Raw genomic sequence first — 114,205 nt, 5'->3', positions numbered from 1 at the left:
CTGTTTCTGTGGCGCTGCTTGAGACATGACTGGCAGTGTTCCCCAGTTCTTTACCAGGATTTGTCATCGCCAAAGAACTAAGAACTTGTATCAATATGTTTATAGACCCCTTTCAACTTCCAAGTGTTTTCATTAAAAAGTGTCACAGCTTTATGCTTAAAACAAAATGATTAATTTTATTACGTTTCAGTTACTGAAAGTTAGTTCAGTAAGAATTTGTTAGCTAAGATGCAGACACGAAGATTTAAAAGATCGGGGCGGATAAAAGATATTTGTAAAGTGAGACCAGTCAATAAGATAATTAGGGGCCTGGCTTGCTTGCAAATTTCTCTTTCCAAAATGAAAATGGAAGTCAGAGTCAGCAACTTCTGTAGTTGAATAGTTGAGCGTTTCTCCACAGAGGGGATGGAGCAAAATAGGTTCTTGGGGGAGTGGGGGGGACAATGAGGACTCTTGGGTCTAGGCCCGAAACGTCAGCTTTTGTGCTCCTGAGATGCTGCTGGGCCTGCTGTGTTCATCCAGCCTCACATTTTATTATCTTGGAATTCTCCAGCATCTGCAGTTCCCATTATCTCAGGACTCTTTTTGTGTTGTTTTTATGATTTCTGCAGGCTTGGCCATTGGCAACCTGGTCAAGTGTAACCATCCCTCAGCTGGTTTGCCTGCCTACTTCACCTGCTTTGCTGAGAAGCAGGGAGTGTTTCAAAATGCCTCTCTTGCAAAAATAAATGTTGCTCTCACCCTTGTACACATCAGAACAGTTCCTCAGTGCTGCACTGTCAGCCTAGATCATCATCCCCTTATGCCCCTGGAGTGGCACATGAACCATAAACTACCCATTGAGCCAGAACTGCTGACTTGTCGAAGGTGCAACTTGCTCCAAGGTTCAGCATGTGATTTGGTGTCAGATTGTAACTGTTACTGGAACTTTTTTTGTCATTTTAAAGGTGGTCTGTACATTCCAGTCTGCAGTTTGTAAAATTAGAGTCTCTTAAGTGTAGATTTATTGAAATGAAATGCAAATTCCGGTTGAAATCATGCAGGAAAAACAATGCCACACATTGGAAATTCTATTTTAAAAAAGCTGAACTTAAACCTCTCATGAAAATGTGAAAGCTTAAGCACATACCGATAAATTCCCCACCATCATTACACTTCAGAATAGACCACTCAAATTTCAAATTTAATGTTGATCTCACTGTTTGTGCACCTTCTCTGTCGCCATAACATTGAATTCCTTGCTCTGTTCTGTTACCCTTTGTATGGTACGATCAGCCTGTGCTGTACGCAAAACAGAACTTTTCACTGTACCTAGGTGCATGTGACTGTAATAAATCCAATCAAAAACCAGTGTGAAACCAGCCCAATTTTATTCTCTGCTGTACGCCAAAAAAAATCCCAATTTGCCTTTTGTCAAATCAATGTTGCAGTCTGATCCTTTAGGTCACCTTCTTCACCGAGTCCAGTTGAAACTGTTTTTCATAGTTTTGTACAGCACAAACGAAGGCCACTCACCCACCCCTGCCTGTGGTGGCTCTTTGTCCCGCCAATTTGTTCTTCTGAAGAACAGATCCAGTTCATCTTGGAGCATCTTTGTTGGATTTGCTTGCACTGCCCTTTCAGAGGAATTCCAGATCCTGACAACTCTCAGTCACAGCAACACTGTTTTCCTTTGGGATTGCTGAGCCTTCTGTGATTGGGAACTTCCACGTACACATGAGTGTAGTAATGTGAGAGCTACACTCGTGTGAGATTCACAGCAACAGGCTTCAGTGACCAGAAGTACATACTGGAGACAGTATGAGAGGGCGATTTTATCTGGAGCCCTACAGAGCCGGGCTCCTGTTCCAGGTGATCTGATGTTGCTGTGACGTGGCTGCTTTTGCACGCTCCCAGCAGCTCTCCTTAATGTAAAGGTGTAACTCCCTTTTACTCCACATCTCCTTCTCTTCCACCCAAGTCCTTTTCACCACCAAAGTCTAGGCACGGACATTTCACTCTCTTACTCCACTTCCCCCCCATCCACGTGGCTCTGTTCTCTTGAAGTATTAATCACCATCGGTGTCATCCAAAAGGAAGCATGTGCCATTTATTTTAATCGTTCTGTTGGAGTGGGACGCACCGATGGAGTGGACTGGCATGGCAGCTTCTGACGAGGCTGTGACACTCAGCAAGAACCTGGCTGTAGCAGCAACTATACACAATGGTCTTATAGGAATCAAGGGCTACGGGGAGAGTGCAGGAAAGTGGAGTTGAAATGCCCATCAGCCATGATTTAAATGACGGAGTGGACTCGATGGGCTGAATGGCCTTACTTCCACTCCTATGTCTTATGGTCTTATGGCCTTACCCCAGGCTGATATCTTGTCCTTGAATAAACGGCCACAGTCCGGAGATGATCTGCATCATGCGCAAGGGACAAAAGATTTTTAATCCTTTGTCTCCACACCAGATGCCTGTAGCAGCTGATCGTCCACTTGTCATGTTTTAAACATCGCTGCAGCTAAGTGGATGTTTTGCTCCATCGAAATGTCTCTGTTGCGGCCATTAGTTGAGATGTCCGCGGACAGGATATTTTTCCAGGCTTTTCACCCATTGGCGCGTTTAATTGCTAATGGCCGGAGTTTCAGATCAGGAGTCTTGCCGAGGGTAGTTCGACTGTGCCAAATCTTATTGAATTTTGACCTGCTAGACCCGCCGTCTGATGTGTTGAGAAATGTGGGGCCAGGGTCATCGAATCTCGACAGTGCGAAAGAGGCCATTCGGCCCGTCGGGGTGTCTGCGCTGACCCTCCCCTAAGAGTATCCCACCCAGACTCATCCCAGCTGTGTAACCTTGCACTTCCCATGGCTAACCCACCTAACCCCCACATCCCCGGACACGAACTTAGCAATGGCCAGGCATCTAACCTGTGGGAGGAAACTGGAGCACCCGGAAGAAACCCACGCAAACACAGGGAGGATGTGCAAACTCCACACAGACTGTTGCCCGAAGCTGGAATCGAACCCAGGTTCTTGGCGCTGTGAGGCAGCGGTGCTACCCTAAAAAATGGATTTTCCACCCAGTTTTGCAAGAAAGCGTCACAAACCATGATAACAAAGTGTGGGGCTGGATGGACACAGCAGGCCAAGCTGCATCTTAGGTGCACAAAGCTGACGTTTCGGTCCTAGACCCTTCCTCTTCTCCCTCCTGTGGGAGATGACAGTAAGTAAATTTCTGTGCTGACACCCCACTGGAATTGATGCATGATCCTGCACTGCCCCCGTTGGTTTCACATTTAACAGGAGGCCCAGACCAGGAGGAGAGGTGCCATGCTTCCTGTGGAGGAAGGCACATTCACAAGAGAGAATGGGAGCACCTGACCAGGGTAGTCAATTCCTAGCCCATGGCCTCCATGAAGTCACACTGACTGTTAAGGCCAATGCGTGTCATCTTCCAAGGACGCCTCCCAGATGCCACGTGTGAACACTGTTCCTCATCACAGCTCCATTTCTCAGCCAAGCAACAGCCCCTAACCCACAAGCCTCAGGCCTAACGTTCAGGTTTCAGAGTTCAGCCAAGAATTAGAATGACACTTATACACTTATTGTCAATTGTACTCAAGTACAGGAGTACGGGGCTACAAGCTGAGAGGACAACACTCTCTCTGTCACACACACACACAGCTGATGCCACCTGACATACTGAGTATTTAGACAATCTTTGTGTTTTTAATTATTTTGGATGTCGGTATCTTGCTTCTCAATTCATGGAGAACCGAACCTGGTTGGTTGAGGTGAAAGGGAAGAGTTGGTCAATGCAGAATGATCAGAGGAACTGGGTCCTGAGGAAAGACAAGTGTGTGAAAGACCTCAGACTCACCAGGGGTCTGGACGGAGGAGATGGGGCACAGTTCTTCCACTTGGCACAAGGGTGGCGAGATGGAGGGTTTGGCTTTAAGATGCTTGGCAAAGAAAAGCTGAAGGTGACACGAAGAATAAACTGGCGGCGGATGGGTAAAGGCGCGGCTTTCCAAAGGGAATTGGATCACCTTAAAATAAAAGCACACATTCTACACACACACACACACACACACACACACACACACACACACACACACACACTGAAGAGAGGCCGTTTGTAGGGATGGAGGCAGGGTAAAGACAGGGGAGTGGCACAGGCAGAGTACCCCCTGGTGCAGACCGGGATGTTCAGGGAGACAATGCACGCTGCGCCCACATCGATGGCTTTACCCACACTGGGGCCCAGAAGGCGTCTGGTTTTGCTGGGCAGCAGGCCCCTTAGTAACGCTGTGGGGCCAAAGCTTGCAGCCAGGGACAAGTTGTGTTCCCCTGGCTGCAGAAGTGTAAGTGTCAGCTGAGGAGATCAAAATGATTAAGGATTAGATGGAGTCAATAGAGAGAAACTATATTTCCTGTGGTGGGCCGCATCTAGGACGAAGGGGCATGACTGTAAAGCTAGAGCCAGGTCCTTCAGGCCTGGCGGCAGGAAGTGCTTCTTCTGAGGGCAGAATAAGGGTGGGGGGAGGGCCCAGAGGTGAGGAGGAATTTCCATTCCCAGAGGGCAGTGAAATCTGTGGAATTCTTTGCTGCAGAGGGCTGTCGTGGCTGGGTCTTTAAATACCGTCAAGGCTGAGATGGAGTTGCAATCAGCAAGGGAATTCTGGGAAAATGGCTGGAGTTGAGGGTTATCAGATCAGAATGGCAGGGCAGACTCAATGGGCTGAATGGCCTCCTCCTGATCGAACTCACACGTGAAGAAGAGTGGAGCCTTAGGATGCTCTCCAAAACTACAGGGGGAGCCAACTGTAAGTTTCGAAATCATGCTGGACAGGGGGTTAAGAGATTTGTGATGAGATAGGGGAAAGAGGTTTGAGGGGCCGATGGGTCACGATCTATTGGAATGGCAGAACGGGCTCGAAAGGCTGAGTGGAATCCATCTCCTCCACCCCTATGCTGTCACATCCCAGTGCATCCCAGTCACAGATCACAGCCATCTGCCAGGAAGCTAACAATAGGCAGCAAGCTATTTTTAAACTCATCCTGCGTTTTCTTTAAATAACCCTGGCTTGTGAGGGCAAATGAGGAGCTCTGGTGAGACAGAGCCATGGAGAGTGGGGGAGAACGCCAGACCACAGGAAAGGAAGTGGAGTGTCTTGTGTGTGAGACATGTAATTAACATACACAAGCAATCGAGGACTGCTGCCAAGTTCCAGACGAGAACTAGCGAAGGGCAGGAGGTGGGAGCCCAGTTGTGGAGATCTGATCCCTTTTCTTCATGTTTTGCCCAGTCAGCTCTAGACGTGTGTGTGTGTGTGTGTGTGTGTGTGTGTGTGTGTGTGTGTGTGTGTGAGAGAGAGAGAGGGAGAGAGAGACACACACTAAAGTCTTTCTATTTAAAATAAAAGCACACATTCTACACACACACACACACAAAGGTGATGGGCTGTTCCTCCCTGCTTTCTGAAGCCACCTCTTGTCTTCCGTTCTGAGCGAGAGCAGGTAGCAGGGACGAAAAGCTTCTCTCATCCCATCTGCTTTTGTTTGGAAAGCTATGATATTTCACGGTCTCCTCCCTTTTCATAGAATCTGAATCTCATAGTGCAGTCGGAGGCCAGGCAGCCCATCAGCTTCATCTGAGTCATACAGTCACACAGTACGAAAGCAGATCCTTCAGTCCATCCAGTCCGTGCCAACCATCACCCCCCAAGCTAAACTAGTCCCACCTGCCTGCTGCCAGCCCATGTCCCTCCAAACTTTTCTTATTCATGTACTTCTCCAAATGTCTCTTAAATGTTGTAACTGTACCCACATCCACTGGAAGTTCATTCCACATGTGCACTACTCTTTGTGTAACAACAATTACCCCCTTTTTTCAGCTTTTTATATCTTTCTCCACCTTAAAAATATGCACCCCCCAGAAAAGGTACCCACCTTATATATACCTTATTTATATCTTATCCAATCAGCCTCACTCTGTGTGCTCTACTCAAAGCCCTGTATCTTTCTCTTGCCTCTTTTGAATGATTTGTCTAATTCCCTTCCGAAAGCCCCTATTATAACAGACTGAAACAAGATGCAGTCAGACGCAAGTTACATTAGTAAGTCACTCGTGTTCCAAAGACCAGGAGGAAACTGAGCTGTAGATCATGACCCTCTAACATCTGTCTTCCTGCATCCCAGTCTCTATGACATTTGCAGATTGGATGATAGTTAATACCGTTTCCAGCAGTAACCCTTTCAGAACCATCGCCTATACAACAGTTCGCTCTGGGATGGAAGAGGGGTAAAGAAAAGGCCACTAAAATAATCGTCAGGAAATCCAGAAGAGTGATTTCAGGAGAAACATCTTTGCCTGGAAAGGGGCAGAACGTGGAACTTACTGTCACCGGGACTGGTGAAGTGAATTGATACATTGAGGGGATGTTTGGCAGGTTGGATGTGGAGGAAAGGATTACAGAATGTCATGCTGATGAGGTTAGTTTATAAAGGGTGGGTTGAGGGTCAAGTGGAGGATAAGCACAGGCACAGAATGATTGGGTCAAATAGTCTGCTTCAATGCCAGGCATTCGGATTTCGTTCTTTCACAGGATATGGGTGTTGTAATCAAGACCAACATTTGTTGCCTGTCCCTAATTATCCCAGAACTAAGTGACTTGCTCATCCATTTCAGAGGTAAGTTAAGAGACAATATGTAGCTAGGATTCAAAGAGTCATACAGCCCAGAAACAATCCAACCAGCCCATGCTGACCATAGTCCCAAACTAAACCAGTCCCACCTGCCTGTAACTTGGCCCACGTCCCTTCAAACCTGTGTTATCCATGTACTTACCCAAATGTCTTTTCAATGTTGTAACTGTACCTGCATCTACCAGTTCCCCTGGCAGTTCATTCCACACATGAGCCATTCTCTGGGTTAAAAAAGAGTTGCCGCACGTGTCCTTTATAAAACTTTCTCCACACACCTTAAATGTGTGCCCCTCTAGTTTTGAACTCCTCCACCCTATGGAAAAGACCCTTGCTTTCACATTACCTACGCCCCTCACAATTTTATAAACCTCTACAAGGTCACCCCTCGACCTACTACGCTCCAATGGAAAAATGTCTCAGTCTGCCCAGCCTATGTTTATAACTCAAGCTCTCCATTCCCAGCTACATCCCGGTATAAATCTTTTCTTGACCCTCTCCAGCTTAATAATATCCTTCCTATAGCAGGGCGACCAGAACTGACACAGTATTCCAGAAGAGGTCTCACCAAAGTACTGTACAACCTCAAAATGACATCCCAACTCTTATACTCAAGGGTCTAGGCAATAAAGGTAAGCATGCTAAACACCTACTTAACCACCCTGTCTACCTGTGACAAAAATTTCAAAGAATTTTGTACCTGAACCCTCTAGGTCTGTCTGTTCTACAACACCATCCAGGGCCCTATCATTTGTTTGCATAAGTCCTGCCCTCGTTTGTTTTTGCCAAAATGCAGTGCCTCGCATTTATCCAAATTAAACTCCATCTGCCACTCCTCAGTCCATTGGCCCAATTGTTCAAGATTTCCTTGTAATTTTAGTTAAACTTCTTCATGGTCCACTATCCCGCCAATTTTGGTGTTTTCCGCAAACTTACTAACCGTGCCTCCTATATTCTCATCCAAATCATTTATATAAACGTCAAACGAAAGTGGACCCAGTGCGCATCTCTGGGGGATCTCATACTGGTCACATGCCTCCAGTCCAAAAAACGACCCTCCACCACTGCCCTCTGTCTTCTGTAAATTAGGAGCCCCCTGTAAGCATCTTAAACCTGTGACAGCTGGTTACTGACCGTCTCTCTAAACCAAGCAGTCTCCTCATTGTTTTGGAGAACGGGTTAAAGTGAGATCTCTCTTTAACATTCACCGCTTCAAGGAGGAAAATCCTTGCTCTCAGGTCTAGGGATGAGACCTCTGATCTCGGACATTGTGCATTGCAAGTGCCTTCGCCTGAGGTAAAATGGTTAATTTGTAGGGAGAAGCTGCATAGTCTTCCTTTCGCTAAGGACATCTAGTCGAGGTGTCCGATATAATTAAAGGATTTGACTGGGTCGCTAGAGAGAAAGTATCTCCTCTGGTAGAAGAACAGGACGCAGCTTAAAGTCAGAGCCAGTCTGTTCAGGGTGACGTTATGAAATAGTGCTTCGCACAAAGGGCAACAGAAATCTGAAACACTCACGGTTCGGAGAAGTTGTGGATGCTTGAGGTGGGGTCTGGGGTGGAATCCAATTGAGATTGTTTGATTTTTGTCGGCTAAAGAGATGAAGGACTATGGAAGCCAGGTGAGTAAATGGAGTCAAGCCGAGATCCAACATGCATGATGGACCAGGCTTGAGGGGCTGAATGGCATCCTCCTGTTTCTGTGCTCCTTAACCTTTCTCTCTCTTTTTATGCCTGATTGACAAAGTGGCAGAATTCTGATGAGAAAGCTCAATCCTCATAAATTCTCAACAGCTCCTCCCCAGACGTGGGAGGTGACACCCCCATCTACATCAGTGCAGCAGAGGTTGAGAGGGTCCAGAGCATCAGGATCCTAGGAGCGATAAATAACCGACAATCTGTCCTGGACTTGCCAAGTAGATGCGACTGTCAAGAAGGCACAACAGCCCCTCTTCTTCCTCAGGTGGCTTCGGAAATTCAGCATGTCCGTAAGAACCTTCACCAACCTGTACAGATGCCCCATAAAGGAAGCATTCCATCGGGGTGCGTAATGGCTTGGTACCGCAACTGCTCTGCCCAGGACCGTCAAAAACTACAGAAAGTAGTAAGCACAGCCCAGACCATTGCGGATGCCAAAACCCCGACCGTGGACTCCATTTACACTTCTTGTTGCCGCAGAGGGGCTCCCATCAGAGGCCCCTCTTTCCCCGGCAATGATCTCGTACACCCTTGTCTCTCAGGTGGAAGCTTGAACACACACACCAACAGATTCATGAACAGCTTCTTCCCGGCCGTTATTAGGCTGATGAATGGACTCCCTAACTTCAAATGATGTTGACCTTGCTTCGTGCACCTCCTGTGCAGTGCAACCTGCACACTTCGTTCTGTCTTAGGTGCCCCGTGATCTGTATGCCCTTGTTTGCTAGGATCTGCCTGTGCAAATCAAATCAAATCAAAGCTAATTGCCTTGTATGTCCAAATACACATTTAGACTCTGGCCATACTCAAGTCTAGTTTCTAGAGAGCCGAGGATCGGGGGAAGGGGACATGCAGCTTAAAATACCCCACCATGCATTCATCCTTCAAGGGAGATGGTTGGAGTTAATTAATAAGGGACTGCAGGAGGTAAAGAATATTCACTGAATAAGATTGAGATATAAGCCAAGCACTGTGCACGCGACTGAGATTTTGAGCTTTGAGTCAGCTGCCGAATTTGGAATGGGTAATATTGGTTGCACCAGGTTGAAAATGAATTAATCCCCAGGCCCTGGTTGCTTTTGTTTTGTCAAGAGACAGTCATTTATTAACTGAAAGCAAATGATTTCAAGCGAGGCCACCTGAATTTCTGCTGCGGTGACATTTTTAGCTTATGCAAAGGTTGGTGAGAGCAGCCACATAGGACAGGATGTGTCGGGTCACGGGGAGTTACTCTTTGATGTCTCCCTGTCATTGTTCCGTCTCCCCCAGCAGATCCAAACACAGCAGCAATACACCTCGATGTGGGCATTGCTGGCGTGTGTAGCGTTTGTTGACCAAGTCGTGTCGCCCTTGAACTGAGCGACTTGCTCAGCCCTCTCTGAGGGCAGCGAAGAGTCAACCACGTTGCCGCAGGCCTGGAGTCACGCGTGGGCCAGACCGGGAGAGGGCAGCAGATTTCCTTCCCGAAACAACGTTGGTGTAGCCAGTGGGTTTTTACAACAACGGTAACACATTCTTCTGGATTTATTAACCGAATTTTAAATGGCACCGATGGGTATGGTGGCAGTGTCCCTGCCCCTGGGCCGGGAGGCCCAAGTTCAAGTCCCACCCACCCCATCTCTGATCAAGTTGATTCGAAACAGATATGTGCACTGGGTGCATTGGGATTTGGACCATGTCCTGTGGGCATACTCTGGCTTTAAGAGGTGTGTTTTGTCCTGCTTTATTGATGAAGAAGTGTTTTAATGACAAAGGACACTGAGCTTTCTTTTGAAAGCCCATAAAGTAAACAGCTTGGGAGGCCTTGAGGATTTTCTTTTATGAAAGGTAGGCACAATAGAAGCAGCCTGAAAGGGTGAGTCGAGCTCCCACAGTAACTGTCCGTTCTTTTGGTTTTTATTAAGGAATGGCCAAGATTAGCAAGGTCGGCAGTGACTCACTGAAATTATTCAATCAACACGTGGCTTTGAGAAAGAGTGCTGATTATATCCTGGGTAGGACTCAAGAATAGAATAACTCATTCCAAAATTTCTTATGTGATGAGCGAGTGCAAGTGTGGAGGGAGCCCGTCCCTTCCCAAAAAAGCAAAGGGGAAGGTGACAGGAAGGGACAATGATGGGCAAGTTGGCACCACTGCTTGGAATAGGAATTAGGTTCCAGGCAGGAAACCCCTATAGTGCCAGCCACCAGAAAGTCCCAGCCCATGCTTTGAAATTATTCCGCGCTACTTAGAGTCGAGGCACCATCAAAATGACATTGATACATTTAGGAGCATTTAGGCGAACAGAACAAAAGTCACGATTTAGGACACAATGTCAAAAGGGCTGACAGAGCATAACTCCATTTTATTGGACAGCTGACATGATCCAGCTTTTTTCTTGAAGCTGAGAGGAATGAATAACTTACACAATGCCGTAGTCGTGAGCTTTGATTGAATGTGCACAAAGACAGGATGCTCCAAACGCTATTTCTGATGAAAAGGAATGCACCTCCCCCGAAAAACAATGAGGCCTGTTTACATTTCAAAGCTGTTGGACTTCAGAACTGAGCAAATGGCATCTCGGTCATACAGTCCTGGTCAGAAACTCTTCAGAGCGCAGTAAAGAGGGAGAGAGAGACAGAGATTCGGTAGGAGTCGCGAGAGATTTAGTTTGAACTAAGAGTCAGTGGAAGTGGAGGCAGTTCATTTGATCGCTGCTCAGTTTGGCTTCCCAAGGGGATATAAGCAACTTGGTGCTGTATTTTAACAATGTTGAAATAGGTTTCATCCTGGTGAATTTGCACTTTGCACTTTCCAAGGTTGCCTTTCAAGATAACTACACCTAAAATCTTTCCAATACCAAGGCTTCAGCAACAGCTTTAATCATCTAAGTGTGTGACAAAGCAACAAAATTAGTGTAATACGAGCAGTCCAAAATCTTAGTAACCATCTACAAAATTAGGAAAATAGTCTACAACTGCAAGTGCTTAACAAGATCAACCAATAAAATAAAATTCACTGATGTTGATCTTTCCAGAAGAAAAATACAAGCTATCAGCTCAATTTGAATGTAAAGTGCGATTCCCAAGGTTTTGATTCAGGATAAGTTACCAAATCAAATGTAAAACAGGATAACACCGTTCTCTGCGCTATGTGGACAATATCAGATCATGTGTTGCATAGATATCAGATTGATAAAAAAAATGCACTTGTCAAGTTCCTAACAGCTTATGATCAATTCACTTGAAGAAGAAATAAAACTCTGGGGAGATCATGGTTCAATAGCACATATTAACTCCCAGGACAGTCTGTAGAGAGCTTTATTAATGACCTGTATGTACTATCTAAACACGTGAACGTGGAAATGTACAGCAAGACCTCTTTTGTGACAGAATCATTGTTAGTCTCCTAGATAATTCAGTCACCAAACTTCAATCAAGAGATGGTTTTGTACTAGAATCAGCTGTTTGGATGCAGAGTCTAGAAAAGTGTTCAAGAAGCATTATGTAGCAAAGCTCCATTTAATGCAGGCCATTTCACAGAGTGTGGTGACTAATTAAAGCATACGGAGCATTCAATCAGAGGAAAAAGTCCTCAAATCTGAAAAAGATATTAGAACATAGAACATTACAGCACAGTACAGGCCCTTCGGCCCTCGATGTTGTGCCGACCTGTCATACCGATCTCAAGCCCATCTAACCTACACTATTCCATGTACGTCCATATGCTTATCCAATGACAACTTAAATGTACCTAAAGTTGGCGAATCTACTACCGTTGCAGGCAAAGCGTTCCATTTCCTTACTACTCTCTGAGTAAAGAAACCACCTCTGACATCTGTCCTATATCTTTCACCCCTCAATTTAAAGCTATGGCCCCTTGTGCTCACTGTCACCATCCTAGGACAAAGGCTCTCCCTATCCACCCTATCTAACCCTCTGATTATTTTATATGTTTCAATTAAGTCACCTCTCAACCTTCTTCTCTCTAATGAAAACAGCCTCAAGTCCCTCAGCCTTTCCTCGTAAGACCTTCCCTCCATACCAGGCAACATCCTAGTAAATCTCCTCTGCACCCTTTCCAAAGCTTCCACATCCTTCTTATAATGCGGTGACCAGAACTGTACACAATACTCCAAGTGCGGCCGCACCAGAGTTTTGTACAGCCTCACCATAACCTCTTGGTTCTGGAACTCGATCCCTCTATTAATCAAAGCTAAAACACTGTATGCCTTCTTAACAGCCCTGTCAAGTGTAAGTGACGACTTGGTGTAATTCTAAACAATCTAATGTTGCACTATCCCTTCACAGGAGCGGTTCCAACAGCCTACATCACAAACACAACTAGATTGCTTGTGATCTTAAACAGCTCAATTAACACAAGAAGATATGCTGTAGGATCTGGAGTAAGACATTCTGTCCGTCGAACCTGTGCCTTCCATTCACTGAAGTGATGTTTGATCTTGGCCTCAGTTCCAGTTTCTGTTCCCATGATCCTTGATGCCCCTACGGTTCAGAAATCCGATCTGCTCACATTTAAATATGTTCAGTGACCCAGACTCTGCCACTCCCAGGAGAAGAGAATTCCAAAAATTAACAACCTTCTGCAAGAAGCAATTCCTCTGATTGGTCCCCTCAGTCCCCTCTTTAAAAAATGGGAGGCTCCATTACTCTGAAAATTCTAGAGTCTGAATCTGAAAATGACCTCATTGAGCTCTCTACCCTGTTTTCTATTGGTCAGTTAATCCACTATCCGTAACTCATACTTACTTCCAATACCATGAACGATTAACTTTTGTGATAATCCTCCATGCGGTTCCTTCTCAAATGCTTTTTAGAAATCCGAACACTCTACATCTATCTGCTTTACTGTTTAATCTATTACTCAGCCCACTTTAACCAACTCGATCTTCCTATTTTTGTCATTGTCTTTATTTAAGTTCAATGACAGTACTTTTGTCTGCCTTTTCCCATCCTGTTAGTTGCATCCTCAAAGAACAAAGAACTCAAATACAAAAGCCGTTTCACAAAACCATGTTGACCCTATCCATTTGTATTACATTTTTCCAAATATCCCGCCATTGCATCTTGTTAATGGATTTCATCATGTGTCCAATTTCAGATGTTCGGTCAATTGGTCTATAGTTCCTTGCCTTCTGACTCCTCTCTTCAATGAATGAACGTGTCATATTTGAAATTTTCCAATTCATAGAAACCTTCCATGGTCTAGCAATTTTTGGAAGATTACAACCAATCTTTATTGCTTCTTTTAAGACCCTTTGGATGCAAGCTGACAGATCTCGTTGACTTGTCAGCCTTTGACCCCAATAGATTACCCTTGTATTTTTCTTATCAGTGATGGAAATTGTCTTAAGTTATTTATTCTCGTTAGGCCCCTGATGTTCTACTATTCTGGGTTTGTATGCACTGTCTTTTACCTTGAAAGCAGAAACAGCATTGTTGTTCCAGTCTTTGTCATTTCCTTGGTTCCCATTTTCCAACAAATAATCTTGTTCTCTCATATACGTGTAAAAGTTCTTATCGTCTACTTTTATATTTTTTTCAAGTTTACATTTATATTCTACTTTCTCCCATTTATGTTACTTCCTTAGCCACACTTTGCTAGTGTCAAAATGTTTTCCAATGCGCTGACCTATTAGTAATCTTGGCAGCATTGTTCACCTTTTCTTTCAATTTATCTTAACCTTAATTTCCTCAGATAGCCATGAATAGCAATTCCCTCTCATTGTTTCCCTTTCTCTCTGAGTGTAATAAAATATCTTCTTAAATGTTTTTATTGCTTGTCAACCTACTTATTTTTTAGCTTATTACCCAGCCCACTTTAACCCACTGTGTCTACAATTCTTGTAATTGACTTTATTTAAGTTTAAGGCATTATGTGAAATTTTTATCACATTATGTTCAACTGTGCCGGGAGGGTCCTTTAATGTGAGATAATTAATAAATCCTATCTTAGTACTAGTTCCAAATAATATTGGTTTAAGAAACTGGCCTGGGACGTCTTATCCTCACGTCTACATTTGTCAATTCGATTTGCCCAATCTATGTAGAAATTAAAATCACCCATGATTAATAAAGGAAGTTTCTTACAATCCCTCATTATTTCTTGTGTATGTGCTGTCCAATAGCGCAGCGTCTACTGGAAGTCATATTGAGCATTCCCACCAATGCTTTCTGTCCTGTGCTATTTCTTACATTCCAAAGCAAAACCATTTCTTGCAACTGAATTGAATCCACCTCTGATCAACTGAGCTTTTGTCCTGTTCTTGGATACGTAGTTCCCAGCCTCGGTTCATCCACAACAACCTCTCCCCTAACCTTCTAGATGAGCCAAAGGGCCAACTGGTGTACGGTAAATAAAGTCAAGGAGTCAAGAAGATTGGTGTGGGTGGGATGTTGTTCAGCTCATGGGACACAAGCATCAGTACTAGAGGGAGCTGTTCTGGTGGGACAGGCTTTACTGAAACCCTACAGGCACCAGAGTGCTGGCAAATCAAATGACTAGAGCAATAGAGAGGGCTTTCAACTAATGGGGTGGACGGGGGTTGTAAAGTTGCATGGAATGTAGGTTATGGCCATACACCCAGAGGGCCACTGTTTCATTAGAGATAGAGCAACCGCTGGTGGTGGTTTAACCTGAGGGCCACCACCCCTTTGGTAAAGGAAGCGGTTAAGAAGACAGGATAGTCAAGGTGACTGCAGTCAATGTGGGAATTGAACCCACACTGTTTAACATCACTAATCCTCCGTCCAACCAACTGAGCAGTTGGGTTTCTAAACCAAGTCAGCTCCTAAAGGGTTGCAACTGTTTTTGTTTTCCAGACTGGCGCAGTTTTTCTTTCCAGCACCAACACTTGTTGAATTCAGGGCTTTCTCAGATTTGTCGCAGGTCTACTTTCATCCAATGATTTCAACATAGTTCCCTTTGCTACCGCACGGTTGCTGTACAAAGTAGATGCTGAATGAGTGACTGTGCAAGGGTACACGGTGGGGCATGGATGTGGCAAGTGTGATCTGAGAGGGCACGGAGTAGTATGGGTATGGGTAAAGGGAAATGGAATAGCATGATTTTGGTGCCTGGGTGGGGGCGGTGGTGGGGCGGGGCCCTGAAGGAGCTTGGAGTGGCATGAGGAGTGTGGGTGAGGGATGACAGGGGGTATGGGGGCTTGGGTGGGTGGAATAAATCATGTGAGGGGTGAGGCTTAGCAGATTTCAAAATGATGCTGGAGAACTGTGCTGCTGTGTAAGACACCGAAAGGGGAGCGTCCAGCTATCTGACCTCCACACTTACTCTCCTTCTACGCTCCAGTGCAACTCATAGAATGCACTGGGAGCCCCAGTCCCTGTGTTGAATAGATGAGAAAAGCAGTGGGAATAGCACGAGTGGGTTGGGTGTATATTTTGAAAGCTGCAGAAGTCCACGGGCTGGGATTTCCTGAGAAAAGGTGACTTACCTGCCCTCTGCCCTTATTCATGATGACGAAGAGCCAGCCCTTTAACACCTTCCAAGATTTACTGCAGGGTAAATAAGGATGGGCAACACATGCTCACTTCGCCAGGATGCCTACATTCCAAGAAAGAATAAAGAAAACCTCTCAAAATCCCTTTGTTGTTCCACACTCTTCAAAACTGCTGTTTCCTTTCAATTTTTCTTACCAAAATGAACCACTTTGCGCTTTTCTCTCCCACATTCCAATCTGCTCAAAAATCCGGATTTTTCACCAGTTCCCCTGGAAGTCTGCTTCCTGACCTCCTCTCCAATGACAGCAGTTCAAAGCTTGGAAATTATGGCCTTGGGTATCTACTCCTTGGTTATTAACGTGAAGAGAACTTTGGATTGACACGGCAGTTCTCATGATCGCTAGACATATCAATGAAATACTTTTATGTTTTGACGTAGAACTACCGCAGCCAGTTTGCACCCAGCACAATCCCACGGGCTGCAGTGCGATAATCATCAGATAATCATTTTCTGTGATATCGAGTGCAAGATAAATATTAGCCAGGACAACCAGGAGAGGTCTCCCTGCTCTCCTTTTATATTCACCTTACCAAATAGTGGGGCCTTCGGATAAACACAGGTGGGGCTAGCTGAAATGATAGCACCCTCAACAGTGCAGCACTCTGTCAATACTGCACTGGAAATGTTAACCTTGACTTTCAGTGGTTGAACACCAGAGTGGGAATTGAAGCCAGGAGCACGCTGCACAGAGTGCTACACACTGAACCACAGTGTAGAACAATACAGCGCAGAACAGGCCCTTCAGCCCTGATGTTGTGCCGGCCTGTGAACTAATCTAAGCCCCTCCCCCTACACTATCCCATGTACATGGTAAAAAAAAGCAGCTGTCCAAACCCTGACCATTGAATTCCTTCCAGTGGGAGACCAAGCATTTCCCATCCTTCGCTATTCTCTGCTCCTTAAACAATGTCATATGCAGGCAGCCATGTGTGATAGACTCATAGAGTCATACATAGTTCGAGCTGCCAGAGGAAGTGGTGGAGGATGGTACAATTACAACATTTAAAAGGCATCTGGATGGGTACATGATTAGGAAGGGTTTAGAGGGATATGGACCAAATGCTGCCGGATTACTTAGGATATCTGGTCGGCATGGACAATTTGGGCCAAAGGGTCTGTTTCTGTGCTGTACAGCTCTACGACTCTCTGTTACGTCTCACAGCTGGTGTGTAATTTGCCTTCAAGAGATGCAATTGCAATATCTTTGCCGGGTCATGGCATGTGACCCAACAGTGTAAAAGTCTCTGTCTCCATTCTGACTGAGAGCTCTTGCAGCATTATACGCTGTGGGATGTATGGATACCAGCAGCTGTCATATAAATCAATTGAATCTTGCAGTACTTTTTGACTCACAGCGAGTTCCTATGTTCTAGGAGCTACACACATATCATCTCATTAGGTACGAAAAAGGTAGAAGCGAACCACGGCATCTCTGACAGATCATGAGGGCAGCATAGATCAGGGGTCACACAGTGTGGAGCTGGAGGAACGCAGCAGGCCCAGGCAGCATCTGGGGAGCAGGAAAGCTGATGTTTCGGGTCGGGACCCTTCTTCAGAAATCTTTCCAAAGAAGGGCCTTGACCAGAAACGTCAACATTCCTGCTCCTCTGATGCTGCCTGGGCCTGCTGTGTTCATCCAGCTCCACACAGTGTTATCTCTGACTCCAGCATCGGCAGTTCTTACTATCTCCTAGATCAGGGGTCACTGTGTTGTTCATTTATAGAGAGTTGACCCCAGTTATTACATCATTGTCCCCATAATCTACTTAGTAAACAAGTCTATTATGTGGTAAACATTCATCTCGTTGTATCTCCAGGCCTTCTGGAGATGATTCTTAACATTTTATTAACCTCTCGCACTGTTTCTTTTGTACATACCCTGCGATGTTTACAGGAAAAACCATTAAACCACTTGATGTTGGTGCCCTCTAGTGCCAACCATTGACAATTGCAAGATAAAGTGTAGAGCTGGATGAACACAGCAGGCCAAACAGCATCTTAGGAGCTGAAAAGCTGATGTTTCAGGCCTAGACCCCCGAAATGTCAGCTTTTCCGCTCCTCTGGAGCTGCTTGGCCTGCTGTGTTCATCTAGCTCTACACTTTGTTATCTCTGATTCTCCGGCATCTGCAGTTCCTATTATCATTGATAACTGCAGCCCATGTTATTTTTGTGTGGCAATATTCATAGCAATATCCATAGCAATGGCTTACAGCAAGAAAATTGAATGCAGTCACTCAGCAGCACGGAACGTGTGTGTGTTACCGAAAAAGACATGATGCAAAGATTTTTACCTTGCACTCACCAGGACAGAATGAGATTTGGTATTCTTGCAATTCTGTCCTGATGAGTGCAGGATGAAAATTTACACAACAGGTCTCTTTCCTTAGCATCACTAAAGTCGAAATTATTTCATTCTTTTGCTAAACGCTACTGACAGCTTTGCTTGGCTGCTGTTTTGGGAGGTCGTGTGGAAGTGTGTGCAATGAGTCGTGTTTTGCCTTGGTTCCTGTTTCCATCAGCAGATCCTTGACTCTCAGATACACGGGTGGCTCCTGGGTTGTTAAGTCTGCTTGTCTTTATTCCTGGATGGTTCCTCACATCAGCTCCGACCTCTCTCCTCTCCTTCCCCTTCACGTCTACCATTGGCCAGGCAATATATCCCTCTTTATAATGCAAGATAACAAAGTGTGGAGCTGGATGAACACAGCAGGCCAAGCAGCATCTCAGGAGCACAAAAGCTGACGTTTCGGGCCTAGACTCTTCATCAGAGAGATTTATAATGAGATTTATCATCAGATTTATAATGCATCTGCCTTTAGCAATTGGGAGGTCATGTTGAGGTTGTACAGGATATTGGTGAGGCCTGTTCTGGAGTACTGTGTGCAGTTCTGATCGCCCTGCCGTAGGCAGGATATTATTAATCTGGAGGGGGGAAGGGGGTCAGAGGAGATTTACCAGGCTATTGCCGGGAATGGAAAGTTTGAGTTATAAAGAAAGGCTGGATAGGCTGGGACTTCTGTCACTGAAGGGTAGAATGTTGAACGAGAGGTCTTTAAAATAATGAGGGGTACAGGTAAGGTGAATGGCAGGTATCTTTTCCCGAGGGTGGGGGATTTCAAGGCTTAGGGGGCATATGTTTAAGATGAGAGGTGAAAGATTTAGGAAGGACGTGAGGGGCAACGTCGTTTCACAGAGAGTAGTTTGTGTGTGGAATGAACGACCAGGAGAAGTGGTGGGTGTGGGTATCGTTAGAACGTTTAGAAGACATCTGGATAGGTACGTGAATTAAGAAATTTTTGGAGGTGAAGAGGCCAAGCGCAGGCAGGTGGGGCTAGTTTAGTTTGTGATGTCAGTTTGACATGGGCTGGTTGGATCAAGGGGTGTGTTTCTGTGCCATGTGCCTGTATGTCAATTGGACATCCAATTGTCTAATTTTGGCTGTCAGTCAAAACCACCTCTTCCCTTTTTAAAAATTGCTATCAGGCATTGTTTTATGAAAGGTATTCTCCTTTAATTCCAGCATGCTCTACGCTGGAGTTGTTATGCAACTGATGAGGGTCGTTCAGCCCATTGAATCAATACTAGCTCTCTATGGAGCAGGCCAGTGCATCTCAATCATCCAGTCTGTCCTCACAGCCCCTCGACTCCTATTTCCCCCTCCTCTCCAATCCCATTTGCTTTCGAAATCTTCAAGTCCGCTCCCACCACCCTGGTACAAAATGAACTCCAGGACCAAAGAATTTCTTCCTCACATTCCTCACACCCCCCACCCCTGCCACATGTACGAGCAGGAGTCAGCACCCTTGGGAGAAGAGAAGGGGGCATCAAGGAGATGAATAAAGCAACCACTGTGCTAACAAGAGCAGGCTTTCAGCTCCGAAGCGGCACCATCTCGCTGGCACATTCACTTTTCGGTTTCAAGGCTTAGGTCATCGGAGCTCGGCTGACAGAGGGGCCTGTTTCCATGTCGTGAGAACAATAGCAGCATTTACGGGAAAAACAGAGTGCCAGCTAACTCCGCAATTGTTGGCTGTCAAACTCAAACAAACAACACTTCAGCTCGCACAGAGCCGCGGGAAAGGATGTGACTGTTGGATTATGCTTGAATATACACGGGGATGTGGCTTTCCCACTCGAATCACCAGTTAGTTAGGAGGCCCAATAAGGTGCGTAGACAGGGGATTTGCAGGTTACAGACACACACACACACACACACACACACACACACACACACACACACACACACACACACACACACACACACACACACAGAGTGAAGCGATTAGCAGAGACCGAGACAGGCAGAGTTTGACATGAGGGTGTGCAAGATAACCCGAGGAAAACAAATCACAACATATTCTTAAGCCTCAGTACTGCATTGATGTAAAGAGTTTTGTGTACCCATTTACACAAATCATTAAAGGATTGTGAAGAGCTACAAAAACAACTTTAAGGTAATGACTTTTCTATCAACCGCTGGAACATAAAGTTGTGCTTTTATAGGGGTTTATAAAATCATGAGGGGCATGGATAGGGTGAATAGCCAAGGTCTTCTTCCCAGGGTAGGGGAGTCCGAAACTAGAGGGCATAGGTTTACAGTGAGAGGGAAAAGAATTAAAAGCGGCCTGAGGGGTAACATTTTCAATCAGAGGGTGGTGCGTGCATGGAACGAGCTGCCAGAGGAGGTGGGAACAATTATGGTATTAAAAAGGGTAAATGACTAGGAAGGTTTGAGAGGGATATGGGCCAAATGCTGGCAAATAGGAATGAGATTCATTTAGGATATCTGGTCAGCATGAGCAAGTTTGATGAGGGTCCATTTCTGTGCTGCCGAACTGTATGAGTCTATGACACTGCGCCTCAAATCTTTCCTTGCAGAGGAGTGCCAGACTGATTCAAGAAGCCAAAGCAAGAAACTATCAGGACAGGCTTCATCAATCTGGCTAACATTTCCCTCTAACTAGGCAGTTGAAAGGTGAGAAAATATTAATGATAAGGGATTGAAAAATACAGAGAAAACATTTCCCCAAAATGGGGACGTTGAGATGAAAGATGTTATAACCATTTCCTTGTGCGCAGTTTGTTGGATTTGAAGGATAGGCCAACATTTGTTGCACATCCTTAATTGCCCTCAATGAAGTGGTGAGCTGGGTTACTTCAGTAGGTGGTTACGAGTCAACCACATTGCTGTGTGTTAGAAGTCACATGTAAAGGTAAAGTCACCACATTGCCTCACTCTCTTATTAAACGACCGGGTGATGAGATTAATCTGGGGGGGGTCACCCTGTCCCAGGCCAGGGGCAAGGAGGTCAGGCTGAGAAGGAAAGGTCATCATAGTAACACCAGGAATTGCCTCCTCGGGGCGGTTAGCATTACTCTACATCACAAACCAACCAACCAGCCAACTGAACTAACCTAGGCCAGACCAGGTAACGGGAGCAGGACTGTTTTTTAGCCTGAAGGATATTAGTGAACCAGGTGCATTTTTTTACAGCTATCCATGATAGATATCATGGGTCCACATGAATAATAGTCACCTTTTGTTTGGGATTTATTTAATTGACCGAATTTAAATTCCCCAGCTGCCATGGTGTCATTTGAATGTGTGTTTCAAGATCAATCAGCCAGGTTACCGGTCCAAACAAAACTATATTGTAGCAAGACAATTAAGCAGCAAAATCAGGCCACGCTGTTACAACATGTTGGACACAACATCGGCAGCACATTGCATCTTTACCACATTGAGTCTTTGTCACATCGGGTCTTTAGTGCATCAAGTGTTTCCCACATGGAGATTTTACTACATCAAATCTTTGTTGCACTGAATATTTATCATGTCGAGTCTCCTTCACTTTGGTCTTTGTCGCTTCGAGTCTTCATTACTTCAACTCTTTATCACACTAAGTATCACATCGATATTAAAATCACACCGAGTCTTTAACATGTGAGTTTTCAACATTTTGAGTCTTGATCACATTGAGTCTTCATTGCTTTGATCTTTATCACTTTGATCTTTATCACACTGAGTCTTCATCACGTTGAGTCTTCATCACATTGAGTCTTTGTATATTGAGTGTTCATCACACTGTGTATCACTTTGATCTTCATCACATTGAATCTTCATATTATTAAGCCTTCCTTTGAGTCTTCATTACATTGGGTTTTCATCACTTTGGGTCATTATCGCATTGAGTCTTCATCACATTGGGTCTTTATCATATCAAGTATCACATTGATGTTTAAAACATTGAGTCTTCGTCATTATTGGGTTTTTAATATTTTGAGTCATTATCACATCAGTAATTGTAACGCTGTGACTTTATCACATTGAGTCTTAATTCAACAGAGTCTTATCACACTGAGTCTTCATCACATTGGGTTTTTGTAGCATTGGGTTGGCAAGGCATTGAATTTTTATGACATTGTGTTCCTGATGGTAATCAGTCTTTCACAAAGGCCCCAACTGGGTGTCATGAAATCTCACATCACATGGTGTCAGTAATCGAGACGGGAATGAATGATACCAATGATCCAGATGTGTGAAGGAAGAAAACAAACAGGACAACTGACTGGACGATTACCTGCGGAAACGGTTGCAGTGAGGGAATAGAAACTTAAATCAAATGCTTGGAAATGTATTAGGGTGCCAGATGTTTGACATTTAAAGGGCAGAACAGAGTGGAGGGGAAAGGCTTGGTGTGCTCAGTACAGCAGATTAGCTGTACTGGGAGGAAATTTGGCGATTCCATGAATGAGTTGGAGGTCCAGCTTTGGCACTGGGGTGCTGCCTTCTTCCCTTGTTCTGATTATGGGGGCAACATAATAGGGCGGCTTTGAGAAAAGGATATTTCGATTGCTGGCGATTTCTGGAAGGTTCAGGATGCCAGCCTTGTCAATCTCGTACAAGTCCTCACCTCGGCCGGACTCCGCTATCTGGCCAGACAGGGAAAAACGTTGAGGCTTGGAGGTGAGTTTGGCGATCATATTCTTTTTAAAGATTTTCCAGTAATTATTTTTGATAAAGAGGTCACAGAGTTCATCATCGCTTTGAAATAAGAGAGAAAAACAAAACTGTTATTGACCTGGTCAGAGGACGCATAGCTTTAGTGACATTAGTCAGAGTTATATAAGGTAATGGTTTGGTAAGAGTTAATGTTGAAGACTGCACTAAGCTCCACCCAATCTGATAATGTCATAAGCAGTTGGGTGGGGAAATGGTGAATATTTTAGGATCCTCTAAGGTGACGACCTTCCTGTAGGGCGAAGACCTATATCTAATATATCTGAGTAACAATGTTTAACTTACTCATGCCACTGGCATCTCATTACCACCTGAGCATTTTGGCAGCAAACCACCCCAAACACAAACTGGTACTATCGACATCACAGTGCAGACAACAAACACAGAGTCTGAAGTACTCATACATGTCCTTGTTAAAAGAGAACTGTTGTGTTGGATCCCTGCATCCCCACAAATGGGGAAATGGTGGGGTGAATGGAGTAAATCTGGAACTCCTGTCACTAAAATGCTGTAAAGAGTGCACCCGATGACATAGGATTTGCACTAAAGGACCAGGCCATTCGGCCCAAATGTTCCTGCTCCAGCCAAGTTGCTTACACCAGCCTTCGCTTGACCCTATCGAAATAGCCTCCTCGAAGAGCAGAACACTGCGGATGCTGGAGGCCTGGAGTAAAACCAGAAAATGCCAGCAAACCCTCAGCACAGTCTGACAGCCTCTGTGGGGAGGCAAACCGAGTTAATGTTTCAGGTTTATGACCTAGCATCTGAACTGGAAAGCACTGGAGGTGTCTTGAGCGAATAAACTTCCTCCTCTTTGCATGTTTTTGTCCTGTTACTTTTTTTTTCTCCTTTCACTCAGCTGCACACACACCTTTAGCATGTTCTGCTTTGTGTTTTTTTGCCACAACTCCACTCCCTTTGACTGTGGGTCTTCTGTCATCCAATCTCTCCTGTGTCTCACCCTTCAACGACCTTCCCTTGGTCCTTGCCCTCTGTGTTGTCAAAATCTATTATGTCTCCAACTTTATCCAGTTCTGATAAAAAAAAGATCGCAGGCCTCTCATTCTCTCTCCACATATGCAGACTGACTTGACAAGTGTTTCCAACACATTTTCTAATTTTAGTACAGTTTCCCTTAAAGACATACTTGCAATTGTCCCCTAGTCCCTCCCTACGGCAACAATGATCACAGTCCAAACGCTCTCTATGCAAAGATGCTTCTCCCAAATTCCCTCTTGAATTTATTAAGTGACTGCATTGCATCCGTAGATCTCAGTTTTGGTCTTGACCGTTAGCGGTCAGCCTTCAGTTTTCCACAACTTCGAAAATGTTGTGTTTAGCAGCAACACAGGATTTTGTTGGGCATGGGCTGGTTCTGGAACCGAGGTGGGTCAGATCTGCAATGCTCTTGCTGAATGATGCAGCAGGCTGAAGGGCTTGAAGGGTATCCTCCCAATTCCTGCATTTTCCTTCATTTAACGGACGGAGAGTTCCGTTCAATTTCTATTGGGATGGGGGAAGAGGGAAGAGAGAGAGGAAGTGAGCCTATGTGTCCTGGAGCTAAACAGCGGAAGCACACTTTGCTTTTACGCTGCCACTCTGATGATAAGATCAGTGGTGGCACAGTCAGGATTTGGAATTTGCCATCTGGGCACTCACACATGTTTGTAGTCTGATTTGCTGAGCCACTCCATGAGCTAGTATCCCCAGCTCCCCTCCACCAGTACGTCACTCACCTTGGATAGACAGACGTCAGCTTCCTCACTTTTTGCAGTGTTTGCTGGTCGGTCAGTTCAGCTAAGCTCCGCATGTTGATCCGAACTATCTTTGTGCCTTGGCTCTTGATGGTGAAGTTTCTCCTATCCTTGAGGTTATCGGCCACAAAGTACTGCTGCAGCCCCTGTGCACAGACACGAAGACGTTACAGCACTCCCAGACAATTAGGTTCTCAATCATGTGGAACAGGGGATCATGAAGCTCGAGATTTCTCCGATCTCTCTCCAATTACTTTCTCTGATTCAACATTGCCCCCTTAGTCATAGAGATCTTCCCGCACCAGCTGAAGTTACGACGAAGGGCTCTCCTGCCTAAGCTCTCCCTCCCCTGAAGTGTACAGATCCTCAGGTTGTACAGTCATACAGCATGGAAGCAGACCCTTCAGCCCAACTCATCCATGCTGACCAGGTCTCGTAAACTGAACTAGCCCCCATTTGTTTGCATTTGGCCCATATCCCTCTAAACCCTTCCTATGTATGTGTCCCTGTCCAAATGTCCTTTAAATGCTGTATTGTACCTACCTCCACCACTTCCTCTGGCAGCTCATTCCATTTACGCACCACCCTCTGCGTGAAAAAGTTGCCTGTCAGGTCCCTTTTATAACTTTACACTCTCTATGCCCTCTAGTTTTGGACTCTCCTACCCAGGGGACAAGACTGTCATCAGTCGTTTCTCTTTAATGAGGGAGCAGTCCTACTGTCCTTTTATGGTACAGAAGAAAGCTCTTCAGTCCGCTGAATCTGAGCCTGTCCGAAAGCAAGTGTCTACCCATTCTAATCCCATTTTCCCACACCAACGCTTGTCTGCCTTGCCATCGCAGCTGCACATCTGAATACTTCTTAATTGCTGTGTTAAATTTATTCGTTAGAGAATGCCGAAGGAATGATGTCTCAACTAAGGCCCTGAGCAGAGAGGAGCTGGATAATGGATGATAACCAGGCTATCTCATGCCAGGACCCACAGTCTTGCACATTACCTCAGTAAGGAGCTATACAAGTTTCCCAAAATGGGGGAAGAGCCACCTTGTAAAATTTATCCCCCGTGAGGGTTGCTTCAGCATTGGTCAGAGCACAGCTGGAGCATGGTGCTTACTTTTGTTCTCTTTATCCACGGAAGGATGAACCTCTTTTGCAGGCAGCACTGAAACTGTCCACGAGGCTGATTCCTGAGTTGAAGGACTTATGGAGGAAGGCTATGCAGGTTCGACTTGAGCTGAGAAGAGTGAGGTGCTCCAAATGGCACGAACGAGATTCTGAGGGTGGATGCCAATAGGTGGCTCCCCACCTCGCGGGGGAAATCTCCAACTGGGGCCAGTGTTACGAAAGAAGAGGTCTCATTTTTAAAATGGGAGGGGGTGAGGTTTGTTAGTGCGTGAGCTTCTCTGGGTCATTGAATGTATTGAAGGCTTTGGTCCACCTCTGCTTCTACTTCTTACAATCTAACGCCTCATGGACCTTTCACAAGCTCTTATCAGTTTAGAAGGCTGTAAGTTGAAGCCCCACGCTCACACATATCTAGACTGACATTTCTAAGGAATAGGAGATGTTGACATTCGGATGAGACACTGTGATCATCCCAGGTCTATCTGTTCTGATGGTTCACAAAGACACTCAGGGTTGAAAAAAAAACACAATTTCTTCCAATAGCCTAACCAATGGTGAAGTTCAAATCAATTTATTTTTCTCTCAATAGCCCTTTAAGATGGCTATGAAGCTGCTCCTTCTTATTGCTTTGGCAACGACGTAGTTACTCCAGTTGACACTCAAAGTCCTCCTGATGATCTTTGGGGGAGTTCTAGCAAAACTGGGGAGAGATACCTCACTGACTAGTCAAGCAACAACCTGATACAATCGACCATTATAGGCAATGTCTCTGGGTATGCCCTGATCCACTGGCAGGATAGAACAAGACACCAGAACAAGATGTAGGAACAGAAGCAGGTCATTCAGCCCATAGGGTCTGCTCTACCATTCAATGATCTGATAACTCTCAACTCCACCTCCTGCCTCTTCCCGAGAACCCTTGATTGTCTGACCGATTAAAGATCTGTTTATCTCAGCCATGAATGTAATTCATGACCCAGGCTTGACAGTCCTCCATGGTAAAAGATTCCACGAATCAAATACCTTCAGAGGAGAAATTCCTCCTCATCTCTGTCTTAACTGGAAGACCTTTCCCTCTGAGATAATGTCTTCTGGTCCAAGACTTTCCCACAAGGGGAAACAACCTCTCCATATCTGCCCTGTCAAGTACACTAAGCATCTTGAACATTTCAATAAGGTCTCCTCTCATTGTTCTCAACTCCAATGCAAATAGGCTCAATCTATTCAACCTCTCCTCATAAGGCAGTCCCTCCCTATCCAGGATCAGTCCAGTTAACCCTCTCTGGACTGCCTCCAATGCCAGTACACCTTCACTTAGATATGGGGCCCATTAGTATGACTTTTCAAAACTGTAATGGACCAACTGCAGAGATATGGCGAAAACTGGAGATGTGACATTGTTGTACCTCAGCACTGCTCTATGATATTTTACACTGCGGTTGGGTACAGGTACAATGCGAACTTGCACTCCTGTATTTCTCAAATGTCTCAAGTCAGGTTTTCAAAGTAACATGACAACAGTTACAACGCACAAATACTTCTCCTGGCACAATTGAATCTATCTTCATGTAAACAGCAACGGCCAGGGCTCTGGGAATCATTTGTTTTCTTGAAGTTTTCCCCAGCATATGTGAACTGTCTTCCAGTGTTGATGTACTGACAGCACTGCAAACAAACAGAAATGGTTTAAAGTAGGAATATTCGGCACATTTACAATGCTTCTACGTATGGAGCCATCTACAGCAATTTTTCGATCATCGCATCATCTAATCTGACCCGTTATTTCCTGTACTGTGTTTCTGTGTTTACAACATTCAATGACCAGGAGGAAAATGGGAATACCACAGGAACAACGCATCGGGGGGGGGGGGATCTTTCATTCAATTAAATTTTGGTTCATCAATATTTTAATTCCATTTACTTTCCTTTGCTCCACATTCCGCAATACTCCCACTTTAACACAAATGTATTGATCTCAAGATTTGAAAATTGCTACTCAGGGGTTTTGGTGTTCAAGTTCAAATTGAGTGAAAATGTACTTTCTAATTTCAATCCTAAATTTTCTGATTTTAAGATTATGTGCTTTGGCTCCGGACTGGCCACCCCCAACACACATCAGAGGAAACAGTCTCTGGGTACCTTTCGCGTAATTATATCGATGGTTGGACTACCCCCTAGCCTACACTTTAGTGAATTAAAGTCAAATTCAGGAGGCCTGTTCTTATTCTTTAAATGTTTAAACCCAGATGTAACTGTGGTGCTTTTGCATTGATCTCTCTCCCATGTCCCTAGAGCCTGCCTGGAATATGATGTCCACAACCATACACGGTACTCTGGAAGCAGTCTAGCCAAGGCTCTGTATAACTGAAGTATCAATTCCTCACCTTTCAAACCCTTCAAGATAGAACAATCTACTCGCCTTATTCAGTACAATTTGCATTTCTATGTTAGACTTGAGTCATCTACATACATGGACACCTCAATCCCTGTGTTCTTCCAAAGACTAGTCTATCACTTTTAGGAAGGGGCTCTGTTTTGTCCTTCAAAGATCCAGAGTTGTGCTCCTAAGATGCTGCTTGGCCTGCTGTGTTTGTCCAGCTCCACACTTTGTTATCTTGGATTCTCCAGCATCTGCAGATCCCAATATCACAGATCCAGACTGGTTTATTTTGCCATTTTGAATTCCCTCTGCCATTGTTTTATCCATGCAATGTCAGCGACCCGTTTGGAAATTTGATAAATATTTAGCAGAAAGGATATGGGGAGGGGTGCGGTGGGGGAGAAAGTAAGAGATTGAGTACAGACTTGATGGGCAAAGTGTTCTGCTTCTGTGCTGTAACCATGCCAAGATTCTCCCTTCTCATGCAGCATGACCAGGAGATTATCTGCACAGTCACAGTGCTCAAGTTAATGCTGCCCTGTTAAGTCAAAACCACTTTGCCCCAATGTTGACATTCAAAGGGTAGCTGGTACTGCTGGGAAGGCTAACACTTGTCACTCACCCTTAATTCTCCTTGAACTGAGTGACTCATGAAACCAAATCAGAGGGCAGTTAAAAATCTACAGCCTTGCTGTGGGCCTGGAGTCACGTGTAGGCCAGAACGGAAAGCAGTAGCTGATTTCCTTCCCTAAAGGAAGTTGGTATCTTTGGGATAATCGGTGATACTTTCACAGTCACCATCACTGAAACTTGACTTTTAATTCCAGAGTTTCTGTTTTTTTTGAGATAAGGTGTTAATTAATTGAACTTAAATTCCAGGTAGCCCATCGTGGAGTTACGAACCCATGCTGCCACAGTATGACGCTGAGCCTCTGGATTATTAGTCCAGAAGTATTACACGGCTTGGCCATGGTCATCTGATTGGGAAAGGTCCAGGGGTCCCTTTTGTTCAGAGTCTTTGTACATGTTGACTCCTTGTTCAGCCTGGAGTTGGTTCAAAACGCTATTTCTCCTCACTAGCCGTTGTGTAAATTTGTGAATTCCCCTACGAGCGTGACTGGGGAAATGCAGGTGGGCTCGGAGCGGGGAGGGAGGGCAGAGGAGCAGGGTTTTGCCCTCTCACTTGGACGCTTCATACATGAGAGCGGTGGCTACATCTTCAGTGACTGCCGTGTACTTTGTGGTGAACTCAGGCCACGAAGGGTTCAATGGAAATGCAAGTCTTTCTCTCTTTGTGAGAGCCTTTTTGCCTTCGCCATGAATGATCTTACAGGCCTCGGCCCTGCTGTGCTGTGCTGTGCTTACTTAAAAACACGTGCTCCTGTAAATCTTGACACTTCTGAAGGGGTACAAGCCTTTGAATGTGAGTCTCTTTGAACTTTGGTCGCATCAGTGTCCCAGATTAGCGTTCATAATGCACTGACGTTTCCTTTCGAGTGCCCACCCGAGTAATAAAGACTCAAGAGGCTTCACAGGATCAGAACACAACTACAGAATGTCTCAGGACATTCCAGAAAGCGTTTCACAAGATAATAAAATGTGAGGCTGGATGAACACAGCAGGCCCAGCAGCATCTCAGGAGCACAAAAGCTGATGTTTCGGGCCTAGACCCTTCATCAGAGAGGGGGATGGGGAGAGGGAACTGGAATAAATAGGGAGAGAGGGGGAGGCGGACCGAAGATGGAGAGAAAAGAAGATAGGTGGGGAGGTAGGGAGGGGATAGGTCAGTCCAGGGAAGACGGACAGGTCAAGGAGGTGGGATGAGGTTAGTAGGTAGATGGGGGTGCGGCTTGGGGTGGGAGGAAGGGATGGGTGAGAGGAAGAACAGGTTAGGGAGGCAGAGACAGGTTGGACTGGTTTTGGGATGCAGTGGGTGGGGGGGAAGAGCTGGGCTGGTTGTGTGGTGCAGTGGGTGGAGGGGACGAACTGGGCTGGTTTTGGGATGCGGTGGGGGAAGGGGAGATTTTGAAGCTGGTGAAGTCCACATTGATACCATTGGGCTGCAGGGTTCCCAAGCGGAATATGAGTTGCTGTTCCTGCAACCTTTGGGTGGCATCATTGTGGCACTGCAGGAGGCCCGTGATGGACATGTTGTCTAAGGAATGGGAGGGGGAGTGGAAATGGTTTGCGACTGGGAGGTGCAGTTGCTTATTGCGAACTGAGCGGAGGTTGCGACAGGGAGGTGCAGTTGCTTAAGTGTCTGCTGTTGTAGCGTAGGAAAGGAAAATGATGGCAATCATCTTTAGATGATTTGATTAATTGCTGTGTTGCATGAATTGATTTGGCAGTAATCGCGACACACCAGGGCAAGTCTCTGAGAGGTGGAGGGTCTGCTCCATATTTGGAGCAGGAAGAGGACTGGCAAGGGTCATGGGTCAACCAGGACTAACTATCAACTATCACTCCACCCAACTTCCTCTTCCATCCAAGTCGAGGTGAAGAAATATTGAAGGCAGTATTCTAGGCCAAGACTAATTATTATCCTACACCAAAGTGTCTTTTCCATTTGTTCAAATGGTTGGCCCAGAGGACATAACATTTCCCAGCCCTGCTGCATCATTACTGGCTCATTCCCTCCCGTTTGCAAGTGCCAATTTTCCCGTAACTTAAAACCTCTTGTCCTGGCTTTCAAATCTCTCCGTAGTCTCTCCTCCTGCAGCCCCACCATCCCTCCAGGATTTCAGGGCTCCTGTACTTCTGACTTTCTGAATTTCCTTTAAATCCCATATTCACAGTCCAAACTTCAGTAACCGGGGACCTATGATCCTTAATTATCTCGCTAATGCCCTCTGTCTCCTTGATCCCAGCCTTTCCTTGAGGGCGCACATTAGATTTGACACCTTTAACAAAGCTATTGGCTGCCTATCCTAATGTCTCCTGAAGTTGCCCAGAGTTGACATTTTGTTTGATAATGATCCTGTGAAGCACGTTGGAATGTTTTACTGTGACCAGTGCTACATAAACAGAGGAGTCATAGAGTCACACAGCATGGAAACAGATCCTTCGGTCCAACTCATCCATCCAGATCAGATATCCTAAACCAAACTAGTCCCATTTGCCAGCATCTGGACCATATCCCTCTAAACCCTTCCTATTCGTACACCTGTCCCAGTGTCTTTTAAATGTTGTAATTGTGCCTCAAATTCTATTTCCTCTGGCAGCGTATTGCATACACACACCACCCTCTGTGTCAAAAAGTTGCCCTTCGGGTCCCTTTTAAGTCTTTCCCCTTTCACCCTAAACCAATGCCCTCTAGTTTTGGACTATCCCAACCCCCTGGGAAAAGACCTAGGCTGTTCATCCTATCCATGCCCCTCGTGATTTTGTAGATCTCTATAAGGTCACCCCTCATCCTCCGACGCTCCGGGGAAAATAGCCCCAGTCTATTCAGCCTCTCCCTATAGCTCAAACCCTTCAATGCTGGCAACATCCTTGTAAATCTTTTGTGAACCCTTTCCAGTTTCACATTTATCTTATAGCAGGGAGACCTGGAATGCATGCAGTATTCTAAAAGTGGCCTCACCATTGTCCTGTACAGCCACACTGGACATCCCAGCTCCTATACCCAATGTTCTGACCATGCTCTGAAGCTAAGCGTGCCAAATGCCTTCTTCACCACCCTGCAACTCCAGGAACTATGAACCTGCACCCCTGGCTCCCTCTGTTCGGCAACACTCTCCAGGGCCTGACCAATGACCGTCTAAGTCCTGCCCTGGTTTCGCCTTACCAGAATGCAAAGCCTTGCCACCTTAACCATCCCCAATGCACAGCGGTAGTGACGTGCTCCGTCTACAAGAGGAATTCCAGCAGCTCAGTAAGACTCCTTAGACAGCACCTTCAAAGATCTGGGAGAAGTTGGGCAGCAGATGCACGGGAACACCGCAACCTACAAGATCCCCTTCCAACCAATCACTTGCCGTCCTGACTTGCAATTGTATCGCCCTTCCTTCAGTGTTCCTGGGTCAAAATCCTGGAACTGCCTTTCACCATAACACCCTGGGGGCTTCTATGTTATACTGACTGAGGTGGTCCCAATAGGCAGCTCAGCACCAGCTTCTCCGAGACAGCCAACCATGCTCACGGAAGAATTTTTAAACTCCAACACCCGTTGTACCTGTCCAGTTTTAGCTGTTTCCGGGATTCACTCTTTGCCTTCACTTGCTGTTGTGTTTTGGAAGAGATCGGCGTGACAGTTGTCACAGAAATGGTTGAGTTCGAGGTGCTCAGGTCTTTCATACTCCTGGAGTCCTCTGGTGGATGGATTTGGATTGAAGTGACGCTGGGTATCCCGAGCAAGCTTTTGGAACTGTGCTCCAAGTCCCTGTGCATCGATCCAGTTCTGACCGTCAGGTTGAGCAATTGTCTGTCAACTTTGAAAGTTATCCTTCATTAAGAAAAATGGAAGACAGCTCAAAGCGGTCCCAGCAACTTTGAAGCCCCACCCCGAGTGGCTGTCAAGGTTTCAATTAATCCAGGGATTCCCTGGCACGGTGGTTAGCACCGCTGCCTCACGGCGCCACGGGCCCGGGTTCGATTCCAGCCTCGGGGTGACTGTCTGCGCGGAGTTTGTATATTCTCCCCGTGTCTGCGTGGGTTTCCTCCGGGTGCTCCGGTTTCCTCCCACAGTGCAAAAACGTGCAGGCTAGGTGGATCGGCCATGCTAAATCGTTCAGGGATGTTTAGGTTGGGTGGGTTAGTCATTGGAAATGTCGGGGGATGGGTCGGGTGGGATGCTGTTTGGAGGAGCGGTGCAGACTTTGTTGGGCCGAATGGCCTGTTTCCACACTGTAGGGATTCCATGATCTATGAGCTTGGCCGAGTGACTGGTGGCAGGACATGGGGTTGGGGGGGGGGGGGGGGGGGGGAAGGGGTGGAGGGTGGGGGCCAAGGTCGTCAGGCGATGTGGCAATCTCCTTGTGGACGCCAGGCCCACCGTCTCTGATTGCTCCGTGCCCAAACCAACCTCGCAGCAGGGGGCATTGCCCTTCACCAGCGAACTGGCCATTGTGCGTTGACTTGACGGCAAACTGCAGGGGCTGAGTTTGCCCCACAGATTACGGAGACACACACTGAGGTGGGGGTGGGGGTGTTGTCTAGAGCAGGAGAGGCACAGCCGGTATGCCACGGGGCCGGTAAGGCAAAAACCAAGGCTAATAGTCTGAGGCATTCTGCTTCTAATGTTACCACGGCAACTGGTGGAAATCCAATTCAATGAGCAAACCTGGGGCTGAAATCTTGCTTGGGTTACTGGAACTATAACAACAATCATCAATTGTTGTATAAGAAGCCATTGGCTTCACAAACAGCCTTCAGGGAAGGAAGTGTAATGGTCCTTTCCTGGTCTGGCCTACTTGTGACTCCAGGCCTGCAGCAACCTGCTTGACACCTAATTGGCTGATGGCCTGGTGACTAGGGTCAGCCACACAAATACCGGCCTGGCCAGTGAGACCCACATCTCAAGAAAGAGTGGATTCTTTTAAAAAAAATAGGTTTCTCTCCCCCCCTCTCTGCCGTTTGCTCCCCACAATTCCCCAACTCAGCCTCCCCAGAATCACAGAATCCCCGCAGTGCGGAGGCAGGCCACTTGGATCATCAGGTCCACACTGTCCCCGCAAAGGGCAACCCCACCCAGACCCATTCCCCCAGACCCCGTAACCCTGCATTTCCCGTGGCTACCACAGCTAGCTTGCACATCCCTGCTCACGCTGGGGCAATTTCCCACGGCCAACCCACCCTAATCTTTGGGCTGCGGGAGGAAACTGGAGCACCCCGGGGGAAACCCTATTGCAGGCACGGGGAGAATGCGCAAGCTCCACACAGACAGACAGTCGCCCGAGAATGGAATCAAACCCGGGCCCCTGGCGCTGAGAGGCAGCAGCACCAAACCACTGAGCAATCGAGTGGTGAAAATGGCGGGAACCCCTCAGAGTCAGAGAGAGCAGTGTCAATGAGGTGCTCCCATTGACTTCACTTCACCCTCCCGATGGCCCTCTAGCTCTGACTCCTCCTCCGCCCTTACTGCTGTGGGGGGGGGGGGGGGGGAATGCTTCTTCTCTAGCTATGCCATTGAAAAAGTTTCGCCATCCCCGCTCCCTGGGGACAGGAATCGCTCAGACAGATGAGCCTCTGAGAGGAGAAACATTCCTCATCGTTGTCCCATGAGGAAGGCTCCCTACTGTTAAAACAGTCTGCGCCTTTGACAGTGTCATGGTGCATCAACAAGAGTTTGGTCAAGTCAGAAACCTTGATAGGATTTCAACAGCCAATGGACCTGAAGTGTGTTATGGGGGTCTTCCTCAACATAGTCAGGGTTTATGTGCCAGGAAAGTGCGACTTATATTGAGGAATTTGGCCCCCTTAGATTAATGTGACTAGGGCCTGCAAAAACATTAAAGCGAATACCGGGAAAATGCCTCCTTTAAGAGACTATGGGAATAAGGTAGGGACACGGACTATTACTGAGAGGAGCGTTAAAGGTTAGCAGCGCTACTTTCAGATGAAACTCACATCGATGACACTCATTATGGACAACATGAGAAAACAGCGAGTGACCCAGAAGCATCACACGGGATGCTGGGAGCCGACGCTAAAGCAGCAGGAATTTATGCGTTGCGCGGTTTTTGATGCCAAAACTGAACTGAGCCGAAAACGTCACAACGTAACGCGAGACGTGCGGTGGGGGGGAGCTTTACGTTGAGCTCGTTAGTGGCGCGGGTGCGACATCCGAGGTCACTCTGCCGACGTCAAAGCCAGACATTAGGCTGAACTGCTCAGCCGGCAGAGACACGATGGGCCAAACAGCTTCGTCCTGCGCTGTGGGCCTGCAGCGTCCCGCGGTAAACGAGCGGCCACGGGGTTAACTCTCTATGGTGCTCACCGCCTGAATCCATTTTGTGAATGGTGCTTTTCAAGAAGGGCAACTCGTGAATGATGAACCTGTGATAGGACGGGCACTGGGTGAGATCCACCAATCGCAGGACGGCAAATCGGCCCTGTGAACAGAGGAGCAATGTTAGAGACGTGCGCACATGCACACAAGTTAACAAAGTGTGAAGCTGGATGAACACAGCAGGCCAAGCAGCATCTCAGGAGCACAGAAGCTGACTTTTCGGGCCTAGGCCCTTCATTCACACATGCACACAGTCGCGCAATGTGAATTCAATTCGCTCACGTCCGAGATGCATCGGGCTGGGTTTCTGTTGAAAAAAGAAACACCAAAATGGGGTCGCGCTCCAGCCTCAAACGTGTCCACATTCTGTGAAGGTGGATGAGTGACATTTGACGCAACTGGAGACAGTTCAGTCAGGGGCATTGATTTACAGTTTAACAAGCTGTTTCATTAGTCGGTGATTGGCACTGCAGGACTTGAGCAGCACTGAAACACAATGTTGCTGAAGCATTTCTTCATGCGCTGCATCGGGACAATTCGCACTTTGCGTTTGCTGTCTGCACATGCAGTAACACTCAGGAAGCTCGACACCACCCCAAGGTAAAGCGGATTACATGCCAAATGCTGGCAAATGGGACTAGATTAATTTAGGATGTCTGGTCAGCACGGACGAGTTGGACCGAAGGGTCTGCTTCCGAGCTGTGCGCCTCTATGACTCACACCACTGACCTGCAGGTTTGTGGGCAAAATACTGGTCTAAGACATGGTCTCCAATGTGAATCATGAGGGGAGCTGCCCTGGGAGTCTTCAAACCGCATGAGGTGAAACATGGGCAATCCTGCTGATTACCAACAGTGCTGCCCCTCAGCAGAAGCATCAGCGCTTCTTCATGCTGAACAACACTTGGAGAAAGCACTTGGAGGTTGACAAGGATGCAAAAGGTACTCGGGGGGTGGGGGAGGAAGCTCAGTGGGATTTCAATATCCACCAAAAGACTCTTGCAGGCACCAAGACTGACCAAGTTGGCCAAGTCCTAAAGGCCATAAGACTGGCTCTGCTGCAAGTGGTGAGGGAAACAACTAGAGGGAAAGAAAGCTGCTTGACATCATCCTTATTAATGCACTTGACACAGATGCATCTGTCCATGACAGCATTGGTAACAGTTAAGACTGCACAGTCCTTGTGGAGACAAAATCCCACCTTTACATTGAGAATACCCTCTATCGTGTTGTGTGGCGCTATCACCGTGCTAAATAGGACAGGCTTTGAACAGATAATAGCAACTCAAGGCCGGGCAACTGAATTACTCTTACACGCTTTCCCACCACCAAATCACCATGACTTTTGTTCTGGTTTTTAAACTGTGAACCACCACAAGTAAGTCACCTGTGCAGCCAACGAGATACTTATCCCATTACGGGCTACGCATACCATCAAAAGTGAGGCAGGGGCAGGGAGAGGCAGGAGGGCTAAAGCGAGATGGAGTTGGAAGAGGATTAGATGCTCTGTTATTGGACTTGGTTGATGCCTGGACCTTGGGAACGTGCAGCACGGATGACCAGGGGAGGTGCCTCCATAGTTGTCCCTAACATCAGCCTGCAAATTGTTCCACAGCCATGCCAATGGCAGGCAGTAAGAGCAGGAGAGAGTCCAGGTCGGCCATGTGATGGAGAGGACATGGGAGCCTCTACCATTACTGTGCATAGCTCCAGACTACAACTGCAGACTACTATAGGTAGGAGAGTATGTTGCCATGCCAGTTTGAACTCCCCTGAGTAAATTCAATCATGTCAACAAACACATCCAAGGCTGGAGCCAGGATTCACCACTGCATTAGGCCCGGAGCTGATCTCCTGGCAGCAGAAGGTCCGAAGCCTGGATTCTTGGCGGCAGTAGGCCTGGAGCCTGGACTCCTGGCAGCAGTAGGCCCGGAGCCTGGACTCCTGGTGGCGGCAGCAGTTAGGCCTGGAGCCTGGATTCCTGGCATCAGTAGGTCCAGTGTCTGGACTCCTGGTGGCAGCAGTAGGCCCAGAGCCTTGATTCTTGGTGGTGTTGGCAAGACGGTCCTCTCGGGCACTGGCACCATCGTTACTGTCCCCGGAGCGGGACTCCTTGAGGACTCAAACACTTTGCAGAGACCTTGCAGAAGCCCTGAAACTCAGGGGCAGGAATGTTAGCAACTGAACCACTGCTGGCTTTCAGAACAAAGTCTTCCCTAGGAATTTGGGGAAGACCTTTATGTGAAGGCTGTGGTGGGCGGGCGGGGGGTTTTTTGCGGAATCCTGCCCCACCCTCTGAATCTGCATGCATCAATTCCAGAAATTGGACAGTAATCTTGGACGAGTACATCCTCTGATGGGAACACAGCACCAAGCCACTATACTAACTATAAAGACAAGGAGGAAGCTGTAGGAAGATGCATTGAAGCGTGGAATCTGGCCACCGCACACGGAGCAAGGATAAGGCAAGTCTGCAGGAGGTGTCAGTGATAAGGTGGAATCGATTTTACGGTCGATCTGAAGGCTTTGTTCATAACTCTACCACCTATGTCCCCAGCCTTCTTGCAATTATAATCACTGAAGCATTCCCCCAAGTATTATCGCATACGTTTCATAAAATAAGTTTTACGAACCCAATTGACTTTTGAAACACAGCTCCAACGTTCGCTTAAGGCCTGTGCCCGACAAGGGACAGCTGTGCTCCAAGTTTATTCCAGGAGCTCGGCAAAAGGTGGGAGGGGTGGGGGCGCAAAACATTTTCTCTCTCTCTCTCGGTCTGTACAGCATCATGTCATGTCATGAAGCCAGGGGTGGGGCTTGCGTCCAATACAAAGAATCACCTTGATGACGAATATGACGTGGTCCATGTTGTGGGGAATAACCTGGCCGTACAGGAACTCCTCCGTGGTCGAGTAATCGGAAAGAATCTCAATGGAGCTGTCAGGCAATGAGTCCAGGAGGCTCAGTGATCTGGAAGCGCCAAAATAAAAACCATGTACACTGTTAAAAAAAAGCCTCGCATTTGTACAACGCTTTCCATGACAACCCAGGTCTTTGAAAAAGTGTTCTACAGCTGCTGAAGTAAATGTTTTGAGCACTGCCACAGTAGGGGACAGGCGGTGATTTTAGGGTAGTGGCATCCCCAGATTAGTAATCCACCAGCTAAAGACCATCTCGCTGGAGCCAGGTTCAAATCCCTGAGGTGGAATTTAAACTCAATTGTTAAATGAGTCCGGAATAGAGAGCCAGAGTGAGTAATGGTGACCGTGACATTATCCGTTGGTGGTGGTGGGGGGGGGGTACCCTCCACCTTCTCCTTTGTCCTTCCTTTCAATCCTTCCCCACTTCCGCTTCTCTGTCTCTTTTTCCTCCTGAGCTCTGATGGAAGGTTAACAACCTGAAATGTTGGATAACAAAGTGTGGAGCTGGAGGAAGACAGCAGGACAGGTGGCATCAGAGGAGCAGGAAAGCTGACATTTCGGGTTTGGACAGAATGGTCCAGTCCCTCTGATGCTGCTTGGCCTGCTGTGTTCCTCCAGCTCCACACCTTGTTACCTCAGATTCTCCAGCGTCGGCAGTCCCCACTAACTCTGCACCTGAAAGGTTAACTCTGTTTCTCCCCACTGGTGCCAACTACTACCAGCCTGCTGATGTTCTTCCACCCAGGGCCAAGAGGTTGTTTCACGAGGAAAGGTTGACCCAGGCTGGGTCAGCTTTCTTGGAGTTTGGAAGAGTGGGATGTGATCTTATCGCAACGGGGTCCAGGCGATAACAGGAACTGCAGATGCTGGAGAATCCGATATAATAAGGCATGGAGCTGGATGAACACAGCAGGCCAAGCAGCATCTTAGGAGCAGGAAGGCTGCTGTGTTCATCCAGGGGACGCTGTGGGGATAGCTCCCCCTGGTGACAGAGCCTAGATCCGGGGTACTCGGTTTAAGTTGACAGGCCTCTCACCTATGGTGATGAGGAGGAGGAATTTCTTCTCCTCAGAGGACTTTCAAGCCTCCTTCCTGGAGGAGGTCACTTAAGTATTTTCAAGATGGATGTACAGGGTAAGCAGGGAGGTAGGGGCCCCAGTCAGGTCAGCATCGATCTTATCAAATGGCAGAGCATGTTTGAGGGGCTGAATGGCCTGCTGCTCCTAGTTTATAAATTTGCATGCGACGGTGACCAGATAATCAGGTTTTATTGTGATGTTGACTGACATTGGCCGGGACGCTGGGGTTTACCTCCCCTGGAAAAATACAGCCAGAGAATCTTCTACGTTCTCCCCCAGCAGGCAAACCATAGAATCGCTACAGCGTGGAAGCAGGCCATTCAACCCAAAGGGGTAGTCCAGCCAGATAAACTCCTCCCAATCTGTAACCCTGCGCTTCCCGTGGCTAATCCACCTAACCTGTACACTGTGGGCAATGTAGCGCGGCCAGTCCACCTAAACCTGCACATCTTTGGGCTGTGGGGGGAACCAGAGGAGACCCGCGCAGGCGCGGGGAGGACGCGCAAACTCCGCACCGACAGTCGGCTGAGGCTGGGATTGAACCCGGGCCCCCGGCACATGTGAGGCAGCAGGACTAACCACTGAGCCACCGGGCCAAGTTGGGGCCACCGTCTACTGAAGGATACAGAGGTCTGGCCTTCTGACAATGCAGTGACCCCTCAGCACGGGCACAGGAGTGTCAGCCTTTGGCGTTATTGCTCAAAGCCCAAGAGTGGAATTTGAACCAGGAACTTTGAATGGCTTATTGTCAAACATGTCTTGAAGATACAGTGAAAAGTGTTTTGTCGCCACAGTCCAGCGCCATTTTGAGGTGCAATAAGGATAAGAAGAAATTACTTAAATAAGAGTTCATCTTTTGTTCAAATTGGGATCTCAAGCATGCCCTGACACAGCAGGTAGAGTTCAGGCTCATTGGAGGCCACCTGCTCCAGGCCTGCGGCATCGTTTCCTCTAAGTGCTTTTTTCTTTATTCTTTTTGCCTTCGATTCTTCTTCATCTTCAAAGCCGGACTGGTGTCAGCAGAATGTGGACTGGGACTCCTGGGTGTGGTGGCACTGGGGAGGGTTTTGGAGCCTTTTGGGTCTAAGACAGTCATCCCAGGGAGTCACAGGAACCCAGTCAAAGAGCTGTACATATATCAGTCAGGGTCTGGTCACTCACCATTTCAGAGTAAATGCCAAGTATCTCAAGGACATGGCCCACAGAGAGGGGGAGGCAGGTGGAAGATGGATAAAGGAGCAGATAGGTGGAGAGGAGACAGACAGGTCAAGGAGGCGGGGATGCAGACAGTAAAAGTGAGTATAGATGGGGAGTTGGGATGGGGATTAGTCAGTCCAGGAAAGACAGATAGGTCAAAGAGGCGGGGATGAGGCCGACAGTAGGAGGTGGGGATTGGAGTTGAGGAGGAAGTGGATTGGTGGGAAGAAGGATGGACAGGTTAGGGAGGCGGGGATGAGCTGGACTGGTTTTGGGATGCGGTTGAGGGAGGGGAGATTTTGAAGCTTGTGAAGTCCACATTGATACCATTGGGCTGCAGGGCTCCCAAGCAGAATATGAGTTGAAGTGGCTCGTGACTGGGAGGTGCAGTCGTTTGTCACGAACAAAGCGTAGGTGTTCTACAAAGCAGTCCCCAAGCCTCTGCTTGGTTTCCCCGATGTAGTGGGACCACAACGGGAACAGCAGATGGAGTATACCACATTAGCAAATGTGCAGGTGAACATCTGCTTGATGTGGAAAATCATCTTGGGGCCTGGGATGGGGGTGAGGGAGGAGGTGTGGGGGCAGGTGTAGCATTTCCTGCGGTTGCAGGAAAACGTGCCGGGTGTGTTGGGGCTGGTGGGGAGTGTGGATTGGACAAGGGAGTCACGGAGAAAGTGGTCCCTCCAGAAAGCAGACAAGGGTGGGGAGGGAAAAATGTCTTTGGTTGTGGGGTCGGATTGCAGATGGCAGAAGTGGCAGAGGATGATGCCTTGGATCCGAAGATTGTTGTTATTGCGGGGATAAGTTGTGGGAAACGCGAGAGGTGCGGTTGAGGGTGTTTTCGATCGCTGTGGAGGAGAAGTTGTGGTCCTTGAAAAACAATGAAATCTGGTATGTCGGGAAGTGGAATGCCTCATCTCAGGGGCAGATGCAGCAGAGGTGAAGGAATTGGGAATGGGGGATGGCATTTTTGCAGGAAGTTAGGTGAGAGGAGGTGTATTCTAGGTAGCTGTGGGAGTCAGTGGGCTTGAAATGGACATCAGTTTCCAGGTGAAAACCAGAGATGGAAACAGAGGTCCAGGAAGGAGTGAGAGGCAACGGAGATGGTCCAGGTGAACTTAATGTTGGGGTGGAAGGTGTTGGTGAAGTGGATGAACTGTTCGAGCTCCTCGTGGGAGCACGAGGCGGCACCGATACAGTCATCAATGTAACGGAGGAAGAGGTGGGGTTTGGGGCCAGTGTAGGTGCGGAAGATGGATTGTTCCACGTAACCTACAAAGAGGCAGGCATAGCTTGGGCCCATCCAGGTACCCATGGCCACACTGTTTTGTCTGTAGGAAGTGGGAGGAAATTGAACAAGTTGTTAAGGGTGACGACGAGTTCAGCTAAGTGGATGAGAGTGTCAGTGGAGGGGGACTGGTCGGGCCTGCGGGACAGGAGTAAACGGAGGGCCTTTAGGACATCTGCATGGGTGTGTTTCTTGTCCTCCAATTGGCAATCTTAAGTAGCAAATAAGAACATTGCATCAAAGGAAACAGGAGCAGGAGGAGGTCATTCGGCCTCTTGAGATAGTTCTACCATCGAATATGATTGCGTTTGCAGCCTTAACCTGAGAGAAATCAGTCTTACAGCGACTTGGCAAAAATCAGCAAAAGTGCAACAGGATTCCTCCCGTAACCTTCAGGGGGAGAGAAGCCACGTATGATCAAGAAACTAAAAATAAGGTTGGAATTAATCTACCTGAAAAATATAAAGCGATGATGAGATTCTTCCACAAGCGCCTGATCAAGTCTGTTTCCAAAGAAGTCCTCTTTGTCCACCACCAGGAGCTCAGTGTCATCCATACACACAGCCGTGAAGTTTCTTTGCAGGCCCTTTAATACTGGTATTTCCTACAAGAGAGACGCACGTCAACAACAACTTATATTTGCGTAGCGTCGTAATGAAACATGTCAAAGTGCTTCACCTGAGCATGGAGAAACAAAGAGTGACAGTGGACCATACAAAGAGATGTCTGGGTCAGGTGACCAAAGGCTTGATCAAAGAGGCCATTTCTAAAGGAGTGTTTTAAAGGGCGAAGACGATGCCAGAGCGTGGTCCCAGACAACCAAAGGATCGAGACGGCCGGAGTGTGGACGTCCGTGAACCTTAGGGCTCTGTAAGGACAAGGCCCCCCCAGGGGGCTGGGAATTTTACAATCAAACTGATGCTTGTTCCCCGAGTAGCCACACGAGGCATTCATAAAGTGCTCAAGGGTGTCAGTCCAAGGGAAGTCAATCGCCTAGTTGCAGAATTTTACATCTACTGATATCGCTAATGCAATCGTGTTCATTAACACATAACCAGTGATTTTTTTTGTTTCATCCATATTCACGTTCAAATATTCAGAGATTGTCTTTCTTGGCCACACTCGTAATCACACATCCAGTGAATTCCCTATCACTGACACGCTCAGGATCACATACACAGTGAAATGCCCCGTCACTGAGACACTCAGGATCACATATACAGTGAAATTCTCCATCACTGACACACTGCGGATCACATATACAGTGAAATTTTCCATCACTGAGACACTCAGGATCACATATACAGTGAAATTCCCCATCACTGACACACTCCAGATCACATATACAGTGAAATTCCCCACCACTGACACACTCAGGATCACATATACAGTGAAATTCCCCATCACTGACACACTCAGGATCACATATAGTGAAATTCCCCATCACTGACACACTCCGGATCACATATACAGTGAAATTCCCCATCACTGACACACTCCGGGTCACACATTCAGGGAGTTTCCTCTTGGCTGTGTTCAAGATCAACGCTCAGGGTATTCCCCATCTCAGCCCCCCACAGGCAGAGCACAGTAAGTGGGAGATGGAAAATAGTTGTGCACTAGACCCAGTCTCACTGCTCATTGGACCCCATGGCTGCTTCATTTCTCAGAACACGTTTGGTTCCCCATTTCTCATGCTGCCGTGGATTGGTGTCTCCCCCGGTCCTGCACTGGATGGTCAGTGTGGATCCCATGTACAAATCCTTAACAGATGCTTGAACGCAACAGTTCACGAATTAGTGCTACAAACAAGTGAACCGCATGCAACTAGCATGAATAGGCAAGGTGCAGGGATTACTTTGACGTATGTGAGAGTGGGTTGATAATTTTATGATTTGGAACAATGGGCTTTTGCTTATATAACACGGCCCCAGGACGTCCAAAACTGCAGTAGAAACTCTGAAATGCAGTCACCAATGTACAATAGAGAATTATCGGGCAGCAAGTTCCCAATGTGACATTAGCAGAATGACATGAGTTTGTCATTTTGGTTCAGAGGCAAATATAAACCAGGGCTCCTGGAATGTTGTACCCAAGAGCGTGTTTAGGAGGCATTTTGTCATCTCATCTGAAAGATCCCACTCCTTTGGTACTGCACTGAAAGTATCAGCTCAGACTTTCGACTGCAAGCTCTGGATTTGGGTTTCTGAAGCTGAGTTGAGTGATCTGTGACTGACAGTAATCAGTTTAAGGAACAGGATTGTAATTTGCTTTTTGAAAGAAAGCTGATGGACTAAAAATTGCTGAAATACGCCAAAAGTTTGAAAGTGGAGCTTTGTGTCCCTTACTTTTTGCAAAGCTCTTGTCTCATTCTCAAACTCAAGACTGACAAAGGAGGAGGCCATTCAGCCCACTTGAGCAGTGCCAGTTCTCTGTACATCAACGCAGTCAGTCCCATTTACCCTGCTCCAGGTCCACAGCTCGGCAAGTTCACCCTCCTGAAGTGCACATTCAATTTCCTTTGGAAGTGCCACTTGGAGGGTTGAGGTGGGTTGGGGGAAGGGAGTGTGGAGGTGTATCTAATCTGGTCCCTCGGTATGTGGGTATGCGCACATACACTGAGCAGACTCACTCCAAACCTGGCGCCCTTTCGCAAGTCCGCTTGATGCTCTTCTTCGAACGCACTGCTTCCATCTTCGTCGGTGGTGAAACTGACCCCCCCTGAGTATATGAAGTAGAAGCTGTGTGCGTTCTGCCCTTTCTTCATGATCACCCTCCTCCTTCTGAACCTAGGGTAGAAGCAACAAACATAAGCAACCATTTTTGCCACCAGCTGTATTCTTTGCCCTCCAACATGCCCCTCCACACCACCCCCACTCCACATTATCCATCCTCCATCTGCTGCCTCACACTACAAAGCACCTCATTTCACAAGTTGTCCCTCAGCACATCACCTGATCAGTCAACTTTCACCTTTGACCCCCAAGTGTTGCAAGACCCTCGACCTACGATTGACTTCAATTCTATGTTCGTTGATATGTCTTGGTTTCCCAGGAAACATTGGCGGATAGTCACTGGTGGGAATTGATACTTGCACTGGACGGGTAACTTAGGGAACCAGGTTAGTTCTGTGGTGGTACAGGTTCGAGACTCACTAAGGCAGTTGTTGGAACTTAAACGTAATTGATAAAATCCAGTGGTGACCATGATAACTATTATTGGTTGCTATAGAATGTTTTGATTTCACTAATGTCCTTTAGGGAAGAGAATCTGACATCCCTGCCTGGTCAGGCCTACACGTGACTCAAGAGCGAAGGCAACATGCCGACTGTTAACTGCCCTCTGACATGGCCAAGCAGGCTGCTCAGTTCAAGGGCAGTTAGGGATGGGCTATAAATGTTTGCCTTGCCAGTGCCCCTTCATGGAAGATGCTTATTAAAGAAGGAAGCTGGTCCCAGACAGTATTGGACACTGGTAATGTTTTATTTGCTTGCACATGGGATGCTAGGCCAGCGTTTATTGGCAGCCTTTATTTTTTGGGTTAAATTGAATTCAAGAGTCACCATCTGCCATGGTGTGACTCAATCCCACTGGGCCTGGCGGTTCTGAATTAGTATTCCAGTGACATTATCACCACCAGCACCAGATCTGTGCACCTGGGTGTGGTGTATCAGGCTATTGTGTCTCAGAGAATGTATATAGAGAAGGGTACCATGTGTCCCACAGAATGTATGCAGGGCATGTATTTTCGGAGGAGTGTCTACTGGCGAGTGTGTACCTAAGAGTAAAGACAATCAGTTCGTAAGCAATGTGATGGAACATAGGACGTAGGACACCGCCAGCTTCTCGAGGGAAATCAGGGACCAACAACAAATGTTGGGATTGGCTACAAATGTTGGCCTTGTCAGCGATGTCCACATTTGCAGCAGAGGGTCTAACAGAGATAAGTTGTGTCACATCAAGCCCTTGACACCACTCAGTCATCAGTGTCAGTCCTTAGCCATCTCATCCCCTTCTTCACAGCGAACCGAGTTCCCAGCTCCTGTCTTTGGAGGAGTTTGACAACATGAATGTAATTCCTCTAACTGGGACTCTACTTCATCGATCCACTGCTCGGCCTAGGAAAGGGGATAATGAAAAAGAATATTTTCTGTTTTACTCTAAGTTGGTGTGAGATTGCACTGTTTGGGACTTGCTGATCGCTGCGGTGTTTGCTGCCTTTAACTTAGGGGACGGCCGGGGTTAACCAACCCTCCAGGAATGTTCCGGAATCTCCAGGAAATAAAGATGGATTGAACATAGAACAGTACAGCACAGGAACAGGCCCTTTGGCCTATCGTGTCTGGCTTGACTATGGTGCCATTCTAACCTAATCCCATGTGCCTGCACATATCTACTCCCTGCACCTGTCTAAGTACCTTTTCAATGTTGCTATTGTATCTGCTTGTACCAGCTCCCCTGGCAGCAGGTTCCAGGCACCCACCACTATCTGTGTCAAAAAAATGTTCCTAACACATCTCCATTAAACTTGCTCCCTCTCAACTAAACCTATGCCCCCTGGTATTTGATGTTTTCACTCTGGGAAAAGCTTCCGACTATCCACCCTATCCATGCCTCTCATAATTCTATAGACTTCAATCAGGTTTATCCCCGTGGCCCCTGGTGCTCCAGTGAAAACAATCCAAGTTTGCCCAACCTTTCCTTCTAGCTGATACACTCCAATGCAGGCAGACAGCCTGACAAACCTCTCTGCATGTTCTCCACATCCTTTCAGTCGTGTGGTCACCTGAACTCTTCACAATACTCCGACTGTGGCCTATCTGAACATTTATATTGCTGCGACACGACTTGCTAATTTTTATACTCACTGCCCCTGACCAACGAAGGCAAGCATGCTGTATCTCTTCTTCACCAGTACATCCACTTGTGTTGCCACTCTCAGGGAGCTATGGGCTCCCATCCCAAGCTCCTGCTGTATATCAATAAGGCTCCAGCATTTACTTTACACTTGTATTTGATCTCCCAGAATACCTCAACTTCATGCTTGTACGGATTAAACTCCATCTGCTATTTCTCCTCCCAAATATCTAACTGATCTATATCCTGCTGGGTCCTATTACTATCCTTTCATTTTGCATTACTCCACCAGATTTCATGTCATCTGCAAACTTACTAATCAGACTCCCTACATTTTCATCCAAATCATTTATATACATATTACAAACAACAGAGGTCTCAGCATTGATTCTTGCAGAACACCACTGGCCACAGACTTCCAGTCAGTAAAACACCCCTTCACAACTACCCTCTGTCTGCTATGACCAAGCCAATTTTGTATCCAACTTGCCAACTCACCATGGATCCCATGCGACTTAATCTTCTGGAGCAGCCTAACGTGAGGGACCTTGTCAAATGCTTTAGTAAAGTCCACATCGACCACATGCTGTGCCCTCATCAATCATCTTTGTTATTTCCTTGAAAAACTCAATCAAATTTGAGTGACAAGCCTGCCCCTGCATAAAGCTGGCTACTTCCTAATATGTTCATTCTTCTCCACGTGCACGTAAATCCTGTCCCTAAGAATCTTCTCCAATAATTTTGGAGAGTGCAGGGAAGTGGAGTTGAAATGCCCATCAGCCATGATTTAAATGGCGGAGTGGACTTGATGGGCCGAATGGCCTTACTCCCACTCCTATGTCTTATGGTCTTAATTTCCCTCCCACCAATGTAAGGCTCACTGGCCTATACTTTCCTGGGTTATCCCTGTTGCCCTACTTAAGCAAAAGAACGACACTGGCTATTCTTCTGAGACCACACCTGTGGCTAAAAAGGACACAAAGATCTCTGTCAAGGTCCTGGCAATCTCCTCCCTTGCCTCCCTCAGTATCCTGGGATGGATCCCATTGGCCCGGGGAACTGCTCTACTTTAATGCTTGTCAAGACACCCAATATTGACATGGCCCAGAATATCAACATTTCCCTCTCTAATCCCACAATCATCCATGTGGTTCACCTTGGTGAATGCCAATGGGAGGACTTTCTCTGGTTCTGCTCATAAATTCCCTCCTTTGTACTTGAGTGGGCCTACCCTTTTCCCTCGCTACGCTCTTGCTCCTAATAAACATATAAAACACCTCTTTAATCCTCTTTGCCAAGGACTTGACCCCTTTGTGACCCCTTCCAGCCCTCTTAATTTCCTGTTTTAAGTTCTTTTCAACTTCCTTTATACGTCCTCAAGGGCCTTGTTTGATTACAGTTTCCTAAACATTGCATATGCTTCTCTTTCCTTTTTAACAAAACTTTCAATATCTCTTATCATCCAAGGACCCCGAATTGTGCCATCCTTACCTTTCATCCTCCTCTACTGTGAGGCACAAAGGAAGCAGGGATCTTGCTGACCGTGATCCAATGGGATCTTGTTGATTTTAATCCTATGGATTCTTGCTGACCCTGATCTCCTGGCATAACAAGATCATAAGACATGGAAGCAGACTCAGGCCATTTGGCCCATTGAGTCTGCTCCACCATTCAATCAAGGCTGACATGTTTCTCAACTCCATTCTCCTGCCTTTACCTCATATCCCTTGATCTCCTTACTAATCAACAACCTATCTCTGTCTTAAATACACTCGATGACTTGGTCTGCACAGCCCTTGTGACAAGGAGTTCGACAGATTCATCGCCCTCTGTCTGAAGAAATTCCTCCTCATCTCACTCTAAATTGTTGTCCCTTCACTCTGAAGCTGTGCCCTCAGGTCCTAGTCTCTCCTCCTAGTGGAAACGTCTTCTCCACATCCAATCCATCCAGGCCTCTCAGTATTCTGCAAGTTTCAGTGAGACCCTCCTTGTCCTTCCAAGCTCTGCCAAGTCCAGACCCAGAGTTCTCTACTGCTCTTCATGGGACAAGTCCTTCAATCTCAGGATCATTCTTGTAAACCTTGTCTGAACTCCCTCTAGCACCAGCGCACTCTCCCTTCGATTGGCCTAAGACTGCTCACAATATTTCAAATGCAGTCCGATCAGAGCCTTGTACAGCCTCAGCAGTGCATCTCTGCTCTTGCATTCTAGCCCTCTCAAAATGAATGCTAATACTGCATTTGCCTTCCTAACTGCTAAATGAAATTGTACGTTAACCTGAGGAGACTCCTGAATTAGGGCTCCTAAGTCCCATTGTGCTTCAGATTTCCGAAGCCTTTCCGCTTTTATAGCAAGCTCCCATAAGTAGGAATGAGATAATGATCGGATTGTCTGTTTTGGGATGTTGTTTGAGGGATAAATATCGACCAGGAAAGCAGTGTCTCAGACAGTGCAGCATTCCCTCAGTACTGCATAGCGCTACCAGCCTTACCGAGTGGGCAGTAATACAGAGCTCAACCATGAACCCACAATCAACAAAGACAGAGGTGTCAACGTTAGGACTACAGCTCCTTTTAGGATCAACCAAAAGATAGTTCCCTCGCCAACGTGTTCAGTAACATTGTAACACAGCTCTGCAACAGGTGCGACTAGAACCTGGGGCTCCTGGCTTAGAGGTAGGAACACTACCATCAATGCCAGAGGTGCCCTCAAGGGTCAGTGAGAGCTGGTCCGGAGTTGATGGAGTGCAGAAGATGCTCTTTGGACTTTGTCTTTAAGAGCTGAGCTTTTCACCGCTACATTTGAGCCAGGGTGTCCTTGGAGAGGGGGAACATGGTATCACCAATACCCTCGATGCCTTTAGAGAGAGGAAGGGGGGCCATTGCGGGGGATTCAGTGCTTTACCTTCCCTTGCAACTCCAATTTGATTTCGCCCGTTCCCCCTCTCCCTCGCCTTTGACACTTTGCGCTGCCCTTAGAGGGCTTTGCACCTAAATTTTTCAACTGGGTAAATGTTCCGGCGGTGGATGACAGGAGAGTGACCGCGGGCGATTTGCTGCTGTTGGAAAAGAGACTTTGGGTTGTGAGAGAAGGCACTTCTGGACATAAAGAAAAGGGCTGGGATCTCCGTCGGGAGAATGTGGTGCTGGTGCAGACTTAATGGGTTCAAAATACCACCATGGCAGACATATGTTGAAGTACACAGGCCAGGCACACAGCCTGGAGTACCCATTTTCCAGTATGTACAAGCACAGAGTATGATCCGCATCTGGCACAAACACACTGCTCAGTATCGACTGTCGGAGCTGAATTTGCATGAGTGCCCCCAGTCCGTAGGTCTATTCCTTTTTCTTCTCACCTTTCACACCTCTGGTGTACTTGCCCTGTCTCCCCCCCTCCCTCCAACACATACATTGGTCATTAATTGGAAACACGGGGTGATTCAGTGGTGGAGGATAAAGGAAAAGGACACACGGTGGTTTAGTGATGGGGAGAAACAAAAGCATTTGAGGAAACACTTCTGGATTTGAGGAAGAGGGGAAAAGAGCTGTGTTATTTTTAGAGGGAGGTGGGCACCATGGTTGTGGCAGGGGTGGGGGGGTAGTCGGTGGGAGATAGCGAAGTCTAGAGTCATAAAGCACGGAAACAGACCGTTCGGTCCAACTCGTCCATGCTGACCCGATATCCCAAATGAATCTAGTCCCATTCGCCAGCATCTGGCCCATATCCCTCTAAACCCTTCCCATTCATGTACCCATCCAGATGCCTTTGAAATGCTGTAATTGTACCAGCGTCCACCACTTCCTCTGGCAGCTTCTTCCATACACGCACCATCCTTCTGCGCGAAAATGTTGCCCCTCGGGTCCCTTTGAAATCTTTCCCCTCTCGCTTTAAGCCAATACCCTCCAGTTTTGGACTCCCCTACTGTCTTATTTCCCTCCACGACTTTGTTTTAATTGAATCCCCTCCCTTACCTTTCCTCACTTCTGTTTTTGTGACAGGCAGTGTCTGTAAAATTTCAGTTTAATTGGAAACATAGATGGTCTTGGAATACTGCATGCAATTCTGATCACCTTTCTGGAGGCTGGATTGAGAGGGGGACAGGAATGATTCGCAAGGATGTTGCCTAGATTGGAGGGTTTGAGCTATGGGGAGAGGCTGAATAGGCTGGGGCTTTATTCCCTGGAGCATCGGAGGCTGAGGGGTGGCCTTATAGAGGTTGAAAAAGCCATGAGGGACATGGATAGGATGAATAGCCGAAGTCTTTTTTCCCCAGAGGAGGGGAGTCCAAAACCTGAAGGACACAGGCATCAGGTGAGAGGGGAAAGATGTGAAAAGGACATGAGGGGAAACATTTTCCACACAGTGGGTAGTGTGTGCATGGAACAAACCGCCAGAGGGGGTGGTGGAGGCAGATATGATTATTATATTTAAAAGGCATCTGGCTCGGTACATAAATATGAAGGGTTCAGGGGCATGGACCAAATGCAGGCCAATGGGACATGGTCAGATTGGGATATCTGGTCAGCACAGATCAGCTGGACCGAAGGGTGTGTTTCTGTGTTGTATGACTCTATAACTCCGTTTTTGTTTCAGCTCCCTCTTTTACTTCCTTTACTTTCTAAATGTGACACTGCCCCCAGCGGGCGTTGTGAGTAATAACGGGAACTGCAGATGCTGGAGAATCCAAGATAATAACGTGTTGTGAGTAACCTCGTTTAATTAGTTATTGTTCGGCCAATTTGGTGGGTTCTGCTTTAAGAAAGAGCCGTGGCCCCCGAGGGATCTTGCGGTGCAAGCAGTAGTATCCGCACCTCTGGACCAGTACACCCAGGTTCAAGTCCCATCTGCCTCAGCGGCGCGCGTGATGGCATCGCTGGGCATGTCGATGTTAAAGGGAGGAAACTAGGCTCATCCCTGATGAGGAATTGGCTTCTGGGCAGGGAAGGATAGACACTGAAGTTGGTGCTAAACCATAGGTTTACATCAAAACCCACGTAAGGGGCTGAAATTTAATGCATGGATATGTTAAACCAAAGGTGAGGTGACTATTAACTGGGTCTCGGTGGCAGAACACTGCACTTACTAAAGCTTCGCTCAAACGCTGACTGATTCTGCTGGGTGCAGAGAATCACAGTAGGGATACAACACGGAAATGGAAGCCACTTGGCCCATCGGTCGGTGCTGGCTCTCTGCAAGAGTGACTCACTTAGACCTTCGCCCTTTCCCTACAAATGTCTTTTTTTCCCCCTCTCTCCCTTTACCGTTCGTATCGCATTATTTTGGCCAGCGTGAGCTGGTAGGACTTGCTGTAGTGTCTGATGCTCAACAGAGTTCGGAGAGAAGTCAAGACTAGCTCCAAATCCTCCATCGACCGCTGCTCAGGTACCTTCATGGCCACCTGAATCGCTCTGATAGGAAATCTATTCTGCGGATGCAAAACGAGTATCAGTCACAAACAAAAGCCCAGACACTTCCGCTTTCACATTGGGTCAGGGAGAGATTGACAGGGGCTCCAAACGCAGTGATCTGCTCCAGAGATGGGGAAGCTGCGTCAGTAAAAGACCTGGAACTGCACCGTGCGAGCGCCGTGATGCTATCTTCAGCACCCAGTCCCAGAAGGTGTGCCATTACCACCTTCCAAAAGGTAGGGCAATGGTAGAATTCCCACCCTCCCCTCCCCCTCACAGACGTGGCCTTCAAGATGGCTGTGTTGGCCAAGAGTCTATGGTCCACTACCTCCTGGGACGTGCTTTTGCAAAGCCGTTCTGGAGAGGGAGTGACACAGTGGTCTTTTTCTTACAAAAAGACTGACTGCTGCACACTTCCACCTTCTATGGTCTAGGGCAACATGTCGAGGGGCCACAGCCACCAGGACACCAAGGGGCTTGTAACTGTGTAAAACCCCCTACTCCCAAACTGTACGATCGACGTGGATTGAATCTTGTAATTGTTGGCTGTAATTTTAATTGTCGTGACTAACACATGGCATTACAAAACACTAATCCGATTTGCACCTTAACGTACCGGCAACTTGCCATGGTCATTAATGGTATCCAGGGAACGGGGTGGATAAAAGGCATTGAAGTGTTCGATCGTATGAAACACCAAGAGAGACTCAATGGGCTGGGTGGCCTACTGCTGTTCCTGTTTTTTTAATGATATTTCCATTGATAAATGTTATGAATGAAATACATCTCAGGGAAAGCAATTGCTGTCCTTTCCAGTGATATTCACACTCCTGAACTGTATTTTATTCTGCTCCCCCGCCCCCACACAACAACAGAGAAGTAAGCCAAGCTGTGGAATTGCGTTTCCTCCAGTGCCCCAGACTTGGGTGTGAGCACAGAGTCAGTATTTGGGGGATATGAGAGTTGTTGAGACTGTGGGGTGTTGTAGCTGGGTGGGGGTGGGGTTGGTGGTGTGGGGGGTGTGGAGGGCAATGGGGGAAATTCTCCACTGCGTGTTGCGGAGGTGAGGGGGGCAACTGAATGTGGGTGAGGTCGATGGAAACACAGGGATTCTCTAAACAGGAAGCGAGCGGCTACCCGGGCACAGGCCTTTCATTGTACACCCTGTAGTTGGGCCTCAGAGAGCAGTCCACTAGGCCGCGTCGGAAAAAAAAACACATTGGATGGAGCCTTGTTGGTGTGAAAAATCAGCTTGAACTTCCCCACCCCAAACCCCCCAGCAACCATTGCTGCTTCAGAGCTCAGAGCCTCACTCACCAGAGGGTCCTGCCCCATGAAGCCCAGCAGTACAGAGCTGGAACAACAAAGTGTGGAGCTGGATAAACACAGCAGGCCAAGCAACATCTTAAGGTGCAGGAAAGATGACATTTTGGGCCTAGAGGCCTGAAACGTCAGCCTTCCTGCTCCCAAGATGCTGCTTGGCCTGTTGTGTTCATCCAGCTCCACACCTTGTTGTCTCGGATTCTCCAGCATCAGCAGTTCCTATTATCTCTAGTACGGAGCTGGAAGCCTGGGCTGGAAACCAGAGAGCAGGTATTTTGTTTGTGCAGTGCTATATTAAAGCAGTGTAAATAAAGTTCTGACATGCATAGAAACTGGTATCGTCCCTGCATAGATCCGAGATAATGAGGTGCGCGAAGCCAAGGGGTTCGTCTCCTGGTAACTGAAACGTCAACAGTAACAAGCTTCCTCACCAGGGCCTGAATTTGTCTTTCTCTTAATGTTCACTCTGTGCATTAATTGAGCTGGGAATCTATGGGGCAGGCTTACGTGTTGTGTCTTGAAGTACTGGACATCAAAAGCTGCTTTGCTGCTTTCTCTCTGTTCCTGTTTGAATGAAAAAAGAGAGATGTTAATCTTTATGACGTCCTGTAGGGGTTGGGTGGTGGGGGTGGTGGTGGTGTGGGCAGGAGGAAAGGAGGGACAGTCTGCGGTAAAAACTGACGGGTTTTACAACTAACAAAAGAAAAAGTTCTTAAATATTGCTGAGGACAGATTTTGCCGTTGCTTTTTGTTTTGGACCCTTGCGAGAATAACATATTCCAAATGGTCACAACAATTTATTCTAGAGGAGGAAAGAGTGCTGATTGGTTGACAAGTCCACTCTGATTGGCTGAGATGTTGCCATGGGAAGAGCAACAAGGAAATCTAGGCTCCCCAAAGTGCACAGTCAATTCAAAATTGAGACAGATATATTTGTGGCCTGGGAACTCATACACAATCCCTTATTCAATACAGTTCCACAGCATTTTAGCCCCACTGCCCTATCAAGTGCTCACTCTTGGTGTCACTCTTGGCTGACAAATATTGTCTGCTGTTCCTCTGAATGAGGCGTTTGTCCTTGAGTTGTAGCTTAACTAGAACAGCTAAGGTTCGAGATTATCGTTCTGCAATTAAAATCTTGTTGTCCTGTAGAATTGCCTCCTATTTGCATCATGAACTTTATTCTTTACTCATTCACGGGGTGAGGACGTCGCTGGCCAGGCAGCATTTATTGCCCCATCCCTAATTGTCCAGGGGGCAGTTCAGAGTCAACCACATTGCTGTGGGTCTGGAGTCACATGTCGGCCAGACCAGGTAAGGATGGCAGTTCCCTTCCACGAAGGACATGAGTGAACCTAGATGGGATTTTCCCAACAATCGACAATGGATTCATGATCATCATTAGATTCTTAAATTCCAGACATTTTATTGAATTCAAATTCCATCGTCTGCCATGGCGGGATTCGAACCCGGATCCCCGGGACACTATCTGGGTCTCTGGGTTAATGGCCCAGCGATAATACCACTAGGCCACCTCATACCACAATAGAGCGGTAGAGCACAGAACGAGGTTGTTCAGCCCATTGTGCCTAATACAGCTCTTTGGTAGAGCTACCCATTAGCCCCACAACTCCTAGACATCTGTTCGCTTAAGGTGGGCCCACGTGAACAGATTTTACACCCCTCCACAAATGTTCTTTTATTGCCATTGGGTTTTGTCTTAACTTGTGACTAATTTTGACGGCCAACATTGTTCCAGAACCTTCTACAACTGGGATCGCATCGTGTTGCTATGGCTGCATTGCTGGGGGAAGGCAACGAGAAGTTGGTGGGACCCATTGCACATCGAGAGGAGAGCAAACTACAGCTAAAAACCTTGCGGATAGGTGAAAGGTTAACCAAGACTTGGGGCGCTGTGCACAATTCTGACTCCCTGCGCGATAAATAGTCTGGAGAGGCACAGGGCCAGGTATGAAACTAGATGATGAGAGAGCTACCACAACAGGAAAAATGATACCGGATGAGGCTCTCTGTTTGAGAAAAAGGAGAGTGGTGGATTCCAATGGAGCTTGTTATAAAATTATGAAGAGATTCAATAGGGCAGATGTAGAAGAGGCGTTTCTCAGTTGTGGGAAGGTCAGGGAAAAGTTCTAAATGTAGGAGGGGCTGTAAGTATTCATCGCTAATTAAGTCAGTCAGGAATTCAGGAGAGGCTTATTTAAACAGCCGGAGTTGCGACAACATGGAGTAGGTGAAGCTGTAAGCAATGTACCTTTCAGAAGGCAGCTTTTCAAGGACAAGTATTGAATCATTACGAGCTGGGAAGGTGTAGTCAAATGGCTACCCCAACAGAGTGATGGGCCCCTCCTTACACTGGAACACATACACACATACAGACAGACAGACAGACACACACACACACTCGCATATACACACACATACATAGACGCACACACACACACAAACATACATACACTCGCATACAGACACACACTCTCTCACGCACACACGCACTCTCGCGCACACACTCTCTTGCCACACACACACTCTCTCACACACACACACACACACACACACATACACTCACACACACACACACATACACTCTCTCACACACACACACACACACTCTCTCACACACACACACACATACACTCTCTCACACACACACACACACATACACTCTCTCACACACACACACACACACACACACTCTCTCACACACACACACACACACACACACTCTCTCACACACACACACACTCTCTCACACACACACACACTCTCTCACACACACACACACATACACTCTCTCACACACACTCACAGACACATACTCTCACACACACAGATACACACTCTCACACACACAGTCACACACGCACATGCACACACACTGTCTCGCTCACACACATACACACTCTCAAACACACACTGTCACACACATACGCACATGTGCATACACACACTCGCATACACACACACATACTCACACTTACACTCACACATACACAGATACACACTCTCACACACACTCACACACAGACTGTCTCGCTCACACACATACACACTCTCAAACACACACTGTCACAAACATACATACACTCGCATACTCACACTCGCATACTCACACATACACACATGTACACACTCTCACACACACTCACTTACATACACTCTCTCTCACACACACACATATGTGCGTGTACATTCACGCACACAAACACATGAATACAGCCATCAACGCAGACACACACACACACACACACACACACACACAGAGCTCCTGGAAATAGCTGGATTCTGGTTTGCATCTTGCATCCTGACATGGCTGAGTTGACCAGGGAGTGCAGTATACTGTCTTGTCTGTGTTTGGTCATGTCGAGCAAATGATCCACAGCAGGAGCTAAACTGAAATGGGGCTAAAGATGGACAGGGGACAGGTGATCAGCCTCACATCTTGAAAACCGACAAATCTGCAGATGCTGTAAAAACAGAAGTTGCTGGAAATACTCAGCAGGTCTGGCAGCATCCGTAAAGAAAATATCATAGTTATCGTTTCGGGTCCGGTGACCCTTCCTCAGAACTTCACCTGTCAACAGACCCTAAACATTAACTCTGACATTTTCTTCACAGACGCTGCCAGACCAGTTCAGCTTTTGCAGCAACTTCTGTTTTTGTTCCTCACATCTTGAAACCTGCCTTGTATTCATGGATTCGCAAGGTTCAAAAATGCCTAACGCAGGGTAAACTACCAGCATCTAGAAATGAAGCCCATTAACCAGTGTGGATCATGGTAGTTGGGTGGTGTCTGGGGAGTGGGAGTAATCAGGTCATGTTGGGCAAGTGGTGGTGGGAGTGAAAGTTGGGTTTGGTTGGGTCAAGTCAAGAAGGACAGTTGGGACATCAGTTCAGTGACGCTAACAAGGTGTAGAGCTGGATGAACACAGCAGGCCAGGCAGCATCAGAGGAAAGCTGATGTTTCAGGTCGGGACCCTTCTTCAGAAAGGTCTGATTTCTATATGTGTGTGTGAGGATATGTGTGTGTGTGTGTGTGTGTGTGTGTGTGCGCGAGTGTGTGTGTGTATGTATCTCCATGTGTGCATGTAAGAATATTTGTGTGTGTATATATACATATATATATGTGTGTGAGGGTTTCTGTGGGTGTGTGTAAGAGGATATGTGTGTGTGTGCATGTGTCTGTGCGTGTGAGGATATGTGTGTGTGTGCACATGTCTGTGTGTGTGAGGATATGTGTCTGTGTAAAAATATGTGTGCGTGTGTCTGTGTCTTTGTGCGAGAGGATATCTCTATGTGTGCATATAAGAATATCTGTGTGTCCGTATAGTGTGTGAGGGTTTCTGTGGGTGTGTGGGCGTGTCTGTGTGTGTGATAATATGTCTGTGTGAGGATATGTGTGTGTATCTGTGTGTGTGTTTGTGCATGTGTATGTGTGAGGATATCTGTGGGTTTGTGACATGCATTCCCAATTTCCATCCCGAATTCAACAATACAGATACTGGAAGATTTGAGCCAATTGGAAGGACCATCAGGTTAAGACAGGACCATCTCATTAGTTAATGCCATGGTCCCCTAATCCTGTCAATGCCTGTCTTATTCTATTCCAGTCTGTCCCACAGCCTCCACAATGACCTGTAAATAGCTCAATGCGGCTTCCCTTTTGCAAGGGTCCTTCACCTCAGCCAGTTTTATTCAACCTGAATCGCCAACAGGGGCTGGTCTTCTCACATAAGGTTCAGAGGTGAAAGGTGAAAGCTGTTCAAGAATCACGAGGAGTCAGGACAAAGTAATAGGGAGAAATATTTCTAATGGCAAAGGGTCATGACTGAAAGGAGGTAGGTTCAATTGTGGGAATTGGGTAATGATTTGAAGAAGAGACATTGACTGGGGCCACAGGGGAAAGGGCAGGGCTAGGCTGCAGTTGCAGAGGGTGGGCCCAGGCAGGTGGCATCGATGGACTCTTTCTATGTAGCAGTCTATGTTCCCACCGACGAACGGCCTCACCTCTTCCGTTTGCTGCTTGCTGGCATACTTCGCCAACGTCGCCCAGACCTCCATGAAGGCTTTCGACGCCACGCGCAGATGCATGCAGACCCGGCACATCAAAACCACCTTCTTCGCCATGGCGCGGAATGTCTTGTGGACCTGAGAGGGCAAGGGGTCTGAACGTGAGGGCGTGCCTTGCCAGCAGCCACCCGCTGCCACTGGTCCACGCGGCGCGGCAACCGGAGTTCGTCTTTACCCTTCACCCTTGTCGCTGATCCCCGGGCTGGACAATTCCAGCGTTTATACACAGCACCTTCACGTCCGTCCCTGAACTCCTTCACAGCCGATGAAGTCTCCCCCCACCCCGAATGGCTGCTGCTGCTGTCGCGGAGGAAAAGTGTCAGGCAATTTGTGCTCGCCAAGCTCTCCCTAACTGCACCGCGTTGATGACCAGGTAGCCTCTCGTCGTGAGGGGTAAGTATCAGCCGGGACATTGGGTGGGAGGCGACTTTTAAAGTGAAGTCAATTCTCCATCTACACTCTCTCCCCCGGCTCCTGCAGTCTTCTTCCACCTGATCTGGCCCTTCAAGCCTGCACCGACATGCTGCCCCTCACAACTAAAACCCCCGACCCTTCCAGGGGACCATATTCCCATCCTATTCATGTGTTTGTCAAGACACCCTTTAAAAATCACCATGGTATCTGCTTCCACTGCCTCCCCCACCAGCGAGTTCCAGGCACCTTCCACCCTCTTGTGTAAAAAAACTTGCCTCGTACATCACCTTCAAACCTTGCCCCTCGCACCTTAAGCCCGTGGCCCCCGTAACTGACTCTTCCACCCTGGGGAAAAGCTTCTGGCTGTCCACTCTGCCCTTCATATTCTTGTACACCTCCAGCAGGTCACCCCCCCCCCATCCCCCTCAAGCTCCGTCATTCCTGTGAGAACAGCCCAAGTTTCTCCAACGTCTCCTCACAGCTAGTGCCCTCCCTACCAGGCAACAACCTGGTAAATCTTTCTCTTCGAAGCCCCCCCCCACACCCTTCTGGCTGTGTGAAAGCCTGAGTTGAACACAACACTCCAAATGCAGCCCAGCTAAGGTTCCATAAAGCTGCAACGTTACCTGCCAATTTTTAAACTCAATGCCCCGACCAATGAAGGCAAACATGCCGTGGGCCTCGTTGACTACCTCTTCCACCTGCGTTGCCACTTTCAGTGACCCCTGTGTACCTGTACACCCAGATCCCTCTGCCTATCAGTACTCTTAAGGGTTCTGCCATTTACTATGTAATTTCCATCTGGATTAGACCTTCCAAAATGCATCAGAACTCATACTTTTCCAGATTAAACTCCATCTGCCATCTCTCTGCCCAAGTCACCAACTGATCTATATGCTGCTGTATCCTGTGATGGTCCTCATCCCTAGCCAGAATTCCACGAACCTCTGTGCCATCGGCAAACTTACTAATCATACCTGGTACATTTTCCTCCAACTCGTTTGTACATGTTACAAACAGCAAAGGTCCCAACACTGATTCCCGAGGAACGCCATTAGTCACAGCCCTCCATTCAGAAATGCACCCTTCCACACCCTAATGTCCAGTCAGTATGTTTATGTTGTTGAGTCATAGACTTGTACAGCACAGAAACAGACCCTTCAGTCCAACTCTGCCTTACCCACCAGATATCCTAAATTTAGCTAGTCCCATTTACCAGCATTTGGTCCATTTCCCTCTAAACCCTTCCTACTCACAGGCCCATCTAAATGCCTTTTAAATGTTGTATTATCTTCCACCACTCCCTCTGACAGCTCATTCCATACACTCAACACCCTCTGTGTAAAAATGTTGCCCCTTAGGTCCCTTTTAAATCTTTTCCCTCTCACCTTAAACCTATGCCCGCTAGTTTTGAACTCCCCCAGCCCCAGGGGAAAAAGCCTTGTCTATTCACCCCATCCACGCCCCTCATGATTTCATAAGCCTCTGCAAGATCACCCCTGGGCCTCCGGACTCTGGAGTCACTGTCCACTCTCAGATGCAGCGTGCGTTCTCCCCCACACCTCCCCCGATGATGCAAAACTGCTCGTTTTTTTTTCCCTCTCACTCTCTCTTTGGCTGACCTCCGGAAATGTTTGTGAGTTTGCACCGCACGGAAACGGGCCCTTCGGCCCAACCCGTCCGTGCTGACCGGGTTCCGCTGTTCAACCAGGCGGAAGGGCGTCCCGCCTCGTGGTTGCTGCGTCACCGTTGCCCAGCCGAGTGCCCTGACAGCGGTGCAGTTTGGGATCCATTTTGGGGCTGGCTGAAAGCGGCGAAAATCCTGAATGCGTCTCCCGCGCCCGAGAACGGTCAACGTTACATCAATCAAACGCTTCACTTACCTTGACCCCTTCCTCTGGACGGTGGTGCCTTTCCTGTGGAAGGGGGTGGGGGAAAGCGGGGAAAAGGAAACAACTGAAACAGAGAAACAGCAGCTTGGAAAACATCGACGATCAAACCGTTTGAGAGGGCAACGGTCTGGCGTGTCATTGCTGAGGAAGCGCCCGTGCATCATCACCTCCCCCACTGCCGACCCCGCCCGCCCCCCCCCCCGCGGTTGTAATCGGTAAGGCCTCACACTGGGACACCCTGAATGGGTAATTAACTCACTCCCGGGCTTCGGGCCTGTGTCCACAGCATAGGCCTGGCCTCCAGATCAGCGAGTGCAGGCTTCCCAACTCCACGCCTGCCCCCTCCATTAGATGGTGCTGCCATGTGCAGGATGTTACCGGGGAACATAATTCAGACAGGAGATGGCACCTGCAGGGGTTGGGGAGGAGGTGGGAAGGGACATGGCGTTGGCGGGGTTGGGGAGGTGGACGCACTGCACTGCCAGAAGCAGAAGTGTACACAACGTAAGCCTGACTCCAATGTCGAGAGAAGGGGCTGGACACACACTGCCATGGTCAGGGCAAAGTTGGCGATGGTTTTGTAAATGGTGCCTGGACTTTGGGTTCAACGCATTGCGGTGAGCTCAGGCACTGGGGGAACGGCAAGAACAGGGAGCAATAGAGTGGTTAGGACCAGTCTCTTATATTCGTTCACGGGGTGAGGGCGTCACTAGCCAGGCAGCATTTATTGCCCATCCCTAATTGCCCAGAGGGCAGTTAACAGTCGACCACTTTGCTGTGGGTCTGGAGTCGCATGTAGGCTAGACCAGGTAAGGATGGCAGTTTCCCTCCCTAAAGGACATTAGTGAACTTGATTATTTCTTAACAACGATTGACAGTGGTTTTGTGATGACCATTAGCCTGCCTTTTAGTCCAGATTTCAAAACAGAATTTCAATTTCAGTGTATCAGAGATAATGGGAACTGCAGATGCTGGAGAATTCCAAGATAATAAAATGTGAGGCTGGATGAACACAGCAGGCCAAGCAGCATCTCAGGAGCACAAAAGCTGACGTTTCGGGCCTAGACCTTTCATCAGAGAGGGGGATGGGGAGAGGGTTCTGGAATAAATAGGGAGAGAGGGGGAGGCGGACCGAAGATGGAGAGTAAAGAAGATAGGTGGAGAGAGTATAGGTGGAGAGTATAGGTGCCTCCATCTCAGGCAACCAGCTTGTAACTGATGTCCATTTCAAGCCCACCGACTCCCACAGCTACCTAGAATACACCTCCTCCCAAACACCCTCCTGCAAAAATTCCATCCCCTATTCCCAATTCCTCCGCATCTGCTCCCACAATAAGACATTCCACTCCCGCACATCCCAGATGTCCAAGTTCTTTAAGGACCGCAACTTTCCCCCCACAGTGATCGAGAACGCCCTTGACCGCGTCTCCCGTATTTCCCGCAACACATCCCTCACACCCGCCCCGCCACAACCGCCCTAAGAGGATCCCCCTCGTTCTCACACACCACCCTACCAACCTCCGGATACAACGCATCATCCTCTGACACTTTCGCCATTTACAATCCGACCCCACCACCCAAGACATTTTTCCATCCCCACCCCTGTCTGCTTTCCGGAGAGAGCACTCTCTCCGTGACTCCCTTGTTCGCTCCACACTGCCCTCCAACCCCACCACACCCGGCACCTTCCCCTGCAACCGCAGGAAATGCTACACTTGCCCCCACACCTCCTCCCTCACCCCTATCCCAGGCCCCAAGATGACATTCCACATTAAGCAGAGGTTCACCTGCACATCTGCCAATGTGGTATACTGCATCCATTGTACCCGGTGTGGCTTCCTCTACATTGGGGAAACCAAGCGGAGGCTTGGGGACCGCTTTGCAGAACACCTCCGCTTAGTTCACAACAAACAACTGCACCTCCCGGTCGCAAACCATTTCCACTCCCCCTCCCATTCTCTGGATGACATGTCCATCATGGGCCTCCTGCACTGCCACAATGATGCCATCCGAAGGTTGCAGGAACAGCAACTCATATTCCGCCTGGGAACCCTGCAGCCTAATGGTATCAATGTGGACTTCACCAGTTTCAAAATCTCCCCTTCCCCTACTGCATCCCTAAATCAGCCCAGTTCGTCCCCTCCCCCCACTGCACCACACAACCAGCCCAGCTCTTCCCCTCCACCAACTGCATCCCAAAACCAGTCCAACCTGTCTCTGCCTCCCTAACCTGTTCTTCCTCTCACCCATCCCTTCCTCCCACCCCAAGCCGCACCTCCATCTCCTACCTACTAACCTCATCCCACCTCCTTGACCTGTCCGTCTTCCCTGGACTGACCTCTCCCCTCCCTACCTCCTCACCTATATCTCCTCTCCACCGATCTTCTTTTCTCTCCATCTTCGGTCCGCCTCCCCCTCTCTCCCTATTTATTCCAGAACCCTCCCCCCACCCCCCTCTCTGATGAAGGGTCTAGGCCCGAAACGTCAGCTTTTGTGCTCCTGAGATGCTGCTTGGCCTGCTGTGTTCATCCAGCCTCACATTTTATTATCTTTCAATTTCAATGTGTTATGGTGAGGTTTGAACCCACACTCCCAGACCATTGGGGCTCCGTCTCTGGATTACTGTGTGGTTGTGATAGGGAAGGGAAGAGGGCTGGGTGGAAGGGTAGACTGTAACAGGAGGGGGGAGAGTGTGAAAGGGAGGGGGAGAGTGTCAGAGGGAGGGGGAAAGGGTGGAAGGATGGGGACAGTGTAATAGTGAGTATGTGACAGTGAGTGTGTGATAGTTAGTGTGTGACAGTGAGAGTGACACAGTGTGTGTCAGTGAGTGTGTGTCCGTGAGTGACACAGAGTGTGAGATGGTGTGTGTGAGAGAGTAATGAGGAATGTGACAGTGAGTGTGTGAGATGGTGTGTGACGGAGAGTGTGACACGGTGAGAGTGTGACACGGTGAGAGAGTGACACGGTGTGCGACGGGGCGTGTGTAAGGTTGTGAGTGGAAATCAGGCATGTAGCTTTGAGACTGACTGATTGTCACTCCCTGATATCGGACTCTGAACATTCCAACACTGTATCGATTGTTTTTAACCCATTCTCTAACTGCGTAACTCACTATGGAGTTAGTGCGGCAGGAACAAACAGCATTTCACCTCAATCCCATTAAATATGACACTGACTCACTTGGAGATTGTACTCTTCATAATACAATATCGATTCCTGTGGAATAAAAGAAAAGTGGATTTGAACCAGAGACCGAAAGAGTTCAGGGATTTTCACTTCAGAGGAGCATATCAGATAAGTTTGGTGCATGTGACAGCAACTGCAAGGCTTACAGTGTATCCTCGCAATACATTTTAAACAATGCATCCACAGTGTGCTGTTTGCACACAAAAACTTGACACATCTATGTTTAAGCTGCCTGCTGGATTGGCACTCCAATTTCCACCTTCAATACTCACCCCCTCCATCACTGGCACGCAATAGCATCAGTGTGTATTATCTGCAAGATGCACTGCAGAAATTCACCAAAACACCTTGGATGGCACCTGCCAAACCAGCAACACTTCCCATCCGGAAAGACAAGGGCAGCAGTAACATCGGAACGCTACCAGTTGCAAGCTTCTTTCCAAGCTACTCACACCCTGACTTGGAAATATATCGCCATTACTTCAGTGTTGCTGGAAATGTTTTCTTGCCAGAACTGTATCTGTACCCCCACGTACTGAGCAATTCAGTAACGTTACTCACCAATATCTTCTCAAGGGAAATAAACGCTGACGTTACCTACAACACTTACACCCCAAGATAAATTGAAACGTAACTGTAATTGCTGACTGTAGCTGTTTGTCATTTTTGATTGGTACTGTAAATGTTGGTTACATTGCTCCAAAATTCTCCAAGTGCCACTTGCCTGCAAAAACTGTTTCACAAAAGAAATTTCACTTCATCATGTGCCAATCTCACACAGAATAGAGCGTGACCGGTAAAACAGGACTTAAAACAGAAAACGTTTACATGGAAATATTCTGCAGACCAGGAAGATCCTTACATCATCCATTAAGGGGATTGTACGGTGAAGTGTGTACTACCTTACCTCCGAGCTGGCGGGGGGGGGGGGGTCAACTACAATTTTCCACATTCAACTTAATAGATTGTTGTTGGGTCAGGGTTTTGAGGGATGTGGAATCAAGGAGCATAAATTGAATTCAGGCACGTAACGGCCGTGCCACAACTAAATTGTAGCATGGGCTTTGTGAAGGCTGAATGGCCTCCTCTTTTTCCCATTTTACACAGCACTGTGAAGGCTACATTATAGAGCCATAATACTTACTTGTGATGGCCAACAGCTGTCATCCACTGTATCCACCATGATCATGGCAGGTCAGCTCCACCTTCCTGCCTGGACCCTTGATTCCCTGAGAGCCCATAGGTCTGTCCCTGCCTGAAATATATTCCACAGTGGAGCATCGACAGCTGACTGGGGCACAGGGTTCCCAAGATTCACAACCCTATCATACAGCACAAAAACACGCCTTTTGGTCCAACCCGTCTGTGCCGACCATATTCCCAATCTAACATAGTCCCCCCTGCCTGCTATTGGTCTGTATCCCTACAAACCTTTCCCGTTCATGTCCTTATCCGTACAGTGCTGTATAAATGGCCTAACTGCATCCACATCTGCCACTTCCTTTGGCAGTTCTTTCCTCTTCCCAATCCACACCCTGTGTGAAAACGTTGCCCTTCAGGTCCCTTTTAATTCCTACCCCTCTCACCTTAAAAAAAAAAGGCCTCCTAATTATGAACTTCCCCACCTTAGGCAAAAAAAAAGACCTTTGCTCTTCACCTTATCTATACCGCTCATGATTTCTAAACCTCTATAAGGTCACCCTCAACCTCCTATGCTCCTGTGAAAACCTATCCAGCCTCTCCACATAACTCAAAACCTTCAGCGCCAGCAACATCTGGTAAATCTTTTCTGAACCCCTCCTATTTAACAATATCCTTCCTACAGCAGAGCAACCAGAACTGTACACCGCACCCCTAAAGTGGCCTCATCAATGTCCTGTACAATCTCAACATGATGTTCCAACTGCTATTCTCAATGGTCTCAACAATGAAGACAACAACATCCTTGGGGTTTCCATTGACCAAAAACTCAATGGACTTGCTGTACAAACACATTAGATATCGGGGCAGGTCGGAGACTTTGAATACTGTGGACAGTAGCCAACCCTCTGACTCCACAAAGCCTGTCCACCATCTGCAGGGCACAAGTCAGGATTTGTGACAGAATGAATGCTCCCCACTTGCCTGAGTGGGTGCAACTCCAGCAGCACTCAAAGACTGACACCTTCCAGGACAAAGCAGCCCACTTGATTTACAGCACATCCAAAAGCATCCACTCCTTAATACACACTGCTCAGTACCAGCATGGATCCGTAAGATGTACTGCAGGAATCCAGCAAAGCTCCTCAGACGGCACCTTTCAAACCCACAACCACTTCTGTCTAGAAGGACAAAGACAGCAGATTGATGGGAACGTCACCACCTGCAAGTTACTGCTAAGCAACTCACCATCCCGACTTGGAAATATGTCACTGCTCCTTCACTGCTGGGTTAAAATTCTGGAATTCCCACCCAAAGGGCAAAGTAGGATAACGTAAAGCACATGAACGACAACAGTTCAAGAAGGCAGCTTACCACCATCTTGCCAAGGGAAACGAGGGGCAGGCACTAAATGCTGGCCAGCCAACATTACCCATGTCCCATGAGCGAATAAGTAAGAAGCCTGGTTCTGACCATGTGAAGCTTGCTGCCGGACGTAATAGACAATCCACTCAGTTTGACACATGCCCACTCTTGCCTCCACCACCTGACTCCTCAACCCCCAACCTGGGATAAAAGGAGATTGAATGCTAATGGATAAAATAGCACTCGTATTCATGGAAGTGGAAAAGTGATGTGAGCCAAATTTTCTCTTGTTTCTCCATTGCATATATAGTATACTTCCAATGCGTTATTAGTGTATCTGCTTTGTGTATGTTTTGGCTGTTGCTGGTGGTAGGTCTGTCGCTGTTAAACGTGAGCCCTTTACTGGTTCTGTGCCTGCTTCCTGTTATTTGGCCTTCTGTGACTCTGCTTGTATCATTCAAACCTGAATACACAATGTGCTTTGTTGTTGGTCCTTTTTGTTTTCATATTTCATTTAGCATTCATGTTGAAAAAGGCTGGGAATAGAGGTCAAGGTAAATTGGAAGTCTCCAGGGCCAAATACATGTTTTTAGCTATACATTTGCACAAAAGCATTTATTTGATGAGATGTATGACCATCTAAACCATTGAGTCACCCAGCTGCCAAATCTGGTATACATACAGTTTGTCTTAGCAAGTTACTGATTTAATAAATAGGGATTTGGGTGACAACTGGCTGTTTTTTTGGATGCGAGCTGTATCTTTTCTCTCTCTCTCTCTCTCTCGATAATTTGGCATTTAAATCGTGTGTGTTAGTGATGCATATGGTCATGGAGTAAAACTCAAATGCTTTGCTTTATCTTTCTGCTTTCCAGAAAGCATAGAAGATTATCTTTCTATCCCTGCACTGTCATCTCCATTTTAATTTTATCTTAATTTTATCCTCCATCAGATGTTGCACAGCAGGGTACATGGATATGAGGTTCACTTCTGAGCCTGTTACACTGTCTGACTCTGCTTTGTTACCTGTCCTGTCGACTGTCTATCTGTGTTTTCATATGACCTCTTCAGCGTTGATTCTTGAATGAACTTTGAACTTCTTCCGGCTAACCGCAAGGGAACATTTTATGAAAGCTACTCTCCTGCTTTCCCCACCAATTTTATCAGCTTGCCACGAACACCTGTTACCTGCTGTGCAGGTTCTAAATTGAGAGCAACGCCAGCTTTCAACTCTCACCTCTGTGGCAAAGATGTACATCCACCTACATTGTCATTCAGCTTTGTGACTATTTCTGTACATTTTTCCACAGAAACCCTTGTTCAAGCTTTTGGTTACTTCCAAGCTCGTTACTTCACTGTCTCTGTGGAGCATCTTCTACAAACCTGAGCTCATCAAAACATGTTGGTTGTACCTTTATCACAAGCCAGGTTCTCTCCCCCCCCCGGGGTATTAATCCAGCCGCATCTGACGTACATTGGCTTCTGGTCTAAAAATAAAATTCGTATCCATTTGTTAAATTGCTTCGATGCCATGTGTTGCTGTGGGTTGACATTCCTTTCTCAAACTTTTTTACTGTCATTTTCACCTGCCCAGACCATATCATTCCTCTTACGGTTCTGTGTAAGTTTTGATAGGTTTTGGGTGACACAGTGGTTAGCACTGCTGCCTCGCAGTGCTGGGGACCTAGGTTTGCATCCACCCTCAGGTGACCATCTGTGTGGAGTTTGCACGTTCTCCATGTGTCTGTGTGGATTTTCTCCGGATGGTCCGGTTTCCTCCCACAGTCCAAAGACGTGCAGGCTAGGTGGATTAGCCATGCTAACTTGCCCGTAGTGTTCAGGAATGTGTAGCTTAGGTGGGTTACAGGGAAAAGGGTTTGGGTAAGATGCTCTTCAGAGTGTCGGTGCATACTTTTTGGGCCAAAGGGCCTGTTTCCACACTTTAGGGATTCTATGAACTGTGCTAGATGACGCCTTAACCACCCTGTCTACCTGTGACACAACTTTCAAAGAATTATGGACCTTAACGCCTAGGTGTCTCCATCTGACAACACTACCTGAGGCCCTACCATTAACTGTACAAATTCTGCTCTATTTATTTTATCAAAATGCAATATCTTGCATTTATCCAAACAAAACTCCATCTGCCACTCCTCAGCCCATTGGTCCAATTGATCAAGGTCCCTTTGTAACTTTAGATAACCTGCTTCACAGTAGACGATACCATCAATTTGGTGTCATCCACAAATTTACTAATCATGCCTCCTAAATTCTCACTCAAATTGTTTATATAAATGACAAACAAAAGTGGACACAGTGTCGACCTCTGCAGAAAACCACTGGTCATAGGCCTCCAGTCCGAGAAACAACCCTCCACCAGCACCTTCTGTTTCCTACTGACAAACCAATTTTGTATCCAACTGGCAATCTCTTCCTAAATCCCAAATAATCTAACTACTAGTTGTACTAGATGATTGGAGGGTGGCAAATGTTATTCTCTTGTTCAAGAAAGGCAATAGGGGTAATCCTGGGAATTACAGATCATTCAGTCTTATTTCTGTGGTGAACAAATTATTGGAGAGGATTTTGAGAGACAGTATTTATGATTATTTGGAAAAGCATAGTTTGATTAGAAATAGCATGGCTTTGTGGGGGAGCCAGGTCATGCCTCACAAACCTTATTGAATTCTTTGAGGATGTGACAAAACACATCAATGAAGGTAGTGCAGTGGATGTGGTGTATATGGATTTTAGCAAGGCATTTGATAAGCTTTCCCCATGGTAGGGTCATTCAGAAAGTAAGGAGGCATGGGATTCAGGGAAATTTCGCTGTCTGGATGCAGAATTGGCTGTCCAATAGAAGACAGATAGATGGAAAGTATTCAGCCTGGAGCTCGGTGACCAGTGGCGTTCCCCAGGGATCTGTTGTGGGACCCTTGCTCTTTGTGATCTTATAAATGACTTGGATGAGGAAGTGGAAGGGTGGGTTAGTAAGTTTGCCAATGACACGAAGGTTGGTGGAGTTGTGGATAGTGTGGAGGGCTGTTGTAGGTTGCAACAGGACATTGCCAGGATGCAGAACTGGGAAAAAAACTGGCAGATGGAATTTAACCCGGAAAAGTGTGAAATGATTCATTTTGGAAGGTCAAATTTGAATGCAGAAATGAGGGTTAATGGTAGAATTCTCAGCAGTGTAGAGGAACATCAGGGATCTTGGTGTCCACGTCCATAGATTCCTCAAAGTTGCTACCCAAGTTAATAGGGTTGTAAAGAAGGCGTATGGTGTGTTGGCTTTCATTGGCAGGAGAATTGAGTTTAAGATCTGCGACGTTATGCTGCAGCTCTATAAAACCCTCCTTAGACCACACTTGGAATATTGTGCCCAGTATAGGTCACCTCATTATAGGAAGGATGTGGAAACTTTAGAGGGGGTGCAGAGGAGATTTACCAAGATGCTGACTGGACTGGAGAGCAGGTCTTTTAAGGAAAGGTTAAGGGAGCTAAGGCTTTTCCCATTGGAGCAGAGAAAGATGAGAGATGACTTGTTAGAGGTGTACAAGATGATGAGAGGCATAGACAGAGTAGATAGCCAGAAACTTTTTCCCAGGCCGGAAGTGACTATTATGAGGGGGCACAATTTTAAGGTGATTGGAGGAAGGTTTAGGGGAGATGTCAGAGGTAGGTTCTATACACAGAGAGTGGTGGGTGTGTGGAATGCACTGCCGGCAGTGGTAGTGGAGTCAGATACCTTAGGGACATTCAAGCGTCTCTTGGATAGGCACATGGATGATAGTAAAATGTTAAGGTATGCAGGGTAGTTTGAGTAGGATAACAGGTTGGCACAACATCGTGGGACGAAAGGCCTGTACTGTGCTGTACTGTTCTATGTTCTGCTAATTAGTCTACCATTCAGGACCTTGTCAAAGGTTTTACTAAAGTCCATGTAGACAACGTTTACCGCTTTGCCCTCATCAATGCTTTTGGTTGTATCTTTAAAAAACTCAGGTAAGTTTGTGAGAACCGTTTTCCCAAGCACAAAGCCATGCTGACTATCCCTGATCAGTTCATGCCTCTCCAAATGCATGCAAATCCTATCTCTCTGAATCCCAACCAACAACGTATCCACCACTGATGTCAGACTCACCAGCCTACAGTCTCCAGGCTTCTCCCTAGAGCCTTCCTTAAATAAAGGCACAAGCTTTGCTACTGTTCAGGGGCTCCAGTGGCTATAGATGATAGAAATATCTCTGCTGGGACCCCCACACTTTTATCTATAGCTTCCCAAAATGCCCGGGGATATATTTGATCACATCCGGGAGATTTGTCCGCCTTCATGTTTTTTAAGACCTCCACCACTTCCCCTGCTGTGATGTTTCCGAGACATCAATATTTATTTCCCCAAGTTCTCTAGCCCCTATTTCTTTCTCCACAGGAAAACCTGATGCAAGATATTTGTTTAGTATCACCCATCTCATGTGGCTCCACACATAGACAGCCTCGTTAATACTTATGGGGTCCAATTCTCTCCCTTTTGCGCTTAATGTATTTGCAGAATCTCTTTGGATTATCCTTAACATTATCTGCCGAGGCTATCTCATATCCACTTTTTGCCCTCCTGGTTTCCCTCTTAAGAATGTCCATACACCCCTTTTACTCTTCAAGAGAGTTACTTGATCCCATTTGTCTACACCTAGTATACGACTCCTTCTTATTCCTGACTGGACCCTCAAGATTCTATTCACCCATTGTTCCCTACTCTTACCAGCCTTGCCTTCACTCTAACAGGAACATATTGCCTCAGGGCTCTCACTTTTGTAATCTCATTTTTGAAATCCTCCTAATTACCAGTTGTCTCTTTACCTTGCGAACAATCTACTCCAATCAACTTTTGAAAGATCCTGTCTCACACCATCAAAATCTGTCTTATTCTAACTTTAACTTTTATAAAAGGCCAAACTCTTTCCATAACTATTTTAAAACTATTAAAATTGTGACCACTGGTTCCATTGTGCTCCCCCACTTAAAAACGCTATTGCAGTCACTGACCCTGGTTCATCAAGCTTGGCCCCAGTCACCTGTCCAAATTCATTAGACATAAAGGCTTTGCCTCTTTTAACATGAGTGAGGTATTTTCTAACAGTCTGTAGGAGGCTGTCTTGAGTAGTTACAGATCCAACTGTCCTGTTAGTAAGGGGCATTCATGACCGTCCCAAAGCTATATCCTGTTGTAACATGCATGAGCTTCTGAGAAGCAGAGTGCATTAACTTACAGCATCCACCTTCCTTTCTCCTTCACAAACCCCTCGTCACTCCCAGATCTACAAAGGGTTGAGTTCCGAGGGCAGATCAAAGACAGGAAACGTGTTTCCGTTACACTACCTGCGGCCTCTCCAAAGAGGAAAAATCAAGTCCATCAAACGAATGCAAAATACGACAGATGCTGGAAATGTGAAATAAAAACAAAGAATGGATAAACACAGCGGGTCTGGCAGCATGTATGGAGAGAGGCACAGAGGTAATATTTTGAGTCTGAAATGACACTTCTTTGAAACAGAAAGGAGCTGGAAAACCTACCAGCCACTCAAAACACTGACTTTGTGTGCCTTTTATCTTTAGTGCCTGCCAGCTCCACACTGCAAACAAGAACCCCACATTGTTGCTTAAATTGGGACAATTGTCCAAAGGTCCTGCTATTGTGGGTTTTTTTTGATAAATGTGGTGTGACAATATGAAGTGCAAAGTCATCTTGCCTAAGGAAATTGCATTAAGTGCGCCAACGACAAGGTATTAGAAAAACAGTTACGTTAAAATCTGATGACATCAATGTTCTAGAGTGCACCAAAAATTACACTTTTTTTCTACACAAAAGACCACAGGGCTACTCTGTCATGATCGAGAGAGAGATGACTAGTGGTGGTTTAACCTGCCTTATCTCAGCCCTGAATGAGCAGCCCCTATGCTGTTCTGTTCTTGAATCCCCAGGCAGGGGGAAGCGCCTCTCAATGCCGATCCAATCAAGCCTCCTCAGGATCCTCTGATGAAGGGTCTAGGCCCGAAACGTCAGCTTTTGTGCTCCTGAGATGCTGCTTGTCCTGCTGTGTTCATCCAGCCTCACATTTTATCTTGGAATTCTCCAGCATCTGCAGTTCCCATTATCTCTCTCCTCAGGATCGTGTACATTTCAATGCAATCATCTGTCATTTTAAGCTCTGAGTATAGAGACCCAACTAACTTAGTTTCTCATCATTGGACTACCTTTTCCTAACAGGGATAAATTGAACAAGCCTTCATGATTCAGCTTCCAATCTAAGTATTTCCTTCCTCAGATGTGGAGATCAAAACTGTGTGTAGCACTCCATTTGGGGTCCCACCAAAACCCTGTATAATTGTAGCAAGATGGGCTGAGTCTTGCATTCTGGTTACGTCAGTTTGCAAATGACATCCCACATGCCACCTTAACTTTTGGCTCTGATGAAGAGTCATCTAGACTCGAAACGTTAGCTTGCTTTCTCTCCGTGGTTGCTGGTTGGCCCATTTGGATCTCCAGCACTTTTTGTTTTCAGTACACATTCCAGCATCCGTAGTAATTTGCCTCTTTTTTCTTACGGTACCTGCTAGCTTGTGATCCTTATTAAAACACAGCAATGCTCTACGGACATCAATACTTTGAAGTTTCGAGCCTTTATAACAAAAATTTGTCTTCCTGCCCTTACTACCAAAGTGAATAGCCTTGCACTTCCCTGTATGATATTCCATTTGCGCCTGGATGCCCACTCAGCGGCCCTGCAGCTTGTGTTTGTCCTCCCCAACACACACTCTCACCAGCATTTGTACCATCAGCAAACATAAGTGCACACATAAATACTGTCTCTTTTGTTTAAGTTATTCGTGTAGATTGTAAAGAGCTGGAGTTAGTAGCAGTCGACTGGTTGCAGTTAGACTTGAAAAATGCCCTGTTTTATCCCTACTTTCTGCAGAGCGAGAGGGGGCCGGACTTGGGCCCCACAGGCTCAAGAGCCAACACAGGCGCGTAGGGCCGAGTGGCCTCCTTTCGAGCTGGATCTGTGGAGTGAGGGTGGGAAAGGGGCTGGATTTAGTTGGATCTAGGGAGCTGAAATGCTAAACTGATGATGAATAAGGTAATGAGCAAAACAGACTCTGAACGGACCATGAAGGTGAAGGTGAAACTCTGGACTGGAGTTAATTAAAAAGTGAAGTTACTTGGCTGCTGGACCTCCGGCGGCGATGGGCCTCTGTGTCCCGGCTGCTTTTCCTCGAGATGTCTGTGCTGTCTCCGGAGGAGCTCATCCCTTCTTTCTGGTTCATTCTCGCTCGGCCACAAGGGTCCGGTCCGGTCAAGGGCGGCGGCGACTTTCGAAATGCAGCCTCGCCGTTCGGAATCGGAACGCTCCCCCGTGCCGGAGCAGGGAGAATCTAGGCCGGGGTTTGGGGGCTTCCTTCACACACGACCTCGCCACACCACTGCCACCAGCTTCCAAATTGCAGAACCTGAAGAGAGATGGGGAGCTCGCAACGCTGAGAGTGTATTTGTTGAGTTTCAGTCTCTAGCCTCTCCCCTCTGCAATTTGATCTCAACTTGCGGGGAAAGTGCAAGATAATTGCCTAAAATGCTTAAAAACCCCGACAAGATGCGCCAACGACAGCGTTGCTGCTCCTCTAATGCTGCTTGGCCTGCTGTGTTCATCCAGCTCTGCACCTTGTTGCCTCTCCTCTTTATATCATCTTTTTCTCCTTTTGGATTGGGATGTGGGTGTTATCTCATGCCCAGATGTTGAGCCGCCTGTACGAACAGCTACATTCCATATGGTATGAATATTTGCCAGGATTTTGACCCGAAACTTGCAAGTGGTGTTATCCGGCTGTTCGAGGTTGTGTGTCCGGAAAACGCTAACTAAGGAGCGTTATCACCTGCCCCAGTGCAACTCATAGAATCCTTACAGAGGATGTTCAGTCTCACTGACCCTCCGATGAACATACCACCCTATCCCCACGGCCTGTCTTCCACCTAACCTTTGGACTGCGAGAGGAAACCAGAGAAACTTGGGGGCAATCTCTACACAGAGAGACCCCACCACCCAAGCCATTTTTCCATCCCCACCCTTGTCTGCCTTCTGGAGAGACCACTCTCTCCGGGACTCCCTTGTTCGCTCCACGCTGCCATCCAACCCCACCACACCCGGCACCTTCCCCTGCAACCGCAGGAAATCCTACACTTGCCCCCACACCTCCTCCCTCACCCCCAATCCAGGCCCCAAGATGACCTTCCATATCAAGCACATGTTCACCTGCACATCTGTCAATGTGGTATATTGTATCAATTGTACCCGGTGTGGCTCCCTCTACATTGGGGAAACCAAGCAGAGGCTTGGGGACCGCTTTGCAGAACACCTCCGCTCGGTTCGCAACAAACAACTGCATCTCCCAGTCACGAACTATGTTAACTCCCCCCCCCCCTCCCACCATTCCTCAGATGACACGTCCATCATGGGCCTCCTGCAGTGCCACAATGATGCCACCCAAAGGTTGCAGGAACAGCAACTCATATTCGGCTTGGGAACCCTGCAGCCCAATGGTATCAATGTGGACTCCACAAGCTTCAAAATCTCCCCTTCCCCCACTGCATCCCAAAACCAGCCCAGCTCGTCCCCCCCCTCCAACTCATCACAAAACCAGCCCAGCTCGTCCCCTCCACCCACTGCATCCCAAAACCAGCCCAGCCTGTCTCCGCTTCCCTAACCTGTTCTTCCTCTCACCCATCCCTTCCTCCCACCTCAAACCGCACCTCCATTTCCTACCTACCACCTCATCCCGCCTCCTTGACCTGTCCTTCTTCCCTAGACTGACCTATCCCCTCCCTACCTCCTCACCAATACTCTCCTCTCTACCAGTCTTCTTTTCTCTCCATCTTCGGTCCGCCTCCCCCTCTCTCCCTATTTATTCCAGTTCCCTCTCCCCATTCCCTTCTCTGATGAAGGGTCCAGGCCCGAAACGTCAGCTTTTGTGCTCCTGAGATGCTGCTTGGCCTGCTGTGTTCATCCAGCTCCACACTTTGTTATCTTGGATTCTCCAGCATCTGCAGTTCCCATTATCACTACACAGAGAGAGTCGCCTGAGGGTGGAATTGAACCCATTCCCTTGGCGTGGTGCAGTAGCAGTGCTAACCACTGTGTCACCCCAGTGAGTCAAGATGCCTGGCACAGTAAGTCAAGGGTGGTCTCAGATACCACAGTCCAGGAACGTGACGGTCAGGCAGCCTCTTGTGATTGTTAGGGTCAGGATCCCTTGCTCGTAAGGGTTATAGATGGTGCACACTGTGGCTGTTCATCGCTGGTAAAGGGGGTGAAGATTGAAGATGGCGAATGGTGTATCAGTCAGGCAACGATTACAAACAGCAATGCTAGGTTTAAGTTGCAGAGATGCTGTGAATGTAGCACCCACCCCATGGGCTGTCCCAGAATATAAATTCCTCGTGCTGTAATGGGAACTCTAGCAGCAGGTCCCATTGCGAGAGGGACCTGCTAGCAATGGTGGGTAGGTAGCAGGGTCACTGAGCAGGGCAACTGAAGCAGCCAAATGATCCTGCTCTGTAAGAAAAGATGCCTTTTAGGGTGGAAGGAGATCGCATGGGGAGAAGGATTACACAAAGAATTCTGTCAAACCATTTGTAAACCACAGGCTTAATTCCAAAAGGATACCATATCTTTATTGTTTATCCTTAATTTCCATCTCTATTGGTACTGACCTGACACCAGTGGAATAAAGAATCCCTGTTTCATGATCTCTGGGCTGAACCAAATTATATTTAACTCTCACATTACAGGGCATGTCTTTCAGGTGAGATGTTGGATATTCTGTGGGAGCTTGCTGTGCAGAAATTGGCTGCAATATTGCCTACATTACAAAAGTGACAACATTTCAAAACTACTTCCCTGGCCAGTTTGGACTTTGGAACATTCTGATGTTTTGAAAGCTGCTATATAAATGCAAGTCTATCTTATCAACAGACTGAATTCATCCTGGACTTCAATGATGTCCTCTGCCTGCCTGTTTCCTACATTTCAGTCGTGCTGTACAAATGCAAATCTTTTGTTAGAAGGGCAGGAAGAGATGAAGGGAACAGCAAATGCACATTGGGCCTTGAGACTGGCCCTTGTGAAGAGTCTAAAAACACGGTGTTTGGATTAAATGACTTTTTCTCCTCGTGAGACGGATGTTACTGTGTGCGGTGTCAACATAATGATTCTGGGTCTACTCCAGGACCTTTTTTCGGACAAGGTCTTACATTGAGGGGCCTCAGCAACATTTTACAACTCATGGGACATGAATAATCGGGACTGGGGCTTTTCTGTTATACTGATTCACAGGATGTGGACATCCGGGGAGTGGGTAGGTTGGATACAACATTGGCTTGGTCATAGAAGACAGAGTTAGTTGGAGAGGGGTCTTTCTAATGACTGGAGCTCCTCAAGGACCAATGCGGGGACTTCTGTTATTTGCACTATATGTAAGTGATTTGAATGATCTGATTAGTATGTTTAGAGAAGACACGGAAATCGGTGGAGTTGGGGACGGCAAGCAGGATTGTCAAAGGACACAGCAGGATATAGATCAGTTGGAAAGTTGTGCGAAGAAATGGCAGATGTGTTTAATTTGGACAAGCATGAGGTGATGCATTTGGGCAGTCAAATGCTAGAGGAAAGTATATATTAAATGGCAGGATCCTCAGGTGAGCAGAAGGATCTTGGAGTGCAAACCCATAGCTCCCCAAAATTGGCAGCACAAGTGGTAAAGAAGGCATATGGCAGGCTTTTCTTCACCTGCCGAGGCACTGAGTATAAAAGTTGGTAAATCATGTTGCAGCTGTAAAAACTTTAGGTAGGTCACACTTGCAGTGGTATGCGCAGATCTGGTCACCACTATAGGAAGGTATGAGGAAAGTTTGGAAAAGTGACGAGGTTTACCAGGATGTTGCCCAAATTGAAGTGCATTAGCTATGAGAAGGGGATGGACAAACTTGAATAGTTTTTGCCAGACTGCCCGAGGCTGAGGGGACAAACTGATTGAAGTATATTAAATTGAGGGGCTTGGATAGGTTGGAGTCTTTTTTTTAAAATGCAGGGGGTGGTAGGGGCCTGAAATGTGCTGTGGGGGTGGGGGTGGGGAAGGGGAAGGGTGATGGTAGAAGCAGGCATGTTAGCAGTGATCAAGGGACTTTAGACAGACAGATGAACAGACAGTGAATAGAGGGTACAGACCACATGTGGGTAGATGGGATGATTAAAAATGGCACCTTGGTCAGCACAGACATTGTAGGCTGAAGGGCCTGTCCTGTTCTCTGTTCATTGGCAAGATCAGTATTTATTGCCATTAAGTAGGTGGTGATAAGCCATCACTTGTATTGCTGCAGTTCATCACATACAGGGAAGAAGTTCCAATATATTGATCCAGCAGCAATGAAGGAAAATAGACTGATGTCCTTTTCCATGCATCTTACTTTCCTTTCCTCCACTTCCACTATAGACACTGTAATGTGATAGTCTCAGAATAAACCTGTGCAAATTTGTTTAAAGTTAATTCTGCAAGGAATTTACATTGTTGTACTAATTGGCCAGGACCTACATCTGTGTCCAACAGGCTGGCAACGTGATTACAGAAGGCCACTCATTCTCACCATGAGCAGAAGTTCTGCTAACTTCTGCATCCATCAATGGGACTCCAGTGGCTGGAATGGAATTTTGCCCATCGTCTTGTTTAAGCTTTGTCTTCACCACAACCTCTTAAGTCTAGCTAAGATAACTTTAGGATCGCAGACTGTACGCTTCCCCAGAGACGTTGAGGGTCTCATCTTTCCACCTATGAGAGATGCAGCATTTAAGTAGACTCAGAAGCTTTGGGGTTCATCATTTTGTGCACTTTTGCTGATGGCTGTGAAGCGGTGTTCTTTAGAGGCAGCTGTTACAAGCACCACACAAAGCAGCCAAGTGACAACCAAGAGCTGTCCTTCTGTGTTGTTGCCTGTTGCAAAGTCACTACTGTCATCATGATGCATGCCAACCCACAGTAGGTGTTGCCATTTCCCTCTTTCATCAGGGGTCTCCCAGGCACAACTCAGTTTAAGGCCTACATGTCATTGTCACAACATCAGAAATCACCCCACTCCAGGTCATTGTCCAAAGGTTTATTTGAAATCCCAAGCTTTCAGAGCTTCAGTCCTTCTTCAGGAGTTAGCTAGAGGGGTGGTGAAAGACACCAACTTTATAAGTAAAAGATCAAAAGGTTCACACCATTGATAAGATTGATAGACTAAACAAACCTAAGATGCTGTTAAATATTTAAATCAGCTAGAAGATTTTAATTCATTAATATGTATACGTAAATCCCCGAATTCTTTTCAAGTCACTGCCCTCAGAGAACTAAAGTTTTTATCAGTGTAAAGAGGAGGTGACACTTTAGGTCAGACAACGCACAATTCTAAACACTGTCTCACAACTAACATGCATCTGACTATAACCCGGTGTCGTACGATTTCCGACCGGTGTCCACTCCAGTCCAACAGCAGCACCTGCACACCACAGCCATTATTATCACAAACATCCTTAGCAAAAACTTAAAGCCCACTGGTTATTTCGCTCCAGCTGTCTTACTGCACAGACATTCCTTGGGAATGTGACAGTATTCCATTCCAGATGTGCCCGATTCACTGGTACTAATCAAACAGAGCAGCTCCAATGTACTTGAGAACTAAACCTGAGGGAATTACTGCATCCATGATTTTGTCCTGCTGGGATAAACCCATGTTACATCTACTGTATACTACATGCATTAATTACACCAACATACAGAATGATGGGCAGGAAATGATAAGCAGATAGATCAAGTCTACTCATGTACTATCACACAACACTACGACTGAACATTTTCCACCAAGTCCCAACTCCCCATTTAATTTTCTTGCAGCAAACAAAATTAAGGCAAAAAGCCTCAAAAATTTCACTTGTCCCCACCCAAAAGTTCAGATTACATTGACCAAGTATGAACCTTTAAAGATGCTTAGGATGGTATTGTTTACTTATATTTCTCACATAATAACCAGTATTGTTACTTTTCATGTACTTTATTTTTGATTGGTTTTCACTTCTAATCATTGCTCATTATTTTACTTTTCTAACATGCAAATAAAATAGTTTTATTACTCGTACTGCAGTAGATTGTTGATTTGAACATTTTTATTGCAGACCAGTTACAAATTTAGAGTCAAGATTAAGAGTGCACTGTGAAGAGCCTTGCAATTCCACTTGATCTATCCAAGATCTCTGAATCAGAGATGGTTGATCACCTTCTCACTCAATGAACCCTGTCCTTTCACTTTAGTTCAAACATTTCCTACAAAAGGTTGGATCAGTGATGGCTTGGTTAATTTTTCTTCAGGAGTGTTTCATAGGGTCCATTTCAGCAAGGGTCTAATGAACCCCAATATCCTCCCTGATAAGATAGGTATGGGATACCTCTCAGCTATTCCTAATTACCATGACTCATACAGAAACTTTTAAGCATTGAAATCAGCTGTTTTGTAGGAGACACTTTCTTGTGGCACTACGAAGTCCGACTATAGTGATAACAAGAATGGGGTAATGGCCAGCTCTCCTCTGGCCTATCACACAAATGGAAACAATATTTGCTTTGTCTCTGGTGAATAAATTGTGCTTTTGCTAACCATGATTAGGGCAAGTGTTGATACAAACCCTTCCTGAGATCATGCATCTCCCAGCATATCATGACACATACAGTTTAAAATTTAAAATGCAGGTCCCATTTTAAAATTTTTTATTAGAATTCAGCAGTTAAAAAATTTACTTTTGTAGCTTTCCCACAGACAATAAAGCAATGTGACACCAATATGTTGGTCATTCTACAGAGTGCAACAAAATAGAAAACAAACACGGCCTCTTCAATAGCTCAAACAACATTCTATTAAAGACAAAGGCACTGGTTGGAGTTCTCATCCATACCCCTTTTTCTCATCCATATAGCCATTAGGAAATGCAGCATTTTTAACTTCTTGCACTCTTTGGTTTAAGTGGCTGTATGAAGAGAACTTTCTCAGATCCATCGGCACTGCTGGTCTGCAGAAGCTATTGATCAGCTGGATCGAAGGCAAAGATAAAAATGTCTATTCCATCTTGCATTGCACATGGACTGGAAAGGGGCAAGACAGTGAATGGCACAACTTGGTTCTGGAATTGGACATACATCCGACTTGAAACATCCAATTAAATGATTTAAATGAGTCTTTTTCCATTGAGTTTATTTTGGTTAAAAAACTGAATTAGGGCATCTAGAAACAGTGGCTTGGTCCATCTGCAACATTTGCTTGAACTGCTGGTGTCAATCTCCCCAGTGTTAATACTAGAATCTTTGAGATACAGGATTAGAAATTATTCTGCCAACAAGATTAAACACCATTTGATCCAAAACTTGACAAGTCTAAAAAAAGCCCCTCTTCCCCAGAGAAGAAAAACAAACCTGGTTTGATTTCATTGCTCCTAGGACTTTGAGGGAGAGGTTAGTTAAGTACCAATATACAATGAAAGACTGAGCTATTTGAATATTATTCATTTGGACTTTCTTGGATTGGCGCTGAGTCGTTTTCATTACTCGCATTAGTTGTTTTCAAATTTGGAGTAAGAATTTGGTTCCTTGAACAGACCTGAAATAAATGCAAAAAATCAAAGTTAAGATTAACCAAACTTACTTGCATATTCTATTAGTCAATAAAGACGAATTTCACTTGTGAATGGACTCACAATGGGTGCATACCATGGGCTAAGGCACTCAAAGGAAATTTTAGCAGGCAGTATGTTCTACCCATGAATTAAGATGTCCTTAACATGAAAAGCCCATGATTTCCTGACCAGCACCACCAGTCAAACTCTCAGATGAAGAATGAATCCTACATGGACAGACACTGTTCTATTACGACTACCACGCTAGCAAGTCTTTCAGCTGAATGAACTGCAAGCCTTAGATATGGTTCTTCCCACTTCACTCACCAGGTGGCCTACAGACTCCCAACTATATTCTCTTCCACTTCAATCACTTGCAACCACTTTTATATCCTTTCTTAGCTAGCTTGCCTCCAACCTGAGGTGCATTTGCTACTTGTACAAAATATTCAAGTTAACCTTTCAATTGCACCATGTTACAGGAAACAGGGCCAGAATGCATCATTACAAAGGTGCTACAGTTCTATTCAACACAATCTGAATTTTTGAAGCTTTCATGGTGAGCAGTAGGGTGGAATGAACTTGGCTTCTGAAGTGTAAATGAAATTTAGAACAAAAGACTGAAATCCATTATATCATTAGAACTGGATATGCAGAAACTAGATAAAGTACATGAGGGAGAATTGAATTAAATGGACATTTATGCTGACAGGGTTGGATGGAAGCATGAAGGGAGAAGGTTTACATGGAGCATTAAGGTCAGAGCATCGAAGCTGAATAGTTAGTTTGTGCTGTAAAATCCAAAATGACTGTATATTGCACCAACTGCTTCCAAATATCATGAGTTAATGACTGTTTCAAACCAAGTACAGCATAGCTTGGTTGAACATTTTGTTGATGGAAGCAATTAAAAACAACTCCAAAACAGGCCTCCTCACCATATTTCTTCCGGATTTCATCATGTCTGACTTTCATTTCACTTTTCCTGAAATACAAACAAAAAGGATGTTTGAAACAATGCCAAGTGATTAGACCAAGAACGTCAAACAATACACCACAGTAATAACATGAGATTTTACAGCAGTGTGCAGAAGGCTCAGTTATATTGTTCCTTATTGTATGGTCAATCCTCTGCAATCCAAGATTACCTGTGGCTACTTTAGCAACTTTGGGTAACAAGAGCAGAGATCAAGATATTTAGGAAGCTATTAAATTTTGCAATGGGTAAGCTTTTGCCAAAGCACCGAGGATGAAGGCAGCAGACCCAGAAGATCATAACTGGAGAGGAGAATCTGTAGTACAGGCAGAGGGGCCTTTTGGGTAGTTATGTCAGGTGGTGAACACACTAGAACCACGGAGATGATTAATCAGAATTGCAGATAATGTGCAGGACACAGTGAATGAAGTACATGGCATCATGTGGACGACAGGGACAGATTTATATCCCTGCAAATTTTGCCAAAAACAATGATCTGACTCAAGCAACTAACAACTACCTGTTTTATTCTGATCCCTACCTTTCTTCTTGCCGCATCCTCCTCTGCTCTTTTTCTCTTTCCATTTTCTGATCTATGCTGTTGTTTCTAAACAAACCAAAAGAGATAGGTTTTTAAAGAGAGACATACTTCATCAAAAGTTCCCAAATGCATTAAAAGTACATGCATTTTTAACTTGCTTAGTTCAATGCAAATATACTTTGTAACTTACTGACCATACCCACAAGATGCTGATACTGGGAGGTTAACACATCATAAACACGTGAAAATTGCACTTCAAAGGCTAGAACACCAGCAACCCAAATATCATAGCAAGGATATAAAAGCAGTTGCAAATGATGGTATTCTACCCATCCTCATACTACTGTTTTTATGACTCCTTTTAACATGCCTTAATGATCCTTGCTCCAATTCACAAAAGTTCGCAGACATTCTCCAGAGTGATCATGTATATTGTTCGGACTCAAATCTTGCAGCATTGTGTGAACATTTAGGTCAGTGTTTGAAGGAGGTCAGCACTGGGTCAGAATATATAATGAGCTCCACCAAACAAAAGCCAATAAAATAGCGATTCCTAGAGGTGGTGCAACTCTACAATTAGCACTTCCTCAAATCCCAGAATGATCCCGAAACCTGGACTAATGATCTGGCGGTGAGTGTAATTATGGAATAAAAAATTGGTATTAGTAAGAGTGACTACAGTAGTATCATAGTGATAGAAAAATCTAGCTGGTTCATTATTATAAACCTGCTCCCCTTACCCTGTCTGTTCTTTTTGTCTCCAGGCCCACAACAATGTATCTGAATTTTAAATATCCTTTGAAACAGCTCGGCAAATCATAACGAAACTTGCAATGAGAAAGGACTAATGTGGCTCAAAGCAACTGGCTATCATCTTCTCAAGGTTAATTAGGCTTGGGCAGTAAGCACTGGTCTTTACAGAGACACTTAACCCATGAATGGATTTTAAAAAAAACACCATGAAGTAAAAGTATTTCTCATTCTTTCAACTGGACTAACCAATTAACCAACTTTGTCACCCATAAAGTAGTAAACATCCAAAACCACTTCCCAAAATTTGACATTAAGCTACAAAATTAGGACATATGACCAAAAGTTTCAAGTAGGTAGAAAGGTGCAGATGGGTTTTCCAGGGGTGAAAGCAAGGACCCAAGGGTACAGTAATTACAATCAGGGATACTCAAGGGTAGATGGTGGCAACTATTAATCTAAGGGCTCAGGACAATGCTGTAAGCAGGGGTTCAAATTCCGAGAGAACCCCAGTTCTTTTGCATTCTCCCTATAACCCTTGATCCCCCTACTAATCGACTGGCTTTTGTGGCAATGAGTTCCACAGATTCATCAGTCTCTTGCTGAAGAAATTCCTCCTCAATTCAGTACTAAAGAATCAGCCTCTCACCGAGGTTGTGTCCTCAGCTGCCAGTATTCCCTACTATTAGAAACATCTTCTCTATGTCTGCTCTATTCAGGTCTCAGTATTCTGAGAGTTTCAATCAGACATCCCCCTGCCTCCCCACCAGCCTCCTGAACTCCACTGAGCACAGACTCAGAATTCTCAACCGTTCCTCATATGATAAGCCCTTCATTCCTGTAAACCACCTCTGGGCCTCCTCCAAAGCCAGCACATCCTTTAGATATAGGGCCCAAAACTGCTCACAATATTCTGTTCAAGTCACATTTCAAACTTTGTACAGCCTAAGTAACACATCTTCTGCCTTTGTATTCTAGCCCTTTTGAAATAAGTGTGAACATTGCATTTGCCCCCCTAACTGCCAAGTGAATCTGCATATTTTACTTTTACCTCAATCTTTTAGTTGCCAATTTTCTTTAAAAAAAAGCATCTGTGATTTTCTTTCAACCATTCCAGTTGGTTGGAAGTTCCACATTCTCAGTACTTTCCAAATAAAGAAGCTTTTCTTGAATTCTTTATTTATTAGTGATTTCACCATATTTAAGCTCTCTTACTTTGGACCTCTGCACATACTTAAACATTCAACTTATTGAATCCCTTCATAACTTTAAAAATATCAAACAGGTCAGCTTGAAGCCTTCTATTTTCCAGAAAAATAACAGATCTGTGTGCACTTTTCATGCCTTGAGCAGAGAGATAAAATTTTAATCTAATTTTATCAAATAGTGTGACTACACTGACCAAAAGCATTTTCCCAATTTTATTCCCTTCAAAGAGGAACACTACGAAATGTGAACTGAACACTCAGGTGTCTAATGGCATACTTATAGATGCAACAAACAGCTAAAATGGAAGCCCACATGATTCATCGCTAGCTCACTCTAGGTGTCAGATAGAAGACCAAACACTCACTTCTTGCTTTTCCGACTCCTGCAGCAGCAGCAATAACAGCAGATACACAGCGACAAGATAAGGATACCACCAACCACTGACATCGCAATGATCAAAGCTTCAAAGTTCACTGCAAAAGACAAAGGGGTTTTGTTTAATACATTCAAACCATTTGAAAATGGTATTTTATTCAGCCTTTAAACATGATTCTGGAAATTCAGAACAGAACAGCTCAAATTCAATAAGGTAGATTTTCCCCTCCCTGTCACCCGCTAACATGTGGAAAAAAATCAGACATGTTGCTGATGTAAGGAGCAGTACTTCCCCCAACTGCAGGTGCCTGGGGTGTGCAGCAGCTCACAAAATTGATCCTTAGTATAAATTCAAAAACCTGTTAAGGAAAGTTGGCATAAAGGGAGCAGACAAAAACAAGCCGTAATGTCTCAATTAGGAAATCTAGTTCAATTAACTAGGAAGTAAAACAATAAAGATGGGCTCTCAAATGTCTGATTTGAGGAGCTGCGCCTCTGACAACTGTGTCAAGTTGGCGCGTCTCCAAGCCGTTTTGGGTCTTGCCTTTTCTACCCTCGTTTCCTTTGATTCTACACTGATACAGCAGCTTTGGAGTTTAGTTGATTGCAAGTTATAGAGTCAGAGTAATACAGCATGGAAACAGGCCCTTTAGCCCAAACTGGTCCATGCTGACTATGGTGCCCACTCAGCTAGTTCTAGCTGCTTGCATTTGGTCCATATCCTTCGTAACACTGTCCATCCATGTACCTATACTTCTTTTTTAATGTTACTACTGTACCTGCCTTAACTGCTTTTTTCAGCAGCCCATTGCGTATATGCACTACTCTCTACATGAGGAAATTGTCCCTCAGGTCCTTCTTAAATCCATCCACCCTCAGCTGAAACCTATGCTCTCTAGTTTTCAATTCCCCATCCCTGGGAAAAAGACTATATGCAATAATTCCATCAATGTCCCTCATGATTTTATACACTTTAAGATCACACCTCATTCTCCTACATTCCAAGGAACCAAGTCCTATCTTGGCCAACCTCTCCCTATAACTCGGGCCTACTCACCCTGGCAATACCCTTGTAAATCTTCTTTACATACTTTCCAGTTTAACTGTCTTTCCTATAACAGGATGACGAAAACTATACACAATAGTCCAGGTGCTGCCTCATCAACAACTAATACAACAGCAACACACAGTCTCAACTCCTGTACTCAATGCCTTGACTGATGAAGGCCAGCATTCTTCACCACCTCTTTACCCGTAACGTCTCTTTCATGAACTCTGTACTTGTACTCCTAGGTTCCTCTGTTCCACAACACTTCAGAACCTTACCATTTACTGTATAAGTCTTACCTTGGTTTGACTTTCCAAAGTGCACTCACACTTATCTGTATTGTACTGACTTGCATTTTCCAATCCTCAGACTACTTCCCCATCTGATCAAGATTCTTCTGTAATTTTTGATACCTTCCTTGTTATCAGTGATACCTCCTAACTTTGTATCATCTGTAAACTTACTGATCATGTCTTGTACATCCACATCCAGATCAATTATGTAAATAACAAATAACAAAGTTCCCAGTACCGATCCCTGTGGCAGTCACAGGCCTCCAGTCCAAGAAACAACCTTCAACCATCACCTTCTGCTTCCTACCATTGAGCCAATTTTGAATCCAATTAGTTAGCTCTCCCTGGATCCCATGTGACCTAGCCTGGCATGCAGGACTTTGTCAGAGGCCTTACTAAAGTCCATACAGACAACATCCACTGCCCTACCCTCATCTATCCTCTGGGTTACCTGTGTGAAAAATTCAAAGACTTGTCACATGATTTCTGCACACAAATCCTCATGCTGACTATCCCTAATCAAGTTTTGATTATCCCAGTGTTGGTTGATCCTGTTCTTCCGTATTCCCTCCAATAACTTGCCTGCCACCAATGTCAGGCTCACTGGCCTGCAGTTCCCTGGCTTGTCTTTATTACGTGGCTCAATTAGACTAGCAGCAACCCCAGCTGTGTATACGGAAAGACAAAATCTTATTTGTATCTGAAAATTAAAAACGCATTATGCCAAACAATTATATCAGGAGCTGTGAAAAATAAGCAAGCCTGGACTAACAGTGAAAATTGGCACTGTCTATTCATGTGAATTGCCAAGAACTATGTGAATATAGAATCTTCATAGAACATAAAAGACAATCACAAAGTTGAAACAATTTACGTTACTCATTTTAAGCATGCACTGCCAGTAAACCTAATGCAACAGGAAACAACCTGCATTTTTCACAAGCACGAATCAAACAATGCAACATTTATTAGTTACCAAGCTTAAAGTAGACATCAGTAATCAAAACTGTTACGCTACTTGCTACATTCATTTGCTGGTTGGGGGTGACCAGTTGAGCAAGAATATTAGATAAAGTCTTGTAGGGATAATCTTAAACTTCTAATAGAATTCAATTTACCCCATGGAAAGCTTCTTGTTTTTGCCCCTCTTTTCTTGATCTTCCAACTGCTTCTTTCTTCGCGAACAATTAATTTTATTTGAAATCAACTCCCAAACTTTTGCTTGTGTTTCATTTAAAGTTATCTTCACGACAGCTAAACTTGAGATCAATAGGATCCTCTGCATAGTATGTGTGCTTAGTGTGATTACTTTAGAGCAATGGGGAATTACATCCTGTGCTTATATTGCTGCAATTAGAAAAAAAAATTACAAAAAAGCCTGCACTACTTCACCAAATGGATAATGATTTTAGCAATGTAAACTTTTAAAAATCAATGCACGATGCAATTTATTGAGGTTTGAACTGGAGAAATGTAGGAGTGCCTTTGGAAATAAATTGCTCCGGGTGACAGAGCCAGTTCTCATGATGGGTTGTATGCGCATTGGGTCAGCTTTAACAATTAAGGAAGAACATGTATGCAATACTTCATCTGACTTTTGCCACCTAGTGACATCATGTTCATTCCTTGAATGTTAATTATGCCTGCATTCCAAAAACCCAACACACCCAGTCTACCACTTGCTCCTAAATCTGAATCCTGTCTGATCTCAGCATACTTTTTATTTCTTTCGCATCACTAATCTCTCGATTAGCTAGCTGGGGGGAGACAAACTGTCTTCACCCTGAAGGTGAGGATTTGGTGTCATAAGAATTACACCTTGGTTATCCAGTCTCACATGTACACCAAGAGACAAGTGAGAAACGGTACGATTATCCAGCTCTCAGGCTCAGAATAAACATTATATTCAGGCTTGTTGTGCTCACTTGATTGTTAATTTAACACTACTAAAAACCCAAAGTTTAACCTTTGATTATTTCTTCTTACACACTACAATACTCATCAACCAAGCAACAACCATCTACGACTGCTTCATCAATGACCTTCCCTCCATTATTAGATCAGAAGTGTGGATGTTTACTCATGATTGCACAATGTTCAGCACCATTTAACTCCTCACTCAGATACCTGAACCATATCTAGGCTTGCACTGAAGTGGCAAGTAATATTGGCACCACAAAAATGCCATAAGTACCGTCACCGACAAGAGAATCTAACCATCGCCCCTGGACATTCAATGGCATTACCATCACTAAACTCTCCACTATCAATATCCTGTGGGTTACTATTGACAAAAAAAATGAACTGGATGACATGTTTTTGCTGTGGTTATAACAGCAGAGGCTAGGAATCTGTTAGCAAGTAACTCACCTTCTGATGCTCCATAGCCTGTCCACCATCTACAATGTACAATTCAAGAGTGTGATGGTGTACTCCCCATTTTTCTGGAACAGCGCAGCTCCAACACTCAAGAAGCTTGATATCACCCAGAACAAAGTACCCTACTTCATAGGCAACACATCCACAAACATTCAGTCCCTCCAGCAAAGATGCTAAGTAGCTGCAGTGAGTAATATCTGAGATCCATTGCAGAAATTGACCAAGGCTCCTGAGACTGCACCTTCCCAATCCATGACCATTACCATTTAGAAGAACAGGGCAGCAAATACATGGGAACAGTACCATTTGCAAGATCCCATCCCAGCCTCTTGCTAGCCAGATTTGGAAACATACAGCCATTCCTTCACTGTCATCATACCAAAATCATGGAACTCCTTCCCTAATAAACTTTCGTGCACCTACACCAAATGGATTACAGCTCACTACCACCTTCCAAAGGACAACTAGGAATGGGCAATGCTGCCTGAGCAAGTGATGGCCATATCCAGTGACTGAATAAAATAAACCCAGTACCACTGCCTCTCAGCAGCCTACAAAAACATTCTAGACACATTTGCCCAATCTTTAACTCAATTTGTGGCGTTAAGGGAGGTGTCGTGTTTTGACTGAGATTATCAAACCAAAGCCCTCCATGGGGAGACTGGAAAGATTCCACAGCACTAGTTTAAACAATAGCAGGGGAGCTTGCCCCAGTGCTCCACCCAATACTTATTTCTCAAACAAACCAAGAAAAGATTATCCAGTTGAACTGTGGTTTGTGCAAAGTTATTGTGCACAAATCAGCTGCCACTTTCCCTTATTATCATTTCAATAAAATAAGGTGATTGGTTGTAAGTGCCCCAAAGACTTAAAAGTCATAAGTAAATACAAGACTTCACAAGTAGTTTGCTATCTGTGGGTAAGGAGGCCTTTACTAAGACTGCAGTAGCATAATTGCAATGAACAATCATAGCTTATGGTTAGTGATTAATTGTTACAAAACTATCCATGCGCACACACACTGTTATGCCACATAGGAAAGACTACAGAATGTCAAGCCCACACTGTTCATGCAGATTTCTGTCAACTGCCCTGAAAATACAGAAACTGTTTGCTGCTCTTATGAAAATTATTGAAAAATGATACATGGCTGATGAAAGTACTGAGATTACATTGTTAGTGGGCTTGATGCTCATATCCATTTGCACTTCTGGTTGGTGATTCACAATAAACTAGTCCTGAGAAGGGTGCTGGAATTAGAATTTTACGAACACTTCTTCTGTGCACATTTGCAATGAATGTTCAAGTTTTGTCTCCCTTTTCCTGGGTTCAACCGCTGATTTCTCTTTGAACCAAGACTAGATACGAGTGTGCATCTCCCTCCCTCATTACCATTTTTTAAGGCTTCCAAATCTTCAGAAAAAGAAAGCCAAACTAGGAATTCAATCCAATTCTGGATAAAAATGCTAAAATCACATTACATTACTGAAGTCCAAGAAATAACTGCAGATCAGTAGAGAAATTCCAAGAGAATCCACAGCCACTGCTGAAGTTGCATAAATGATAAACTAAACAGTAGCACAGGAGTGATTAGAATGGAGGAAAGCAGGAAATGACACTGTTTTCCACCACTTTTCAATCAGCCATAACAAACATTTAACACCAAAAAATTCTCCTTTCCTCTGAAAGAACAAGCTCTTTGCCCAATTGCAATGCCACAGTTCACTCCCCTGTAACTTCAGGTAAAAATGCATGACAGTACAAAATTAAAAAGAAAAAAACTGACTTTTAAGAAACTCAGTGCCAAAAGCAAGGGGAGATCTGCAAACTGCAGATCTGCTGTTTTGTGAAATGGAGTTCTTAGTCACACTATTAAGCCATGTATAATACGGCAACAGAACATAGGCAGTATATCTATTCTACAGCAATAGCAGAACAGATTTTGTTTTCATAGAATCCCTAACAGTGTGGAAGCAGGCCCTTAGGCCCAACAAGTCCACATTGACCCTTAGCGCATCCCACCCAGACCCATCCCCTTTAACCCACACATCCCTGAACACTATGGACAACTTAGCATGGCCAATCCACCTAGCCTGCACACCTTTGGACTGTGGAAGGAAGCCGGAGCACCCGGAGGAAACCCACGCAGATGCAGGGAGAATGTGCAAACTCCACTCAGGCTGCTGCCCGAGGGTGGAATCGAACCCAGGTCCCTGGCACAGTGAGGCAGCAGTGCTAACCACTGAGGCACGGTGCCACCCCTAAATAATATGAGATCTTGTAATCAATCCATTAGGTCCTGTCAAAGCTCACTTATGGGATAGTTATGACTTTGCTCCACCCTACCACCCCATACAAGAGAAATTCATTTGAAATTTTGGTTAAAGCAATTTAAATACCATTATGGGCAGAAAATTACCTGAAAAGTTTCAGAAAAGGAGCTGAGGAAAAGATAAAAATTTTGGACAGGAAAATAAGTTGAAGAGGAAACTAATTTACATGATCACCAGTGAAAAGATTACACCACTAGTGAAAGAAAGTGAAGTTAGAAAGTGAACTTACAAAGAGGTGAGAGGAACTGGACAATGATGTGAAATCAGGTCACCGGACAGAAGCAACGGAGACAACTGAACAAATAGTCTCAAGCTTGGTGCACAAGAGGATTCTTGCACTGGTTTATGGAAAGGGTGGTTAGGTGGAGCAGGGGCAAGTGGCTTGAGATATTTGGTAATGGCAAGTGTAGGCTGGAAGACAATTTTTTTGGCAGAAGAAAACAAATGACAAAGTGAGGCTGTGGTTGAATCAATCTACAGCTAAAGTAGCAACGAGGCAAAGATGTGGTAGTTTTCAGATTTGAAATGCAATTGGGGAGAGGGGAAGAATAAAATAATATGTTTCCTGTTGGCAGATTCAGAAGGAACTAGGTCAGAGGGATGTGGATGGCAAAAGCACTAAGTTGGCCCTTTTTATAATCAAGACTTTTGATTTCAAATAGCTGACGACAGGTAGTGGCAGTGAAGGAATAGGAGAACTCTGCCAAAAAAAAAACTTGCAAAGGACAAGGGGGTAGTATCAAAGAAGAGTGGGAAAAGGCAAGTTAGGATAGAGATTGGTTTAACCAAGTCTGAAGAATCTGCTGAATGTTAAGACCAAGGGAAGGAAGGGCAGAATATTTTGTAATGAGAAAGTGATAACGGTGCTGGATCTGTTGTTTTGTCATTTACATAAACAATCCAGATGAGAATTCAGGAAGCAAGGTTAGTAAGTTTGCAAAGACATCAAAATTGGTGGTATAGTAGACAGTGATGAAGGTTATCTAAGGTTACAAAGGGATCTTGATCAATTGGGCCAATAAACTGAGGAGTAGCAGATGAGGTTAATTTAGATAAATGCGAGGTATTGCATTTTGGTAAGATGAACAAGGACAGGACTTGCACAGTTAATGGCAGGGCCTGGGGAGTGCTGCAAACAAAATGACCTAGGGGTTCAGGTACATAGTTCTTTCAAAGTTGTGTTGTACGTAGATAGTGTGGTAAAGGAGGCCTTCATCGCTCAGAACTTTGGGTATAGGGGTTGGAACGTCAAGTTGTAGTTATACAGAACTTTGGTGAGGGCACGTTTGGAGTATTGTGTATAGTTCTGATTGACCTGTTCTAGGAAGATTATTAAATTGGAAACAGTGCAGTAAATATTTACAAGGAAATATTTATCAGGACAGGAGAGTATGCATTATAAAACTAGAGGCGGACAGCCTGGGACTGCTTTCCCTGGAGCACTGGAGGGTGAGGGGTGACCTTGTCGATGCTTAGAAAATCACAAGGAGCATGGATGGGGTGAAGAGCCAAGGTCTTTTTCCTAGGGTGGCACTGGTACAAGAGGACATAGACAAGGTGAGAAGGCGAAGATTTAAAAGGGGCCTGAAGGGCAACTGTTCCACACAGAGGGTGGTTCTTGTGTGGAATGAACTGCTAGCGCAAGTGGTATTTGCAGGTACAGTTACGTTTAAAAGACATTTGGATGGGTACATGAAACGGAAAAGTTTTGAGATATGGGCCAAATGCAAGCAAGTGAGCCTAGTTTAGTTTGGATAACTTATTTGGCATGGGCAAGTTGGGCTGAAGGGTGCTTCCATGCTGTATGACCATGACTCGAAGTATTAATGAAGCAGCATTTCAGAAGATTGACAAGAAACAAACAAGATTAAAAAATTGTTGGCCACTTACCCCAACAGACACCCCATCGTGCATCAGACAGTGGACATAATTTCTTTGGTGGCAGGATTGTCCTCACTGGGTAGTCAACACATTTTTTGTTGTCATTGCACCACAGACACTAAGATGAAAACAAGCAAATTAAAACCTATGTGCACACAGCATTGGTGTCAAGTGAACTAAGTGAATACATATTTGCACAATTCTGTAATCCATCATGACTCAGTACCTCTCTGCATCAAAACTGGAAAGCCTGTTCAAGTCAAATCAAGTGTTGTGGTATACAAATGTCCTGATTTAAAATCTAGCTGATCATGTATTGTTGTTCAGCACTCTGGAAAAAAAACAGACTTTGTGCTCAACCAAATTTACTGAAGCTTCATTTTCCCTTGTTTGGAAGCAGCCTACATAGCAAATCAGAGAATGATGATATATAATTTTGGCTAGAGTTCAGGTTTGCTTAACTTAAAAGCTATGACGGTTATTTTTCAGTTCGTGAAAACAAAAATATCTTTCTGCACTGCACTTGAAACGCTGCATCAAATGTTAGCTGTTGTTGCACTGTAAACTGCTTTGTGCTCAGTTTAACAAAAAGGAGGTAAAAAGAAATTTGATGATATCAGAAGTTAAAAATCACAACTTTGGAGAAGTTGAACAAGCTGGGGCTCTTAGGAAGAGAGAAACCAAGAGTTGACCTGAAAAGAGTCTATAAAATTAACCAGATGTTCAGCAGATATAGAGAATGTCTTTAGAATTCTAAAGAAGCTCAAATCTAGAGATCAGAAACCTAAGATAATCATTCATTAATAAAGAATTCAAGAGAAACTTCCTAGCCTACAGCGTGGAAACGATGCAGAGTTTGTTACCACCCTCGGGAATGGCTGAAGTGAATAACGCAAATACCTTTAAAAGGCAGCTAAACACAGGAGTAAGGAATAGAAGGGTTTATTGATTTTAGATTAAGTTAATAGAATGGGAGGTGGTTTGGTAGAAGGTAAATACTAGTATGGACTGGTTCAACCAATTGGCCAGTTTCTGTCTTCTAAATTCTATGTAATGTGGGAAGCAGCAGTGTGTTTTGTGTGCATATAATGCTGATAAAGTCCCAGATCAACACATGCGAGGGCAGTTTTGAAATATTAGATTTCTCAATTCAAGTATCAATATTGATTCTGTTAAAAATTCTGAACTTTGTAGTTTGACTGCTTACCATTTCTGCTGCACTCCCATTTTTAAATACAGGGGCAGACTTGAGCTAAATTACTCATTTCAAATTACAAGGAGAATGAGGAGTTGAGAAATTCCTTGAGAGAGGGGCCTGTTGAAAGACCACTAAGATTTACCACTGCAACTGAGCAAGTCACTGACAAGTGACTCTCTCGTTGAAAGTTTGGATAAATATTTCAAATAGACAAAGATACAAGGTTTTGGGTGAGAGACCAAGGCAGCATAATCAGTCTTAGACCGATCCACACAGACACAGGAGGCAAAGTACCCCATCCATACCTTGTAGTAGAAAAACTTGCGGATCAATGGGAATTCTGTTCATATTGCACCCTTATAACTGCTCTAGGCCAGTACTGAGTTTCTACTTTCTCCCACCTCAGCCTGATGAGGCAATGAACAAAATAAAATTACAGCAAAAGGAACAGGCTCTTCAGCCCTCCAAGCCTGCGCCGATCAAGATACTCTGTCTAACCTGACATCTATTTTCTAATAGTCTGTGCCCATTTGCTCCCTGCTCATCCACGTACTTGTCCAAATATACCTTAAAAGACGCAACCATGTCTGCGTCTACCACCTCCGCTGGCAACGTGTTCCAGGCACCCACCACCCTCTGTGTAAAGAACTTTCCACGCATATCTCCCTTAAACTTTCCTCCCCTCATTTTGAACTCATGTCCCCTAGTAATTGAATCCCCCACTCTGGGAAAAAGCTTTTTGCTATCCACCCTGTATATAACCCTCATGATTTTGTAGACCTCAATCAGGTTCCCCCCTCAATCTCCATCTTTCTAATGAAAATAATTCTAATCTACTCAACCTCTCTTCATAGCTGGCACCCTCCATACCAGGCAACATCCTGGTGAACCTCCTCTGCACCCTCTCCAAAGCATCCACATCCTTTTGGTAATGTGGCAACCAGAACTGTACACAGTACTCCAAAAGTGGCCGAACCAAAGTCCTGTTCAACTGCAACATGACCTGCCAACTCCTGTACTCAATACCCCACCCAATGAAGGAAAGTATGCCATATGCCTTCTTGACCACCCTACTGACCTGCGTTGTCACCTTCAGGGAACAATGGACCTGAACACCCAGATCTCTGTTCATCAATTTTCCCTAGGACTTTTCCATTTACTGTGTAGTTCGCTCTTGGGTTTGATCTTCCAAAATGCATCACCTCGCATTTGCCCAGATTGAACTCCATCTGCCATTTATCTGCCCAACTCTCCAGTCTATCTATATTCTGCTATAATCTCTGACAGTCCCCTTCACTGTCTGCTCCTCCAATCTTAGTGTCATCAGCAAACTTGCTGATCAGACCACCTACACCTTCCTCCAGATCATTCACATATAGCACAAACAACAGTGGTCCCAGCACAGATCCCTGTGGAACACCACTGGTCACAGGTCTCCAATTTGAGAAAATCCCTTCTACTTGTACACTCAGTCTCCTGTTGCCTAGTCAGTTTTTCATCCATCTAGCTAGCACACCCTGGACCCCATGTGACTTCACTTTCTCCATCAGCCTGCCGTGGGGAACCTTATCAAACGCCTCACTGAAGTCCATGTACGTGTCATCTACAGCCTTTCCCTCATCAAAAAACCTTGTCACGTCCTCAAAGAATTCTATTAAGTTGGTAAGACATGATCTTCTCTGCACAAAGCCATGTTGCCTATCACTGATAAGCCCATTTTCTTCCAAATGGGAATAGATCCTATCCCTCAGTATCTTCTCTAGTAGCTTCCCTTCCACTGACGTCAGGCTCACCGGTCGATAATCCTTCGAATATCACAAACATTAGTTAAAATGGGCCATGGGAATGTAACAATTAATTATGGTACTCACCGAAACATTTTTCAGACATTGCTCACAGTTGATGTTGCTGGGATCGCTACAACCTGAACCTGAAAGAGAGATACATAATTAATGTCACTTTTTGACAAAAAGTTCAGAATGGAGGAATGGCCTCATTTGCAAAGGATTAAGCCAATGATTAAGCCATTTCTCCTCCAACCCAGGGACATGTCAATTCCTTTAAACTAATCTTTGTGTCATATTCTGCTTTCTTACCTGATACGTGTACTCATTCATGGGATTTGGGCATTGCCAACAAGGCTACCATTTATTGCCCAAACCTTGATAAGCTGATAGCAAGCCTAAACCAATGGATAGTGAACTAAAAAGGCTTTTAGAACAATCTGGTAGTTCCATACTCAACACCACACACTTTGTTTAATTTGAATCACTTAATTAATTGAGTTTAAATTAGTTTGGGAAAGTATGCTTTGAAATCAGCAAACGGAGACTTGATATCAGACGGTAACTGGGACAAAAAAATCATCACCAGTTGTCTTTTGTTTTTTTCGTCTCCTTTTGCCCATGAAGAAAATGTTCAGTTTATGCACCTGTGCATTCAGCCACCGGCTTGTTTACTGAAATGCTTCACTTTTTTCTCCCCCCAAGTTGATGGGCACTTGGCTAACAGGTCTCATCATGTAAGATATGTCAATACTGTAGCAGAATAGATTTCTGTTGTAAAACACTCCTGACGAAATACTGAAGATTTGCTCACAAATGCATTCTGAATGGTTGAACGTTTTAAAAGAGACAGCATTTTACTTTTTGTTGTGCAGTGCAGATACCACTGAAACATAAGAGGTTTGCAATCAATCAAGCCAATATCAGTTGTGATTCTGTAGGTAGCACTCCCACTCATGGATTTAAGCCTCACTTCATAGATGTAAGTGCAAAACTCAGCCTGTTGTTCCAGCATGACTCTGAGGAAATAATGTAGTGTTGGGGGAGATATTTCTGGTGATACAGTAAACCAACGTCTAGCCTGCCACTCGGTGCTATTTAGAAGTCATATCTAGTATGAGGATTACTATATATCCCAGAACAAACATCAGAGGATCAAATAGTCCAACCATTATCCTGTAAACAGAATGGATCATTGCTGCGTGCAAACTAGCTGTTATGTTTCCAACATTATAACAGTCACTGTTTCAAAAGAGCTTCATTTCACTGCATAGCTCCTTAAGTCTCAAAGTTTGGACTTTACACTGGTTCTAATCTTTAACAACTCACAATCACCAAGGACTGATTGCACAATTACTGGGAAACTTAAGAATGTCATCGGACCAGAAAAACCCAAAAAAGGAATCAATGCAATTTGCATCAGCAACCCAGTGATGGTTGCACACAGATAATTATCAAATTTCTTTAAACATTCCTTCTGACAGTCGTGGTCATAGAGGAGAACACAGTCATATAGCATGGAAACAGACCATTCAGTCCAATTCATCCATGCTGACCAGATACCCAAACTAATCTAGTCCTATTTGCCAGCATTTGGCTCATATCCCTTGAAACCATTCCTGTTCATATTACCCATTGACATGCTTTTTAAATGCTGTAATGTTACGTGCTTTCACCATTTCCTCTGGTAGCTTGTTTCATACATGCACCATCTGAGAGAAGGAGTCACCCCTCACCTTAATCTTATGCCCTCTAGTTTTGGACTCCCCCACCAAAGGAAAATGACCGTGGCTACTCATCCTGTCCATGCCCCTCATGATTTTATAAACCTCGATGAAAGCAAGTGTGCCAAACACCTTCACTACCCTGAGATCAGAAGGGTCTAGGCCCGAAACATCAGCTTTTATGCTCTTAAGATGCTGCTTGGCCTGCTGTGTTCATCCAGCTCCACACTTTGTTATCTCACCTTCACTACCCTGTCTACCTGCTACTCCATTTTCAAGGGACAATGCACTTGCACTCCGTTCAGCGACACTCCTTAGTGACCTACCATAAGCCGTGGTCCCACTGGTTTACTTTACCAAAAAAATGCAACACCTCAGTTATCTAAATTAAACTCCAGTTGCCATTCCTCAACCATTGGCCCATCTGATTAAGATCCCACTGTACTCTGAGATAACCTTCTTCTGTCTATTGCACCAACTTTGGTGTCAAATGAAAACTTAAAACCATGCCTGCTATATTCACAACTAAATCATTTATACAGAAGATGAAAAGCAGTGGACACACCACTGATCCTTGTGGTACACCGCTGGTCACAGGCCTCCAGTTCAAAAACCCACCCTCCACACCACTCCGTCCACCAGAATCTTCAAGCTAATTGGATCTAACTCATGTGATCAAACCTTACTAACTAGTCCAACAAGCAGAACCTTGTCGAACACTTTGGGAAGTCTAAATAGACAAAATGCAACTTGAACGAGGTGGGCACATCAATAGGGCAAACAAGAATCAGGAAAACAACTGGGCAAGCTAGAGTAAGCGACAGCATGTTTAAAGGGCAAGGGAAGGTAAGGGAGGGTTGCTGACAGAACAAGCAAGGGATGCACATCAACAAAGCAAGCAAGGCAGACAGTGGGGATGTCACATCAACGGGTGCGAGACAGACAGACTAGGAGCCCATTAAAACTGTAAGAGGAGACCCGTTAAACGGAACAAGCAGGAAGGATAAGGTTAGGAGATTGAGCTCAAGGATCACCCATGATCATAATTAATGGTAGAGCTGGCTTGAGTAGGAGAATGGTCTACTCCCATCTTCTACACTTGCATGTCAACTGAATGATTGGGGTGACATCAAATCAACAGAGCAAGCAAGAGCATGGGAAGGCAGACCAAAGGGGCACGCGAGTGTTAGCGAGGCACATCAACAGGGCATGCGAGTGTCAGGGAAACAAGAGGTGAGGTAACATGCAAAAGACAGAGACTGAGGAATGGGGTGAGAGAAGAAACATACATAGAAATAAGGTTGATATATAATCAGGGTGGAATGGGCTTAGACTTAACTGCGATCCTCTCTACTCATCCACGTTTGCACAAGAATTAAGGTCTTTGACAAAAATCTACAACACTGAATACTCTAATATTAGTTGCAACTAACATGCTTGCGCCCTGTTAACTGGGATTGCGAGCTGTAGTGGAATGCTCTCAATGCTGCACTTGACGGCTAGAAAAAAATGTCCATGTCACACACAGGTGGGATTTATAAAATTTGAAGACAGTATGAATGTGTTTTCCTGGCTTCTGATACATTTGCAACTGTAGCTCCAGTAGGAGATTTGAAAACAGTGGGATTCTTTGGGAGAGTGGAGGCAAGGGAGACGGGTCACAGCAGGGTCCTGCGGCAGCAGAGCAAGCACAAGCCAGGTCCCGTGGCAGAACGAGTGGGCCAATTTGCGGGCCAGGTCCCAGAGCCCCGGTGGAGCAATCGGGCTGGACCCAGAGTGCACGGGTCATGGCCCTGAGTGGCAGTGGAGCAACGTCCTCGACAGAGGCTGAGCAGCCTCTTGTATTGGGGCTGGCTGGTGCGGATTCATGTTGGAGGGGGACTGGAACATAAGCACTTTACGGTCATCTTATAAAAAGTCCACGTTAAGATGGCGCCAAAAGGTGACATTACAAATTTTTCACTGCACTCATTTGTCTGCATGTGATAGTAAAGGCTAATACTATTTCTAATTACTTAAAACCAACTAAGCAACACAAAAAGTATAGTTAGTCTGAAGCAAAATGTTGTCATTAAAATTACAAAACTCAATGTTTACCTTTGAAAGTGCCACATGCCTATAAAAAAATTTCCTACAACACCACCTTCAAAACTCAGATGTTGTGCATTCAAGACTGAATACCATGTATTTGTCGAACACTTCAAATTGGGTCTAGTTGTCTCTCGGCATCATAAGTTTCTACCAATAGAAAACTCTGGAACCATCAGTGTGAGAAGTTATAAACTAGTAAACATAATGTACACTTAGAAAGGTCACATTTGTATACAGCACACCCAGTAACGTTTAACAAACAGGCAGTACGACAATTTCTAAATACAACACTTGCTTCCCATACTTAAATTACAAAAGTTATGCTAAACCAATATGTCAATCCAGTAAGAAATGGAATTCAATGTGATCTGTACAGATATTCTAGGTTCACTCATGAGTTTAATGTAAATTTACAATACTCCGTTTCTAAATGCATGCACAATATGAAACCTTCATTCATCAAAAGCAGCTATTCATATCCCCATGAATCTATGTCAATTTCTCAACTTCATTTGGATTTGCAAAAATTATGCACCATGCTAAATCAACTCTTGACATCTAATGGGCAAAATTTTAAGATGAGTCTGTACAGAGTGGAACTTGATTGAACCAACAATCCAGCGCAAAGGCACAAAGGAAAAGTAACAGACCCATAACACTAACATTACAACTCCGGATGTAACAATTCAACTAGATTTAAAAAAATGTTGCTCCCTTAACGAAGGAGGTATTCTGCTCAAACAACAGCAAATGAATCCATGGTCTCGTATTTAATATCATACGTACTCAAGTATGAGTCAATATTATACAAGAGTCAACGCTCCACCTTTGGTCTAAAATAACAATGATTTCTCATATACCTTATGTTTAGATTAAACCCTGACTTAAAAGAACCAACATTTTGTATTTCTTGCACTAATGCAAATCTACTTGACTTAATCATAAAATAATACATCATTGAAGGCAGCTGTTCAGCACCTCATGTCTGCACAGATACTTTTGGCTCCTTTTACACAACTTTTGGAGGTGCAGGTATGAGGAATGGTATTTAATCTGCCAAACTCTGACAGTGGACCAATACGACAGTGTGAATTTCAAACTCTCTAGGACACTTGTCAGAGTCACATAGCATGCAAGAGGCTCTTCAGCCCATAAAATCTGCACAAACCTATACACACTATTCCAGTTTTTCAGTACTTGGCTCAAAGCCTTGCTCATCTTGTGTATTGTTGCGAGGATTCCTGGCTCTACTGCCCTCCTAGGCAACACATTCCAGACCCCACCATTCTCCACGTGAAGAAAAACTTACCCCAAATCTCTTCCAAACCTCCTGCTCTTCACTTTATAAATAGAAGGAACCATTGCGTCCTAGCTACCCAGTCTGCCCCTCAATGTTGTACACCTCAATCACGGCTCGTCTCAGCCTTCTCTGATCTAAGGGAAACAACTTGAGCCTACCCTGCCTCTCTTCATAGCTAAAATGCTCCAACACAGCAACATCTTGGTGGATGTCCTCTGCACTTAAACATCAACCCCCTATTTAGTGATTAAAAGCTCTAACTTACCAATGACTTATGGGCTGGAATTTGGAGATAAAAGAAGGTAGCAGATTTTTTTGTAGCACACACAGTCGAATCCATGTTTAAGAAACAGGAGCGGTGTGCGCACATTCACGCGTGCACATGTGGGGGTCAGCCAATTAAACTAGACCTTTTAAGCAGACATCTCTTACCAGAACTTGCAGTAGGTGTGACCTGGCATAACACTCCAAGGTTCAATCCAAGAATTCCAATAATTCCTGGCAGCCAAATCCTGAGTCTCATCTTGTTATCACAGCAAATTCAAGGCCTAGTATTCCAAAAGCAAAAATCAAGATGGTCAAGAATTCTATACATAAAATGCCTAAAAACCAATTAATAAAGTGGCTACCAAGTTGTCCAGTTAGCAGCACAAGCAATTCCATGCAAAAAGCACAAACCACACCCAATTTGGATTGACTTCTGATAATAATGTTAAATAATTGTTAAGGTGACAAAGTAAATTCAGGCCTCTTTATCCCCGATTGCCTTTATTCCACAACAGGTAGCCTTGTCTTTAGCTTCCAGGTCCTAAGTTTGAGAATTCACTTTGGTTTTCAACACATCTTTCTGCCTTAAATTTAAGATCCTTCTTAAAATCATAAGATCAGGTTTTGGTCTGTGCCCTGGTATCTCTAACATGGCTGGGTCCAATTTCTGTCTGAGAGTGCTCCTGCACAGTGTCTCGGGGAACTTTTACAAATACAAATTGTGTTGTTTAACTGGCTATGTCTATCATATTTGACCAAAAACAGTAATTAATTGCTTAAAGGACTTGAAGTAATCAGAGGGTGAAATTATGATTTTCATAAATCCGCTCTTATATTTGATTTCTGCTACCTCCTAAATGCTTAGATCCTTTTCACTGCATTCTAAATGGACAGGGGTTGCATATTTCAAAAAAGAACAAATTATTTTCCTGCATTTAACTGACGCCAATTTATTTTAACTGGCTCACAGAGACTATATACATTGCTAATTTGCAACAATAAAAGACCTTGGCAAAAATACTGAAAGGCATTCTTTCAAAAAGATAGTACTTTCCATGTAAATGCACTCACTTTGATGATTCAGACAAAACAAAAATAGACAAAGTCTGATGCTGGACAACACAGGATATCCCAGTGTGGGTACAGCAGGTTCCTATTACATAATAGTGAGATAACGACCAGGTAGTCTGTTTCAGATGTTGGGTGAGCAATAAAATTTGGCCAGGAAACTGAAGATAACTCCCAATTTCTGCATCATAATAGCAACACAGCATCATTTGCATGGATCCAAGAGAGCAAGACAAAGCCTTGGTGTAACATTTTATCTGAAAAACAGCACCACTGACAGTGCACTATTCCATCCACAGTACTACACCAAGTTACTGGGTGGAACTCAGGTTTTCTGACTCAAAGCGAGAATATCACCCCTCCTCCGCCTACCCCCCCCCCCACCAACACCCACACACGCCACCACCCCGACCCCTCCTCCGCCTACCCCCCCCACCAACACCCACACACGCCGCCACCCCGACCCCTCCTCCGCCTACCCCCCCAACCAACACCCACACACGCCGCCACCCCGACCCCTCCTCCGCCTACCCCCCCTACCAACACCCACACACGCCGCCACCCCGACCCCTCCTCCGCCTACCCCCCCTACCAACACCCACACACGCCGCCACCCCCGACCCCTCCTCCGCCTACCCCCCCCACCAACACCCACACACGCCGCCACCCCGACCCCTCCTCCGCCTACCCCCCCCTACCAACACCCACACACGCCGCCACCCCGACCCCTCCTCCGCCTACCCCCCCCTACCAACACCCACACACGCCGCCACCCCCGACCCCTCCTCCGCCTACCCCCCCCTACCAACACCCACACACGCCGCCACCCCCGACCCCTCCTCCGCCTACCCCCCCCAACCAACACCCACACACGCCGCCACCCCGACCCCTCCTCCGCCTACCCCCCCACCAACACCCACACACGCCGCCACCCCGACCCCTCCTCCGCCTACCCCCCCACCAACACCCACACACGCCGCCACCCCGACCCCTCCTCCGCCTACCCCCCCCACCAACACCCACACACGCCGCCACCCCGACCCCTCCTCCGCCTACCCCCCCCACCAACACCCACACACGCCGCCACCCTGACCCCTCCTCCGCCTACCCCCCCCACCAACACCCACACACGCCGCCACCCCGACCCCTCCTCCGCCTACCCCCCCCACCAACACCCACACACGCCGCCACCCCGACCCCTCCTCCGCCTACCCCCCCCACCAACACCCACACACGCCGCCACCCCGACCCCTCCTCCGCCTACCCCCCCCACCAACACCCACACACGCCGCCACCCCGACCCCTCCTCCGCCTACCCACCCACCAACACCCACACACGCCGCCACCCCGACCCCTCCTCCGCCTACCCCCCCTACCAACACCCACACACGCCGCCACCCCTACTCCTCCCCCATACCTTCTCGCTACGCTCTTTCTCCATCACCCCCCTCACCCCCACCCCTCACCCCTACTCCTCCCCCATACCTTCTCGCTACGCTCTTTCTCCATCACCCCCCTCACCCCCACCCCTCACCCCCACCCCTCCCCCATACCTTCTCGCTACGCTCTTTCTCCATCACCCCCCTCACCCCCACCCCTCACCCCCACCCCTCACCCCCCACCCCTCACCCCAACCCCTCACCCCCCACCCCTCACCCCAACCCCTCACCCCCCACCCCTCACCCCCCACCCCTCACCCCAACCCCTCACCCCCCACCCCAACCCCCCACCCCAACCCCTCACCCCCCACCCCAACCCCTCACCCCTCACCCCAACCCCTCACCCCCCACCCCAACCCCTCACCCCCCACCCCAACCCCTCACCCCAACCCCCACCCCTCACCCCCCACCCCTCACCCCCCACCCCTCACCCCAACCCCTCACCCCCCACCCCAACCCCTCACCCCAACCCCTCACCCCTCACCCCAACCCCTCACCCCTCACCCCAACCCCTCACCCCCCACCCCAACCCCTCACCCCTCACCCCAACCCCTCACCCCAACCCCCACCCCTCACCCCCCACCCCTCACCCCAACCCCTCACCCCTCACCCCAACCCCTCACCCCCCACCCCAACCCCTCACCCCTCACCCCAACCCCTCACCCCCCACCCCAACCCCTCACCCCAACCCCCACCCCAACCCCCACCCCAACCCCTCACCCCAATCCCTCACCCCACACCCCAACCCCCACCCCTCACCCCAACCCCTCACCCCCACCCCAACCCCTCACCCCCACCCCTCACCCCAACCCCTCACCCCCACCCCACCCCTCACCCCCACCCCACCCCCACCCCAACCCCCCACCCCTCACCCCCACCCCTCACCCCCACCCCTCACCCCTCACCCCCACCCCTCACCCCTCACCCCCACCCCTCACCCCTCACCCCCACCCCTCACCCCTCACCCCCACCCCCCACCCCCACCCCCCACACACCAACTCCACCCCCCACCCCCACCCCCCACACACCAACCCCCAGCCCGTACTTGTCCATTAACCGCACCCCCCACCCCAGTCGTTCCCTGGGCCACATCTACACATTAAACCCCCACCTCGCTGGGCCACAGCCACACATTAAACCGCCTCCCCGGCCATATCCACACACTGAAAGCACCGCCACCCCGTTCCTAACTGTACATTACTCACTCTCTAACACACTCCGACCTCTTCTCCTCTCTCACTCCGTCTCTGCCTCAACAACAACGGAAGCTGCGCGAGCATTGACGTCATTCCGCAGCGCAGCCGCACACCGCCGAAGGGCGGCGGGGGGGCGGGCCCGGGGTGGTCCATGAGAGCACGTGACTTGCAAGGTGCCAGTGCCTGGGCAATAGCTCTCACTGAGAACATGCTGTTGTTGTGATAACGTGGATTTGTTTTTGTTTTCCTGAATAAGACAAGGCGTTCGCTTTTCATCTTCCACTCATCAGGGCGATTGGCAAGAAAACCATCTTGAGGGGAAAGCCAACATTTACGATAAATGAAAGGAGGATGAGAATTGGTAACATCACACTGGCCAATACACCTGACGCCTTGGTTAATGCACTGTTCATTCATGATTAACATTGAGGCTCTTTGCTCCCAAGGAACTAGTTTTATTACTGTCATTTTTGATATTACCTTATTTTTCACTGCATGTCATGGAGAATGCATTCAGGGACTCCTTCGGTTCACCCCTACTCCCCCCGCCAAACACACAGGCTCCCAATCAATCATTATCCATTAGAAAACATCGAGACAATTGTACATGGTCGTAAAAACTGAAAGAACTGCGGATGCTGTAAATCAGAAACAAAAACGGAACTTGCTGGAAAAACTCAGCAGGTCTGGCAGCATCTGTGCAGAGAAATCAGAGTTAACGTTTCGAGTTGAGTGATCCTTCCACAGAACGCATAACCATCATGGCCTTGCTGTTTATGGGACCTCACTGCCTGCAAATTTGCTGCTGCTTTTGGAGGATCTTGCCCGCCCTTCCTGGAGGGCAGACTGTTGCTCGTTTTAGCCATCTGATTACAATGTCAGCTCCTCATTAACTGAGTTACTCCCTCAGCCCTGCATTGGAAAGTCAGCCTTTCTGCATTTTGCACTCGACTCTCTTTGAATGGCATTTGAACCCACATCCTTCTAGTATCGAGGAGAGAGTGTCATTCTCTCACAGCTGATTTTTGCGTGGCTGTCTTGCTGGTTGGTTTTACTTCAACAGTTTTTTTTTCAAACTGTGTGTTAGGCACTTGAAGCTTTTTGTTTCAGAAAGCCCAGTCATTGCATTTACATGATTACGTAAAGTGTGGAAAGCTTTAAATTACATCCTTTAACATAGAAGCCATCAAAATTCAAGCTTCAGTCCCTTACACCCGTCTTAACACTAATCTGTTCCTTGCTTGCTTTTGGATTAGGAAGCAGGAGGTAATCCAACAGCATAGCAGAAAGATCAGGTCAAAACACATGCCCACATCATTGTTTGGCATGGCAGTGTGTAGCTACTAAGGATGTGCCAGGTTCATTTTGAGGGACAGGGAAGTATTCTTGGCAGAGGTGAACATCTTAAAAGGTCTTGTTTTAAGTAATGGAGACATTATTCAGTATTAACTAAATGACCCAGATGGGGAAAAAGAAGATAATAGTGTTCATTGTTTGCCATACTCTAGCTTATAGTGCAGTATCCCAAATTACCTGACCTGTTATATTACAGCATTTAATTGACTGTTTGATGGACATCTGAAAACCTCATAGTACAGATATAAATATACAAAACTAGAAGTGCAGGAAAAGCAGTATCCCAGCAACATATGAGGGACATATTGAAGCTGAGAGCAGAGACTCAGTGTGGGATGTTCAATAAGGCCCTCCCACCATAGTACTTTGAGGGGCTGGAACTGAGTGAAAACCCAAGAATTGTACGCACCAGAGAATGTTTGATAAAAAATGTACGTGTAAATATTTTCAAATCAACTTGTTGAAACATGTTACTGCCACACCTCTGGAGCAGGTGGGTCTTGAACCCAGACCTCCTGGCCCACAGGTAGTGGCACAACCAGTGTGACACACGACTGTATATCTGTGAATGCAGTGAGGCATCTCAGCACCACATGCTGTATTGAAAGAAATTTAACACTTTGCACTTTATGTGGTGTCAAATTTGAACTTTATTTAACGTACTGTTACAAATTTTAAATGTTGAAAAATATGTGGGGTAGTTAGCTCCATTGACTGGACGGTTGGTTTGCAATACTACGTGATGCCAACAGTGTGGTTTCAATTCACAAGCCAGCTGATGTCACCATGAAGTTCCTTGTGATCAGAGACAATGGGAACTGCAGATGCTGGAGAATCCAAGATAACAAAGTGTGAAGCTGGATGAACACAGCAGGCCAAGCAGCATCTCAGGAGCACAAAAGCTGATGTGTTAGGCCCAAAACATCAGCTTTTGTGCTCCTAAGCTGCTGCTTGGCCTGCTGTGTTCATTCAGCTTCACACTTTGTTACCATGAAGTTCCTGCCTTCTTGATATTGCTCCTCACCTGAGGCACCACCAGTTGTCCAACTTTACAAATGTTATGAATAAGTTTATTTTGAAGAAGTGTGCAAATGCTGTCTGAAGTTGGGATCTGGAAGGTAGTGTTCCACCAATACTCAAGAAGCTTGACACAATCTGGGACAAAGCAACTTGCTGGTTGGTACCACATGTATAAACATACAGTCACTTCATCCCAATGCTCAGTTTATGCTATCTACAAGATGCATTGCAGAAATTCGTCAAAGATTCTGAGACGGCATCTTCCAAACCCATGACCACGACTGTCTAGAAGGACAAGTGCAGCACCATCATCTGGAAGTTCCTCTTCAAGCCAATTACCATTCTGACTTTGTCACTGGGTCGAAATACCAGAATTCCCTTTCTAATGGCATTGTGGGTCTACAGCATATGGACTGCATCACTTTAAGAAGGAAGCTCATCACCACCACCACTTCTCAAGGTCAAATAGGGATGGGCAATAAATTCTGGCCTAGCCAGTGACACCCAGGTCCCCCACAGAATACAAACAAAACCGACTTTGTTTCTGTCATTAAGTCCATTTCTGAAACCCAAGGTAGATCACATGCATAAAAACAATGTACTGTGATTGTGTCTATTCAAATGCTTTTTGACAGGGACTGTCTTCTCAACTGACATTATCAAAGAGACAGCACTTTGCTTCATACACCGGAAGGCACCTCCCTTAATCTATGGTAAAAGTGCAAAATGAAAGCAATTAAATGCAAATGCCTGTGCACACCAAAACCACAGCAGTGACTAACCATTCACACACCACTCTGCCGATCACATTGCAACAGTAAATAAACTCTTTTTACTGAACACTTCACCACTCCTAGAACATTACGACTCAGAAACAGTCCCACTTGCATACCAAAACTTAAAGATTGTAGGGATAAGTGCAAGTAATCACGAAAGTCCTGGGAGAGTTGAAGCCAAAGGAATGCCACCTCGTGGAATGTAGCTCTTCTGGTTCAAAATGATACAACGTTCGATTGTTAAAGCATGTTGTTGAGAAATAACCGGTCCAACAAGGACAAGCACAAAGAACAATTGCTAGCAATGTTAATTGAGGAGACTGATCGTCTTCAGAGCAAAGATAAATGAGCATCCAAATTGTCACATGTATTCTTGGGTTGTCTCACAGTGAATCTTATGAGCTGGTCATGTGGAATATCAACATAGTGTTTCCTTCTCGTGAGCTGTTAATGCCTTTGTGACCAAGATCCTACTGTCATAGAGCTTGGCTGAGAGTCAGATATATGTGCTGGGGGCTGACTGCTATCCCTTTCACAACAACCGATGAAGGAGACACAATGAGGCTATTCATTCTGACTCATCCTGAGCAGAATGCAAAAGTGCAAAAATATTTTGAGAGGTTTGTTTTGTTCCAAATGGAATTTCTCTTTGGCAATCAAAATCAGTCCTGTCAATGAAATGGGGTCAAGTGTTATCTCTGCTTACAAATATTTACGCTGGTAGATTGACAGCTAAAAACAAATAATGCTGAATGTACACAACCTCCAAGCGCACATGGGACAGGAAAAAAAACAGATATTCTGATGACCAGTGAGTCACTGGTGCAGCACAGACTGGAGTTGCCCATAGGGACTGTGGGGAATCCTGACAGAGCTGACGCGGTGAAATTAAAGATTACACCTGGAAATTCCCCTGTGTTTAGAAGCGTCTGAGCGAGTCCATTAAAACGGCAGAATTTGGACGGTCCCCACAAAGACTACTGGAACTCCTGTGTAACCAGTAAACTGAACACCAGCCCCACAACTCGACCTCACCAGCCCTCCTGGAAGCCTGACCACAACATCAGCCCCTAGTCGGATGCTCCACCCAACACAATTCCATCACATCCTAACCTCCCCCCGCAGACACATACCAGGGTCATGACACTCTCTACCACCAGACCAAACACCCATCCTACCACTGGTTTGACATCCTCAAACCCAACAACTACACCCCCAGGCCCAACTCCACCAAAATTCCCCAGACCAGACACACGATCATCTGACCCAACATCCCTGCTATCGGCCTGACATCCCATGCAGAGCTGACAACTTTAATCAAACCTGAGCTCCCCCCTCTAACCCATCAAGCTGACATACCTTTAGATTCCACGGAAGGTAGCCATGCAGTTGGAGCCGATGTCATTTACCCCAACCCAAAAGGGGATAATGCAAAAGGCTTCTTCACCTCTGTGGTACTGTCCATACCTGACAAAAAGGCAACCTACTTCTCAGCATCCTACTCACCTGCAATCCTTCTAACTTAGGTCCTTGGCAGGCTACTTAGCTGACACCCAACAACCTGACATTCTACTCGGTACCCCCCACAACTAGGAATCCTGGCAACACCGTTCCCTAGCACTCTGGCACCCAGTTTACCTGCCATCCCACTCACTTGGCACCTTAATGTACCTGGCACCCTAAATGCCATGGAATCCTGGTAGCATACTTCCCTGGCACTATCAACCTGGTACCTAACTGTTTAACTGTCTGCCACATGAGCCCCACACTTACCCAGCATACTAAGCTTTTCACAGGAGCTGTCAAAACTGAGTATGGTTCCTGCATTGTTTCTCTTCTCTGCTGGATTTCTAGCCACGTTCAGGAAGGCAGCCCCTTTCCTTGAATCTCCAGCACAAAATCCATCTGCAAGTAAACAATTAATCCAATTGGGGATAGAGTAGGGTATCGGACTTTGATGGAAATACCTGGGTTCCCCCTCTGCCTGCCCCCCCCCCCCCCAACACCATTATATTTATGCATCTGAATAAAGCTCAGCCCAAAGCAACTTTTTAGATTAGATTAGATTCCCTACAGTGCGGAAACAGGCCCTTAAGCCCAACAAGTCCACACTGCCCCTTGAAGCATCCCACCCAAACCCATCACCCTGTTACCCAGACACTCCTGAACACTACGGGGTAATTTAGCACGGCCAATCCACCTAACCTGCACATCTTTGGACTGTGGGAGGAAACTGGAGCACCCGGAGGAAACCCACACAGACACAGTGAGAATGTGCACACTCCACACAGACAGTTGCCCGAGGCTGGAATTAAACCCGGGTCCCTGGAGCTGTGAGGCTGCAGTGCTAACCGCTGAGCCACCGTGCCGCCCCATGCAACAGTTGCATGGTAACACCACTGTCTGCAAGTTCACCTGCAAGCCACTCACCCTTCTGACTTGGATAACTAAATCTTGCAATTTTGAACCACACAAGCATTGGCATTGGATACATTCATGCTTGAACACATGCAAAGTTACATGTGTGTATAAAAACACTAGCACTCGCCCTGCACAGAAAACTATACCTACGTGTGCCTCTTGGCGGGCACATCTAGTCAAACATAAAGGCTCCAGCATTCAAGTGCAAGGATGTCTCAGTGAAAACTCAGATCAGTCAAATCAAAGATGACAGCGCTGGCACTGTGGGTCAGGTTCCTGAGCCTGTCCGCTCCAGGCTGGCCACATCCTTATTAAAACAAAAAATGCTGGAGATCACAGCGGGTCAGGCATGGCGAGAAAGCGAGCTAATGTTTTGAGTCTGGATGACTCTCCATCAGAGCTGGCCACATCCTTCCCTCTATCTCCTTTCTTGTCTTTTCCTTTTGCTTTTCTTCTTCATCTTCTAAAGTTGTGGGGAAGCTGGAGTGGTGCTCAGGGGGTCATCAGCTGTCGCAGTGGCAATAACTGGAATGGGGACCCCTGGCTGCAGTATACCTGGAGCATGGACGCTTTCTGTGTTGTTGTCGCTGGAGCCGGAGTGGGCAGTCCTGTTGGTCTGTCTCCCTCTGTTAGTCTATTGGAGAGTGTTGGTCCTTTCACTATCTTGCTCCAAATTCCCGCTGTTCTTGCTGATCTCACTCCTGTTTGGACCTCCTCACTCCCAATTTTAGACTTTCACTCCCTTTTATTCAGTTCCACTGCCTGTTCTCCATTCCCAGTCCACCTAATCACCTCACTGTGTTCCCCACAATAAACATGCCCTTGCCTCATCACTGTGACTCTCCTCTCTGCGTCTTAGTGTCCTCCCTCCTTTCCCCAGGATTCTCCCATGGTCCCTGACAAACATATTCTTTAGATTGTGTACCCATTCTACTCAAACACATCTTTATCTGAACTTTGTCCACTGAATCTTTTGTTTCTGTGAAGACCACTGTGCATTTCTGATCCCTTTCCAGCTAAATCCTGCTGGTCTGCTTTTGCTGACATTAGACAGTGTGGCTTTCATCCTTGGGGAGACTTGTGTGCTTCCTCAATTCTCTCTCGGCACTGTCAGCATAATCTAAAAAGTTAATTCACGGGATGTGGGCATTGCTGGCCTGGGCCTGAATTTATTTCCTGTCCCTGGTTCTCCTTCAAAAGGACAACAAGCAGGACTGCATCTGACTGAGGCTTCTCATGAGCTGGTTGACATGGTGAGGCTTCGTTCCTTACACTGTTGGTGTTTGTGTAAAGAGACAGCTGGGTTATGGAGCAGAGATATTAAGAACTGTCAATGCTGGAATCGGAGATAACACAGTGTGGAGCTGGAGGAGCTTTTTTTTCCCACTGAAGAAGCGTCCCGACCCAAAACATCAACTTTCCTGTTCCTCTGATGTTGCCTGGCCTGCTGTGTTCCTCCAGCTCCACACCGTGTTTTCTCTGGGGTCTGGAGCAGCCAAGTTAGCCAAGAAAGTTTTATTCCCCAGAGCTCAGTGGAGATGGTTCTTCTTCCAGGTCCATGTTTTCCAGATATATTTAAGGTGTGAATGCTTGGGTTTCCTGTGTTTGGCTGACATGACTGCACCCATGAATGTAATTCCAGCCAGCTCAGTGTGGGGGTGGGATTGGGCCTCTAACCCAATGAAACTCCATCGCCCAGCCACCCTTCAAAGAGATCCAGACAGGCTCCAAAGATTCCAGATAACAAAGTGTGAAGCTGGATGAACACAGCAGGGCAAGCAGCATTTCAAGAGCACAAAAGCTGACGTTTCGGGCCTAGACCCTCATCTGCAGTTCCCATTATCTCTCTTCAAAGATTCCACCCTGGTCTAATCATTGCCTCCATTCTTATTGCAAGCTCTGCTGAAATGGGAACTCCCAGCTGAAGGTATCGGCTTATCTTTGGGCCTCTCTCTTTTTCTTTTACTGGCAACATCAGCTGAAAACATTGTAGCTGTTTCCACTTTGACACTGTTAGTACCCAGCTCCAACTCACCACCGCCTCTCCTGGCCCTCCACCCTTCTATGGTCTGATATCAAGTTCTAAATCAGCAGACATTTCCTCCAGCTAAACAACGTGAAGACTGAGGCTGTTGTAATCAGCACCCACTACAAATTCTGTTCCATACTGACTGACTCTGTCCACCCTTCAGAAGCATTCCAAGGTTAAGCCAGAGATAATGGGAACTGCAGATGCTGGAGAATCCAAGAAAAGAAAGTGTGAAGCTGGATGAACACTGCAGGCCAAGCAGCATCTCAGGAGCACTGCTTACAATCTAGCTTCATAATTGAGGAAGAGGTGAGCTCCTGACCACATATCCACACTGACACTCAGACTGACTGTTTCCACCTCTGTAATATCGAATGATTCTGTCCCTGCCTTTGCTTATCTGATGCCGGCATCTTCATTGTAATCTGTAGACTCGACTATTCAGACACACTGTTGGTAGGACTCTAACCTTCCAATTACCATAAATCAGGGCATCAGATCTGCACAGTGGCTCACTGGTTAGCACTGCTGCCTCGCTGTGCCAGGGACCTGGGTTTGATTCCATCCCCAGATGACTGTCTGTGTGGAGTTTGCACATTCTCCCCGTGTCTGCGCAGGTTTCCTTCGGGCGCTCTGGTTTCCTCCCACTGTCCAAAGATGTGCAGGTTAGGTGGATTGGCCATGCTAAATTGCCCATAGTGTTCAGCCACGCTGGGTGGATTAGTCATGGAAAATGCAGGGTTAGAGGGATAGGGTATGATGGGTGGGTCTGGGTCAGATGCTCTTCAGATAGGTGGTGTGGACTCGATGGGCTGAATGGCCTGCTCCCACATTGTAGGGATTCTATAAACTTAAGGCTATCCAAATGTCTGCAGCATGTTTCCTTACTTGCAACAAGCTTCATTCACCCATCACTCCTGTGCTTGCTGACTTTAATTCTATGACCTATTGGATCATAGAGTCATACAGCATGGAAACAGACTCCTCAGTACAATTTGTGCACACCGACCAGGCATCCCAATTTGACCTAGACTCATTTGTCAGTATTTGGCCCACAGCCCTCCAAACCCCTCCCAATCATATACCCATCCACATGTCTTTTAAATGTTGTAATTGTGCCAGCCTCCACCACATCTTCCGGCAGCTCATTCTATCCACGCACCACCCTCTGTGTGAGCAAGTTGTCCCTTAGGTCCCTTTCAGATCTTGACCCTATCACCTTAATCACACGCCCTCTTTTGTTTTGGACACCCCTACCTTAGGAAAAAAAGACCTATCCATGTTCCTTGTGATTTTATAAACCTTGGTGAGGTTGCCCTTTAGCCTCAAAAGCCCTAGCCTATTTAGCATGTCCCTGTAGCTCAAATCCTCCGCTCCTGGCCACTTTCTTGTAAATCTTTTCTGTACTCTTTCAAGTTTAACTTCCTAGAGAAGGGTGACCAGAACTGTATGCAGTATTTTAAATGTCCTGTATAGCTGCAACATGATGCCCCAATTCCTATAGTCAGTGCACTGACTATGGCAGCAAGCATGCCAAATGTTTTCTTCACCACCCTGTCTACCTGTGATTCCACTTTCAAGGAAATATGCACCTGCACCCCTAGGTCTCTGTTTGGCAACACTTCCCAGGTCCCACCATTAAGTGTATAAGACTTGCCCTGGTTTGCCTTACCAAAATGCAGCACCTCACATTTCTCTAAATTAAGT

General features: G+C 46.2%; 2 protein-coding genes across 2 annotated transcripts; both read right to left on the bottom strand.

Moving 5' to 3' along the window:
- Positions 1 to 21,525: 21,525 nt before the first annotated feature.
- Positions 21,526 to 60,404, bottom strand: LOC125453953 (cyclic nucleotide-binding domain-containing protein 2-like). The gene is made up of 11 exons (XM_059647076.1): positions 58,241 to 60,404; positions 53,723 to 53,779; positions 51,746 to 51,909; positions 44,257 to 44,413; positions 42,077 to 42,228; positions 37,977 to 38,106; positions 35,126 to 35,240; positions 32,363 to 32,618; positions 27,341 to 27,473; positions 24,666 to 24,829; positions 21,526 to 22,953 (listed from the first exon to the last, which is right to left on the bottom strand). Exons 1-11 carry the CDS (start codon positions 58,358 to 58,360, stop codon positions 22,611 to 22,613), a joined length of 1,791 nt encoding a protein of 596 aa, XP_059503059.1. The 5' UTR covers positions 58,361 to 60,404; the 3' UTR covers positions 21,526 to 22,610.
- Positions 60,405 to 79,529: 19,125 nt separating this feature from the next.
- Positions 79,530 to 105,008, bottom strand: LOC125454370 (pituitary tumor-transforming gene 1 protein-interacting protein-like). Its single transcript, XM_048535057.2, has 8 exons — positions 104,906 to 105,008; positions 101,359 to 101,474; positions 95,899 to 95,957; positions 92,839 to 92,947; positions 84,885 to 84,993; positions 82,562 to 82,627; positions 81,983 to 82,029; positions 79,530 to 81,028 (listed from the first exon to the last, which is right to left on the bottom strand). Exons 2-8 carry the CDS (start codon positions 101,447 to 101,449, stop codon positions 80,982 to 80,984), a joined length of 528 nt encoding a protein of 175 aa, XP_048391014.1. The 5' UTR covers positions 101,450 to 101,474; positions 104,906 to 105,008; the 3' UTR covers positions 79,530 to 80,981.
- Positions 105,009 to 114,205: the final 9,197 nt, after the last annotated feature.

Source organism: Stegostoma tigrinum, chromosome 7 (assembly GCF_030684315.1).
Source record: "Stegostoma tigrinum isolate sSteTig4 chromosome 7, sSteTig4.hap1, whole genome shotgun sequence".
NCBI lineage: Eukaryota > Metazoa > Chordata > Chondrichthyes > Orectolobiformes > Stegostomatidae > Stegostoma > Stegostoma tigrinum.
This window is presented reverse-complemented; position numbering and strand designations above follow the sequence as displayed.

What these genes read in the sequence shown, in the direction of transcription:
- LOC125453953 (XM_059647076.1), bottom strand. Translation starts at nt 58,360, where the DNA reads ATGGCGAAGAAGGTGGTTTTGATGTGCCGGGTCTGCATGCATCTGCGC. An exon ending in GCAAGCAGCAAACGGAAGAG is followed by an intron (nt 53,780 to 58,240) that starts GTGAGGCCGTTC and finishes TCATTCAAACAG; the next exon opens with GAACAGAGAGAAAGCAGCAA. An exon ending in ACGTCATATTCGTCATCAAG is followed by an intron (nt 35,241 to 37,976) that starts GTGATTCTTTGT and finishes CTCTGTTCACAG; the next exon opens with GGCCGATTTGCCGTCCTGCG.
- LOC125454370 (XM_048535057.2), bottom strand. Translation starts at nt 101,449, where the DNA reads ATGAGACTCAGGATTTGGCTGCCAGGAATTATTGGAATTCTTGGATTG. An exon ending in CACACCTACTGCAAGTTCTG is followed by an intron (nt 95,958 to 101,358) that starts GTAAGAGATGTC and finishes TCTCTCTTTCAG; the next exon opens with GTTCAGGTTGTAGCGATCCC. An exon ending in TGAAATCCGGAAGAAATATG is followed by an intron (nt 81,029 to 81,982) that starts GTGAGGAGGCCT and finishes CATTTATTTCAG; the next exon opens with GTCTGTTCAAGGAACCAAAT.